This window comes from Chionomys nivalis, chromosome 24 (genome assembly GCF_950005125.1).
Source record: "Chionomys nivalis chromosome 24, mChiNiv1.1, whole genome shotgun sequence".
Lineage (NCBI taxonomy): Eukaryota > Metazoa > Chordata > Mammalia > Rodentia > Cricetidae > Chionomys > Chionomys nivalis.
Window position 1 is genome coordinate 42,348,148 of NC_080109.1, and position 144,179 is coordinate 42,492,326.

General features: G+C 45.5%; 1 protein-coding gene across 2 annotated transcripts; it reads right to left on the reverse strand.

Moving 5' to 3' along the window:
* Nucleotides 1-4,694: 4,694 nt before the first annotated feature.
* Slc7a14 (solute carrier family 7 member 14) lies at nt 4,695-115,794 on the reverse strand. Of its 2 annotated transcripts, none has more exons than XM_057757145.1 (8): nt 115,644-115,794; nt 59,538-59,997; nt 44,683-44,919; nt 41,922-42,139; nt 34,797-34,943; nt 31,180-31,388; nt 28,176-29,053; nt 4,695-11,621 (listed from the first exon to the last, which is right to left on the reverse strand). In XM_057757145.1, exons 2-8 carry the CDS (start codon nt 59,839-59,841, stop codon nt 11,299-11,301), a joined length of 2,316 nt encoding a protein of 771 aa, XP_057613128.1. In that variant the 5' UTR covers nt 59,842-59,997; nt 115,644-115,794; the 3' UTR covers nt 4,695-11,298. The 2 variants fall into 2 exon arrangements, with proteins under 2 accessions (XP_057613128.1, XP_057613129.1); XM_057757146.1 differs by lacking the exon at nt 115,644-115,794 and adding an exon at nt 114,518-114,614.
* Between the last annotated feature and the right edge of the window lie 28,385 nt (nt 115,795-144,179).

Sequence of the window (144,179 nt, forward strand, 5' to 3'; positions counted from 1 at the left end):
GGATTCCCCCAAATTCTGCCTCCAAACCCAAGGAACCTAGTAATCTTTTCTCAACACTTACACAAACCTCTGTGTTAGGGAGAGCATAGCGTCAGCCACTCCTATCTTGCTGTGGATGAGTTAAGACACCATGTTCTTTCTTTGTGTGGCAGCGGTGGTGGGGGTGGGGGTGGTGGTTAGCCAGAAAGTGTTTAGAGATCCCTTTTTTTTCCCTGGGGACATCAGACATTGTTTCCAATTGTGAAGTCTGGTCTCCAGGCAGCAGGCAGGGCAGAGAGATTTTCTCTGCTGGCCCTCAAATCTCCCAGCCCCATACGAAAGGATTTTACTTACCTGCTTCTCCTCCTAGGTCAGCTAACATAATCTCAATCTTTTCCTATAAGAAGAAAGACTGAGTGGGATGGAAAATCAAGGACATTGTATTAATAACACACCTGGAACAAACGAAACCCTAGCCCATTCAAGGCACTCCACTGGAAATAGAGCTTCATAGATTAGGCAAACTGCCCTTTCAGGAAGCCCTGCCTGCTTTCTCTGCCTGACCCATCCCATGAGGAGAATCTCTGCTGGGGAGCAAATTTAATCATTGTCTTCCACCCCTCAGCACTGAGTTTGGATACTGTTCCAAGCTGCATTCCTGTTCAGTGTTTGATGTTAATTAGAGTCACAAATCATTCCTATTTCCTTTCTCCACAAGAAAGCCTGCCACAGCACTGATGTCATCCAGCTAACCGATGGGCAGAAGGCGCATTCCTTTCCAAAAACATTCTGATGACTTTGATGGGCAAGCACCAGCTTTGACGTATCTGTAATAAAACTTTGGAGACCTAGGAATTCTAGGTCACAGTCCAGCATTTTGTTGCAGTGAGTTTGTTTGAGGCTAACACGAGAACAAGAGAAGTTACCCTGGTCAAGGGAGCCAAATAAACGGGCAGAAGAGGAATGGGATTTAGAACCAGATAGACTGTTTGCCAATCAGAAAACTCTTGACAACTGGAACACAGAAGAGTTGTCAATATCATGTTTGGGATATAGAATTTCTAAAATTTCTAATGGAACATATGATTGTGAGTGTGTGTGTGTGTGTAGACAAAGATTGATATAATGTGTCTCCAATTTATTATTATCATCAACATTACTGATTTTGTTTATATATTAATTTTTTTTGAGCTAGGCCCTCTCACTGCACTGGATTTCACTGATTGCTTGGTGTGAACTTCAGACCTCTTGTCTCTGCCTCCCAGCTAGAATTACAGGTACTCTGTGCCATGCTGGGTTTTTATGTGGGTTCTGCCGGTCTGAGCTCAGGTCCTCATGCTTGCATTGCCAGCCCTTTGCTGACTGAGCCATCTCCCAGTCCCCGAAATATTTGATTTTAAAAATAGTTTTAAAGTTATGGTTTAAGGAGCAGTTGTCTCTGAAGCAACTCCAACCCTCTGATTTAAAAACTTTCAATTAAAAACTTGTGGAAAAATAAGCTTGACACGAAATTTGCCATCTTTAGCATCATTCAGTGTCAGACATTATTTTTGTGACTGTCGCCAATACTACCTCCTGAATGCTTCATCTTGCAACAGTGAAACTCTACATGCTCTAAATCATATGTCCTGCCCCGCAGAGCCCTGCTGCTCTCCAGAGCCCTTGCCAGCCCCATCCCACTTCCGCCTTCCTCTGACCACTCTAAGTACCCTACGAATATGGAATTCTATAGTACATGTTGTTTTGTGACAGACTCATTTCATTTAACATACTGTTTTTAATATTGGTAATTCTGGTGCCAGACTGTCCTGTGACTTCTTTTTGATACTATTTTAGTTTATTCTATGGTAGAAAAAAAATGAGCAATATTCTACAAGCTATGGGACTAGTAGTTCCCAAGAAGAACAATATGCAGTAGGGAGGTCTAGAGAAACTAAAGGATGATTGAAAACCTACCTGTTGTTTCCACCCTGTGACAGGGAGGGGAAGAAAAACAGAGGTAGGATGGAGAAGGAGAAAATACTTGCTGAAACCCTCCACACATGTTGCTGGGGTGGAGCAAGGAAACCTCCCAACAGAGGATAGGTGGGTGGTAGACTTAATGGGAAAGGATGTAAGCAGTGGTGCAGGAAAGGAGGTAACAGTGATGCAGGAAAGGAGGTAACAGTGATGCAGGAAAGGAGGTAACAGTGATGCAGGAAAGGATGGAACAGTTGATGTGGGAGTGATTTCTTTACAATCTGTTGCTTTTATTGGTTAATTAATAAAGAAACTGCCTAGGCCCATTTGATAGGCCAACCCTTAGGTGGGTGGAGTAGACAGAACAGAATGCTGGGTGAAAGAAGCTGAGTCAGGGGTCGCCATGATTCTCCCACTCCAGACAGACACAGGTTAAGATCTTTCCTGGTAAGCTAGCTCATGGTGCTACACAGAATATTAGAAATGGGTTAGATCAATATGTAAGAGCTAGCCAATAAGAGGCTGGAACTAATGGGCTAGGCAGTGTTCAAAAGAATACAGTTTCCATGTAATTATTTCGGGGCATAAGCTAGCCATGCGGGCGGCTGGGTGCCGGGGATGCAGCCCGCCGCCCTTATTACAACAAACAGTGATGCAGGAAAGGAGGTAACAGTGATGCAGGGAAGGAGGTAACAGTGATGCAGGGAAGGAGGTAACAGTGATGCAGGGAAGGAGGTAAGCAGTGACGTAGGAATGGAGGTAGTCATGTACAGCTAAGTGTGTATGTAATAATCTCCTTGAGAAAAACAGAAGGCAGTGCCATTAACAAAAACATTTGTCAATTCATGCTGTCACCACTCCTACTAGGGCTAATTTTAAGCCAGTCATGTGAACTAGATTTGGAGAGAGAGGTGAAATCATTGTCTAGTGGTCTCTTCACATAGATGAATAATATCAAAAACACACAGTAAAATTTAATACAAATAAATAAAATTAACTGTTAGTATTTATTACTTTATTCTGACATCCTAACATTACTTTCTTACTTTTAAATTTCAATAATGGTTGCATGAAAAGTTACTCATCATCTTTAAGAGAATCTGTGGCCCTCACTGGCTCAAAACTTCCGTGAACAGAGCCCAGAAATGACAGTGTGTTATTGGAAGAGGAGATGTCTGTGTACCTGAGCCTGAAGTGGTGTCTCTGGTCCCTCGGGTCTCAGCATCACTTGCAATGGGTTCTAACGTGGACCACCAAAGGCTTTGATTCTGAGTGGAGAGGCACCAGTTTTCAGGAAAGTCATAGCTGAGTTCGGTGTCAGACTGTGGACTTAGACAATAGGCATCATCCTGAAGTCCAGATGGCCAGATAGACCCGTTCTCTTTAGAGGTCACCTGTCCAGGGAGTTGTCTAGATAGCCAGTGTGCAGCCATGGCCACTGAAGACCCAGAACTAGGGGGAAATGCTAGTTTCTCCCTGTATCCTCTATCTTGTTTCCTTGTGAGTTCACGAAAGTTCTTGGGTATGTATGTGTGATGCTACATGCATGGAAGTTAGAGGACAACCTTGAGTGTCTGTCCTCACTTCCACTTTATCTGCAATAGGCTCTTTCGTTTTCCTACCACTACATATAGCAAGTTGGCTGGCCCTGGCCTGTGTCTGCTGCTCTTTCATAGAATAGGAATGCTGGGGTTGCAGGTGCATACTAACATACCCAGCTTTACATAGTTCATGGGGATCTGAACTTATTGGACCATCTCCTTAATCTCGTTTGTGTGTGTGTGTGTGGGGGGGGGTTGAGGGTGAACAGGGTCTCAGATAGCCCAGGCTGGCCTTGAACATGTAGCTCAATGCTACCTCAGACTCCTGATCTTTCTGCTTTCATCTCACAAGTGCTGGAGTTACAGGCCCGGATCATCATAAGGTTTAATTCTGTGGCATCAAAAAAGGCAACATTGCCGGGCAATGGTGGCACACGCCTTTAATCCCAGCACTCAGGAGGCCGAGGCAGGTGGATCTCTGTGGTTTGAGGCCAGCCTGGTCTACAAAGCAAGTTCCAGGATACCCAGAGCTGTAACACAGAGAAATTCTGTCTACAAGAAGACAACATTAAGCAACAATTTATGCCATGGTGACTGGTTTGGGATGGTGGGTAGTCAATGTTTTTCTAATTTGTTTTTGAAATGGATAGGAAAGATGAATTGAATGTTCCATATCAGTCTTAGTATTCTACTGCGGGGGGTGGGGGTAGCAGCTGTGGCACTGTGGATGGGACAGTGAAGGAAGCAGTCATGAGTGGGAGCCCAGACAGAAAATGACCAGGGAAGGCTCTCCTGGAAGGTCTGCTGAAGTGGAGAATCTGTGCCCTCCTCCAGGGAGAAAAGTGAATTTGAATGTTGGACACCTTTGATTTTCTGCAGGTTTACATTTGTTAGTCGGTAAGCTGTGGCTCTGAAGACATTTTGTGCTGGGAATGAATGTTCCACAGTAATGCGAGGCTATTTTTCTGTCTTTTCTACAAAGGATAATCGAAACCTGTAAGGCGAAAGTCCCTTCCTCAGCTCCATTTTGGGATGGAAGAAAGCAGCAGGCTTCAGACACTGTGATGTTAGCAGCACAGGAAACCCTAGGTCCTCCCCATCTCTTCTGGTTCACTGAGGAAAAGCTTACATTACTGTGGATAGTTAACAGCAAGACAGTTTTGTTTCTGACTGTTTTTTTAATAACCCAAAATTTAGATGTAAAGGCACACAATAAAGCTTTATGCATTTATTAAAATATACACATTTTGGTAAATTTATAACTTTCCTTAGTATTTTGATAAATCAAAATATTTGTCAACACCACAGTCATTTGAAAATAAAACACACTTTATAGTACATCTGCATGTTATCCTTTTCTTCATGGTACATTACAACGCCCCATTGTACAGTGCACCAATGGGAATTGAAACCACAAAACGAACACATTAACAATACAACAATTTCATACAGGAAAAGAAAGTAGCCGAGAACACACCAGAAATGACCATCTGCAAAATGCAAGTTGTACTTTTTAAGGACCAAACGAAACTGAAACAGGTTAGTGGAATTTACAGGTTGTATTTATAACTTTGGGATATGAATTAAATGGTCATGATACTTTCCCACAGTGAGAAGAAGCAGAATGCCGGGTCCTGTTGGCAGTCACTACGTTGTCACTAAGTGGAGCGAGGACATTAGACGCCCTCTTGAAAGCCTGAAGCTCCTTTTCTCAGCCCAGATAGTTGAGGTATTTAGGTGCTTTTTATAACATCAACAGCATCTCTGCTTTGGGAAGCAGGGGCTTATGATTCCCAGTGTCAGCTCTCAACTTCATGACTAGAAACGAAACCTGTCTGTCAGCAACTGCCAAGAGCCCTCGAAGGATGTCCGTGGACCAGGACATCACCCCAACACCAGAACGAACGCAGCCCTTCAGAGTCTGCACTTCTGTCAATATTCACATGACCCAAGGTTTCCTTTAGCCTGTACTACCAGTGTTAAAGCCAGGAAAGCTAGACAGAAACAAAAAAGAGCACAGAGGAGGTTTTCAACATAAAAGTCCCGGCCATCCTGGCCTCCTGCTCCCAACAGGATGCTATTTTTCTCCCTTATCTGAACCAACACACACTAAATATTCAGAAAGAGTACAAGATTAGAGCCATCTGTGTCAGGAGACTTCAAACCTATGTCGTCTTTTTGGAAGTCTCCTTCGGGCTGTGTGAGTCCATGCATTTATATTAATGAGTGATTCCAATACTATTCTAGCTGCTATGGCAGAATACATATGAATTTCTGGTGGACTTTAAACCTTTACTAATCTCTTTGGGCTTTAAGCCCAAAACAGGAAAAGAGGACATCCCATATTTTTTCAGAGAATTATTTTTCTTTAAAAAAAAAATGTTGTGTATGTGTTTGAGCATGTGCGCAGGGTGTAGTGCCCAAGGGCGTACATCCTGGAGCTAGGGTCACAGGTAGTTATGGTCAGCAAGAACTCTTATTTTATTATTATTGTTATTGTTAATTTTTGGTTTTCTTTTTCTTTTCTTTTTCTTTTTTTTGATTTTCGAGACAGGGTTTCTCCGTAGCTTTTGGTTCCTGTCCTGGAACTAGCTGGAACTAGACCAGGCTGGCCTCGAACTCACAGAGATCCGCCTGCCTCTGCCTCCCGAGTGCTGGGATTAAAGGCGTGCGCCACCACCGCCCGGCAGCAAGAACTCTTAACCAACTGGAGATGCAGTGACGGTTCTGGAGGATGCAGCCTTCTGGCCCTGCTGGTGTGGACCCTCTGGGTTGGGATGCAGTTTCTAGCCTGAAACAATGTCAACAGAAACTGTGGACTCTGATGGTCAGGCTACTGTTGTTGGTCTTGCGTCTCCAAAGGGCCTTTCTGCAGATAAACGGATAATCGGCGTTAAAGAAGTACCCAGGGAAAGGGCCTGTGGAGGCTTCATAAAAATGGGTTGGAAATGCCTGTCTTATTAACAAGTCTTTTTGAAAGACGTTTGAGAATGGAGAGAAGTCCCACCACGATGGCGAGCACCTTTTCCTGGTTTTCCTCCACGTTCCGCTCCTTGGGAAATGGAAGTCATCTCTGGTGCACTCCCATGTGGACGTTGGGGTCCAAGAGTGGACCGCTGCCCCCAGGACTCCCGGAACTGATCCAGGTCTAGCTGCAGCTTATGCCCTGACGTTTGACTTTCTATCAGAGAACGTTCTAACATGAGCAGGAAAGGTGGACCAACCTGTGCCTGAGTCTCAGGGGTTTCCCAGGCCCCTGTAAAAGCCCAGCGGCAAACAGAACATCAATTTCCACTAGTCTTTCAGGTGGATACTTAAGATGGAAATTCTACTTATGATTCTATATATTTCGAAGAGGAATTCTCTGGTAATGTGATTTCCAACAAGCAAGATCCAAAGGGTGTCAGATTTCTCAATCCTTTTCAGTTGCACAGACATTTCTCTGAATCTTGTTTTCTAACAGTGGCTGCATTTGTAGCATTGTGGAGGCACAGGACTGGCTCTTACTAAGAGGCAGACCCGGGATTTTCTTTTTTTCATAATTCCAACATTCAACTTCTCTTCTAGTTTAAACCAGCCTCGAGCTCAATTTAAGTCAAGTCAGAAGCAGGGGTTTTACTATTCAGATTAGACAGATACAAGCAGAAGTTAGATTTGGTCATTGAAAGGAATTGTCAAAAGCTGTAAAGTTGAAAAGCTGTGTTGTGTGTCTGCATGTTAGATGATAACAGTTTCCTAAGGGAATGTAACATCTGAGAGGAAGAGCAGTGTCTCGCTTTGAGCATGGAACTTTTTCATTTCTCTGCTAAATGTGTGTACGTGACCCGTTTGCTCCTTGCCTGGGCAATGATACCACTGCCCAGGTTTTCTCAAGTCCAACCTTGCCTGACTCATCCACCCACAACCCTAACAAGCATTCCTCACCCGCAGAGCACCAGTGGGCTTGTCACTCGAGCTGTGACTGACCCCTCCCCTACTTTCCTGGCATCTCTCTTACTGTGTCATGTGAATCACACGTAAATTATAGCGACAGCCACCCCAGCTCCTTGCTTTTCCTGGAGGAAGGCAAAGAACAAAACTCAGGGCAGCCCTCAGCCACAGTCTGCATCTTAGCTTGTCCTCTGCATGCCTCTCTTCCGTTTCTGCCTTGTTAAGGCTCTGCTGCTCCCACGGGCTGCGTGTACACCGTGTTCTTTGATCTCTCCAGTGTGTGGAGGTGTTTTCCACATTGAAGCCCCAAAGCACATTCTTATCTCCATCCCGCCTGCCATCTTTGATACTGTTCTAAATAGATTTCTTAGAAAGTTTTGTTTATGATTACTGAATGTGTATGCATGGTGTGTGTGTGTCCCAGGACACCCAAGTGAAGGTCGGAGAACAGATATGTGGAGTCACTTCTTTCATGTTTATGCAGCTTCCAGGGATCGAACTGAAGCCATCAGGTTTGCTAGTCAAGCCTCTGACCCTCTGAGCTGTCTGGCCAGTCCTCCAGATCTTATTTCTTAAGAACTGGACTTCCACTTATCATGGCCTCAGAGTAGGCCATGGCACACAACGGGTACTCTGTGGATAACTACTGAATAGGTGGCTTATTTTCCTTTATTTCCTTTATCCACTCATTCCCCCCACCAATAATATCGTCCTTCCTTCCTTCTTTCTAGACAAGGACTTTCTGTGTAGCCCTGGCTGGCCTGGAAGTAGCTCTTGTAGACCAGGCTGGCCTCTGACTCAGAGATCTGCCTGCCTCTGCCTCCCGAGTGCTGGATTAAAGGCGTGCGCCACCACTGCCCAGCAGGTATTTCTTGATATCGACTAACCATTAGGTACACGTAGTTAGTGTAATCTAGCTTTGGAGCTTCTCTGTGGATGTCAGCGGTCTGTGCTGTTTTAACACTCTGCCTCATGGGGAAAGGTTTATTTATTTATTACTTATTATCATGTAGCAGTCCTGGCTGTCATTACTGACAAGCCTATTGCGTTCTAAGGTGTTCTTCATTGGAAAACTCAGCAGACCCCTTGAGAGTTCTTACGCTTGCGCGTCTCACACATTCCGCTCTAAGTTCCCTCTCTCCTCCCATGTCCACTGTTTTCCTCCTCTTGGCTCTGGAGCGCTTGTGTTTTGACAACTGCCTCCAGTCTTAACGAAACGAGGCAGAGTGCTAATAAATAGAATACAATTTAAAAGATTAAATTACTGGCTCCAAAATTAGACATCCCACATACACTGAACCCCCATCGGAAGAGCTTTTCTAAGAGAATTATTTATAAGGTAACCCTACTTTTAATGCAGTCTCATAAACACGATGTTCAAATATGATGGTATTTCAAAACCTTCTTGTGAAACCTGGGACTCTTTCACAGGAGTGGAAAAAATATGGTGAAAACATGCTACGTACCTGAGAAAACTTTCCAAGCTATGCATACATACATACATACACATATATATACTTTAAAAACCAAGATAGCTAAGAAGATAACCCCAACAATTTTAAAAAAATGAAGAGAGCAACGATTAAAAACATCTAAAGCTACTGAGAAAAATGGCATCCGAGATGAGAATAATTCATTGGCTCTGCACAGAATCAACACTAACGACATCAACCGTAAAGCCCATGCTCTTTCTTATGCTACAGAAATAGCACACGCCTGCCACCAGACCATTGCTACTTTAATCCCTAAACACCACCAGGAAGACGTAACTTTCCACCCACGTTAATATTTGTTACGTTGCATCCATATTTCTCCTAACCATATCTAAGGAAGAGAACATTACCACGTACATTGAGAAGCGGACCCAGCTTAATAGCTGTTTCTACTAGGCAGGTTTTCTGCATCCTACCCCAGTTTAAAACTTAGTTTTGACAGACATGACTCCTAATTATCTTACAGGGAGTTCTCCAGGGTGTTCGTTGCAGGCCAGGCACTGCGTTGTGATGGTTAAGTTTAGGCAAGAGGAAACAGCTTTGTCAGACATTACATAAAACTGGTAAGAATGAGTACCGGAAGCTGGGTTCTACATAGTTAATATGGAGTGATAACGAGATGTAAAAAAATGTACTTATTTTAGTGCACTGGCAGACACTGGCTGAGAGCATGGTACGCAACTGATCTAAAAGCATCATTAAAAAAATAGTTTCAGTTGATGTTTATCTGTTACGTTGAAGCTTCTTGTACCTGTCATGGGACCCTGCCGTCTCCTAGGTTCGGAGGGCTGAGGTTACAGATCTCCTCATGGCCTCTACTTAGCCGCTGGTGTACTTTAGGCAGTCAGCTCAACAGGGAACATGCCTTCTCTCTGTAACCTAAGTACATGCCAAGAAAACATGCACCTCGGAGCAAGCAAGAAAGAAGTGATGTTAGTTGATATTCATGAAAATTTTTGGCGGATGATGAATTGAGGAGCAGAGGGCAAGGAATTTGCTCGTTTGCCCCATTTCCAAAAAAATTCTCGCCGAAATCTTAGCGAGAGAAGTTTGTGTTCATACACATATGCACACATGCTACTGAAGCCACATGGTTTTCTGTTGTAAATTCATCTATCCTGTTTCGGAGAAAATTCTTCAAGAATCTCTTTGGAGGCCTATGCTTAACCCCCACCAGACAGTCATTTCTCTGGACCTCAGGGAAGGTGCTTTCGGAACTAAGATGAAAACCACTCTAAAAGTGAGCAAGCCTAGAGGAGGGAAGTCCAGGTGGGAATTAGAGCTCTCTGAGCTGGATGACCCAAGTTCCTGGTCTTCCACATCTCTGGAAACCAGCAGCATCCATTCAGGCAGCCAAAGAGGAAAACCTAGCCAAAGAGGAAAAACCCTGCAGATTTTATAATTTTAGAAATATAAAGTAGGATTTGCAATATGATCTCAGTGGCTGGGTTACTGCTCCTCACATAGATTTTTATCTGATTATAGAACAAATAGCCCATTTTTTCCAGGCATATCAGAGGCCTGCAATCACACTCGACCTCTGTCTTTTCCCCAGACCTGCAGGAGCTTAGAGTCTGGTGTAAGGGAACACATGACAGACAGTTCATTTCTGCCAATGCCTTCCTGACCTCTATTCGAGAGATGGTTACTAAAGTTACTTTTCTTTCTTTCTTTCTTTCTTTCTTTCTTTCTTTCTTTCTTTCTTTCTTTCTTTCTTTCTTTTTCTTGAGCATTTAAGTAAAGATTTGGTGGTACTTCTTACTATACTTTGATTACTACGAGTCTGTTTTACGGGGAATATGGTCTCAGAGTCTTCTGTCTTTTCTGGATCCTAACCTTATAGTCTGGAAACTGTAAGAACTTTGGTGAGTAAAGAGAAGCCGGTCTTCTCTGTGGATAGTCTTGGGGAGGTGAGATTTAAGGACACAGTGTTGCTGACTGAGAAAGTCCTGAAGCAGCCTGACCTACAGGCCTGGCGGAGCAGCTCCTAGTTCTGCTCTGGGGGCTATAGAGCCACCTCACACCACAGCCACCTTTGTGGCTCCTCTCCCAAGGGCCTGGAGTCTCAGCAGGGTTGGAGGAAAGCCTGCTCGGATCTTAGCACGAAGATCCATCCTGCAAAGGAAACATTTGCTGTCCTCTGCTGGGACAGCTCACTAACATAGAATTTCTTTTGATTTTGATTTTTTTTTTTTTTTACAAGGGGGTCAATTAAGGGCCCTGGGTAAAACCCTTCAATAGAACTTTCCTGAACAGCAAAAATAGCAAATGACAGGTTGTGCCTGGGGATGGCCTTTGGGGAAGTTTGTGAAATGAGAGTGGGAAGAAGGTTCCACCTGCCAGCACACAGGCTGGATTCACAGAGAAGCCACCCTCTCGGCGCCTGCAGTTCAGCCCTACTCCGGAGAGCAATCTAACTCATCGTTTGCAATCAGGGCCTCTGAGTTCTGCTTGTGCTTGCTTTTACTTTTCGCTTTGCTACTCGTCCGGGTGTTTGTCTTCGCCTCTGACATCTGTTGGTAATAGAAGCCTTTGTCCTCGGCTGGCCCGCCCCAGTCCTCCTGGCTCTCGCCCTCAGTGGCATAGGAGAATCCCTCCTCCACAGAAAAAGGATCATCCACATCGTAGCGTTGATACATGCTTTGGTGCAGGGCCTGCTCTCTGGCGCTGATTTCCAGGGTGCTGTTCCAGATGCCATACCCGAAATAAATGAGCAGACCTGTGGGAGGGGAAAGCACACACGAATAAGCAGTTGCTTTAGGACTCTTCTTGGGCCACTGGGGAGATGGACAGGGCTGGGCCGGTGTACATTTTGAAAAGACTTGAATTAAATGTCCTTTGAAATTTGGGAGTTCTGAGAGAGAGAGAGAGAGAGAGAGAGAGAGACAAAGAGAGAGAGACAGAGAGAAGGAGACAGAGAGATAGAGAGACAGAGACAAAGAGAGACAGAGAGAGAGAGAGACAGAGAGACAGAGTCAGAGAGAGAGAGAGAGACAGAGAGAGACACACACACACACACACACAGAGAAAGAGAGAGAGAGCGATCAGTGAAGGGTTTGCTGTGCAAGCTCAAGTACCTGAGTTCCAGTCCAGAATCTACATAAAAAGCTCCTTTGCAGTGGCCCTAGCTAATAATCAAAGTTTCAAAGTTCTAGCGAGATGGAATCAAGAAAATTCCTGGGCCTCCCTGGCCAGCCACCTTAGCTAAATGGGTGAATCCCTGGTCCCAGTGAAAGACACTGTCTCAAATCTAAGGAACGCAACTCCTGAGGGAAGACACCTGAGGTTGACCTCTGACTTCCACCAACAAACACAGCCTCCATGTCCCCCTCACACCCACAGAACCACAGAACAGCCCCCATGTCCCCCTCACACCCACAGAACCACAGAACAGCCCCCATGTCCCCCTCACATCCATAGATCACAGAACAGCCCCCATCACAACCCCCTCACACCCATAGAACCATAGAACAACCCCCATGTCCCCCTCACTCCCACAGAACCATAGAACAATCCCCATGTCCCCCTCACACCCATAGAACCACAGAACAGCCCCCATGTCCCCTCACACCACGGAACCATAGAACAACCCCCATGTTCCCCTTCACACCCAGAACCACAGAGCAACCCCATGTCCCCTTCGAACCCACAGAACAGGCAGACGGCAAGGTGTGGTGGGGAATGTCTGTAATCCTAGCACTGGGGAGGCTAAGGGATGGGAGTTCAAGCCAGAATGGTAAAACCCTGTGTCAGAAAACGAAAACAACAACAAAACCAGAATAAGCTTAGGAGAACTTGGATAAAGCAGCTGACACAGCTTCTGCTAAGGTTCCGACCACAGTGCCCTCGCGCTCCTGGGGGTCAGGTTCTAGATGAGTGTGAGAGTTAGCGGCCTCTTTAGTTAGTGCCTGGCCCTTCGGTCACCTCCACCCTTGTCTTCCCAGGACCCCGCATCATTTTTCTCACAGTCTACTGCCAGCTGTTTGCATCTTCTGTCCCGGTTAGTATTTACTGATTGGTGATGCAGTCACGTGGTGGTTTTAATAAGAATATTTCCCCACAGGCTCATAAATTGGAATGCTTGGTGAGCAGGGAGTGACACTATTTGAAAATATTAGGAGGCGTGTCCTTGTTGGAGGAAGTGTGTCACTGGGGGTGGGCTTTGAGGTTTCAAAAGTGTAAGCCAGGCTCAATGACTTCATGCTGTCTTTGGGTCAAGATTGCTATTATTCTGATTCATGGACTGAGCCAATGGATTGGCTGGTCAGGGATTTGGAAAGAGCACGATTGGAAAATTGATGAGAACGACAACATCCGGGGAAGAAGTGTGTGGCTAGATCTCTGCAAAAATCAGAGGATGTGAAGACTCTTGTGTCCCGTGTGGATGCTTGTCAAAGGTGACTTCTGCAGAGGACAAGTTCAGTAGCCACAGATAGGATGTCTCCTGTGGACAGTCAGTCTCCTTCCCCAGCCGTCCCTGTCACTGCCCAGTGGCCTCATGGACAAGGTGGCCATGGCAGCAGAGATGGGGGATGTCCAGTCACCAAGGCTGACCTGGCTACCATTGCTGCTGACTGCCAGATCTGCCAACGTTTTATTCTCCCTGGCCTCCATATCAGGCTCCAGCATTTGTTCGTTCTCTAACAACACATGTAATTCAGATTTCTCCTGCTGTCTCACACTCACCAATGGAATGATCTGTTCCTGACCCCTAAGCCGCTTCTTTCTCCGGTGTGAACTCCAAGAATACCTAGTGGTGCATGCCGCTGTTGTTACAGCCCTTACGGCATCTGCGCTGGGTGGTTCTAGTTTATAGTTACAGTTTATAGTTTTGGCCAAAACCTGGCCTTTAATGTTTGTTGAATGAATGAGCCAGTGCTCCCGATGAGCACAGTCAAGTGTGTCATCTCTGCGTTGACTTCATTCCAAGCAAAGGAAACTTACCTCCCTGGCAAAACACAGGATTGACTTGACTAAGGCTTCTTTTCTGCATGTTTGAATACTATGTTAGTCTCGTTTTTCAGTTTGAAAAGAAAGCCCTTGAAGTTCAGGGTCTGGAAAGGCAGGAATTATAGTGACACCAGCCACAGTACTATTCTAAGAATGTGGAATCTGGGTTGCAATCCATTCCCCATGGCTCTCGCAGAGGTAGTCTTGGACCTATGATTTGCCCTCACAGCCTCCTATTCTGTAAACTGTGAGAAGCAGGGCTTGTTACACAAGCACCAAGACCCAACTTTGCATCTCAGCGCCCATATTAAAAAAAAAAAAGCCTTATGTGGCCATGCATGTGCCTGTACCCATGCAGAGCTGGGGAGGGGAAGGGGACAGAGGTGGGAGGATTCCTCATGCTTTCTGCTTACAAGCCTAGCTTGTAGTTCAACCAGAGACCCTAGATCAGGACACTAGGTGCTATCGTCTAGACCCTGAGTGCTCTTGCAGAGCTGTGAACACGCAAACACACATGTGTGCATACATCATACACACATTCAGTACACTTCACACACACACACACAGAGCCCGCGTGTGCCCACACACATACACACACACACACAAAAGAAACCAAGCTCTGTCCCTGAGAGTCAGAGTGATTACTGGGCAACTTGGGGGTAAACTGAGGCAGTGGCTTGGCCCCTGAGGTCCAACACCCCTTGTCAGTGGCGTCAGTTAACCACTAACCCTGGGCTGTCTGCTCAGCTGTTTGCTCAGGAGACAAGCCTGGCCAGTTCTCCACTCTGGGCTATGAGAACTTTTCCCTCTTGAATCTGAAGTGTGTGACTTTAAGCTTGAATTTCTCCCTCTTTGTCTCCAGTGACTTTCTCTCTGCCCCTTTCCGTCCCCTTCCTCTCAAGAGAAATCAACTTTGCAGGGGCCAAAGGAAGCAGAGATTTACATTCTAATCGGTAACTAACCCTGGAGCCAATCATTTGCAGATGTAGCTATCTGGGCTCAAATAGCAGCCTGATCTTTTCGAGGGGCAGGTGGGGGACAAGGGGAACTTTACTCTTTATTGTTGGGGAGGTGGTGGTGGCGGAGGTGGTTATGCAGGACAGCTATGATTTTTGTGTGGAACCTGACCCCCATTCAAACTTGTGAAAAGGCCAGTGTGTGTATGCTTAGAGAATGCCCCTGAAGCTCGCGGGGGGATGGGCGTGGTTGTAAGTGGCCAGGCGGATCAGCAGCACACCTCTTTTGCTGAATTTTTCATCGTTGTTCTTTTCTCCCAGACACCCAGGCAGGTACAAAATGTTGCCTCTTAGTCCTAGTACATCAGCCGGTTTTTTTTTAGATCCTCTCTGACCCTCTCTACAGGTGGCTCATCTTCTATGGAACCGGACATTTTTCTGCTTCCCTTACTATCACTTCTCTGCTTCTATACAGGCCAGTAAGACTCCATTACTGGGTGACATTTGTTCTAGGTTACCTTCCTTTCTCCCAGAGCAGATACGTGAGTGTCAGGTAGATTCCTGTTACAGGACTTGATGCTCTAGCACCACAGATAATCAAGCCAGAGAAAACTACAGAGTACCAACACATCTGACCACTTCATTTACAGGAAGAGCTGATGCTGGGAGCATCAGGTGTCAGGCTTGGGTCTGAAGGGGCGGAACCAGCCTTCTATGTAAAGAAAGTCCTTCAGTCTTTCTTCTCTCCCCAGGCTGACTCATGGAGACAGTTATTGCAGTAAATATTCAGTAAGAGTCAGGCCTACGAGTGTTCCTTGGGAGTGTCAGGCTTGGAAGGATTATGTGTGTGCCGGTCCTTTGTAATACACACCTGCCACAGATATGTTAATGGTTTTTTTCACGTTTCTGTGGCTCCTACAGGGGCAAAGCCTTGTTATTCTTCTCCAATATACATTTCCAATATGAGTGTTGTGACTGGCAGCGAATCCAGGCAGCCTGCTTGGACAGAACCATTCTCTAGTATCTTACATTCTGTCTGCTTTTTTTCCCCTGGCCCTGCAGTCAGTTCAGGAAGAGGGCTGTGAAGCAGGGAAGGTGGGAGAAGAGGAAAAGTGAAGAACAAAACAACAGAGAACAAGCGAAGAGGGTGAGGGAGGGAGGGAGAGAGGAGAAGCGTGAACCATCTGTCAGAGAAACAAGGGCTTTGTGTGGAGGAGTAAACAGCTCAGCTGAAGGCCTGCTATGTGGAAGCAGGGCTTTGTGCTTCTGCTTCTTTTCAGCTTAGAGAACCATGCAGAAGGCAGTTTCTGCAACCTCAGGGGTTCTGGGAATCCTGAGTCATCTCAGCTCCTCTTCACAGGGTACTGGGTGCCCAGGTCCTCTGACCATGGTCAGTGAGACTGCCCATCTCCCCCCTGGAACTCAAAGTGCGGTATAGGTACTGGTGTGTGTGTGTGTGTTTGTGTGTGAGAGAGACAGACAGAGACACAGAGACACAGAGAGATAGAGTGACACATACACACATAGATAGATAGAGATAAAGATAGAGAATCTGAGCATCTCTTGGACAGGGAACTGGGGCGCAGAAAAAAATTAGGCATTAGGAACTGGGAGCTGGAGTTAAGTACTTTCGTGCCTCTTTAAACAAGCTTCATAGCGCAGGACTAACAGGTTTCAGGTGTACTTTTAAAATTCAGAGTTCTCAATTCTCTTTAATTGTCTTCTAAAATGTTCATGTTCCAGTTGCCTTACTTGCAAATTCCTAAAAATGTTCTGCTGCTTTATCAAGAAATCTGGTCTGGTAAAAACTAAGAGTCTCCAGAGCCTATTTTAACCCCATCCATTTTAAAGCACATTTTACAGGTCACTCCTGCTGTCTGGGCCAAGACCAACTTACAAAACGCTCTCCAGACAATGCCAATACCTGCACCAGCTCCTGGGACTTCACCATTGGTACCACCTCTCCTGGATCAAGGATACCTACCAACTAAAATCTGGTTTTAAAGGTGTATCTGCTCTTGTCTCACTTATTCACCTGAGCCTCACCTGTACAACCAGGGCACTTCTCTGTCCCATTCTTTCTGGCAGTTAACGACTCTTCCCATGGCTAGCCCCATTCATAGGGCCAATAATCAGTGTATTTTTTTCTCCTAGCCACCTGCCTTCTCATCTCCCTCAAGAAACAGCTGCCTGAGGACTCCAGGATGACAATAAACCGGATGCTGCTCCAGTCACATCTCTTGCTGAGTGTGAGCCCACCAGCTCTTCCCTCCCAGCTCTTCCCTCTCCCACATCGCCCCATGCCTGCAGAAAACAGCCAGACTTGAGCCCGTGCACCTTTAACCAAGGAGTTTAAAATGTTTGGTTGAGGGGCTGGCACCCCTTTATCCAAAAAGTCTGGATTGTTTGGCTTGGGGCTTCACCCCAGTTCCTGGCATAAGCTCCCCCCCCCTGAGAGTTGCCTCAGTCCAAACTCCACCTCTGAGAAAGCCCACCAAACCGTAACCCCTCCCCAGGGAAGGTCAAGACTACTCCCACAGGCTATTTAAACTGTCCCCCACCCCAGAGAATGAACACGTGGTCTCCAGGTTTTGCATGATCTCCCCTTTTCTCTCTTCTCCCTCCATGTTTTCCGGGGGCCATCTAGGAGCACACCATTAAACTTGAACATTGTTTAATTCCATCTGATTTGGTTTGATTGGGATTATTTGCGTCGGCAGAGAGGTTCATTCAAAGAAAATACTTAACATCTGGGTAAACTGGTAAAGTGGCGCGCAAACATGAAGACCTAAATTTGGATCCTTTGTACCCATATGAAAGCCACTGCAGTGGTACATGCCTGTAACCCCAGTGCTAGAGAGGTGGACACAGGTGAATCCCTGTGCCTTGCTGGCCAGACAGGTCAGCCAAGCTCTAGGTTTACTGAGAGTGTCTGTATCAAATAAAAATAAAATAATAAAAGTTAAGGTAGAGAATAAACAAGGAAGACACAGGATGTCAACCTCTGGCCTCCACATGCACACACAAACACAGGGACACAGGGTGCCTCATATGTACACACAGACACAGGGACACAGACAAACACAGAGACATACAGACACCTACACACAGACACATAGACACAGACGCATACACACAGATGCATACACACAGGCGCATACACACAGGCGCATGCACACAGACACATATACGCAGGCATAGAGACACAGATGCATAACACAGACACAGAGACACAGACACATACACACAGATGCATACACACAGACACATACACACAGATGCATACACACAGACACATACACACAGGCATATATACACATAGACACATACACACAGGCACAGAGACACAGACACATACACACAGACACATACACATAGGCATAGAGACACAGATGCATACATACAGACACAGAGACACAGATGCATACACACAGACACATACACACAGACGCATACACACAGACACATACACACAGATACATACACACAGACACATACACACAGGCACAGAGACACAGACACAGACAGACACACAGAATACAGAAGAGAGACACAGACAGACACACACAGTACACACACATAGATGCACTCACACACACACACACACGCACATGCACACACAGCTGTCCACAGCAACCCTTCTAGATTTCTCCTTGCCCTTGCTCCAGGAGTTTGCTTTCTCTTTCTGCTTCCTTTTACCAGGAGAGATTCTGGACACACAGATGAGGCAGATAACAATGGGAGGCAATTTTGCATTCTTGAGCATGCTTATTATTATTTTGTGGTCCTGGGGGTGGAATATAGGATTCTGAACACGCTAGGCAAGTGCTCTACCACTGAGCCACATCTCAGAAAGTTTGAGCTGTCTGCTCTGAAGTATTCCGGGAACACACAGAAGTGCGAAGGATAATGTACTCATCCAGCCCCTGTGCCACTCTGCCTTCCCCAGGTTACATTGGAGCAAATCCTTCCTAGCCTAGGTAGTTTGTAAATATTTCAATATGCATCATTAGAATAGTAATATTTAAAAAATATTAACTACTACACAGCAGTACTAAAAATTCCTCAGCAAAAATTTCCATCATATTAGACCACTCAATTTTTCTAAAGATGCCATCCTTGTTTTAAGTAGTTTGGGGGCATTTTCACTTAGGACTGTTAGCAAGCTGATGCACACACAGACACACACAGACACACACACATAGAGACACACACAGACACACACAGACACACAGATACACACACATAGACACACAGACACACAGACACAGACACATAGACACACACAGACACACACAGACACAGACAGACACACACACATAGACACACAGACACACACAGATACACACAGACACACACACATAGACACACAGACACACACACAGATACACACAGACATACACAGACACACACACAGATACACACACAGATACACACAGACACACAGACACACAGACACACACAGACACACAGACACACACAGACACAGACACACACAGACACACACATAGACACACAGATACACACAGATACACACAGACACACACAGACACACACAGACACACAGGCGTGCGTTGGATCATATGCTGGTATAAAACTGGTATAATAAACTGGTATTGTTATTCTCTTGTAAAACTTTGTAAATAGCCAAGTTTTCCTTTGAGGGTGGGTTTGGTTATTGGCACAAGCCAAAAGTGGAACCAATCTTAAAAGTAAAGCAGGTGTACAAAATGTAATCTTTGCTGGCTACACACCAGACAAGGGTTTGCACTAGGATATAAAGAATCACTAAAGCATGTACCCAGACCACCAAACAATCCAGTCAACAAATACACCAGTGAACTGAGCGAACAGCTTTCAAAAGAAGCACTACAAAGAGCCAAGAATTACTTTGAAAACTGTTCAATATTCTTGTCCAGCATGGAAACACTGGAAAAATGCAAGCTACTTTGAGGTTTCCATTTCATTCCAGTCAGAATGGCCATCATGAGGAAAACAGTGGACAGCTGGAGCCTGTGAGGACACGGGAGTATGAATGTGTGTGACCGTTACAGACGTCAGTATGGAGGCTCCTCAACAAACTGAAAATAGAATTATCATACAACCCAGCTGTTCCATTCCCAGGTTCATACCCAAAGTATTCCAAGTCATATACCATAGAGATATGTGAGAATACGTGTTTATAGCCATAGTGGTCACAATAGCTAGGGGATGGACCATCAAGAGGGGTTCACCAGGAAATGAACAGATAAAGAAAATGTGGCAATGTATATATTTTTCATGAGATGGTAAGAAAATGAAATCGTGTTTGTAAGAAACTGGGTGCAGCTGGGAATTATTGCATTAAATGAACAAGCCAACCTAGAATGACAAACATAATGTGTTTTCTCTCATATGCAGAACCTAGATTTAAGTTATGGATGTGTGTATATATGGAATAAGGTTGCTAGTTAGTAAACATGACATTTTGTTTTCTTTGAATATTTGATTCTACTGCTTCTTATGCACTTTGACTTATTGATTTCCAATGGCATGCTTTATATCTGTCATTAATTATCTGAAGCTGGGTATCACTTATAGATTTCCAATGACATGTATTATATCTGTCATTACCTAATGCCGGGTGTGATAAGAAGAGCAGAAGAGAGACAGTGTTGGCGCAGTAACAGGGTCCTGGAAACTCTCCTGCCAAACGGAAGATGCTTTTTCAGTTAGTGGGTCCTGGTGGGGTGTCTGGTGTGGATAGAGCAGGGACTAGTTGGCATTTCAGCAACAGGTGCAAGGTGAACAATACGACACAAGGTATTGGCCGTGCGTCCCTTGGCAGGGACACTGAAGGGAAGGAAAGCTTCAGTTCCTTTTCCAAATGGAAGTTTTCTGGGGCAGAATGTACCTGAGAGAGCTTCAGACAAGATGAAAACTCAGGCCTACAGCAAATGAATGGGGTTTCTTTATACGCTAAGATACTTTGTGAGGTGGCTCAGTGGTTCAAAGCACTGACTGCTCTTCCAAAGGACCTGGGCTCAATTCCCAGCAACCACATGGTGCCTCAGAACCATCTGTAATTCCAGTCCTAGAGGGTCTGACACCCTGCTTTGTGGACACTGTACACACATGGTGCACAGTCATACAGGCATTCCTTACAAATAAAATATAAATATTTAAGAAAAAACCCTGAGCCGGGCGATGGTGGCGCACGCCTTTAATCCCAGCACTCGGGAGGCAGAGACAGGCGGATCTCTGTGAGTTCGAGACCAGCCTGGTCTACAAGAGCTAGTTCCAGGACAGGCTCCAAAACCACAGAGAAACCCTGTCTCAAAAAACCAAAAAAAAAAAAAAAAAAAAAAAAAAAAAGAAAAAAGAAAAAACCCTGAGCATCATTTTAAAAAAATACTTTGTGATCTTAAAGCTATTCACAAATATGAAGAACTACACAACAGCTGGTTGGTGGTGGCGCAAGTCTTTAATCCCAGCACTCAGGAGGTAGAGGCAGGCGGATCTCGGCGAGTTCAAGACCAGCCTGGTCTACAGAGTGAGTTCCAGAACAGGCTCCAAAGCTACACAGAGAAAGCCTGTTATAAGCAATAAGCCATTGAAACATGCCTGAAACTCACTGTCCGGAAACTCACTGTCTGGATGGAAGGTGACGGCTGTTCCTGTCCCACCTAGAAGTCTCCAGGGAAGTGACTCTGTTGAACTTGCCTCCAGATGCTAAGGTGGTGCCCATGCCCCAGCTAACTAAACACTGACCAATTTATGCTGCTCCACCCTGAACAAGCCAAGCACTTGGCTCCAAACCTTCAAGTGAAAGGCCTGGTGAGGTACTGGGGAGGCAGCCCGGTAGCCTACGGTGGCAGGGCTGGAAGGAGACTCAACCCCGAGAGGAGACTGGGTGACAAATAAGAATAGCAGATTGCCGATGCCACAGGCGCAAACTCTAGAGTCCCAAGGGAGCTTCTTGTCCTGTGCCTGTAGCTCCGTGCCTGGGCTGAAAGGAGGTGGGTCACCTGACCTCAGCTGGGTGGAGCAGCCCCCTCCTGGGGTGCACTTTCCAGCAGGAAGCCCTGCCTGCAGTAGATAGCTGAGGTACTCTGTTATGCCCCAAAGGCTTTTTATTTGGACTACTCTGGGATCAGCTTTCCAAAACAGACATTTGCCAATGCAGGAGTGGAGACTGGATGGTAATGGGGAGGTGTCCACCCCACCCACCACAATCCCCACCGAGTCCTCCTCTTCCTGATTATCTTTTACATACCACCATGAACCCTGTCGGTTGTAATAACAGTGAGGTTTGTTTGATGTGGTGTGCCAGGAAGAGCCGCTTGATGGGAGGGGCTCATGCCCTGCAGAGCCAAATGACTATGCTCTGTGTTTCTCTGTAGGGTGGGGCTGGGGACCCTGTCTTCATCTGAGCCACGTGATGGCTGTGACAGCTGATTCAGTAAGAGAGAAATCTAATATGAACCAGTAGTCCCACATCACACAGAGACTCAAGAAAAAGGTGTCCATTGCTCACCAAAGACATGGAAAGGAATATCCACAGCAGACTGTTTTATCAGGAGCAGGTGGAAATAACCTGCATGGTGATCAGAATGGAGTCTGCACCGTGGCGTATCGACACGGTAGAAGGCTGGTCAGCAATCACAGTGTGACAACCACATGTCACAGTGTACACTGTGGTGTATCGACATGGCTGGAAGGCCAGTCAGCAATTACAGTGTGACAACCGCACGTCACAGTCTGCACGTCACAGTGTGGGTAGATTTCACCAACAGTGTTGAAAAGCAGAAGCCAAATGCTCAGATTTGTGGCTTGGAGCTCCATATACACCACACACACTGGCTCCAGACCTTAGCCTCTTCCACAGTTCCCTTTCTTTCCATCCTTTTGACTGATTCTGGCAAAGCTCCTGGGTTTCCCTGCCCCTTCTTCCCATGCCTTCCTGGGTCCAGAGCCGTACCCCTGCCTGTAGGCACAGGGCCTGTGGCAAGTTCTCTCTTCATACTTTCCTTTTAGGCAGCACACTGCTGCTGTTGCTGCCATCCCCGGGAGGCCTGAGAGACCTGCTTCTCACTCTCCTGAGCGAGGCCCCCACAAAGCATGTCACTCAGATTGATTTACGGGACACACTGTCAGGCACTTGGATATCTTAGCCCCCTTTCCTTCCACGTTTTTCCTTCACAATGGTTGTTTCCTATTATTTTCGGATAGTATTTTAAATGTCAGTTCAGGCAAAGAAAGGTGGATGTTTTCTCTTTATAATATTTACATTTTGGGGACTTGGGGTGAAGTTCAGTTGGTAGAGTGCTTGCCTAACGCGCACAAAGCCCTGGGTTTGGTTGCTACTACTACATAAACCGAGTGTGGTGATTCATCACGCCTGGAATTCCCAGGAGATTGGGAAAGGAAGATCAGGAGTTCAAGGTTATTCTAGTGTGAGGGGGGGGGGTGAGGGGGGGAGGCCAGTTTTGAATTTAAGAACCCTTGCCTCAACAGCAAACACAAACACACAAATGGAAGGAAGAAAAGAATACTTATATCCTGGCATAAAACATATGAAGCCATTGTCCAAAACCCAAGTCTAGTTTGTTCTCTGAATCTTAAGATAAAATTTCATTTTCCTATGGCTGTTCTCATGGTGAAGGTACCAGCAAGGTAGGCTACCTGATTGTTTGTTTTTGTTTTTGTGTTATGAACAGGGTTTCTCTGTAAAGTCCTGGCTGTCCTGGAACTCCCTCTGTAGACCAGGCTGGCCTCAAACTCACAGGGATCCACCTGCCTCTGTCTCCTGAGTGCCGGGATTAAAGGTGTGCACCACTACCACCCGCCTGCCTTTTTTTTTTTTTTTAAACCCTTCCCCTCCCCCTGATAATTCTTAATATGAGCTCTCTGGGGACAATAGGCCTGAGACCCTAGAGTCCCACCTAGTCATGTTCTCGCTCTGGTACTTTCATAGTTCCTGTGTCAAACCCCTTAAGATGCTCGTACCAGCCTGCGTTCACTCAGAGGGGAGGCCTGAATATGGCTGGGATCCACTTTGTTGGGCCTGACGAACATTTTTTGCTCGTCTCATTCCTCTTGTCTAACGGGAAGGAAGTGTGTGCAGGAAAACCTTGTGGGGCTTGGGCTTCATTTCACCCTGAGTGATGTTCTTTTGGAGGTCAAAGCTCAGCAAAACACCGTTCCAGAAATCCTCTGATTAAGATTCGCTTAGAGAAGGCTGGAGAAAAGAATGAATCCCAGAACAGCATCCTGCTATGACTCAGCTTTAACTATGGACATTTTGTTAAGAAGCAACTGATTTCATAAGAAACTTTGTTTAAAAATATCTCTCCTGTTCTCCCCAGGAAAGTTACATTGTATAAGCTGAAGGAACAGCCGATATCTGGATGCCTCAGAAAGTCAGAGGAGGTACTTATCGCATTTGTGTAAGGTCATAAATATTTTTTATAAGCCGATTTGGGGCTATGGGATGATATACTCTTACATAAAAATTTTGCTTTTGAAAAATACATTTTGTAATTAAATTACCTCCACTGCTTGAGAATGTCTTCTCTCTAGAACAGTAGCTCTCGGATTTGAGCATGAATTAGAATTACATAGAGGGCTTGTTATGTCCTAAACTGTTGGTTTTTGACGACACTGTGAGAAGTACTGATTTAGATTATAAATTATTGAGAACATGACTGCACATTAAAAAGTCCTTGGCAGACCTCTAAAATAATACTCTATGCTTGACCACCCAGATCAGCTGAAGCATAGCGTTATGTGGGGGAGCCCTTGTTTAGAATATTCCAGAAGTAACCTGGAATATTCTGATCTGTAGCCAGAACCGGCAGTCTTTGTTCTGGATGAAATTTGATAATCTAACTGCCTTCAAAAGTCATGCTACGGAATCAGCGGGCAGATGGTGCCCGGAAGTGTTAGCAATCCCCAACGTGGCTGGTGGACTGTGCACCGGTTCTGTGTGCTTGTTGAGCACAGAAGTCAGTTGGCCCACTTTGCAGTGTGGCTTCCTGCTAGGTCAGTGAGAAGCAGCGTCTTGAGGGAGTTTGCCGGCTATCAGCAAGGATGCCAAAGGCTCTCAGGGAGTTTTCCCGCTCCCTGATAACCAATGGGGTGGCCTGAGGTGGGGGCGGCACACTGTGTGGTCTGCTGAGTGATAGGTAGCCTGAAGAAGTTGGAGGACAATGAGTCGCTTCAGGGCTTTAAAAGAAAAACAGGAGATAAGGATTTGTTACATTCTCCAGCATTTTCTCATTTGGGCCCCCGGCAGCCACAGCTCAAAGATGATAGAATGATCCATGTGCGTATGAATGACCAAAGCTCAGTGCAGTTAGGGGGATTTTTTAAATTTATAGGTCAAGGCTGGAGCAAGGCTCTCGTTTGAATCTGGCATTGTTAGAGGCCCAAGGGGAGAGACCTTTAGGTGCCGTAAGAACCACGGTTGTGTTATAGAGTTGGCTATAAGTCTCAGTCTCTGTGCAAAGAGAAAACATGGGGTCTCTTGCTCAGAAATTATTAAGAATTCAAAATAGCTGCAGCAGACTGTTAGCTCTGGCCTGGGGCCCTGCACAGAGACAATATGACTAGGAATGCAGGCCCACTGTTGGGTTTTAACCCCACCAAACATTCAGATCAAATAAGCATGCTTCTCAGAGAGTTGTGATGGGGAAGATAAGAGCCCAGAGCTGAAGTGTAGGTACTAGGTCAGGAGTCCATTCTCCTGCTAACTTTGGGGCTATCTGACGTTTTGGAGTTTTTCATTTACTTCTCCATCACACCAAGAGGGACAGAGGCGGTGACAGACTCTATGTTTAGCGTGGTGGCTATGGTGGAGGTCTCTATTTAAGAAGCTCAGGGTCTGTTTGGGGTGCTAGGGATCAACCCAAGATTCTTGTACTTTCTAGGCAAGCATCCTACCACCAAGCCATGTCCTGGCCCAGAGAAGGACTCTGCACCCATTCTCCTAGAGTTCTGACCTTGGCTCTGCTAGATTTTGGTTATGTGTCTATAACAGGAGCCACAATTTTTTCAACTATGCACTGGAGATTACCATGAAGACTGAAAGGTAAGGCAATCGTGGTGATGCATAGACTGATAAAAACGGGGTAATTTAAGACAGAAGAGCTGGCTAGAAAGACGCCTAAGCTATTGGCCCAACAGTGTTGTAATTAAAAAACAAAACAAAACAAATCCAAAACACCAAAAAAAAAAAAAAAAAACCAAAACCAAACAAACAAAAAAGAAAAGCGAGGCAATAACTTGTAAATTATTGTTGGTAATTACTTCTATGAGTCATAGCTTTGTATATAAGAATCAATGTTATTTTCTTTACCATGTTTCAATTTTTAAATTAAGAAAAAAAATCATCCATAGCTTTTTCCTAAGCAAAAGCATTTGTGAAATCACAGGAGTCCCACATTGGGGAAAGAGTTGGACCATAAAGCATTATAGAAAGCTCACATAAATAGTTCCTGAAGCTGTCTGTGCCTTGACTCATGGGTGGGCACCCGGCTGTGGCCCTGACCCTGCTCTGGATGCAGAAGCCCTTCTAGTTTTCCTGTCCAATGAACCTGTCCACATGTATTGCTACCTATGCCCCATTCACTTGTCAGCCACATAACTAAAATCTTTTCCCCTCTTCCATCACTTCTGTCCGGAGCAGTCTCCCTTGGCTACAGTGGAAACATGGTAAGGAGAGATGCGATCTTGTTAATAAATGGGGGAAATCTCGATGAGTCAGTGGGGTTCTCTCAAGAAAACCCACTAAAGCTTAACAGAGAATTAAGCTATAGAAAGGCCTGGAAAGAATGTTTCAGGAAGACACATTGTGGCCCAGAGAATGGGAACCTCTGGGAGAAACTTGCCCTTCCTTTTGGTTGCCGCTTTTCCTGCCTCCTTTTCCTGAAGTCTTCTCATCAGGCCCCACACATGCCCTACTTCCTCCAAGTGCTTTCTGGCCATTCTCACTTTTTTCTCTTTGGAAAAGTACTTCACAGTCGTTTAAGAAACATTCCTTGAGCTTGTCCCACAGACTTTGTTCTAGGTGCACATTGGATGCCCGCGTGCCCTGGCCTCAAGTAGCAGACAGGCTGCTAATCAATGCAAGTGTCTGTCTCGTCAACCTGATGAACTGATCCTTGGTTTTTTGTCCTCTTGCTTTAGGCAGGAAATGCCAAGTGTGTGACTCTCCTGCTCTGCAAAGCTCTGGAGGAGACACCCTGGGCCACCAAAGACTTAACAGTGACAAACGAACCTTAAAATTTGCTGAGGTGCCCCTCTTAAGTTCTACTGACCCATACCCAGCTTCCCCATAAACACCGGCAATGATCAGATATGATCAACATGGAACCAAAGTGCAATTCAATTGATCACAAAGTCAGATTAGATTTCTTGTGAAAGGGTGGGGCTTCTCCAAGCCAGTGGAGGTGAGTTTGAGAGCAGTGGGGGTTTACACCAGGAGAGGTATAGGCAGAGGCTCTAGCAGAGTTAGCTCGCTCATCAAGGACGGAGGAAGGTCAGCGAGGACAAAGGTGCGGTGGGCACCTCCCACTGACATTTCATAGAGTAACACGAGGGCCTGGTGGGGGATAATCTTGAATATTTATAAAAGCCAGAATGAACTGAGAGATGTGAAGTGGTGTCATGGTAAAACTGTGTCCGAAAAACAATGCCCCAATCCACACGTGGTTCAGGCTATGTTTCTTTAAAAAAAAAAAAAAAGACTATGACTGACCTTTTGGTTTAATTTGGCCAAATTAAGATCAATGAATTCTTTTATAATTTACCATAATTTTTAGTGTCTAAGAGGATTCCAGCCACCCTCCCCCCACACCCCATCATATTTCCTTCTGGTACTTTTACGCCTTTAAAAAAAATGGGTATTCGCCGGGCAGTGGTGGTGCACGCCTTTAATCCCAGCACTTGGGAGGCAGAGGCAGGTGGATCTCTGTGAGTTCGAGACCAGCCTGGTCTACAAGAGCTAGTTCCAGGACAGGCTCCAAAACCACAGAGAAACCCTGTCTCGAAAAACCAAAAAAATAAATAAATAAATAAAAATGGGTATTCATTTTAACCAACCCTTTTCTGGTACTACTTATGCTCACACAAGAACTATCAATAGTTAGGTATTTAATGAAGTCATGAATTGATAAGCATTGTTCTTTTAGAACCAGTGACCAAGAGCATATCAGGCAGAATAGGGGCAACTGGTTTTATTGACCAACGAAGAAAGCATGGGTCTATAGAACCAGCCAATTTCTCTCAGAATGGAGGTGTCTCATCCAGTTAGGGCATAATGTTGGGATAAGCCTGTTCAAGACCTTATAAAGGGGATGCCCAAGGCTCCGGAGGACATTGCTTACCCACAAAGCACCAAACCGCAAACCGGATCCATGTGATGGTGGAGAGCTTGAGCATGAGATAGATATTCACCAGCATGGCAAAGGCAGGCACAAAGGGGAGGCAGGGGGCCATGTACGGCAGCTTCTTGGGGTTCTCTGGCTGCTGCAGGATTACAAACACCAGCGCACTGATCAGCAGCACCATCAGAACAACCAGAAGGATGGCCCACCAGCTCCGGCCCGAGATGTAGTCAGAGGCAAAGATGATGAAGGAGCAGAAGATGACCATGAGGATGAAGAGCAGGAGCACGCAGATGGTCACCGTGTGCCCTGTTGCTGCTGTGGGCCGGTCCATTTTGCCTGGAAGGCCCAGCCGGATTCTCATCGTGTAGTATCGGGGTCCAATCAGCTTCTTCAGCTTGATGAGATAGATGTTTTCTGACTCATCGGCTTCTATGCCTGTGGTCATGTCCACAGTGCCGTAGTTGGGGTGGCTTACGTTGTAGGTGGACTTATCTGATTTCCCTATGAGCATCTCATTGTCCCCCAACGATGGCAGGTTCTTGGCCCCACAGGTGTTGGTGGCAGTGCTGGAGAACTCCTCCCCTTCACTCACAGGGGAGCAGGTCTCCTTCTCACAGTCAGCCAGGATGCCTTCCTTCTTCTTGGTGTGCTCCTCAGACAGGAACTTGACAAAGCCATCGATGTCACTCTCGGGTTGGTATCGAAGGAGCAAGACACAGACAGAGACCAAGGTGTAGGCGAGGAGTGTGCCAATGGACATCATCTCTATCAGGTCCCTCAGACTGACCAGCAGTGAGAGGAGAGCAGCCAGGAACCCTGACACGATGCATGCTACCACTGGAGTCTCTGTGTAGGAGCTCACGTGAGCCAGGAACCTGGGCAGAGGAGGCAAACAGAGGGTTAGGCGTCACACTGCCCATGGAGGAGTCTCACTGCCCATGGAGGAGTCTCACTGCCCGTGGAGGAGTCTCACTGCCCGTGGAGGAGTCTCACTGCCCGTGGAGGAGTCTCACTGCCCGTGGAGGAGTCACACTGCCCGTGGAGGAGTCTCACTGCCCGTGGAGGAGTCTCACTGCCCGTGGAGGAGTCTCACTGCCCGTGGAGGAGTCTCACTGCCCGTGGAGGAGTCTCACTGCCCATGGAGGAGTCACACTGCCCATGGAGGAGTCACACTGCCCATGGTGACTGGTTCTAACAGCTTGGTGTGGTTGGCTCTTCCTGGCTCTGCCTTTCCAGTTAACTTGTCTACTCTCCTGCTCCCAACATTTGGCTCTTGGGATATCATTAGAGAATTCACTTTAATTCCTTGATTTGAAGCCTTAAAATCCCCCAAACCAAAGAGTCCTATTCACTATGTGACAGGAAGGTTGATTGATTCTAGGGGCCCTGTCGCAAATCCACACGGAAGCCCATGGAAGCTGGGGGTTTGTCAATCTGCAGCATGACCACTGCTTGCTGGGAAGGAATATTCTCACCAGCCCTACTACCTCAGAGTTTTTGGAGGTGATGTCCAGTCAACTATACTTTAAAAGACACCCCAAGTTTTCAAACCTGAGACACACTGCTCTGCAACAAGAGCTCAGGGATCGAGTTGGTAAAGCAGCATGCCAGCTAAGACGCTCGTAGACACAGGCCCAAGGGTGGTTAAAATACAGCCCTTCTGCAGCACGCCCCGGGAGCCTTAAAGAGGCTCCTCTGCCCCCTCTCTCCTGGCCCTTTCTTCTCTATCCTCCATTATTTCTCCCCTATGGACCACATAAAACCGTTCAGTGTGCCAGGCCCACAGCATCGCTCCTCTTAGATTTTTTTGGTTTTGTTTTTTTATGCCAAGGAAAGCTTATGGGTGTGTGAGGCCGTCAGCTGTCACACCATCACCATCAGTCCCTGTCCTGATCTACCCAGCATCCCAACACAGCTGCTCCAGCCTGCCGTGAACTCAGGGAATGGGCAGAGGAAACAGATTCAGAAGTGACAGCTGGTGGCTGCAATAAAGCCCCTCAGGGTGTTCTCTTGACACCTCTGAGAGCTGCTTCACCTCCCACAGTAGGGCAAATCCCATTTTCTCAGTGAAAGACAGACCTCTTCATGGCTACTGAAAATGCTGAAACTTTCAAAGCTTGCTACTGGGAAGAGTCTGAGAGCCAGACCTGGAGGGACGGCTCAGCTTTGAAGACTCTGGCTGCTCTGGCATTGGACCTGGGCTCAGTTCTCAGCTCCCAGCCATCAGTAGCTCCAGTTCTGGGGGATCTGACACCCCCTTCTGGCCTTTGCGAGCACTACGCACTCGGTGCACAGAAACAAGCTGGCCAAACACCCACACAGTTAAACAATGGAAGTCTGAGTTTCAGGCCAGATGGTTCTGGTTTCAAGTTCTGGCCCACCACTCATCAGCTTCAAGGTTTGGATCAAGACTTTCCTATCTCTTTAATTGCTGGCATACTCATCTGCCAAACAGTGTCTGAGAGACAAGGGGACACAGTACACAGAGCTCCCAGCTGCTGTGACTGTCCCACAAACGACTGTTACTGTAACAATCGCTGTGTTATCATTAGAGGATTTTATCTCCTCTCTGACTTTTGAATGTTTTCAGCTTCAGAGGGCCCTGGGAAAGGAACTTGGTCTCACTAGGAAGCAGGCCAAGAGGCCTCTGGGTTAGGTCTCACTAGGAGGCAGGCCAAGAGGTCCCTGGGTTAGGTCTCACTAGGAGGCAGGCCAAAAGGCCTCTGGGTTCTTCCTTCTGAAAGTGATGACACCTTCTATGCAGCGATTTTGACCCACTGCCCCCACAAGGAAATGCATGTCACAGGAGGGTGACACGCACACATCCCTTGGTTTTGGACTGAGGGACCTAGAGTCAACTACAGGCCATTTCAGAGTCTGAGCTCCTTAAACCCAGACTTTGACAAGCTTAGGAAAGGTAGCCATGAAGCTGAGTGTCAGTGGGTGACAGTTCTCCTGGATAGGAAGAGAAAAGGGGAATCGTTTCCGGGGGACCCCTTACCTGAAAAGCAGTCCATCACCAGCCATGGCATAAATGACTCTGGGCATGGGGAACAGGGAGCCCAGCAGGCTGACTGTCAGTCCTGCCACTGATCCAATAGCCACAACAAACTTTGCAGCGTAAAAGCCATGGGCCACAAACATCTCCATGAGGGGGGACTCTGTGTCGATGGCGTAATACGGCACCATTAGCGTTAAGATCATGCTCACCTGTCAAGACAAAAGAAGTAAAGCATTAATATTGAAAGAAGTTTGAGACCTAGACAGTGCCACATTATCTGTCTGTCTATCTATCTATTTATTTATTTATTTTTTTGATTTTCGAGACAGGGTTTCTCTGTAGCTTTGGTGCCTGCCCTGGAACTAGCTCTTGTAGACCAGGCTGGCCTCGAACTCCCAGAGATCTGCCTGCCTCTGCCTCCTGAGTGCTGGGATTAAAGGCGTGCGCCACCACTGCCCGGCTCAAGACAAAAGAAGACAGACTGGAGGCAGAGGGGACAGACAGCATGGGTGGGGGACCCCGGCCTGGAGACAGAGACTTTTGTGGTAGCTTGGAGCCATTAACTGGCATATGACTTTTGTTTGGATCATTTGGTCTCCAATTCCCCCCCCCCCCACACTTTTGCTTTTGGTGGTTGGGACCAAATGATTTTTAAAATGTCTTCGTGGCTTTTCCTATGTGAGGATAAACCCACAGCTGTTTCAAGCCCCACAGAAACAGATCTACCCTGAGACGTCTCCAGATGGAAGGAGCTATAGCCAGAGTCGCAAGTGCCCCACCCCTAAATGAGGCTCTCACTCCTTCCTCTTCTATTTTATAATTGTGTGTTTTTCAATATTTGTGTGTGTGCAAGCATGTGTGTGTGCATGTATGTGTGTGTTTGAATGTGTGTTCACGTACATTTGTGCATGTGTGTGTTGGTGTGCCTGTGTGTGTTCCTGTATGTACGTATGTGTGTATGTGTGTGTTTGAATGTGTGTTCACGTACATTTGTGCATGTGTGTGTCAGTGTGCCTGTGTGTGCATGTGTGTGACTCTGTGTGAGTGCCTGTATGTACATATGTGTGTGTGTGTTTGAATGTGTGTTCACGTACATTTGTGCATGTGTGTCTGTGCCTGTGTGCCGGTGTGTGTCTCTGTGTGTGTGCCTATATGTACATATGCATGCGTGTGTGTGTATGTGTGTGTAGGCTGAAGCACATCTTAGGGCAGCTCGATTCTCTTCTGTCATGTGGTTTGTGAGGATCCATCTCAGGTTGTCTGCTTCGCATCAAGCACCTTTACCCACTGGGCTATGTCACCAGGACAAGGCTTTTTACTTCTTTCATTTCTTTAGGACGCTACTGGTTCGGATCTGTCCTCCTTCTCACTCCAAACCTCGGAAGTCCAAACACTGAAAGTGTTTGAGATTTCCACAGACAATGAGGACTCATATTTCATTTCTTCTCTCTGGTTTAGTGCGGAGGGCCATGCAGGCCAACAGAGAACTGTGCATTCAAGATGGATCCCATCATGCTTTGTAAAGCCACCATGTCTCTACTTAACCAGGGTACACTTGTCTAGGGACTCCTGTAGGGGTCCTGTTTTCCTTTCTATGTCAAAGATCTGCTGAAAATTGATTTTTTTAAGCACTGGCCCTAAAAAATGGAACCGGCAGTCACATGTGACTTCTGGCATGTAAAAACATCCCTGACACCAAGAAGGGAATTAAATGGGGAGGGAGGTCACATCAGACCACTTCCTTACCTGACCCTTGGGAGTCAAGGCCCCCTTGGAAGCTATGGGTCACCAGAGAAGGCAGCAGAATACGGTGCAGCAGCCCAGCCCCTTGGTGGAGCAGTGACTGTTTCCTGACCAGTACAAGACCAAGTGGCCCCCGAGGCACGCTAAGGCCTGTGTAGTCTGAAAGACAGTGGCCCTCCAGGGGGTATCACTTGTCACAGCACCTTTGAGGATGCAGTAGGGAGCTGGAGGAGCGTGATCGAGTCTCATAGCAATCCTCAGAGCCTTCCAGCCCCACGGACCAGTATGGGTTAAGCTGCCAGCATGGGATACACAAGAGGGTTCTGTAATCTAGAAAGTGCTACGGAAGGAAAGAGCCACGACGGTGAGCTTACTGCGTGTGCAGGCTGCCAGGGTGTACTTCTATAGGAGGGGTGGAATGATGAAGACGCGGGAGGAGACAAACAGGGCAGAGGAGAGCTCTTGCTCCTGCCCTGCTACGTCTCCCACAACGTAGGATAATCAGGGTCTGGATAGAATATGAAGACACTTGAGCGTGTGTTCACAGAGGGAGGTGATAATTGGCCCATTCATTAAATATCCGGGTGGGCAACTAAATTTCTATCAATGGACAATCTGGTTTTGTATCTTGCTTAATCATTTGGTCAATATTCCTTTAGTAATGCTTAAAGATGATTTTTTTTTGGAGTGATAAGAGTTGGCCAGTCTGATAGAGCGTACCCCATCCTGAGTTTTTCCTAATTTCCCTGACTTTGCTCATTAGACAAGTATGTTTCATCAGATTAGCATATTGGAATCTTTGGGGGTGGCATCCACCCTGGATACTGTCTTTTTCCTGAGTGTGGTGACTCAGATAGACTTTCAGAATCAGGGAGTTTCCATGTTCTGGTGGCTGGTCAGGTGGTTCTAGGGGCCAAGAAGATGTTGGATGAGGCTAACAATTTCTGTGAGAGAAATTCTGCTGTGGGGACTGAGAAGTGTGTGTATGAGCTTATTCCTACATCCTGACGAGACTAGGCTGGAGGCTTCGCTCTGAGGGAAACCCCGAGCGTGAGCTTGAGTTGGTGTTAGGAGACCAAGCTGAAAAGAATTGCATTTCTCTCCAGATTTCAGGGCTAGGGTGTCTCCCAAGGACAGCGTGTTCTTTCGCTCCCTCTATGGGAGCCTTGCTTCTCCACTGCCGGGAAGCTCCCAGAAGACAGAAGCGCATTGAGGGCTGTGCACAGAGGCCACCCGTTACTGCCAGCCTATGACCTGAGCTGCTTGGCCGACAGCCCACTGCACACTGTCCCTAGGCATAGGAAAGGGTGGGGATGGAGACGTGAGAGGCACAGGCTGAGGTGAGGGTCGGTGGATTTTCTTTCCCGAGTTTCTTTTTCTCATTGATAGGTAGAGCAACAGGGAACACAAGGAAACAGTGTGCGTACACCAACACGGAGTGAGGAGAAGTCTATGTCCTGAGAGAGGAGGTGTCGGTCCGGCAGCCACATTTGTTGCTGTTGTGAGCGTGTATATGTATGTGTGAGTGTGAATGTGAGCGTGCGTGTGCATGTGCAGATGTGTACAGGTGTGTGTGTGCAAAGTGTGTAGAGGACAACCTTAAATACTCGTCAGGTACTGTCCACCGTTTTTTTAGACAGGGTCTCTCATGGAGCTGACTGTCAGTGAGCCCAGGCATCTGTCTGTCTGCTTCCCCAGTGCTGGGATTATGAGCACAAATCATGCCTGATTTGGGGCTCCATGTGAGTTCTCAGGATCGATCTCATGTCCTTGCATGTGCACCACGACACTGAACCTCTTAGCCCTAGAGCCAACCATCTGTCACAATAAAGTGCAAAGGTCATGTGCGGGTCCTTACAGCATGTGGTACTTACAGTCACATACGCTGTCAGGCAGATGACCAGGGACGCGGTGATAGCATACGGGATGGATGTGTTGGGGTTCTTGGCTTCTTCCCCAGTGGTGGCAATGATGTCAAAGCCAATGAAAGCATAGAAACACGTGGCTGCTCCTTGCAGCACCTGTAAAGATGAGGACATTTGTCAGGCTCAGATGAGGGCAGAACCATGGCTTAAACGTGGTGCCCAGGACAGCACGGTGCTCTGCAGACACTCCTGAATGGCACAGGGGAGCTGTGGAAGATTTAAAAGGAAGCAGACCAGTTCTGCTCTACCCGACTCTGCTGTATGACTCTGGGTGTTTCCTCATGTGATAAAAACGGATGAGAATTTTATGGCTAAATAAGAAGTGGGTTAGTCAACGTACAAATTCTTTTTGAAAGAAAAAAATAGTGTGTTGGTTATCTATTTTTTTTGTGTGTGGGTCTCATGCATGCTAGTGAAGGCTCTCCACCCCTGAGCTACCCTCTCAAACCTCCTCCACGGTGCCGCCTGCATATTTTGTACTTTATGCTTTATTTTCACCTGCCAGCACTCAACCACTATGTAAGAAATTTTTGGAAGTGCGGAAAGGTTTTGTTTTGTTTTTTTTTTTTCCACCAGGGATACAGTGGATGTGAGCTGCCGGCCATATGTGGGTGAGTTGCATGAACTTCTGCATAAAGTATTATTCTGCTCCAATAGGTCACCTCTGTGGTGGTGTCTAGATTGGAGGCCATGCAGGCTTGGATTTCTAGTGCCTTTAAAGGAAAGATGGGGAGATGAGATTGTTTGACTCTCTGCTTCTTTGGGTATGAGGCAGGCAGTTGGACAAAGTGCCAGGGGGGAGGGGGAATGCCATTCAACCAGAGACTTTGCTTATGTCTGTCTGCATGATTTTAGGTGACTCCAAGGGTGGTTGGGTCTTCAGTCAAGATGTCATTGATACCCTGAAATTGGGGACCACATGGCTTTCTTTTAAGTGGGCCTTCCTAGCTTTGGTAGTCTCACTATCTACTGAAAATGAAAATGTGCCTCTTTGAATAGTTGGGATGCCCTTGTACAAGATGGATGGTGTGTTCTGGATAAAGACACAGCTCCAAGCTCAGAAAGGGGTGCAGGAGGATAGGGCATGTGTAGAGTGGACCATCTGTCCCCCTCCGCACGTGTGGTTTGTAAAGGACGTGACAAATGGATTCTAGCCCAAAGTATTAACTTCCGCACAGACTTCTTCATAATCACAAATCAAAATCCTAGATGCCAGAACCAGGACAACGCATCGCAGATGTGAATAGCTTCTCAAGCAGTCCGGAGTCGTGTTGGCCATTGGGAAAGCAAGGCAGTTTCCTTTGGAGGCTCTCAGCTGTCAGGGTTAGGTTCCAGTCTCCCAGCTTAGCAGTTCTGATTCTGGGAAATTTGTGATTTTTTTCTGGAAAAGAATCACATTTATATCTTCACTAGTCTGTCTGTCCTGAACTCACTCTGTAGACCAGGCTGGCTTTGAACTCAGAGATCCACCTGTCTCTGCCTCCTGAGTGCTGGGATTAAAGGCTTGTACTACACACCCGGCTTTGGATGACAATTATTGATTAGACACTAGAAAATTAAGTATGATCTTGCTGGGAAGAGAGACATGCGCTTGTGAAGATGATGAAGATGCATAGGCTCATGTCGCATTAGAAAGCTACGACAGTTGAAGAAAGACCAGATCCACCGAAGACTGGGTGTTTGAGAGTCCTTCTGCATTTGAATTCAACACCGATGATGTGGGGTGGTGGGGAATGAAACTGATGAAGGGAATATAGGCATGAATGAGGCGGGCGAAGTCCAGGCAGCACCAAAGCTTCATCTAGGAAAGCTGAAGCAACCCTTGCCATCTATAAGTGTAGGAGCCCAGAACAGAATGTTAGTCCTGGGATCCAGTGAGAGCTAGAGATGGGGAGCCGGGCTGGCCAGCAGAGCACACAGCCAGTGTGGAGCCAGGGCCAGGCAGGGGTGAGGCGGTAACACCAAGACCTCGCTCTCTTTCTGTCTGCTGATTGTCTGACAACCTCTCCATTGGCTAAACCCTACATGCTGAGCAAGGAGGGAGTCTGGAGCACTGGACAGATGGAAAAAGTGGAGGTAGACCAGGGTGGAGGAGGAAATATGGGGTGAATCTAACACACCGGGTCAAATAGACTCAGCCTAATAAGACAGGGAAAATAAAACAAAATTGGCAGAAACATCAACTTTTTAGTTGAGTTAGTTTTTTATTTTGTTTTGAGACAAAGTCTCTCTATGAGATCCTGGTTGCTTTCGAAGACATGACCTGCTTACCAGTGTCTCTGGCCTGTTGGGATTACCAGTGTACACCGTCTGATAAGATTGTTTCCTCTCTCTCTCTCTCTCTCTCTCTCTCTCTCTCTCTCTCTCTCCACTCTCTTTCTCTTGTAAACAAGTGTGAGTACAAAGAACCTCAAAAACAAAACAAAACTAAGAAGGCTTGATCATAAAAGCTGATTTCTATCTCTCTCTCCCCAAATCTCATCTGGCCAGTGACATTTACGGTTGCAATACCTGTAACACATAAGAAACCTACATGTAGTGAGCCGGTGTGGGTGCTTGCCCAGATAATTCAGAATGGGCTAACCCTGACAACAGCTCTGCAGAGAAGAAGCTCTTGCTCGCTTAATTGTCAACAGCACTGTCGTGAGTGGCTTGCTACTCAGTGTGCAGGGTCCCTCAAAGCTGAGCCTCCCCGGCTTGGATGATGTGTGTGAGGCGTTGGGAGGAGGTGGGCTTCCTGCATTGTCTCTAGAAGCCTCAGATGTCAGAAAATAACGAGGCCCCTTTATCTAATTTACTGCCAGGGCGACAAGACAAGATGACAATGGGAATAGCATTTTTAGCCACCCCATGCCCTGGCTCTGTTAGCAGTCCGTCCTCACTGACAGTGGAATGTGTTAATAGGCTCCAACAGATGGATCCAGACAAGGAGACTACGGAAAGTAATAGTTTTCCTTTGGAGGTCTTGGGAATTCTTTGCAAATTCTGACTACGGACTATTTTTCCTGGGGGCTATTTGTGCTGGTAAAATATCTTATTTGGTTAAAGACAAACCATAAGATAGCATCAAGAACAAATAACATAAAGGGCACACACATCCAACGCCATCCAGGGGCTGAGGAACTGCAGATGGGGGCAGGGGTTCAACTGAGGGCCGGAGTCACTTGATATAGGGGAAAATGTTTGTTGTTCTTAAGCTCTTCAAGACCAAAGAAGCACTTGACCCAGAACCTTTAAGTGAGTAAACCATTCCTTGAGCTGTTTTCTTTGGAAGGAGGTGGCTGGAAGAGGTTTGTGAGGCCCCTGTTGCCAGAGGACTGGTTGTTCGTTAACCCTTTCATGGCACTTGCGAGCTGTGCTTAAACCAATGTGATGGTGTACTTATGAAACCCTACCTCGTTTCCTCTTCCCCTTCTACCTAAAGCACAGGACATGCCAAGTTACTGGAACTCTGCACTAGTCCCCCTAGTTTTACAGTGGGGTTCAGGAGTTCCCGAAGCAGCATAGACATTCATGCTACATGAGAAAACATTTTTTTTTCTGACGTTTGTTAGATAAGAGTGGGGACCATTCACCACTGTGGCAGATGATCGAGTCATGAGAAGGTGTCAGGCTTTGGTGATACGCGATTTAAATTCACAGTGGCCTGGCTGGACAAGAACAATGATCTGATACCACAGTTGCGAAAGAGCAAGGCCAGGTTGTTCACGGGGGAGTACCTGCACGGTACAGTAATCCCAGGCCAGGCGGGGAGCAGGAAGGTCAACAACAGTGGCTCCCACGCTGTCCCTCATGCTCAGAAAATGCTTTTTACGTCACAGCACAGGCTTGAACACTTGCTTCCTTCAGGGATAATAGATGCACATTAAAAATCCAAATTCCCAGTCAGGCTTTCCTGGTGACCAATGACAAGTCTGCTGGAGTTACTCGGTGGGGTCAGTGGCTGGAGGGTTAGACAAAGCTGGGAGGCCTCAAGCGGTAGAAACCAGGCGACGGTGGAATAAATGCGGACTTTGGTTCACCCAAGGCTGGGATTCATTTCTACTAGATTGTTACTAGCACTGTCGTCTGAATAAAACGTGAGCCATTTTGGTCTGAAAGAGGAGAGCCGTGATGCTCCCTGGGCTCCTAGGAAGAAGAAATGAAGCGTGTATTTGAAAGAGCTTGTCACAAAGAGATGCAGTGTGAGGGGGTCCTTGTTCCTTTTCTCCTTCCCCTCTAAGTCTAGTCCTTGTTTTCCTTCTATAAATGCAAGGGAGAACCCAGGGTGCATAAACCAGGGCCCCCAAAGCCAGTCTGATAATTTCTTCTTGTAGCAGTGGTCTCTTGATTGGGAAAGGATGCAGAATCCCCGAAGTGGGAAGAAGATACCCTGAAGAGAATGAAGACCCCAGAACAGAGCACGAGAGGGAAGAAAGGGTAAAAGATGCATCCGCTTCCTTCACAGCTGGGAAAGAGTGTCTCTGTAGAGGCCCCTGGCTTCTCCTATCCCTCACAGGGGCTGAGCTACTGTGTGGGTATGCACATTCAGTCTGAGAGAAGATACAAACTTGTCATTGCTTAATGTCTCTTTCAGCTCAGGGGCTGGAGAGATGGCTCTGCAGTTAAGAGAAGCAATTGCTTTTTTATGTGACAGGGATTTGATTTCCAGTACTCACATGGTGGCTAACAATCATCTGTAACTCCAGTTCCAGAGGATTTGCTCCCTCTTCTGGACTCTGCGGGTACTGCATGAACATGGTGCACAGACACACATACAGTCAAAATACCCATGAATGTAAAAAAATAAGAAAAATTCTAATATTCTAAATCTTCACAAAAGTTTAAAGAAAATATGTAAGATTAGTTACCTAATTGTTATTGTGATTTATAAGCAAGTGTGTTTGCATCTGTGAAGGTGTACATATATACATACACACGTGTGCCTGCTTGTGCAGGCGAGCATGTATGTGTGTTTGCATCTGTGAAGGTGGACATATGCACACGTGTGCCTGTGTGTGCAGGTCCAATATTGATGTTAAGTCTTCCTCAGTTGTTCTCCACCATATTCGCTGAGGAAGGGTCTGTCAGTTCAGCCTGTTATTTTGCCCTGGATACCCTGTCTCTAGCTTTCAATAGCTGGAATTACTGATGGGCTACCGTGCCTATCTGGCTGGCATTTATGTGGGTTATGGGCATTCGAGCTTTGATCTTCACGTTTGTTGCCTATGCAGCAAGTGATTTCCCTGGTGAGCCATCTTCTCAGCCCTCCTCCTCATTATTATTTTTAAGAATGCTTAGAAGGGAGGGGTCAGCATAGTATACACGGGGTACTAAAAAAGAGAAGAAAGAACCTGGGAATCGCATAGCCCCTGTCCTGACTGAGGGAAGTGAGACCAAGAGCGTTACCAGTCCCTCAGAACCCAAGCGTATGGTGGGAGAAAACTGCACTTGCTTTAGACCGTGGCTGTAAGCGCAGGCCAGCACTGACGGAGCACTGACGGGCAGCATCTAGCATGGCAGACAGACAGGCATTGCTCTCACAGTGCCACACAAAGGCACCCGAGGTCTCCTTTTCTGCAAGCATTTGATGGAGTTTGTCTCTTCCCTTGATAAGGAGAAGGACCGAGAACACAGAAGTGAACTGTTGCCCAGCGTCTTCCAGTAAGGCCTCACCCCAGTCATCCCTCACGGTGCTGAGAAAACCGTGAGAACACGTTCATTAGTTACATTAAGAACGCAGTCCAGGCCGGGAGACTTCCTTGTTTCTACTCTTAGAATTTGTTGTATCTCTTCTGCGATAGGAAAAGAACAATTTGTATCATAAGAAATGTAGACTCTGGCTCCAACAGTGCTTCTTTGTCCCTCTTTCTGGTTTCGACCAGTTTCAGTCTTTATTCATTTCAGAGAGCAGGGATGTGCTTTGTGGGTCTGTGGAATTCTTACGGATTAGCAGAAGACTCACAGTTTGGGCTTAAGCAACTTGCTTATTTCTCTGCGCTGAGTAGCATGGCATAGCTTAGAATAACAGAGGTTATTTTGAGTGTTCTCCAAGAATGATTTCGGATCCCTGGACTTCTTGGAGAAAAAACAGTCTAAGCAAGTTCTACAAAAGCAAATTGAGCAGAGTCCCACATTTGCACTGTACCACAATACTGGGGGGACCTGGTTCTCTGGGCCTCTGGATAGTCACTCACTTGTGAAATGAAAGGACAGGACTTGGGAACTTTTGAGATGCCGCCATTTGGAAAATTCCTGACTTAAGCTCCACCATTAAAAAAGGTCTGAATTTATTTACCAATAAGTCCACAAAATAAGTATTTTCTAGCTACGCTGTAGAAAAAAGTCAGGTGGGACTGAGAATCTCCCCTTAGTATAAGGAACTCACCATCATGACTGACATTGTTACTGTCACCAGGTCCTGGGGTGGAATCTGAAGGTGTCCCTTCCTCCAAGCTTGCCCTCCTGTCCCCCAGACTACACTAGCCAGACTGTGTGCCTCTCAGATGGGACTTAAAGCTGTCGTTCCGCTGCTCCCAAACCACAGCAGGACTCTCTTTTCAGGGTTGGATGCTGGAGTCTGATTTTAGTTTTTGCCCTAAGTTTACACCAAGGCAATCTCAGCCCTTCCCATTCACCCACTCTTCCTGGCTTCCTTTACCAGTTTGCCTGTTTCTGCGCATGGCTGCTGCTCTTAGCAGAACTGAGCTGTTTCTACACAGTCTTTGGATCTAATACTCCTGGCTTTGGGTTCTAATTCTACGATTGGCACAGCGCTTAACAGTGAGCCACTGGCCCTCTCTGGGTGCGAGGTTTTCACCCTGCATGCCCAGGTGTGACTGTTCTCTGCTTGAGGTCATTGTGACGCTATGGTGGAGATAATGCACACAGCCTTTAGCATGGAGGTAGGCATGTTGAGAGAGCACACCACATCTAATATGGTACTGCTATGTGTGTAGACTGGGGTCTCAGCACATGCCCCTGAAACTGGAAACAAATTAAGAATCAAAAGACTTATTCAGAGCATTCCCAATTATAAAAAGACATTTTCCTGAAAATGTGGCTTAGCCTATTCCTGGCGTGGAATGAACTCACCCCTGACCAGCCGTGGGGCAAGAACTGGCCCTCAGCCCAGTATTTGCCATTGACAAAGAAGAAGCCTCCAATCATGATGAACACCCACACTGCCAGGTTCAGTACGTTGAGGACGTTGTTGAAGCCCACAGAATTCTTCACCCCCAGAGCCACAATTACGGTCACGATGACAGCAATCACCAGAGCCAGAAGGTCTGGGTAGGACTCCTCTCCTTTCCCTACAGGACAAAACATGGTTAGCATTGTCTGAAGAGAAGAAAGGGCCCTGTGACTCAGTCTACTTCATTGCATCTGCCTTGCTATGACTCATAGAACAGCAGTTAGTCTTTCAGAAGAGCAGCAAAGGCTCTCTGTCTGTCTGTCAGTCATCTGTCTGTCTCACTGTATGGTCCATAAGCAGGTATAAGTGTTAATTTGCAAATGAGGAAGTTTGGGACACAGATAAGGTTATCTGACACCATAGATCAAAATTTGGACCATGTAATGAGACAGCTGCAAAGTACGTGTGGAAGTCAGCTCATCTGGGACATTTGTAACACATAAATAGGTCTGACACATTCTCTGAAAGCGCCTTTCTCTTTATTATTGTTAACCTGCAATCTGTAAAATTTCCATCCCATGTCACAATCTTTATTAGCAAGCTTCAAAATGAGCACTTTGGAAAGCCATTTTAAGAGTTTGTCTTCTCTCTCTCGATTTGCAGTGTGTGTGTGTGTGTGTGTGTGTGTGGTCACAGAGAGCAAACGTCCAGTGAGCATGTCCTGCTGGCTCGGTCTGCCCGCTAGCCAGTGGACGCCTGCCCTCTATGGAGAGGAAGAAGCACTGCCTTAGCAGTCAGGGAGGAAGCCTGGGTTCCAGCTGCACCCCTGCCAACAGCCCACGGTGCGGCCTTGGGCACATCGCCTTATCTCTCTGGACCTCATCTGCAGAGGGAGAGGCGGAGGACCGATTTTGGGGTCATTCCAGAATTAAAATGTTATGAAATCAGGATACAGCCCTGATATTTCACCTTATTATCATGGCATTGGGGGTGATCGGCAATGCAAAAAAGTTTAATTTTTATTATCTGTAATTTGTGTGTTTCTCTGTGTGTGCATGTGGACGAGTCTGTGCACATGAGAGCAGGTACCTGCAGAGGCCATAGGCCTCGGATGCCCTGGAGCTGGAACTATAGGAGGCTGTGAGCCACCTGATGTGGATGCTGGGGCTAAGCTCATGGCCTCAGGAAAAATAGCCAGTGCTCTTAGCCACTGAGTCATCTCTTCAGCCCTGGTCAGCATTTTTGTCAAATCTTTTCTGAGGTAAGCACACTGAAGTCAGGTGGTTTGACATAGCTTCAGATTTTCTTTTGGGGTCGCCTCCCCCTCCCACACCCCTTCGCTCTCTCTCTCTCCTTCCCTTCCTTCTCTCCGGGGTTTGAACTCAAGGTCTCAAATGCTCCACGTAAGCACGGTAGCACTGAGCTCCATCCCCAGCTGTCCTGGGAAATTCCGAAGAAAGACTCCAAAGCCTCCCCAGCTCTGAATCCTGTGAATATGGACGGATACACCAGGCTTAGGGTGGAGAACTGGTGGCAAGTGACAGATGGTCTGCCTCTTGGCATTTGTCAGATGACCTCTGACCCACTCAGCTCTTGCTCAGGAATAAGAAGCCTTGTGGGTGTTGGTTGTACTGGAATCCATTTTTTACTTAATTTTTTTTTTTATTTAGAGTTGGGCGGTGGTGGCACACACCTTTAACCCCAGTACTTGGGAGGCAGAGGCAGGCAGATCTCTCTGAGTTTGAGGCTAGCCTCATCTACAAAGTGAGTCCCAGGACAGCCAGGGATGTTACACAGAGAAACCTTGTCTCAACTCCCCCTCCAAAATATTATTTGGATGTGAAAACATTTATTTAGAAAAAGTGGGAGAAAATTTGCAATGAAATTGCTGGTGGAGTTTCCCCAGTCCCTTTGGTTGCATTAGTTTATTTTCATATAGTTACTGGCAGGACACATGCACAGTACAGTCTATGTCTTTGATATGTGACATTACATTGCATATTAATACACAGTCTATGTGAAATCCTCCTCAGTCATCCTTTTAGTTGTCAGGCATATAATATGTACCCACAATTCACATGGCCATCTGTCCCAGTGAAGAATTTTTCAAAATTATTATAATTGAACACCCATAACCTAAAAGTCTAAAATTTGAGATGCTATGGAATCTGAAAATTTTTGAGTGCTTTCCGCAGTGCCCCAAGTAATAAGATTTATGCATACAATGAAGCTTTGTATAACATATTGAATAATATTATCTTCAGGCTATGTATTTAGGAGGCATATGAAAAACCAATAAATTTTGTGTTAGACCTGGGTGTCAATGGTCAGTCCCAACATCTTATTTTGTAGACATAAATATTCCAAAGTTTTAAAAACCCCAAGGTCAAAAAACTCAGGTCAAAGTATCTCAGATAAGGGCTGTGTATTCTTTAAAAAGAAGGCTGGGATGAGAATCTTATGTATAATGTATTCTTAGAATAATTCCTTAGAGTGAAGAATTGCCTTTTATAAACAAAAAGAAGTATTTAAAGTTCTGACATATTTTTCCAAATCAGAATGTGTGTGTTCTGGGGATACCACACTGGGGTCCTCAACTTGCCCAGGAGATACTGTACCCACTGAGCCATCTTTCCAGCCTCCAAGTTGTGTTCTTAAAGGGGAATCTATCCATCTTGCTCATGGCTTTGCGTGTTAGGAGAGAGGTTGACGTGATCTCACCCAGGCCGTTGAGGGTGCCCACTGTGTCCACCATCCAGTGGCTGATGGTATGGTTTGCTAGGGAGTCAAACATGCTGCTCAGGGCACTGGCGCCAGCTGCCGTGCCAATCAGGTACTCCAGGATCAAGTTCCAGCCAATGAAAAACGCCACAAATTCCCCAACAGTGACATAGCTGTAGGTGTAGGCAGATCCCGTAGTCTTGGGGACTCGAACTCCAAACTCTGCATAGCACACTCCTGTAAGGGACAAACAAAACAGGCAGTGGGCTTCTGGAGATCAGCTAACATCTTGGTGCCTGACAGTCTTAAGAGGCGATATTAGGGATCTCTGGGCTATTAGCACCAAAACTTCAAAACTGTATTATAGTCACATACTTGATGGGTACACGCCCCAGGAGATGTGTTATTAGGTGATTTCCTTGCCGTGTCAATACTGTGGTGTGCTTGCCCAAACCTAGCTGGGATAGCTTGCTACACACCTAGGTCATGAGCCCATATATGGCATGCGGATACATAAATTCAAATAGATATGTGTAATATAGCTTACTACACATAGGGCCATGGTCAACAAAACAATGCGGGACTTATCAAATGCAGAAGAAAATGCTGAACTGAAGAGGCACAAGGAATGCTGGTTGCATTCACTGCTGGCCCAATGTGGCGTGCTGCTTTGCTGTAAACTTTTCTTTTCATAGGTAGGGGCGAACCTTAAAATACTGATAAGAAGTAGTGCATCCTAAAGCAGAAGGCAGTAATGGGGCTATTTGTTAGCCTTGTCAAGCATCATGATTTGTATACAGCTATACGTGTCATGCGTGTACCCTGCCGGCAGAGTAGTAGTTCCGTACCCATGCCACCACAGACACGCTGCCCGACAGACATTACAGAGCTCAGCAGCTGCGTGTCCCAGTCAATAGCAACTTTTCAGCTCTACGAAGTTCTTCTGGGACTAAAGTCACATAAGTGTCTGTCACTGACTGAAACATTGTTACAAGGCAAACGGCTGCATGGGACACAATTAAGCCTATTACAGACATTTCCAACCTTACCTCCTAGAAACATAGCTTGGTTGTTTGTTTGACCTTTTGAGACAGGGGTGTCATTGTGTTCAAGGTTGGTTCTGTTGCTGTGATGAAGCACTGACAAGAAGTCTCATGGGGAGAAAGGCTTGCACTTCCGGGTCACAATTTTTTTTTTTTTTAAGACAGGATTTCTTTGTGTAGCCCTGGCTATTCTTGTACTCACTCTGTAGACCAGATTGGCCTCTAACTCAGAGATCCACGTGTCTCTGCCTCCTGAGTGCTGGGATTACAGGCTTGTGCCTCCATGCCTGGTTCACAATCTATTTTTAAGAGAAGTCAGGAAAGAACTCAAGGCAGAAGCCTTGAGGCAGGAACCATGGAGCACACGCTTCCTGGCTTGCTCTCTCTGGCTCATGTTTAGTGGCCTTCTTTTACATCCCAGGACCACCTGCCCAGTTGTAGCATTGCCCACCATGAGCTTGACCTCCTCATGTCAATCAAAGAAATTCTCTGGTGGACAGTCCGCTCTGGGCAATCCCAGACTCCCGCTTCCCAGGCGACTCTCTGTTGATTAGAGCTGACAAATAAAAGCTAGCGAGGACAGTAGCCTTAGCCAGTCTTTGACTCCCTCTGTGGACCAGCCTATCCACTGACTTATGATAATCCTACCACCATCTTTTCCTCCCAGGGGCTGGGATTATAGATAGGCCTCACCATGTTTGACTTCCAAACACTTTAACCATTGTACTTGGGAAGGCAATCAGCACAAGCTTCCTACTATTGAGAATGAATGATCTTTCTTTACTAAAACCCAGGGATTTATCACAGCAATAGAAACCTTAACTAAGACAGGTATGAATAGCATCATTTTTACTGTGCACATAAATTTTTCTGCTTTTACAGAAACAATAGTTTAATTACAGAAAATGAAAATTTAAAGTATTTTATAACTCTCATTTCTCAGTATCTAAGTATCAAATTAGTATAACTTTGAGTTGTAATGTGCTAGAATGTTTGATTTTGCAAATTGCTTCTGAGTTGGTGGCCAGTTCATAAAAAATTGCTAAATGAATTTTCATTGAAAATCGCCAGAATTTCTGAAACAGTCTTAAAGCTTTGTGTGTGTGTGTATGTGTGTGTGAGTGTGTGTATGTGTGTTTGTGCGTGTGTATGTGTGTGTGAGTGTGTGTATGTGTGTGTGAGTATGTGTATGTGTGTGTGAGTGTGTGAGAGTGTGTGTGTGTATGTGTGTGAGAGTGTGTATGAATGTGTGTGAGTATGTGTGAGTGTGTATGTGTGTTTGTGCGTGTGTATGTGTGTGTGTGAGTGTGTGTGAGTGTGTGTGTGTATGTGTGTGTGTATTTGTAGGCCAGAGCACACCTTTCAGGAGTCAGTTCTCTTCTTCCTCCATTTGGTTCCAAGGGCTTGAACTCAGGTTGTGGGGCTTGGCAGCAAGCGCCTTTACTCACTGGGCCCTCTTGCTGGCCCATGAATGCAAATGGTTAATGAAGGAATTTCTAGCTCTTCAGTCTTAGGACCTGCAGGGCTGCACTTGGGTGGTGGGATGGGCTGATGTGATTCTTCACCTCGCCATCCAGTTCCTGCTTGCTGTTTATTATCCTCCAAGCCCCAGCCACAAGAGGGAGTCAGTGCTGGCTGAGCCACAGGCATGTCTTTGAGAATGTCCTCACCAAATATAGCATTTTGCTGCATGGATATCACCTGTCTTTTAGTTTTCATGGGATATCTGTTTCTTTAGTACATTTCTGGTGGGGCTAAGATGGACTGCATATATTACCAGGTGGCTAGTCTTTTTGAAATGTACCTGGTACTGGGACAGGAGGAGAAGTTACCCAACTTTAGAGGGAAATAGTATGATTTGTGTTGGAATCATCTATTTTCTTCATGCCATGTGATGAACTGTCTCCATCTCAGTTGGCTCTTTTGAGAAGCAGGTTTCTGGATCCCAAGAAATACTTTTCTAGCCTCAAATTGAAGGGGCTAGAGCTAGCGAACTTGTCATCATGCACGCTTCCCAATGTTATTAGGTAGCCAAGAAAATTGTGGGTTTTCTTTCAGGGCGTGATGCATCCAGCTGCATCTCCCTCCCACCTTACCACCACCACCTCTTACCTGAGCAACCTTGGTCACCCCGTTGCCTGTCACAAAAACCCAGGCAATTTTTACAAATGTGTCTGGAAGAAAAGCAATTTGTCTGGGATGCCTCTGTTTCTTTGTGTCAAAGAAGAGACTTATGATTTTTCCGCCAAATTAGTTCAAGGGCGGCTAGTACCATCAGTCAGAGAGAGCCTGACACCATCAGTTATTAAACCTGACAGTACTCCAATTAAAGTTGTGTAGGTAACAAAGTCCCCCAAAGTCCTCCAAGCCACGGTACCAATGTATCTATATTTAAATAAGAAGAAAACAAGTTACCCTAATAGAGAATTGATTCCAAACAAGGTTGAGTTTAATAATTGGATCATTAAGTGCATAAATAGCCTGTTTACTCTTTTTTCTTGAAATCGCCATCTGTGAAAATATTTCGGAGCTTACTGGAGGTACAGTTTCTTTCACTTGATGCGTTAAAGCTTTTCTTGTGGTTAGCTTGTGCTATGGTTAGTAATCATGGCTTAAGCAATGCTCACTATTGGACATGGTAGTTTGTCCTTATAGTCCCATTAGTGGGGAGGTGGAGACAAGAGGATTCCTGAAACTCACTGGTCAGCCAGCCTTGCCTGCTGAGTTCCAGATCAGCAAGAATCAAAAGGAAAATAAAAAAAAAGATAGATGGAGCCTGGAAATGCTACTGGAGTTGCCCTGTGACCTCTATGGGCATGTGCAGATGTGCACTGTACACACACAAACACATAGATGTGCACTGTACACACACACACACAAACACACAAATGTGCACTGTACATACACAAACACACAGATGTGCACTCTACACACACAAACACACAGATGTACACTGTACATACACAAACGCACAGATGTGCACTGTACATACACAAACGCACAGATGTGCACTGTACACACACAAACACACAAACGTGCACTGTACACACACAAACACACAGATGTGCACTGTACATACAAACACACAGATGTGCACTGTACACACACAAACACACAAATGTGCACTGTACACACACAAACACACAGATGTGCACTTTACACACACAAACACACAAATGTGCACTGTACACACACAAACGCACAGATGTACACTCTACTTACACAAACGCACAGATGTATACTGTACACACAAACACACAGATGTGCACTGTACACACACAAACGCACAGATGTACACTGTATATACACAAACACATAGATGTGCACTGTACATACACAAGCACATAGATGTGCACTGTACATACACAAACCCAGACTTGCACTTGTACATATACAAATGCACAGATGTGCACTGTAATATACAAACACACAAATGTACACTGTACATACACAAACGTACAGATGTGCACTGTATACACACAAATGCACAGATGTGCACTGTACACACACAAATGCACCTATGTGCACTGTAATACACAAACGCACAGATGTGCACTGTACATACACAAACGCACAGATGTGCACTGTACATACACAAACGCACAGATGTGCACTGTAATACACAAACGCACAGATGTGCACTGTACACACACAAACACACAGATGTACACTGTACATACACAAACACATAGATGTACATTGTACATACACAAACACAGACTTGCACTTGTACATATACAAATGCACAGATGTGCACTGTAATATGCAAACACACAGATGTACACTGTACATGCACAAATGTACAGATGTGCACTGTACATACACAAACGCACAGATGTGCACTGTACATACACAAATGCCTACACACACATTCTCACATATACACATAAAATAACCAGTTATAAACTGGACCAATTTAAAATCCATGTCTCAAGATATATGAATATGGTCAATGTTTTTCAGTGAATGTATTCTAAAACAAAAAGAGTGAATAGCTTTAGGACAAATTTTTGCTTGTGCATGAAGGTTACAGGCCCCTGGACCTCAGCACAGCTGACACCTTGGTAGAAACCCTCAGGCCTTGGAACCCAGCACATTAGACAGCAATGCCTGGCAAAACAGGAACAAAGACAGACCCAATCCACCTGCCCAAACAGGGTGTGCTGGGGAGGTCCCTAATTACTCTACTTGCTTTTTGACTTCAGTAGCTCTGCTTCTTGCTGTCTTTGCTACCTGAAGTGTGCTAACCCAGGATGTGTGTTTTGTGTTATAAGCCTCACACGATTTGGGTGAGCTCTGCATGCAGCCACTGGCCAGCTATAAAGACTTTCGATTTGACTTTAATAGTCCATGTGTCCTCTGAAGGAGTTCCCTCACAATATATACATTTAAGCTTAAGTTGCGAATCTATGTTTAGTTACTTTGGAAGGAACTTTTTGGCTAGATCTGTGAAGATGGTCAGTTGTGGCTTATCACAGGGTGCCACGATGTGCCGTGTTTCTCCATAGCACAGCCAGTGCTGTAGCTAGGACGAGAGCAGACGGAGGGTCCGTTCAGTTTCCTGCCATTTCCTCTTCTTCGTGCGAATGCCACCCTTTACCCGGTGGTGTCTCAGTTAGTACTTAGAAGCCGCCATCTCCATGGCCTAGGCAGCCTTTTATCAGTCTCTGTGACTTACAGGTACCCACGTCCGATTTGCTGCTGTGAAAGTCTGCCCTTCCTTCCTGTCTGCTCTCCATTCGTCCTTCTCCACTGTTGCTTCCTTTCTTCCTTCCCACTCATGTGTAGCCATTTAACAAAGCTCTGTCCAATGTTCTCATTTCCTGCATAGTGCATTGGAAAACGCTGGAAGCTCTCTGATTCCTCTGGGTGGCTGTGACCCCTTAGGGCCAGTCTCTGGGCACAGGTGATAGAAGGAGTGGGCCCATGTGAGAAGCTGATAAACTGGCACCTTCAAGAGCTGCTGTGGTCAGCCAGTCAGAGCCAGGTGACACAGTTCAGGCCCCTGATGTTGGCATTAACTCTTAATCATTGGCTTTCCTCCCCAGCCGTTTATCCCATGGCCATTTGGTAGTTCCGTACCTTGCTGCTCTGTATGCCAGGCTATCACTTTGCTATGGGGCCCAGATCATTTTCCATTTTAGAAGGGGACTGTCCCTGAAGAAAAGATAATTCCTTAGGTTAGATACCTTCAAGGATAAAAGTGTGCTCCCTTTGGTCCACCTGCTGACACGCACACAGGAAGCCTGCCTCCTGAGTCTTTTTGCTAGGGGTAGACTTGGGACTTCAGAATTGGAATGCTGGTGAGGTCTTCTTCATTAAGAAAGCCTCTCATCTCATCAGGCCAGTGTGGTAATAACAATCATAAAAGTGAATATTACTGGCCATAGTGCTGTGTATGGGCTCTATTAAGCACTTTGCATATATCATCATAACCCTCAAAATGATTGTTACTGAAATCTTTATTGTATTCACCTAAAGATGATGAGTCCAAGATCTAGATGGGTCACTAGAGCTCACCTATCTTTCCCACATTACAGGTTTCTATTTGTGGCTATGGGAAGGTTTATGTAAAAGGATGAGGTAGCTCACAGGTAGAGTTGACTAACCTGGGGCCATTTCCTAGATTCCCCAAAGGCTGAGGAATTAATACTCTGGAATGCCTGTAATTTCCACCTGTTTGGAATGTTCTAGGATAAGTACAACTGGAAGTCCCATAAGGAGTAAATGACAGAGCAGGGTTTGCATCAAGACAGTGCAAGTGTAAGGCTAATTATAGCCGGTCCTCAGACGCTATGAAATAGTCAGGAATGAGAGTATGCTGTGGGGAGACAAGGGACACTTCCCCCCACTTAGTTCTACTTCATCCTAACTGTCACTATGGGTGATTTAATTCAAATTCCTTAATTCATAGAAGAGGGACCGAGACTGAGAGAGGGGGTAACCTGTCCAAGGACCCCGAGCTGCTGAGAGGCCGAGCTGAATGAAGTCTCAGGTGTCCTGACTTCTGGTCCAGGCCTGGTTGGCTCTGGCAGCATTCAGAATTGCTTCCCAGGTCTTGCCTCTTTGCAGAGATATCAAGCGCGCTGTCTCAGAGCTCTTTCCTGTGTTCAGCAGTAGCTCCCACCATTCTAAGCCTGGGGTGAATGGTCTGTCTGTCCCATTGCCACTGTCTGTCCACTCTACTAGGGGCTGCAGAAGATGTGAAAGAACCCCAAGTTTCCCTGGGTTTCTGGAGGAAACTGGTTTTCACTATCAGCAGTTTGAAAAACGTGCAAATGTCTATCGAGACCTTCTCTGAACCAGTAACTGACATTCTTCTCCCGAGGCTGTCAATCAAGCCCTGTGCAGTGGAGGGACAGCACCTTTCTTTTAGCTGGTGACAGGTGCCAGAAGATGCTGAGTTTAGGAGACAGCTTCATGACTGACCCGCAGGTCTGACTGTGTTCAGAGCTGAGGGGATGAAGGCTTCTGTGCCTGGTAGGTTTGGGATTTGGGAGTGTGAGTCTTGTTCGAGCTGTTTGCAGACAATGGGCTCAGGAACCAAGAGGATCAAAGTAACCCTACAGAAGTCACCTAACATTTCCAGGTTTCAGTGCTGCTATCTGTAAAATGAACATTATAATGGTATTTATTTGGTCGAGTCTTGAAAATTATCTTTTGTGTGTGCCCACATGTGTGGAGGTCAGAGGTCAGTTTATGGGAACCAATTCTCTGCTCTAAGAAGGGAGGGAGCTCAGGTCATCAGGCCTGAGGGCAAGTGCCTTTATGTCCTGACCCACACGAGCAGTGGGGTTTTTGACTTTTGTTTCTTTTTTTGGATTGGGCTATTGTCTCACAGCTGAATGCAGGCATATCATAAGAGTCTTCAAGAGTTTAGTTGCTATGACGACCATGAACAGGAGCCCCTAATACATCCGGTGGGAAGTTGCACAGGGGCTGTTGTCCAACGTTTGTACAGTAAACATAATACTAATAAAGACTGGTGTTGGGGGCTGGAGAGATGGCTCAGTGGTTAAGAGCATTGCCTGCTCTTCCAAAGGTCCTGAGTTCAATTCCCAGCAACCACATGGTGGCTCACAACCATCTCTAATGAGGTCTGGTGCCCTCTTCTGGCCTGCAGGCATACACACAGAATATTGTATACATAATAAATAAATAAATATTTAAAAAAAAAAAAAGACTGGTGTTAAGCTGGGCGGTGGTGGCGCACGCCTTTAATCCCAGCACTTGGGAGGCAGAGGCAGGCGGATCTCTGTTCTGTGAGTTCGAGACCAGCCTGGTCTACAAGAGCTAGTTCCAGGACAGGCTCCAAAACCACAGAGAAACCCTGTCTCAAAAAAACCAAAAAAAAAAAAAAAAAGACTGACGTTAAGCAAGGGTCTTACCAAGTTTCAGCTTCCAAAGACTCATAAATACTTGCCTGGCTGCTATCCTCATTAAGATTTCAGCAGATACGTAACTGGTCACTCCTCAGAGAGCTGGCCACCGCAGGTCAGAGGGCAGGTATGTATTTGCTCATGTATTTCCTTACCAACCTATTGGGAGCCTACCTTTCACATCCCAGTGTGGCAGAGAAACTGACAGAGGTACTATAGGAAGCAGACAACGGAATAGGCATGGAATAGGCATGACCTTAGATCATGGAAAGGGGGCCACAGAGCACCAGTTCTCCTGGTTCATCTCCAGTATGCTTTTCACTTTTTTCTATTGTGCCAAAAGATGAAATGGGGACTCATCAGAACCTGTATATGTATATGTGTCCATATCTATATCTATACTTTGACTCTCTAACCCTTTCCTCGGCCTTGATGCGGTAGCCTACAGTAATTAGGACATGATGTCAGAGCAGGCCAGCAAGGCTGGAAAGGCAGACTCCATAGGGGCTCTCCATGCTACCCTGTGTCTCATCATTATGGGCACACCCCATGAGAAGTTGGAGGTACTGAAACTCTTAAGGATGGTGGAGGCACACAGTACACACCAGTATGCAGGTATGTCCAGCCTTTGACATTGTATCATGATGTTGTCAAGTACAAAGTTCATGCAATAAAATCATCTCATCTTTACTATTTTATGTTGGTCCACATTCATCACTATACTCAACCACTCATGGCTGTGTGCTTACAGGCCAGACATATCTGCCCTCATCTGATGCTGAGCCACATGATAAATGCTAAGAAAAATACACTTGGTGTCATGGGCTTTAAAAAACATCTCTCTGTCTCTGTCTGTCTGTCTATCTGGGCATGAGTGTGCCATAGTGCCTGTTGGATGTCAGAGGATGACTTGTGGGAGTTTATTCCTTCTTTCTACCATGTGGATCCCAAGGATGAAGCTCAGGTCATCAAACTTAGTGGCAGGTGTCAACCTACCGAGTCATCGGGATAGATTTTAATTGTCTGTTTTTGTAATGACCAGTGTGAACTGGTAACAATTCATCAACCCATTTCTGTTGCAAAAGTTTCCGGCTTCAAGGGTCCAAAGGAAGAATTTTGGGTCTCAAATCTCCAATCTTGGGTCTGAGTTCTGGTCCTTACTAAAGCGCTGCAGGACTTAGGAAGTTCTTTCTGCCGGTGGCTCTGGGTTCTCCCAGAGCAGGACAAAGCCGGCCTCCTGTAGTGAGGTGAGGATGGAGGGGATGCTCTGCCCACACAGGAGCTCAGCACCCACAGGGGTTCTGTGTGGTCCTCCTTGCTGGTTTTCTATCTTGATCCTCACTTTCTGTTACCAGAGCTATGTTGTCAAATCCATTGTTCTAATAATATTTCGAAATTCTTTCATCAATCACATGGCCTTTCTCGGATAGAGGGAGCTTGTCTTCCTCACTGTCCTTCACCCAGCCAGACCTTCGTTGTTCTAGACTTCATTTTGCCTTTTACTGTTGGAGCCCAAGCCCATAATCTCTTGTCCGTCCCACCCGTCATGTGCACATCTGGCTCTACGTTCATCCTGTCTCTGCTGCGTGACTAAGGTATGTATCTGCTTGTGCCATTGACCTGCTCCATGCCTACAGAGTGACGCCTAACCTTACCAACTTGGCGAGTGTAGGATTGACTGACAGAGCCTCTTCCTACCCCTTCCCTGTGAGTTCAGTTCTAATCAGATTAAAAGAGAACTCAACATAAACCTAGAGGAAAAACCCATCAAGTTTGACACCCTTCCCCTCCTGAGGCTCGTGGCCTCTCTTGGGCCTTTGACTGACTAGACACTGTGGGCATAATAACTTGACTTTGTTTCATCTGCAGTCAAGTACATTCGAAACTGCACAGGGCATCCTGCCTCTACCCGCTCTCCACAGAGCTGTAGGTAAGAATCAGGAGAAAAAAAAATGAAAAAATGGTTTTCTTTATCAAAAACATAATATGAAAGGGGCTTTGGAGACTTGGCAGGGCACAGGGCCTGTGGAGTTATTAAAGAGCAGATAAGTCCTCTGGACAAAAGAGGAGAGGCTGGGTACAAGCTGTTTCCTCTGATAAAATGCCCACCACCTGGGACAGGCCAGAGGGCAGTGGACGTGCTGGAGTGGAGCTGGGGAAGTGCTGGATCTGTGGGTCACAGTAAGTTGGAGAGAAAGTAGCTTTAGAATCCCACATGCTCCACAAAGACTTCTGTAGCTTGGGGAACGGAGCTACAAGGTAAGAAAATTTCCCGAGAGTCTGCTGGTCATCCAGAGCTCCTTTCAGCACGCTCCCTCTCCATATGGGTCCCGACCCTGGCTGTGTGTCAGACACCTAGGGGATTGTAAGGATACACCAGCCCAGGGCACCCTATCCAGCCCCAGGTGAATTAGAATTTCAGGGCACATACCTTGGGCACTAGTATTTTAAAGTATACATAAGCAGAGATAAAGGAAGAGCCACAGACTAGAAGAAAACATTTATGAAGCTACGTATTTAAAGCCAAGCATGACAGCTTGTACCTTTAACATTTGGGTTGCAAAGACAGGTGGACTTCTGCGAGTTTGAGGTCAGCCAGGTTTACACAGAGACTTCCAGGCCTATCAATGCTGTATAATGAGACCCTGCCTCTATAAAACAAAACTACCCATTTAAAGAAGGATTTGCATCTAGAATATATAGCCTCATGTATCCTAGGCTGGCCTTGATCAAGATGTAGTCAGGGGGGCACCAACGAGGGCCAGTGCTGAGCTCTTGGACCCCCAAACTGCAAGATACACAGCAACTGTACACACATGCACACAGCAACTGCACAACACACATACACACACACATACAATAAAGTATAATATTTAACTAACTGCCAGAATCTAGCATCTATGTATATAGATATGATACACCTAGCTTGAAAAGATGCAGTGAGCCCAAACACACGTTTTACAGCAGGTGCATCCAATTGAGAACAAGTTACTTAGTGCTGTCTGCTAGGCATTATACCAGGTACTTGGTAGGTATCTCATTTAGATCTCACAGTAACTTCACAAAAAAGACATTTTTACACATTTTCAGAATGGGGAAGTTCCAGGGATCTCCTTAAGTTTCTCAGCTAGTTAGCAGCTTAACTGGGTTCCGAGCTGAAACCCAGCCTCACTGACCACACACTGCTTCAGATTCTATATTGTGCACCTGCTGTCACTTCCTGCCTCTAGCCTCACTTTGTAAGTACTTTTATTCCAGATTTTTCCCGACTTCACTGAAATCCGCAGTTTCCGCTGATCTTAACTCTTCCCTTGTCTGTTTATCGCCACTAATTTTTGTTAGATACAAAAGAACGGGCTTCCCTGTGACACTTCATGGGGGGGGGCATTCTTAGACCCTGTGCATATTCACCTTCCTGATCTAAACAGTCACCATGGACACCATCGCTCTCATGGGTTCCCGACCTCGGCCTCCCTGGTGTTCAGGGCAGTTTTCTTCTCCTTTGCAAGCCCCTTAACTCCATTGTTCTTTTCTCTCTGCGTGGGACAGGCTCAAGCCTGTCATTCTAACATCCTCTATACGCTGTTCTTATCACCAGACAGTAACTATCGCTGGAGACAAACACACAGAGGGAGTGACTCGGCGTCCTCATGCTGCTGAGTCAAATTTTAATGGCGGCCGGGAGGAGAAGCGAAACAAGTATTCCCAAGGGTGGGGCTGGAGAGAAATTGGGTGATTGTTATGGAGCAGTGGGGTGGCTGCTTAAGTTCCAAGTGATACGGGGGTGACGGGGCAGGGAAATGAGATGGTGGGGAGGGGGCATTTGTGACCAAACTGCACGGCAGTGCAAGACGTGGCTGCAGATCTGACAATATTGGCATGAGTGGTTTTGGTTTTGGCCCTGGCTGAGGCTCTGAAGGATCCTGGCTGGCCTCAGCAGGCGGATGACTCAGTCAGAGAGTGTGGAGAGATGCGGTGGATGGGGCCATCTGGAGAGATGGGAGAGGCAGGTTTCTTTTCTGGAGCCTGGTGCGGTGGTGAAGACAAGCTGCCGAGTGACATCCGAGTCTGAGGTGGTGCCAGGCCAGGAGGAGGCTGGGAAATGTTAAACAACCAATCCCCTGACAGCAGCGAGAATGCAGTCCCAGGGCAGCGGACCTCAGGTCTGCGGTGTGACGTCACTGCGCGCAAAGCTGGAAAGCGGTGTGACCTTTCAGGGCTGCAAACGGCTGGTGCAAACTGGCCGCAGCTTCATACTGGCTGGCTGAGTTCCAAGTTCTCCGTTAATGAAGAAGTAGATATGACACAGTGCTGTGAGTATTGAGGCAGGGGATGGGCTCCCAGGATGCAATTGCTTGGGATGCAATTGCTTGGGAAGGATGATGATTCGCGCATACAGGATTCTTCTCAGCCTGGGGACTGTACCCAACTAGACGGTGTCCTAGGGAAAGCTGTATGGTACTCATTAACCGTCAGGGGTCTTAGGTGTCTGTCCTACGCCCCTGTGCCACTTGGGAAACAGTCGTAATGAGAGACTGTCTACATCGGGTTGGTTTGTGGGCATGTCTACTGGAGATTGTCTTTAGGTTATTTGATGGGAAAGACCCAGGTCACTGTGGGTGTGCACCATTCTCCTGATGGGAGTTCTGAGCTGTTGAAGACTAGAAAAGACAAGTTGTGCTGAGCACTACCAAGCAGGCGAGTGATCATGAAGACCTTATCTTCTTCCTGTTCCTGTCTATGGCCAGCTGTTTCAAAATTCTGTTGCTGTGACTTAGCCCACGATGATGGACTGTGCCCTGGAACTGTGAACTGAAATAAACCTCTTTCCACAGTAAGTTGCTTCTGGTTAAGGTATTTTATTACAGCAACATAGAAGAAACCAGAACAGCCCTCTAGTACGATGCCTGCTTCTTGTTCTGTTGTCTCCAATCAATTCTATAATGATATTCCTTTCAGAGCCACACATCTGTGATGAATAATTTTTGTGAATAATATTTTGGAACAATTGAAATCACATTATTTGTTTCAAGTAGCCAGATAATTCAGTCATGTGAATAACGCATTTCATTTTAAAGGGACAGAAGTCCTTTACTCTGCATGAGCCACATCTGTTAGTTTTCATGCAGAAGAAAGGGCGATTCCAGGAAAGGAATGGGTCACGTTGACTGTGAGACTCAGTTCCGATGAATCTCTCCTTACTAACTGAAAAGTGCCAGCATACTTTTGAGTCTAAATGAAAGGTGCCAGTATACTTTTGGGTTTGCTGTTTGCCAGCTATCTTGCTCCTTCATGGATGGAGACTAAATATTACTATTTAATAAGGATGTATGGTACCGTAGGGCTTTTCTTGTGGAGCTGTGCAAGTCACAGACTTCCTGCATTAGAACTGCCGTCCTGAAACAGTTGAAGAGCCCGACGGCTCGCTGCCATCAACTGATACAATCGGCCTCCCCATGCCCAGCAGAGTCTCATGATTTTTGCCATGGCTACCAAGAATCAGTATGCTCTCCTCTCTCTTTTTTCTTCTTCTTTCTCTCTTTTTTTTTTCAAGTTGTTTGTTGACCTACTTCTGGCACTCTGGGAAGATGCTCTGGCCTGCAACTCTCAAGAAAATGAAGTGAAGGAAGAAAGGCAGTAGGAGAGCCGGTCCACAAATCACCAACACGCAGGTCTTGGCATCCTGCTTTTAAATTATCTGTTTGACCCGGAGTCAAGGGAGAGAAAGGCTGCTGACCTCCCTGTAGGGGATGGGTTCCCTGAGGTTGCCGAGGGGACAACGTTGTATATCTTCAGCAGCCCCAGATTCCCTGACGTGGCTGCCGCCTCCCAGGGCCAGCTTGAGCTCATCAAACACCAGTCATGTCAGAGTAACTGACTTGCTGTTTTGCTACTCTGCACAGCCTTTTATTTTATACTGGACCTGCGCTCTGCTCCTCCTGTTAGGAGACCCAACCCATCTTCCAGGGAAAGGAAGTGTTAAAGCAGAAACAAAGTAACATAACAGGTAGAAGTTGGGAGACCAGAAGCCTGGGCACCAATAGTTGCTTGTACTGAAAACCACAGAAAATGGAAGCTATTACAATTACAAAACCTAGTCCTCTAACTACCTAGCACTGGAGAAGACAAAAGCAGACAAGCCACTTCACAGTCCCTTTGGGCAGCTCGTTACTCACTATTCCAGAAGAGGCTGGGGAGGTGGCTCCATTGGAAGGGTGTCTGCTGATCACACTGTCAGCATGGGTTCAATCTCCAGGACCTATATGGTGGAGGAGAGAACCGACTCCCACACATTGTCTTCTGGCCACCACACACAGGCTCTGGCATGTGCCCCCGCAGCACATAAATAAACAAATGTTGCAATAGATACTCTGCAAGAGTGGAATGAGCGGCCAAGCAGGTCAGTAAGCAACCCTGCCTCCTAGACACTCACCTGATAGTATGGACGCAACAGCAGCAATGATGAAGGACACTATCACGCCAGGTCCTGCCATTTCCTTGGCCACCAGCCCAGACACCACATACATGCCAGTGCCCACGCAGCTGCCGACTCCGAGAGAGATGAGGTCCACAGTGGTGAGCACTTGGGCTAGCTTGGTGCCATGCGCGGTGGTAGTCCCGGTTCCTTCTAGCATGGACTCCACTGGCTTGGTGCGCAGGATCCGAGAGTGCATTGCGTACCAGGCAGCCCCCCACTGCACCCGCCGGGGGTCCACGGAGGCCAGAAAGCCACTCATCGCGAAAGGTAGGGTTGCGGTGAAGGTTTGACGATGGAAAACGAATACAGAAAGAAGCCTTAGTGGATGGCCCTTGAACTCATGGAGCAATGAGTGTGTGTCCTTTTAAGAAAGGCCCACTGGGACCCAAAGCCGTCTTGACTTGAACATGAACGTCTGCAAGAGAAAGACAAGAAAGAAGATAAGAATAGTGGGAGGGAAAGGATGACTTGGAGACACAGTGGACATATGCTCTGAACAGGTGCAATGAGAATGTCCTTTGTGCTCACAACATGGGGACTTTTCATCTCTCTGTTCTCCCTTCTGAATTCCCTCCCAGTCCCATATCACGGTCTGAAGCTTGCCCCGCATCTCATAATCACCCCAGAGACTGGTTTAATATAAGATCCACTGTAAGCCATTTCCTGTCTCTGTGCTTCAGTCATAGGTGTTCACAGGCCAATAAAGTCTTGACCAGAAATAAGAAATTCTGAAAAGATGCGTGTTCCCTCTCTTTGCAAATTCCAACCATACTTCAAGAAATTAGATTTTTCTCTAGGAATCTCATGCTGGGAGAAGGAAAAGTTTGGGGCCCTGGAGCCATCTGGGAGAGTTCATTCCCTAGAAAGATATGTCACATGGTTCTGACACCTCGCAAGAGAGACTGAGACCTGCATGTTGGTATTGGGATCATGAATAAGGGCTGCTCCACTATGCATACCTTCAAATAGTCCTTTAGTTAAACCCATAGCTCATGTGAGGACCCTGAAGATGGATTGGAAGAGGGCTTCAAGCTTTTTGTTTTCTTCCAGTGTTGCCACACCGAATGTTTCTCCCTTTGTTTTTAGCTACTTGTTTGTCTTTTTCACTTGTCCCCTGTAGTTGGTAAGTTTTCTGTTATTGCTTTCTGGTGAAAGCAACTCAGGGAATGAAGGTTTACAGTTCCAGGGGGGTGGTGTAGGTGGAATTTTCCTGTTCTGCCAGTCGCTCCCAAATAACCACTCAGAGCTTATACTAATTACAAATATTTGGCTAATAGCTCAGGCTTATTACTAACTAACTCTTACATTTAAATTAGCTTATTTTTTTTTTTTTAAATCTATGCTTTGCTGCATGACTTGGTATCTTTCCTCAGCAAGGCATGGCCATCTTGCTTGTGTCTGCTTGTGACTTCTGACTCTGCTCGCTTCTCCCAGCATTCTCCTAGCATGGCTCTCCTGCCCAATATCTTCCTGCCCAGCTGTCGCCCAGTCAGCTTCTTTATTAAGCAAATCACAGTGACATATATTCATACCGAATAAAGAAATATCCCACAGCAGGGTAAAGTCAGTCGTGGTGGGGATGACATGGCATTAGGCGGGAAAAGCATGCAGCAGATGCAGGAAACTGGCTACCAGTGCTTCCAATAACACACGGGAAGCTGAGAAGGAACAGGAGTATGGTGAAGCTAGAAAATCTCAGAGCCTATGGATGTACTTCCTCCAACAAGGCTCCACATCCTGAAAGTTCTACAATCCTCTCAAATAGAACCACCAGCTGGGAAGCAAATGCTTAAATACATGAGCCTATGAGCGACATTTTTCATTCAAGCCACCGTCCCTATTGAGGACAGGCGGCTGAACCTAGTTCCTAGGTCTGCCAGGGCCTAGGCTCTGACCCAACAGCTCCAGCAACTAAGTCATCTGTTTGCTGTTAATGCCATGGCAGGTCAGTGCACGCATGTAAGAAGCTGAGGACGAGACCTGGTTCATAGGAAGCACTCAGCTGCCTCAGCTCCTATGTACTTCTTACTTGGCTCCGTCAAGATTTGATGCTGGGTGTATACTTTGTGAACACAACATCCTCATTTGTAAAAACAACAACAACAATAGAATGTAAAATTCGATCCCTGGTTCTTAAGAGGGGTCATGCCACTTATGGAGCTGTTTTGAATTTGAATTTCAAATAAAACAGAAAACGTTTTGGGCACTTTCTTGCTTTGGAAGATTATTCGGTGAGGAATTCTGCTGACCTCTGGGGTGGGCTGGGCTAACAGTGAAAACACACAGGATGGTGGCATGTATCTCTGGCAGATCTCCCTTGAGGTTCTTGAATATAAGCATCTTGGCAATGGTGATCTGAGCCTCAATACTGAACTTAAAAGTCTGCCTGATGTATCAGCATGCGGGATATTTTGGATGGTCTTAAAATATCTAGACACTGAAACTTCCAGTAAATCAACTCTAGAGTAAGTGAAATGGGGGTTGTAATTTGATATGTTTGGAATTTAACAGGGCTTGTTCACCATCTGGGGAGACTGAGTTTCCCCCAGCGATGCTGTTCATGGGATTGTGCTGCTCTCAGCCCCTTTTAACAGCTGGCTGGTGGGAGTGTGCATGCCCACAATGGGTCTTCACTAGCTCGCTGGTGAGAGTGTGCATGCCCACAATGGGTCTTCACTAGCTCGCTGGTGAGAGTGTGCATGCCCACAGTGGGTCTTCACTAGCTCGCTGGTGAGAGTGTGCATGCCCACAATGGGTCGTCACTAGCTCGCTGTGAGAGTGGGTGTATCTACAATGGGTCTTCACTTAATACGCTGGATAGTTTTTTTGGTCACCTGGACACAAATTGAGACATCTGGGAAGAGGCAACCTTAATGGAGAAAATGCCCGGGAGGCAAATCTGCAGGCATTTTCTTTGTTGATGACTGATGTAGGAGAGCGCTGATGTAGCGCCCCCCCCCCCCGTATGCCTTGAGGCTACTTTCTCTAGCAGTCAGAAGCTCTATAGGATTCAAGAAAGAAATTTGGAAGGATGTGCAACATTGAGTCTGAGAGCTGCACTGGGAACCCTAGGCTATTTACACACAGAAGTCCCTGCCAACGTAATCCGTAGCTATTGTTAGCTTTGGATCAGGGTCTTGCTAGGTAGTGTGCCTGGTCTTAAAGTTGGTGATTCTCCTGCATTCTTGTCCTGAGTGTTGTGATTACAGGTGTGTGTCACGACACCTAGCTAATATACTTAATTAATACTACTCATCACATAATGTTGTGCTTCTCACTTCTTGAAGGCTTTGCAAAAACACTGACTAATCAGGAGAGTTAGGTGAAATGCAGGAGGTTGGTTCACAGGGTTTGGGGACAATCTTTTGGTTTAATTTTCTCCTGGAGCCTTGTGTCTATATAGTGCCCTTCCTCCTTGTCAGGTCCAAATTCTGACCAGTAGACAAAAACCAGCACTTTTTGGGAACTTGTGAAACCAATCCCTCTACCAAAGGAGCCACTTCCTTTTCCTTGGCAGAAGAGATAAAAGGCTTCCTGTAGTGTCTATTAGTTTATCAAACACGTGGCGATCTCCATGGCTACCTGTAGTGTCTGTTAGTATATCAAACATGTGGTGGTCTCCAGGCGCCCTCAGTATCACAAGTACCAGCTACACATTTCAGAGTCATGCTGACGCCTGGCTCTTCTCCTCCTGTTCCTTACTCTGAACTTCTCAGCTCACGGGCATCCCTCCCCTAGCTCTTCATCTCTCCTTAAAACCCTGATAATTTGGCTTTGTTCCTTCTCTTTTGTCTTCTGCTCTTGGTCCTCTGGCTCCAACCACCCATACCCATGCCCACTCTGCCATGTTCAGTCGACTACTTTCTCTCCCTGCTCTGCACTCTTCCAGATGCCTCTGGATGTTCTCTGCAAATCTACAATAAAACCTTCCCCTGAATCATACCTTTGAGCAGTCATGTGATCAGTTTATACACTACTCCCCCCTTCTCCTGTTCTTCATTTTTCTTCCTTTATCATGCTTTCCCTCCATCCATAGCCTCTCTCCTCTTCTTCATCTTCATCTTTCCATGTCTTCTTTCCTGATTAATGAAGCAATAGGACCCATGGATCACAGGGTCCTACTTTGGTTGTGGTCTTACAGGAAAATGAGTGTGGAGGCAAGGCTGCTCTTCACACCTGATTGGTGCTGCACTGGTTACTTCCTGCCTAATTGGTGGTACACTGTATTACTTCCTGTCTAATTGGTGGGGCACCGTGTTACTTCCTGTCTAATTGGTGGCACACTGTATTACTTCCTAATTGGTGGTGCACTGTGTTACTTCCTGCCTAACTGGTGCTGCACCGTGTTACTTCCTGTCTAACTGGTGGTGTACCATGTTACTTCCTGCCTAATTGGTGGTACACCGTGTTACTTCCTGTCTAATTGGTGGGGCACTGTTCAGCAGCCTTAACAAACTAATAGAGACTGTGAAAGAAATAAAACAGAAGTGACATCACCAGTTGACATATCGAGGTGGATGGGAAGTTTCACAAGGCCCCAGCCCCAGATGAAGAGCTACAGGCAATCAATGGCTGCTGAGAGAGAAAGAATCTTCTCCAGGGACAAAGCCCCTGGTTGGCTAGCCAGTCCCAAGTGGTCAGTCTTAAACGTGTACATGCCAGCAATGCTAAGTGGACTCAGTAGGTTATGCATGCACACATGCACATATATGTAATTCTTTAATGATTAGAGGAGGCCAGAGAGATGGCTCAGCCGTTAAAGCCTAGGCTCGCAACCAAAAAAATATAAGAGAAGAGGTCATAAACTTGAGAGGGGATGGGGATAGGGAGAGGGGAACATGGAAATTATGTAAACACACTACTCGTGTGAAATTCTCAAAAATGAATAAAAATAAAACTAAGAGTTTCAGGGGTGGGAAGTTCTCTGGAGACCCGGCATTGGGGGCTGTGCCCAGGATCAGGGAAGTTCTTGGTAGAGTGAGGAGAAAGATCTGAGTGCCATGAATGAGTTAGGTGAACAGCAGCAGCAACCTAGCACGAACCTTTGCAGAGGAGACAAGGGAGGCAGGAAAGGTGCAGAAGCCTGCCCAAAGGCACAGCCTTCTCAAGAGTGGTACGGAGCTTGCCATATGCCCTTGCAGGGCTGGTGGCAGCATTCCTGACTGTCCTGATGAAAATGCACACGAATCAGACAGTCTGGCAAAAGATCTGTGGTGTGAATTTGACTTTAAAGGCCTCGTGGAGCTACTGGGAGGCTTCATTCAGTGGGTACCATGGGATCATGGCTTCTTTGCAACGTCATTGTAGCTGCTATGCAAAGTTTAGCATGAAGGGGAGGCCATTTGCAAGAGACCCAGAGGTGGAGCAAATCCCTGCTTGTGAATTTTTACAAGCACAATTCAGGCAAGATCTGTAGTAATCACTCAAACTGTTGGCTACAGAGTTCTGTCACTTACACTACAGAGTTGAAACCCAAAGTCAGGTGACTGACAGGTGACCTCACCCTTTGAACAGGACTGAACTTTAATTAGTCAGGACTATCCTTATTTGCATAACTCTGATTTACATGACCCTCATTTGCATGGCAGAGACTGCGCTAGTGGAAATGCCATGTGTGAGGCTCTCGCTAACCTTCCCGAACTGTATGCCCCTAACTGGACTGTCCTCCTGGGAATCATGTGAATTACATGCCAGGGAACTACACACAAGGAAGCTCACCCTAATCCCAGACGTACTCTTCCCAGGTGACCCCAAGTCCTATTTTCCCAGGCTGAAGGAGCACTGTACTTACAGCTCAGCCTGCTTCTCTCTTGAGGTGCCCTGGATAAACTAATCCTATGCCAGTGGCTCTCAACCTTCCTAATGCTGCGGCCCTTTAATACGGGTCCTCATGTTGTACTGACTCTCAACTATAAAATTATTTTTTATTTTTTATTGCTATTTTGTGACTATTATTTTGCTACTGTTATGAATTGTAATGTAAATAGACGTGTTTTCTGATTGTCTTAGGCGGTTCCTGTAAAAGGGCGATTCTACTCTCCAAGGAGTTGTGACCCACAGTTGAGAACAACTGTCTATGCTGAGCTAGAAGGAGACTTCAGAAGCCATGTCAATGCTCTTTCTATTACCATGGTGGCTGGCCACTCAGGACTCTACATTTAGTTGAAAAATTATCAAGTCCTTTTTGTCAGCAATGGGGTGGACAGAAGTGTAGAAGCGAGTGGGGCGTTGGGCTGCTGCAGAGAGAGATTAGCAGGCAAAGAACAATTCAACCACTATTGGAAAAGCTGAGGAAAAGGTCTGTGACCACATATAAACACAGACAGCGCCATTCCCAGGGCTTTGAGGGGTGTTTGTGTGCCTTTCCATCTTCAGAACCCTTTGCGGTGACTCTAGACTGTACATTGGGATTACCAGGGAGTTTGCAGATACTCTGGAGGCCTGTGATACACCCTAGAATTTCGGTTAAATTTTCTGGAGGTATGATTATATATAGGGATTTTAAACAAACAGACAGACAGGCAGACAAAAAGTAAGGTTGAAGCCCAAAGCGTCAGGCCAGGCATAGTGATGCGTTATGTATGTATGCCACAGGGTGGGGGTAGTCACCATGACCTCGCTGTGTTCTATTCTGTTCTGGGTGGGTTGGTGGGGTCTCTTGGCAGCCCTTCTGTGACAGCAAGGGCTGCATGTTTTACACTGTCTGCATTTGCACCCTGGGAGACTTGTCCTGGTCAGACCTGCTGAAAGAACACCAGAGCCACCAAACAGACGCGCAGATGCATCAGGGAGACAACAGCTTCTATTTGCATTCCGAACTCTTGGTTACAAGAAACTGTAGTGAAAACATGGATAATTAGTTAGAACAAGGGTGAAGGTGCAAGATTTCTTCCTAGATTAATTTCAAACTCTAGGCAATTCCTGTGAGCTCTTGTTTGCTTGAAATGAACAGGAGTTTAGGGATATTTCCTTTCTTGTAGGAAATTTCCTGGAGAGAACAAAATGTAGAAGAGGAAGCGTGCTTCTAGGTGACTGCCGATGATATCCATATTCATGATCCACAGGCTATGTTAGTCAGCAAGAGTTGTTTTTGAAACTCACGGCTGTGGTCTTTCCAAGATGAGCAATAAAGACGTGTTGTGCTTTCGCTAGCACTTGAATGCATCTTTCTCAAATACTTCAGAGTTATCACGGGGAGGAGTCAGTCTGCTTTTGCTGGTGTGCTTGTCTCTTCATGGCTCCAAGTCTGATGATGCTAAAGGCAGGTTTGTTTCAGGACAAAAATGACTGCGGTCCCTCAATAAATAGGTTAGGTTGGAACCTCTGTTTGGTGGCTGAGAGGGGAGGAAAGCTAAGCCGACAAAACAGTAAGCAGTCAAAACCCCATTCCTACCCTGCTTTCACAAAATGAAACAAACAAACAAACAAAAAAACCCTAAAGATTATGTAAATTCTTTCACGACATTCCTGGTAGATAGTCCAGTCTTTGCTGGCACATTTGGGCAGCGACAGAGGCAGCCTTTTGAGTGGCTGGCCCAGAACAACCACTACAGAGTCCTTCCAATCAGTCCTCAGGCAAATGGTATTTTAGCTAGGAGTGAATCTGCCTGGTTTGGTAAGTACTGCTTGGTGACTGCAAGTCTAAGGGACCATCTGGGGTCCCTTGAACGTCTACATCTCAGGGTCGAGCGCTAACCTACCAGCTGCACTGATTTTCCGAGACGCTGAGTTCTGGCTCTTGACTAATGTTTCAGAATTCCAGATTTGTCCTTCCTGGCTCTGCCCCTGAGTTCCGCCATCTCTAAGGTGGGGTAATAGTGGTGTGTAGCTCACAGCTGCGGGACAGAACGGAAGAAAGGCGTGAGGCCAAAGGCGTGAGGCCCTCAGGGTAAGCGTGCACATTGTCAACACTTCATCTGCTGTGGCTCTAATGATCTTTTGGGGCCCTCTGCAGAACTCACGCCCATGTTCAACTCTCTGAGAGCCCTTGACCTGTTGCCCAGCCCTCATTCAGGATGTTTTCTGCAGAAGCTGCCCAAGTTTTCTCCTGACTGTAGACCACACTGTACGCTATTTACTCAAGGGACTCAAGTTACCTGCTCAGTCAAGCCTGTAGGGACAGCTTTCTCCCTCCCTGTGCGTCTTCATCATGGCAAGAGATTAGGGTGGAGAGTGTGGTCATATGATAGCACCGAATGGCTTCCAGTTCCCCAGGGTACACCCGGTAGTAGGAGAGAATGGACTCCCACAAGTTCTGGTCTCCATACATGTGCAGTGACATGTATACACACCCCCACACATATACACACGCACATTAAATCAATATTTGTAGTCTAAAATTAGCATATGAAAGAAGTCATTTGGCAAAGAGGAAGACGGGAGAATCTTCCTCACCAAGGTTGACATGTAATAGACAAAGTACAGGTTAAAAGCAATGTGCCTTACCCTCTCTGAGGATTGGATGGGGGTGAGGTGGGAATGGGAGGAGGGGAGGGAGTGGGAACTTGGGTTGGTATGTATAATGGAAAAAGTTAGTTTGCCTGCCTTCCTTCCTTCCTTCCTTCCTTCCTTCCTTCCTTCCTTCCTTCCTTCCTTCCTTCTTTCTCTTTCTTTCTTTCTTTCTTTCTTTCTTTCTTTCTTTCTTTCTTTCTTTCTTTCTTTCTTTCTTTCTAAAATGAATTAAAAAAGGAAAACAAAACAAAACAACCCACCAGGGCCCCCAACCCAGAGCCTGATTAGTGAGTTTCTGCAGTGACGACAAAGCAGCTCCAGATTTCAATAGATTACACAATGGCACGTGTCTCTTGCTCTGGATCTATTCAAAACCGTGGGTTTTTAATAAATCTAGACTATGAGTCTGTGACACAAAGCCGTCTTACACCAGGAGCCAGACCGAAGGAAGAATCTGCACCTGATATTTCCTGTTTCCTGACTCGCTGTTGACCAAAAAAGACATCTGACCAAGCTTGAATTTGGTGGGTGGGGTGTATTCTCTAGGAGAGCCAGTGTTCTGCTAAAGGAGGGTGTGGTTGGTGATTGGTAATGTCTCAGAGCTCTCACTACATATGGGGCATATAAATGTATTTTTCTTTTTTATGTATGTATGTATGTATATGTATGTATGTATGTATGTATGTATGTATGTATGTATGTATACAATCAAGTCTCATGTAGCACAGGTTAACTTCAAACTCACTATGTAAACCAAGGCTGCTCTAACACCTTCACTCCCAGACCTTGGGATTGTAAGTCTATACCACCACTCCATATTTTTCTTTGAGTCCAATTCCTGTCCCTGCCATTCCCAACCAAAGAATGAACAGTCTGTCTCTCGGACACCTCTAAGCTTAAAGAGAGTCTGCCTTATCCACTCCTGAGCAAATACAGTGAATTCCATAAAGATGTGAGCATCGATTTCCTCTAATGGACAGCTTAAACTAAAAGCTTATCAGCTCAAGACACTAAGCAGAACAAAACAAAACATAGCTAGTTTATCTTCGTTTGCTTGAAGTAAACAATTCTCAAAGGGGGAAAAACTGCTGAGGATAATTAATCTCTATGTGGTCTGGGACAACATTCCTACTTAGGAGTTTCCCATAGGGCCTGTTCACCAGTGCTCTAGGGTGGAGGATGTGATCCTACTTAGGAGTTTCCCATCGGAGCCTGTTCATCAGAGCTCTAGGGTGGAGGATATGATCCTACTTAGGAGTTTCCTATGGGGCCTGTTCACCAGTGCTCTAGGGTGGAGGATGTGATCCTACTTAGGAGTTTCCCATGGGGCCTGTTCATCAGTGCTCTAGGGTAGAGGATATGATCCTAATGTTTCAAGAGAGTTCCTGGCTGTCTTCCAGGAGAGCAAGAAGCTTGGTTAGAGACCTGGCCTTTAAGCAGTGAGGGCTGCTGTTCTCCAGTGCCTGGCAGTTGCTCTCTCTCTCCCACCATGGGCTCCAAGTACAAGGTCTCTGCTGAGACCATGCTTCCCAGAGTGTGGCCACAGCCTGACATCACCTTAGAACTATGAGGTGTCATGTGATACTCACTGCGGAAACAGTCGTAACAGAGCCAGAATACAAAAAAGACCAATATCTCCCAGATTTCCCTGGAAGACCTTTCAGAAGAGACAAACCAAACAGAATGTCTTTTATCTTTCCATTCCACTGTAATGAATTTAGGAATCTGTATTAGATAGCACGGCAGAGGTGTTTAATGAAGTCCTATTATGTTACCTAGTTAAAAATGGTTATCATGCACGTGAATTACCATAAGACAAAGAGTATCAGAAATTGGCACCAAGGGGCTTCAGGGCCGCAGCTCTGTTCTCTGGATCTTCTCACTGGCCTACCGCTGGAAAGCAGCTTAGGACTGCCTGTCCACAGCTCTTGCCGTCTGCTGGCTTGATCAATATGGGTAGAGTTAGCAATGTGTTAGGGAAGTGGGCGTGCGGGAGGTTGCATGTTTGATCCCAGCAGCCTCTACATCCCAGTGTGGCTGTATCCACTCATTAGACAACGCTTCCCCTCAGGGGGCTTCTCCATATGTCTTCTCTCTCTGTCCTCCAAACTCCTCTCCTCCTCTCCTGCCTTTTCCTTTTCCTTCCTTCTGGCTCTCTCTCACTCTCTCTCTCTCCCTTCTATTATTCCTTCCTCCCTCCCTCCTTCCTCCCTCCCATCTTCCTTCCCTCCCTCCCTCCCTTCCTCCCTCCCTCCCTCCCTCCCTCCCTCCCTCCCTCCCTCCCTCCCTCCCTTCCTTCCTTCCTTCCTTTCATCAGATATCTAACTCCAGCTTCTTTGACCCTTCTGCATGGGCTCAATACCAGCGATTCTGCAGGAAGTGTCCAAACTCAGAGGTAGGTTAGGAAGCAGGCTTTCAGCCTTCCTAGCATGGCCATGGTTGAACTACCCACTCCGTATCATGTCAATCAATGCAATATCTATCCCCCTGCAGCCACTTTTCATTAGCAAGCCCCGTTTGATACAGCGACTTGTAATTACAATGCAATATTGTAAGTTCCAAAGTATATTTGTAGGTGATGCCTACGGTGGCCTTTTACACAAAATTCTGATTTCACCTTTTGAGATTTCTACTGGCCATTCTGATATAATGGAATCAGAGAACATTTGTGTTAGCAAACCACCCAGACTGGCACCTTCACACCATGTGTCCTCAGTGTCAGTGAACTCCAGAAGCCAATTTATACCCATTTGGGCTGCATGAACATCTCAGCACGTCCTTACACCCAAGTCAGAAACACCAACTGGACGCCTAAGATACTGTGGGAAGGGTTGACTTTACTGAACACTACCTTATGCAGAAATGCTGTTACAAACCCAGCAGGACACACTCCCATGTGAGGTCCCTCTTGCTTCTCACACATGCTCAGTGACCTAAAACAACCTGAGGTCGTCGGTTTATAGTTCTGAGTCTTCATGCGTCTAGAAAGAAGTCTGTCTCCTTTGCATTTCCAGCTTGAAGAACTTGGAGGTCAGCTCTTTAACTCGACTTGTGGTCCTTCCATCATCCACATCACCAGTATGGCATCTTCCTCTAAACTTCCTGCCTCTCTCTTCTTCTCTCCTCCTCCTTTCTCACTCAGTGTCTGATTTAGGGCACTGAGCATGCTTGGCATTCACTCTAAACTCTGCCTCCGGCTCTAAAGGGTAGCCCAGGCTGGCCTTAAACTGAGTCCTCTGGTCTCACCCTCATCACTGCCGTGGTTACTGCCATGTTCCATCACAGCCAACTCAGCCTTTCTTATGAGGACCTTGTGTCACTAAATGCTATTTCTGGAAGAGGAAGAATAAAGGGCTCCTAGTTCAAAAGTTAAGTGTGCCAGCACAGGACAGGGGGCCATGGAAGTGATATATGCCCTAGCATAGAGGATGATCTCAGCTGCCATTCCTCAAGTGCCATCTACTTTGTTTGTTTTAAACAAGATCTCTTATTGGTCTGAAGCTTAGAACTTGCCAAGTAGGCTAGGCTGGCTGGCCAGTAAGCCCTAGGGATCTGCCTGCCCCTGCCTTCCCAGTACTGGGATTATGAGTCACCATGACAGCAACCTTTGTTACTGTCATTATGCTGGTGCAGTGGAAGCAAACTCCGACCCTCAGGCTTGCAAGGAAAGCAGTTACAGCTGAGCTATCTCCCTCGCTTCTGACGTTGCTTACAAAAAGGAAAACAGACCCAAATCCCCAGTGTTTATTGTTCTCAGTACACACTGTTTGCCCCACTGGGCTCAGTGGGTTTCTGTTTCCTTATAGGAGCCAAGGGAAGGGAGGAGAGCCAGCCAGCAGTGTTTCTTAAAACTCTTCCCAGTGACGTGGTCTTGATCAGCACCCCTCTTCTGAGTCAAGAGGACACACAGCTCAGGCAGGAGTCTTCTAAATGTGTTTGTTCCTGGTAGTAATCAGTTGACACCCCTGTGGATGCTTGGGGGAACCCCACAAGTAGATACACCCCATGCCTGCAGTCTGGGTTCTCTATAAATAGAAGCTCCCTCCCAAGTCAGCCGTTGGAATTTGGATGACTGACTTTGCACCTCTGGGTTTGGAGTTCACACTGGAAACAACTTTTTCTCTCTCTTCCCTGTAGATGCTCTGGATGTGGCAGTCATGGAGTCTAACCACCTGTCCTTTTGAGATTCCTTCCTTAATCCTCAAAAAATAAAATGAGATTAAAATAAAATCTAGCTTTCTAGAGCCAGTACTGGAAACCTGATAATTTTAATGAGACAGACCCCTTCCGTTTTTGTGATCCAACGACAACCAGATAAAAGGAATCTTAAATTATGTATGCTCCATGAACTTTGAGTTCTCCACAAAAGCTGGCTCTTCCATACCCAACCCCGCTTTGCTCCCGGCCTGTACTGTCTCAATACACACTGTTTGCCTTGCTGGGTTCAGTGGGTTTTTATAAATATTGGTTAAGCTCCTGGCATTGTACATGCAAGGTGCACAGATAAAGCCTGAGAGCAGGGTCTTTCCCTCCCAGGGTTTGCAGGCTGACTGGGGAGACAGGTGTGAGGTGACCTCGGTGTGATGCTAGCTGGTCTCCCTGCCAGACTATGATTCTTTCTCCCGTTTAATTGCCCTTTCATGGTATACTGAATCCAGTCCCACACGTCCCTGTTCCTGTGGGACTCAGTTTACAACTCCTCAGTCATTAAACGTTATGTCAACCACTAGAGCCTCCTGTTCTCTGGTTTCCTATGGAACTTCCATTCTAAAATTGTCTTGTGAAGATTGTCTAGCACTTGAGGGCTAGGGTTTCTTCTTCAGTCTCTCTGCTGATTTTGCTTCACAAACAAGGACGAACGTGCTTGCCATGGCCTTCGGGGCGCTACATAGCTTTCCGTCTGCTACATTACTGAGTTCATCTCTTACTACCTCTTCTCTTGGTTTAATCACAGCGAATTCCTCTTTCTACCATGTCCTGAGCCTTATTTCCTGTCTCTGGAATCTATTGCCCTGGGCCTTTGCATGGTTTATCCCTCAGTATTTCAACCTCAGCTGACATGTTACTTCTGCAGTGATTTTAGCTCTATCTAAGCTGAAAGTGTTCCTCGGTGCCCTGTGCTTTATTATCTACCCATCATCATCATCTTCTTCTTCCCTCTCTTTCTTTCTCTGTATCTATCTGTCTATCTATGTCTGCCTGTCTATGTATCTATCTATGTATCAGCTATATATCTGTATATCTATGTATCATCTATGTATGTATGCATGTATTATCTATCTATCTATCTATCTATCTTCTATCTATCTATCTATCTATCTATCTATCTATCTATCTATCTTCTATCTATCTATCTATCTATCTATCTATCTATCTATCTATCTATCTATCTTTTATTTATCTATTGCTCATTCATCCATCCATCTATCCATCCATCCACCCACTCATCCACCCATTCATTCTTTCTTCCATCTATCTACCTACCCATCTCTCCATTCATTATTAAGTCAATTTCCTGTTTGGACACTTATTTAAGTGCCAGTGTTTTTCTTATCTGTCTCTGCCTCTAGACTGTGAATTTGACGGCATAACCTTGGCTAACTCTCCAGTGGTTCGAGTAGGCACTCCTGCAAAGTAGGCAAAGGACACATGTGTGTTTCTCCACATGACTGGCTTTGGAGTATTGAGCACAAGTTCATTTCCTCATAGAAGACGTAATTTCCCACAGTAGTTTGTGATGATCTCTGCAATTTCGGGACATCTTCTGCAATGTAAGATGTTGCTTTGCTAACTAGTCTGCACCAATGCAGAGAATACACAACAGTAGAACCCATCTGGTTCAAGTCCCAGATTTTACAAATGAAAAAACTTTCTTCCCTTTAAGAGGCCTCCACAATTTCTTTTGAGAAACAAAATTATCTGGGAACAATTACATCTAGTTATAAATGAATTGTTTCTATATGACTTTTATTTTTTATATCCACTAAGTCAAGGGAAGCCTGAATAAGAATTACACAGAATTAAAACGTTAAAATATTTAATATTAAAATATTAAAATTTAGCTAAATTTAGAATTACAGTTTTTGAATAGATGCTCCACACAGCTCCTTGGAAACTTTGGGTTTTCATCCAATCATTGTGGCAAAACCTGATAATTCATAGTGTACTCAGGGTGGAAGAGAAGGCATTTTAAAAATCTGTAGTTTGTTTTATTCTTTTTTATTGGGGAGAAAATAACAGGAGGCTTTGACAGTTTGGATTTAAAATATTTTTAAATCATGAAGTTATACACTGCATTTTAGGCATGCTGTTCATGTTTAGCTTTTAGAATATTCTTTGAGAGATGGGAGCCACAGAGAGGAGAATCCCCAGAAGCCCCTGGACCAGCTAGCCTGTCATACACACTGAGAGCAACAAAAGACAGTGTCTCCAACGAGGTGGAAAATGAGGACGAACACCTTAGCTTGTCCTTTGACCTTCACGTAAATGTTGTGATCGTACATGAATACAACCCTCCCCCACAGACACACAAAGACACACAAGGAGAATGAAACATTAAGAAACTATTAAAATATTCTAAAAAGTAACATTTTGGCATGTGAAAAATCGCTCAAGATCCTTGACATGGAAAAAATCTACAGCAAAGGGCTTAGAATTTGGCCATAAAGTGTGAACCAATTCCACTGTCTTCTTCGGAAGGCGACACCATCTTGAAAGTGGGGATTTCTGGGATTACGAGGGATCTATGCACACTTTTTCTCTGTGCTTGGTAGAAATTCCTACAACGTGAGAAAAAATGGTAACCCCCGATTTGTGGTGGTTTGACTTTAAAATGATACAAAGGCGACACTTGCGTCACTGCGTTTTGACATTCTCCTGGGGATGACATTCAGAGCAGTGCCGCTCTGCAGGGCAGCATGGTGTGCGCACGACCGAGGGTGAACATCCTGGTACTCTCGAGTACTGCCGTGCCACGCTACGCTTCTCAGTTCAGTAGGTTTGATGTATTTAATGCATTTTTCACTTGGAATGTTGCTGACTTAGGAAAGCTTCACAGAGATGTATCTTCACAGTGAGCAGAAAAGCATCTGTATTTAATTTAAAACAAACCACAGATGGCTCCAAGAATAGCATACATGTTCCTGCTCCTGGCCGTGGCCCCAGAGGATATTCGTATGTTTTGTTTTTGGAGTTATGCTTCCACGCATCTCCATCTTGGCAAACTGGCTTAGGGGCTGTACTCTCCACTGCTGCCTGAAGTTCAGGTCAACAACATCGCTGGGAGGATGGAATCTGCCCCAGTCCCAGGACTTCAGGGTTTTAGAGTCTGGTTTTCTTTCTCTTCATGTTGATGCCTCCCATGGTGACTAATTTGTATAAATTCACAGAGTGCTCTAAGAATTCTGGCTATCCTCCACAGGATATGAAACAAACAAGTAACCAACCACCCTGCCACCATGACTCCAGGGATGCCACACTTTCAGTTTTGTTCTGCGTACCTCGGCAGTCACCAGTCCCTCCAGTGTGCCATGACTCCGTTAGCTGAAGGCACCAGTTGCTTCTGTTTGGCTCTCAGCTCCATCAAGTCCTCTTTTTGACACTCTCATTTGTTAGCTAAGATTCATATTCTACTCAGGGCTCTGAAAGCCATGGTTGTGTGTGCATGTCCATGTGCATGGGGACAGAGACCACATGCTGCTGTTTTGGGAGTACTTTGATCCTTTAATTTTTTTCCAATTATAGGGACAAGTGCCTCACTGTTGGGTCACTTCCAGCCTTCACTATGGTGTATGCAGTATATGGAGTCACGTGAACATAGAGGCGAGCCTGTATCCATATATAAGCATTTCCCACAATGCTTAGGATAGCTTTGCTGAAACCAAAGCTAAAGCCCCACCATCTTCCTCTGACTGTCTGAGGGGTGAGGCTGAGGTTGAAGGTGTAAAGTGCTCACGCCAAGCCAGAGAGGTGCACCCATCCCTATTCTACCATGCCTCTTCTGTACGTCAAGGTCATGTAGAGCACCACCAGGGTCAGTGCAAGATAAGCCCACATTACTGCACTCGGCAATTAAAGGCACACATGTGCTCTGGGCCCTCACCTCAAGAAACAGTTTTCCTAGGGCCGAGGAATGGGAAGGAGGACATGCCAAACTGCAACTTGTATCTTGACAACTAAAAGCATTCCAAACATTCCAACAAATGAGCTTCTGTGTTTGAAGCCTGGTTCTGGAAATGCTTAATGAGCTGTGGGCTCAGTTCTCCCTGCCTGTGTTTTGGGTCCACCTCTTCTCCATTTATCGCTGTGGGATAATGTTTTTGTACACTGTAAAGATTCGTTACTTGTATTGGTTTAATAAAATGCTGGTTGGCCAGTAGCCAGGCAGGAAGTATAGGTGGAGCAATCAGACTAGGAGAATTCTGGGAAGGGGAAATGAAGAGAGTCAGTCACCAGCCAGACACAGAGGAAGCAAGATTAGAATGCCTCACTGATAAAAGATACCAAGCCATGTGGCTAACATAGACAAAGATTATTGGTTAATTTAAGTTGTAAGAGCTAGTTGATAATAAGCTTGAGCTAATAGACTCAATTATAACTAATAGAAACCTCTGTGTGTTTCTTTGTGACTGAATGGCTGTGGGACCAGGCAGGACAGTAACTTCTGTCTACAATTCATTTAGATAGAAATCCCCAAACTAAAAAAGGAAAAAGTGGATGAACTGGTTTTGGGACACATCACAGAACTAAAATATCTCATTACTCTAAAGTCTGAACCTCACATTCTGTGGCAAGAAAATGAAGAGCTGAGACAGACTGGAAGACACTGTCCTTTGTGAGGTGAAAATTGGAGAGGTTTGTGGTGACACATCTGAAATGCAAGCCATGGTGCTTAAAAAAGAGGGCCGTGCCTCCTGGTCTTCTGTCTTGGTTCATTTGAGGTAGATGTATTTGACGTCTATGTACCAGATGCTGTTCGTATCTTAGGTGTGCTCAGCGTTACTTTGGAAGATGTTTACTATAAACACACACACACATACACACACACACACACACACACCCATGCACACACACACATGAATGCACTTGTGCACACATGCTTGCATACACAAATGTATACACATGTGCACAATACTTCCAATAACTCTAGAAGAGCTATTGTTTTTATCACTCAAATTAAAGATGAAGACACTAAGATACAGAACAGTCCGGGCACAGGCTGGAAGTCTTGCAGCTCCCAAAGACTGGATGGGGTATGAACTATACAGTGGTATGAGGTTCTAGGTCCTCAGACATTCCAGGATGAAGAAAAAATTTCCATGCTATCCAGGATGGCTGTCACTAACCACATGTGGCTATTAAGCACTTGATATGTGGCTAGTGCTACTGAAAATGGGATTTGCAATTTTACTTAATTTCAATTGCAAGATATGCCTCAGAGATACTGTTGGGTTTAGTTCAAGACCACTGTGATACAAGTGAATATTGCAACGGAGACATTGCAATAAAATTAGCATGAATTGTTTGTATAGATAAAAGTTATGTATATATGATTTTATAGAATAAGAATGCAATAATCTTATGCTTAAAATTGCATACACCCTAATTAATTTCTTTAAAAAAGCAACAGCTAATGAAACTACAGAAACAAATGGTGCCAGTGGACTTGCTAGAGGCAGAGTTGCTAGAACCCCTTCTGTGGGGAGGAGCTGGAGAGATGGCTCACTTGCTGCACAAGCGTGAGGACCTCAGTTCAATCCCCAGTACCTGTGTAAAAACTGGACATGGCGGTGTGCTTATAATCCAGTGCAGGGAAAGCAGAGCTCTAGATTAAATAAGTTAGAGAAAGACTGAGGAAGATACACTTTGACCTTTGGTGTCTGCTCTTCCATACACACACACACACACTCATGTACATGAACACACACACACATGAACGTGCATGCACACATATACCCTACACACATACAGGCATGAACATGCATGCACTAGCATGCACACATGAATATGCTTGTACAATATACCATCCACCAACAATACAATGTTCATGAAGTGCATTAAGGCAAAGCCCAATGTGATGAAGTATGCCTGTAATATAAATTTATATAGCCATGCGTGGCCAGTGGCTCTTCCAGTGGAGAACAAAGCTGCAGAGATGATGTCAGAAAGATGTTGGCATCCTTAGAAGAAGACCCTGAACACTGGGAGAGCTGGAGGATGGATCCAAGCTTCCAGAGTTAGAATCCAGAAGAACCAGGCCATGGCTTCTAGAGCCACATGCTCTGCCCACTAGCAGTGTCTGTCCTTTGCCCCCTGCAGTCCTCTCTCCTGGCTCCTCGTCTCTTTCCAAAGGGATGTGAAATCATATCTTTCCTCTCTCGCCCTATCCAACCGTCTCTTTCCCTTCCTCCATTATTAATGCGGTAACAGTAGAAGAGCGTGCTGTGGCAGATGTGTGTGGGGCTGTGAGGCGGCTCTGTTTACTGGCCAAACTGACATTAAAACATGCCGAAATACCCTAAGGGCTCATCTCTGGCTGTTCTTGGCTGCATCTTTCCTCTTGTCATTCGTCCTTTGGCCTGCTCCAATCTAGCTTCACTGGAAACAGCTATATATTATATTATCAAAATAGACTTTGACTAATTTGACTAAATTGCTAAATTCATATCCTTCCCAAAGTGGTTCCTTTAGTTTTCCTCTCCCTTGTCAAGAGAGAGATCTTCTTTCTGTTAGGTTTGTGCTGGATAATATTAATATTCCTGAAAAAGGCCATACAATAGTTTGTGGGGACTCTTCTCTTTTTTTAAGCTCCCTTCCAAACAGACCAAATGAGTGTCCTGTACCCAGAAGCCTGCTATAGTCAACACGTGAGTAGCCTTCCTCTGTCTTCCCTTAATGACTTAGAAGTTGCCTGAGTTGGAAACCTTGCTTTAATCATGGCCGTAAACAGAGAAAAGGAACACAAATTCTGATTCACGCAGGATAAAGTACCTGCGCTCTCGCTTTTGGCATCAGAAGAGAAGGAAGACCTTTACTTTTAAGATAGTAGCCAGCTAATCACAGAAAGTGATCGCTCGTGTCTAGAGACAAAGACACTTCCCCAGCTCCCAGACAGACTGGGAAGGATCTAGAGTTACTTGGGGATGAGGAGCATGCCTGTGTTTCCAGTGACCTGGAAAGTAGAGCCTGGTGGAAAGTGGCTGGAGAAAGGAGGGCTGACTTCCAGGTCAGGGAAAAGCCGGAGAGAAAGGGTGTTTGTGAGTTCATGCCACTCGTGCTGTTGATTCCTCTGTGAGCACTGCAAACTTGGTGGCTTGAAAGGCAGATTGACCTGCGTGAGTGCTGCTCTCTTGCTGGTATGTCAGAATCCAGAACCGTGATATCAGCCATAAGAAATAGGTTCAGAAGATGCAGATCTGGGAACCACAAATGAGAGAGAACGCGTGGTGTTTGTCCTTCTGGGTCTGGTTGCTTTACTCAGTGTAATTTACCTGAAATTTTCATTATCTCATTTTTTCTTTATGGCTAAGCAGAATTTCCTTGTGTCTATATGTATGTATGTACACTCACACACACACATTTAAATGAAGTTACTCCACTGGGGGTAATAATGCTTCTGTCTGACACAAACCCCAGCACCAGGCACGGTTCTTTCAAATTGTTGGTTAGGAGAGTCCAAGAGATCCCTCAAACACTATAGCTATTTCTATTGCTCTGGGTCGCCTTTCAGAACTTGAGGATAAGTCCCTATTGCTGATGACACCACACACCTCGGGCACAGGACTTGCAGGAATCCACCTGCACCGACCCAGAAGCTTCAAGGCTAACTCTCATAATAGCAGAAGCTGCCGTGCAAGCTGGCAAGTGAGAAAAGCCACAAGAGTCTTACCCAGCTTTGACACTTTTAATCCACACCCATGGCCAGCGTGGCAAGGTGTCCTCAAAGGTGCAATAGTGGCATCTGTAGCTTGGCAGCAATCAGTGACCCTCTAATTGGACGTAAAGCCTGCTCAGTAGGCAAGACATTATGTCTGACACTATAAACCTAGCTTCACTATGCTGCTTTTCTAAACCATAGGGATATGTATTTGATTAACTGCCTTCTGAATATTTACCCTATGCCCACAGACAGGTCTTATATCAAAGAACTTTTTTTGCAACAGACAGAGACCATTGCAGAAGTTCACAAGTAGTCAGTGAAAAGAACTGACTGTGGGGTGCCTATCACCAACGGATACATCCAAGCACAACCCCTACATCTAAAGGTGAAAGAGGGCTTGGGAATCCCAAAAGCCACGGACCAGGATGTCTGCTGTGAGATGGTATCCTCTGTATGTGACAGGAGAGTTGCTTTTATGCAATATCAGTATGGTTGTTTAAACAAGACTCCTAGAAAAATCACACCACCAGTTGACGTGCCAACATGGATGGGGAAACTTCACAAGGTCCTGCTCCCAGCTGTGCCTGGATGATGCAATTAATGAGACCTCTGAGTCCTAGGGACATCCTCCTAATTGGTTTTCTAATATCAAGCAACCAGCCCTAAACCATATAAATATGAAGACCACTAAATGGTGGTATTTATATATTTATAAGTATGAGTGTGTGTAACTATAATAATTGAAAAAAAAAGAGGCTGAGAATTTCTGGAGGAGTTGAAGGGAGAAGAGGGATAATGATGTAAAAACAGAACTCATACATGAAATGCTCAAGAAAGCAAAAATTGTTTCTTATGGTGGCATGAAGAGAGCAGGAATGAGGGACATGGAAACATCTGTAATTTTGGCAGAGCACTCGCCTCGCACGTATGAAGCCCTGGATTTAAAACTCACCACTGAAAAAGAAGAGATATGAAACGTAGCACTGTATTTTACAATTTCTAAATTTATCATTATTGTGTGTGTGCTCATGTGTGTGAATGGAGGTCAGAGGTTATTGCATCAATCTTAGCAGTTCCCATAAGCTAACAATCTACTTGATGTATTTATCTGGACTCAGATATGTGCTGAGGACGTGAGCATGGAAACCGGGGGTCTTGAAGGCGATTTTGTCCCCTGTACCCAGTGCTTCTGGGTGTGTTAGTGGGAATTAAAAAAAAACAACAAACACCTGTGCATATTGTAAAACTGTGGGTTTTGTCTCCATAGCTTAGAATGCCAAAGTTCTGCATTCCTGAGAAGCTTCCAGAAGATGCTGGTGTCAGTATAGTTGGGCTGTAGGAGTAGCAGGCTCTGTCCACCTCCGCGCCCTCTCAGGAGCGATTTACTCTGCTTACTTTGTTTCCCTGACTCCTTGCTTGGCTCTCTAATTCCCAAACCTGGCGATGCCTGAGAATCACCCAGAAAGTGTCAAAAATGAGAGCAGAACACTGTTCTCCAGTTTTCCACGGAGCTTCTGTGCCATATGTGTGCATCTGGGGTCAAGAATCAGCTTGGCCAGTTTTTGTAATTGCTTGTTAGAGCTCAGCCTATCACCCCGAGCCTTGCTCGAACACCTCTTTTGAATGCAGTGAGGGTGGCTTAGCCCACCACGTTACATGTTTATAGCACACTCCCCTTTTCCTTGAGAGACTTCTCATGACAGACCAGGTATGCCACCACCGTTGGCATCTGTGTCTTAGTCTCTGAGTTCTGTGAGCTGTGCTTTGGTGGTGTTTTGGGGGGTCAAGCAAAGGCCCATTGCCACCCAGGTGGCTTTTGGGACACGAGAATGAATGAGTAGACGTACCTTACAGCTGTTCTCACTCAATGGTCGTGAGCCTAGGAGCTACAGACTTAAACATTTTTATTTTCTATATTAAAAAATAGGCACGTGGAGGGTATATCAGCCAGGGCTCTCTAGAGAAGAAGGACCTGAAGAAGGAATATATAATTAAGGGCTTGTTAGATTGGCTTACACAAACTGCTTGAGTGGTCCTCTAGTGACTGACCCCACGCTGAAGAGGCTGAGACCCTGAGGCCTTCATTTATCTAGCTGCTATAGGAAGTGCTGCCTACATTTAGGATGGGTCTTCCCAGGCCAACTAACCTAATCAAGAAAACCTCTCACCCCTTTTCCTGCTGCTTGGCTGCCTCATCCGCCTTTGATATGACGGTATGGGCCTGGTATTATTGTAGCATATCATGCCCTATTTGGTTGATGACCCTGGGAGGCTTTTTTCTGGGAGGAGATGGAGGGGTGAATCTGGGGGGAGAGGGGAGGTGAAGGAAGAGACTAGGGGGAGGGGAGGGAGGGGAAACTGTGGTCTAGATGTAATATTTGTGAGAAGATTAAAAAGTAAAAAAAAAAAAAAAAGAACATCTTTGACAGGTGTGCCCCAGTGACTTATCTCTTAGTCCACTCCTGATCTAGTCAAGCTGACAGCCAGGACTAACCATTACATATAGAGAAACTGGCCCAGTCAGTGATGACATGAATGAGCCCAGCCTCAAAGCCAGCCTTCTGAATGGCTGGCTAATCCTCACTGCATCTCTCCTTGATGCTCACCATAGTTTTTATAGAGTCTAAGCTAGGGACATTTATTTAAATGCCCCAATGCAATACTTGTTATGATTGCATAAATTAAGAATGTGAACAGCTTGCTCCACCTGGCATCCTGGGGAGAGGCACTGAGTCTGAACAGAGACATGATGAGTGCCTCTTGCAAGAGTAAACAGCGGTCCCCTAGTGACCTCCATGTTTGCATTTTTAACTGGAGCAGAGGAGAAAGTGTACCTAGACCAATCAGCTGAAACCAACTTCCCTCAGGCCCACTGGGGTCCAGGACTCTGGGTGATGGAAGCCCACTGGGGTCCAGGACTCTGGGTGATAGAATGAACTGGAAGTTTGCTAAACTTTCCACAAGGACTATATAATTCCTGGGCAGAGGCTGAACAAATGAAAGCTTTAGTCTTGGAAAATGCTAAGAGCTGGGCTGCTGTGGCTTCACCTGTTGGCAGTATGATATACAGAGGAAGAAAGTCAGAGACTCTGGACTGCAGTGAAACAATGGTTGTGACTGCGTGCATGTAATGAAGGACTGATCTAAAAACATGGTGGTCTTCCATTCTATAGGCCTCAATGGCAGCTTTGCGTGAAGAAGCACGACACTACGCATGTGACGGGCACCCCTACCCTGAAGTAAAACATGCAGATAATATAACTTACCCATAGTCATTAACTGGGAAAGCCAAATATGGCCCACAAGCTGGCATGCTATGGAATAGCCCTCTGTACACTGTGTTACCGTATGTCACCATGATTGGTTTAATAAACAAGCTGACCAGCCAATAGTTGAATAGGAGAGCCAGAATGAGAGGGATGAGGAAGGACAGAGTCTGAGGAGTTGCCAGGAGGATGTAGGGGGAGCAGGAAATGAACGTGCCATGGTAAAAAAATCTACCGCCATGTGGCAGAGGGTAAAGAAAGAATATGGGTTAACTTAAAATGTTAAGGCTAGTTAGTAATAAGCTTAAGCTATTGGCCTAACATTTATAATTTATATTAAGCCTCTGAGTGATTATTTGGGAGCAGGCAGTCGGGACAGGACATGGCACCCTAATTTGGGTGCCAGATGAAGTATTAATCTATTTAATCTTTATCAGTACAAAATCGGGAGAAAGATCAGAGGAGCAGGGAGCAGCCGACAATCCTCCTACCTTTTCCATTCTTCTGTCTACAAGGTCCGAAATCTTCTAGTCCTGCCTTACTACTTCCTGTCTCCTCCAAACCTCTAAGGTTAATTTTAGTCAGCTAGTGGCTGGCTCTGCCCTCTGACTCCAAACAGAACACAGTTTGCCAGAACGCAATCAAAATATCATACAGCACTAGCAGGCAACTAGTTTATAGTAAACACGTTCTCCAAGTGGTAAATGCTCAAGCACAGTAGAATGGAGGACCTGAACTTGATCACTTGATTAAGGTGTGGGATATTGGTGACTCAAATGTTACTGCAATGGCTTGTGGGTAATTTCTGAAATAGGAAGCAACTGTCAATCTCTGAACGAAGCCCAGTATGGTCTTTTCTGTGATCTTCATGTCAGTTATCACATTCATTCAGCAAATACAAAGTTTTAAATCAAAATACACTCTACAAAATCTCTGTTTCTCTCTCTCTGTCTCTCTTTGTCTGTGTGTGCATGTGTTGTGTGTGCACACAAGACACAGGTGAGCTACTGTGCTGGTTTTGAGTGGCTTTTGAAGACCCAAACATAGGCTCTCACTCTTGTGTGGCAGGCGCTCGGCCCACTGATCCATCTCCCAGCCCTCCCCCTTTTTGAAGTCCATCATCCATCTCCTCTTGGTGTGTCTAAAGGGTTGTGTTATCTTTACTATATCTAATTTCAGAGTCTCTTTACTGCCTGCAAAGGAAGCCAAGTGGTTAGATGCTCGTTACTCCTTCCCCAGCTGCGTAATCACTAACCTAGTCTGCCTTGATGGATTTGCCTATTTTGAACACTTCATATGAGTACAATAATAAACTATGTGGCCTTTTGGATCTGGGTTCTTTCACTCATCAAAATGACCATCCAGCTCATAAATATTTAATTTTGAATCAGAGATTCATTTCTTTTCATGGCTAAGGTCCATCATACGGATTTACTGGGTTCTGTTTAGTTGGTACCTGTGCTGCTTCAATTATTCATAATAAGATGTGAGTTATTATTCACAAAATTATTCTTGTGAATATTTTGCGGTCTTTTTGGTGTGGACCTTTATGTTTTTAAGATTTATTTGATTATTTGTGTGTCTGTCTGTGTGTATGTGTGTGTTGTGTCCTCAGAGATGGAAGAGGAAGTTGGATTCCGTGGCGCTGGATTTATAGGTCATTGTGAGTGGCCAGAGGTTGGAAAGGAAATTCTAGTCCTCTGGAAGAACAGTGGGTCTTCTCTCAAGATCCGGATTTCTATTTTTAAAACTTCTTGGCTATTAACCAGGAGTGGAATTGCTAGGTCATATGGCAGTTCTGTGTTTAGCAGATCGAACTGTGAACCAGGAGCAGGATCGCTGGGTCATACGGCAGTTCTGTGTTTAGCAGATTGAACTGCCAAACCGTGTTTCAAGGCACCAGCACAATTTTATAGTTTTTCTATTCCTTCCTTAATAATTGCTATTATTTAATATTTTTTATTATAATCACCCTGGTGGATGGAAGACTTTCTCATAGTGGCTGTGTTTCCTCTTCCCACTGACTAACGCTCTTGAGTCCTTGCCCATGCATGTTTATTTGCCACTTTACATATATTTTTGGAGAAATTTTTATTCAAATTCTTCGTCCATTTCAAAACTGGGTTATCTGTCATTCATTGTTTTGTTGGGTAATGACAATCCATTATATATTTGAGATGCAGCATTCTTTTAAGATATAAAATTTACAAACAATTTCTTTGGTATGAGGTTTGACTTCTTACCTTGGTGATGGTTTCATTTGAGATTCGGGTTTTTAAATTCTGCCCTCATACAATTCGCCTATTATTTTCTTGGATCATAATCCAGGATCATGCAGATTTATGCCTAAGCTTCTCTCTAAGCATTTTTCAGCTTCAGTCTTATGTTTAGGTATTTGATCCATTTGAGTTAATTTTTATGTGCATGCATAGACAATTCTTAAACCTTTCTTTGAGAAAATAGACAGCCTGCGTGGATAATTTCAAGAAGGAAGTCTCCAGCTCAAAACATCATCGTTACTACCACCATCACGCCATTATATTCACCACCACCACCACCACCAGCACCACCACCACCACCACCACCAGCACCAGCACCATCACTATTACTGCCATTGTCACCACCACTATTACTGCCATCGTCACCACCAGCGGCATCAACACCGTCACAACCATCATCACCACCATTTTCACTGCAGCTTCAACACAAAATGTTGCAGAGGACAGACGTTTTCTAAGGAGGCAAAGTATTTGACTTTCATCGGGGAGAGATGGTTTAAAATTCAAATCCCCTCTGTGAGATCCCCAAGGACAGTGGTGTGTCTGCTGGTAGACAGAGGCTGTGGGGACATGAGGAGACCCTAGAGCTTATAGCAACCACAGTGCACTTGGTCTCTGAAATGAGGACTGATAGGGGAACAAACTTGCCCCGTGACAGCAGCTTCATTTACATAATGTATTAATCAGTGTTCTCTAGAGGACTGGAAATGATAGTATCTATCTATCTATCTATCTATCTATCTATCTATCTATCTATCTATCTATCTATCTATCATCTCTCTATCTATCTATCATCTATCTATGTATCTATCCATCTGTGTATCTATCTATCTATCTACCTACCCACCTATCTCTATATCTATCTATCTATCTATCTATCTATCTATCTATCTATCTATCTATCTATCTATCTATCTATCTATCGATCTATCATCTATCTATCTATCTGTCTATCTATCTATCATCTATCAGGTTTATTAGAATGACTTATAAGCTGTGATCTATCTACTTCAACAATGTCTGTCTATCAACAGAAGGTCCAAGAATCTAGTAGTTATTCTAGTAGATATCCATCAGGCTGGATATCTCAACTGGTCTTAGTATACCTCTGAATCCTGAAGAAGCTGGAACGAATAAAATTGCTAGCAAGAACAAGAGCAAGCAGGCAGAGAGCCAGTGTCCTTATTCCCTGTCCTTACATAGGCTGCCAGGAGAGGGTGTGGCCCAGATTAAACGTGGATCTTCCCATATCAAAAGATCTGGACTAAACCGTTCCAGTTCAAGTTATTTAATTAAGACAAACCCCCACAGGTGTGCCCAGCTGCCTGGGTTTTTGTTAATTCCAGATGTAGTCAAGTTGACAACCCAGAATAGCCATGACACGTAATGAGTGTCCTTGCAAACACTTGCCCTTGAGAACTGAGAATTTCAGAGCTGAAATAGAAAACAAAGGCAAGGGGGCACACAAGAGACACCAGGAGGCCTGCCAGCCTTTCTTGGCCCAGCGGTGGTATGAGGCATGGCTAGGAGAGACTGGAATCCTCTGCGCTGCCACGACGTCAGTAATGCGATTTAGAACGGCCCGAATGAAATAAAGCAGGATTCAGATGGCAGCTGCCGGCTCATTAAGTTAAGGACCATGGTTTTTGCAAGGAGTTTATTATCTCAGTGTTTCCCCTCTGCCTCTGCATATTTCAGCAGGAAGCCTCTGTGCCCACAGTAGGCATACCTTCATAGTCCAGCCCGGTACTCTTGCTCAGGGGTCTTCTGCAATCCCCTGATACACAAAGAACGAATTCAACCCTCAGTCTCTATCTCTCCAGCCTTGCTCGAAGATGACCCTGCAGAAAGTCGTCTCTCAACAGGTTGCTAAGCACTTTGGGAAATTCATTGGTTGTTAGCTGATTATGGCACAGAGTTCCACCACAGCGGACATTATAAATATTGGTTAAATTAAGTTTACTTATGTGGGCCTCAGTTTTTCCCCATGTTAGATGAAGCTATTGAATGATACCACATTTTAGAAAGGAAATTCTGCCTGTCAGTCTCATGTGTGTGTGTGTGTGTGTGTGTGCATGCGTGTCTTCAGACCTGAGCTAAGATGTATCTGAGTCATGAGTTTTACAAATAATTATTTATGTCACAATCCCATATGTGTAGATGAGTTCTCATAGGGCTGAGGATGACCTGAGGATGATCAGTCCAGAGGCAACAGAATGAGGCAGGAAGTCTGTGGGTTGTGTCTTCTCTTAGCCCTGCTTCAACTTCCGCCACAGGAATTTGTGCAGCACCTTAGTCTTTGGAATATTTGATTTTCTATGTGCCCTGCCTACTTTGAGACTTGGATGAAGGACTAATGGGGTAATGTATGTAGGACTTCTTATATAAGGAGGACTCCAGTTGTCATAGCTACTACAATGAGGCAAATTGTACTAAATCACTTAAGCGTTACATGCCCCGGATGATTCCAAAAAAGCTGAACTTCTGTATTAATTAGGAATGCGTTTGTCATGTGTGTGGGCTGACATGTGTATGTGTGTTTGTGCATGTGGAGGTTAGAAGCTGGGGTGGGTTTCTTCCTCATTCATTCACTTATACACAGAGGCAGAGTCTCTCACTTGGACCCAGAACTTTCTAGCTGGCGAGTCTTGCTAGCCAGCTTGTTCTTGGAATCCTGTCTCCATCTTTCATGTACTGGGATACAGGCTTGCTGCTGTGCTCCCCTGGCCTTGCGTGGATTCTGAGGATCTGCATTCTGGCCCTTTACCTGATGAGCCATCTCCTCAGCTCCATGATTTTCTTTAAGGAGTGCGGGTATCCACATTTTCAGCATCCATCCAATGGACACTTGTAATAGCAGCATCTAGACATAGGGCCAAATAAATGCACCCCAGAAACTCTAGAAGTACTAAGGACTGATTTTCCCTGCCATGCATAATTCATTGGCCAATTCATTGCTTTTGCATGTGAACTATTTCAAGATCTACATGATCCCCTCGAATCATATCCTATGTCATCCCTACCTAATCACAATCTTTGCAGCAAAAGTAAAAATGAATAAAGGGGTATATCATTTTGAAATAATTTCTTCTAAAATCATGTGTTTATGTATAATGTATGTGTACATCATGTGTTGTGGGGTAGCATGTGTGCCACAGCACATGCATGCTTAGAGGTTAGAGGACGGCTTCATGGGGGAATTCTCTCCTTCCTCTATGGGGGACATAGGGATCAAATGCAGGTATTCAGGCTTGGGTGGCAAGTGTTTTATTCGCTGAGCCGTCTAGTAAGTCTAAGAATAATACTCAAGAGTCCATAGAGCAGACATTGGAAACCCCCACCCTAATGTCTCTCTGAGTTCTCCTTAGCCAGAGGGAGGGGTCCGGGGTCTCCAAGTCTTTTTGCTGTTTCTTCTTTCTGGTAATTTACATATGGGTTGTGGAACTTTGTTCTTCCAGGTGGCTGTCTGTGGTGATTCTCTGCCTTTGGCAGAGGAGAAGGAGATGGATTGGCTGATTCCTTTGCTAGGTACAGGTCACTAAGAATTCTCATGTGGTGTGTTGTTAGGGCCCCTTCACAATGTGCAGCTCGTTTTTCTAGGAAACATGTGGTGAGACACAGGTTTGCAGTGCAGTCGAGGCTTTGGTGCAGGCTGCAGAGGAAGAGAGCAAGGTCCAGCAGAGGAGGAAGTGTATGGCTGAGGAGGACTAGGGGGTTACAAGGACCATGTGTCTTTGCTCTAAGACATTGTCTAGACCCTTGCGGGTTGCACCAGGAGAAAGGGCAGACCATTCTCTGGACTCTTTGCCGTGTTGTTTTGTCCTGGTTCCTTCCTTCTGGGTCCTCGAGATTATTCTGAGCACCTGGGATAGAGTGAGGCTTCTTCAATGCGAATCTTTTTATTAACAACTGGAGAAGGGGTTTGGGAAAAAAACCAATGTGGCTGGATTACCACCTTACTTCTCCAGAGGGAAGTGCCAAGTACTGGCTTTTAACGTGCTAAAAGTAAAACAAAAATCCAGACCTAAACAAAGCCCAAATCAAAGTTTGCTTAATTTTTTTTTTTTTTTTATTACATTTAGCTGGGCGGTGGCGGCGCTAGTTCTGGGACAGCCAGGGCTATACAGAGAAACCCTGTCTTGAAAAACAAAAGCAAAAAAAGCTTTATTACATTTTGAAATTGATTTTTTGTGTGTGGTGCGGGGGAGGGCAGTGCACACAGGTCACGGTGGTTAGGTGGAGCCAGAGGGCAATTTGCAAGAAGCAGTTCGCCCCTGTCACACGATAGAGCAACTCAGCTCCTCAGGCTCGACTGCAGGCATCTTTACTCAGTGAGCCATCTCACCGCCCCTGTTTGTTTGTCCTTGAGACGTAGTTTACTGTGTGTTCCAGGCTGGCCTTGAAGCCCAGGGTGACCTAAAACTTGCAGCAACCTTCTTACCTGGACTCCTGAGTGCTGGGATTGCTGGTGTCTGACACCATACCTGGTTCTAACCAACCCTTTGCATTACATAGGACCCCTTCAGCTCAGGAAGTGTTCAGCCAGCATTCCCTGATGCTAAGTTGTATGATGCTACAGCAGGTCCCAGAAAGAGTGCAAGTAGAACCACCCAATTTTGCAACCTACAGAGAGAGCTTCAATCCCATTACAAGTGAGGGGCAGAAGCAAGAGGATGCTTCACCGGTCCCCACAGGGCTCACACTCAGTTGCATGCCGCCTATGTAGTAAAAATGTCATTCAACTGGGGGTCTCGGAGTGAAAGAAGTCACAATAGTGGGTGAGAGTGGCGATCTGGTGCCTAACACCGTCTAACCAGATCTCAGCCCTGCCACGCTCCAGCTGTGTGGCTGTGTTGCTTAACCAACCACGTTTCTGTTTACGCTTCTTCCTTTTGTAAACCGGGATGATAACGTCTTCTTAGAAGACATTGTCTCAGGGACCAAATAAGGTCATTGGAAAAAGTTTAGAGAATGGGGGTCTGTAGCAAGTACCAGTCAATACAGTTTATTGTTATTGTGGAGAGACAAGGATGTCGAGTTCTAGTCCTTGGTCCCCACTGGATGTCTTTGTGGCCTAGAGGCAGACTCATGCCTCTGAACTCAAAAGCGAAGAAGTGACTGTTGTGTTGTTAGCGTGACTCTGTCACAGGGAACATTGGCTTATATTGTACATGGGGCAGAGGCGGCGGAATTCACAAGTTCCCTGGGGTGTCTGAGCTAGTCCGTGTCCTGTTAAAAATCAGTGGAAAACATAGCACAGCCCAAGAGAGCACGCAGAACTGAACTGGTGGTGCCACCTGTAACCTAGCACTTCTGAGGCATAGGATTGCCTCAAGTTGGAGGCCAGCCTGGATTACAAGGTGGGGTTCAGGATAGGCAGGCTACATAGTGAGACTGTCTCAATCAACCACCACCACCAGCAGCAGCAGCAACACACCAAAGACAAACACCCGAAGAGCAAGCAGAAGAGGCTGACTACCCCAACGCCCTTTCAGACTTTAAATTCTCAGGTTCTAAGTCTCCATTTTCCTTTAGGCTCTGTATTTCCTACACTGAGGTATCTGGGCAAATAGCCCAGATGGGATTCAGGATAGGCAGATGATATTTTTATTTCATCATGGTAGATTTGAGTAGCTCAGTAATAAGACTGTGTGACTGAAATTCAAATGGGAAACACACCCACTTCATATGAGAAATGTCAGCTGATAGAGTTTAACATGATGTTTTTCCCACAATGACATTCTGCACGGAGAATTACAAAGTTGTATTTCAATAATGAGGTCTTTCTTAATTGGCTATAAACATAGAGTTATGATATGACATTGGCTTGTTTAAGCTTCTTTTTATACCTAAACAGAAGGAGTAGTAACCCCTTCCTCTTAAAATAGTGCTTATCCCTGGTAGAAATCCTTCTCTGTGTGTGGCCTTGCTCAGCTGAAGGATGTGAGATGCTGATTTCCATGCGAGGAACTTCAGGCATAGTGACTATCTTGGGAGGTTTATATAGGAGTTCCATTATACAGAAAACCTGTTTTAGAATCTACAAGGAAGCTAGGGAGATGATTCTTTCCGTAAAATGCCTGTTGGGCAAGCACAGACCTGGTTTTGGATTCCTAGCATCCACGTAAAAAGCCAGGCATCTGGAGTGTGTGTGTGTGTGTGTGTGTGTGTGTTATCTCAGAGCTGGGGAATGGAGACAGGTGGATTTCTGAAACTTGTTGGCAGGTCAGTCTGGCTTAATGAAAGAACTCCAGATTCAGTGAGAGACCCTGTCTCAACGTGTGGTGTGATTACACAACAGTCAGCATCAACCCAGGACCTCCAAATCCACACACATACATGTGTATGCACACTTACATGCACATGTACACACACTGACATGAATATATATGTACACTGGACATACATAGACTCTCATAAGTGACAGATATTGCATCCTGAACATCCTTTAGAAAAAAACCCTGCAAGTTAGTATGTTCCTATGGATAGCCAGAATTGATACCCACAGAAGACCCACTTACATATTACATTAGTGATTTCAAAGGCATTTTCACTCTTTTTGTCCATGAATAAAGTTACCAACAGTACTTACATAAGAAACAAATGACCAGTGAAATCCCCCATGCAGGCAAGCGTGACATTAGCTGTCAGGGGTAATCACAGGAGCTGCAATTCTTTTCTCTTTCAGAAAAGGATTGTTTAAATTAAAACTGGTTTCTTAATGATCGTAACACTGTCTTCTGGGCAGCAGAGAAGGTGTGTTTCTCTCAACCACCACGACTAATAAATTTCAAAAATACACTGCTCCTGTTTAAGATTTCTGTACTTGAACTGATAACCGCGGTTGTCGAAAGTGTAGTAAGCCAGAAAAGAAGTACAGCATTTCGCCCTGACTGGCCTGCCGTTGTATCTTTTAAATTATCTCCATGGAAGCAACATTGTATACACAGAGGAATTCCTTTGCTCATTTTCCCTGGCAAGTTTATGTTCCACCCAAACACTCCATAGCTTTCATTGTTTAAGAAAGGGATGTTAATCCATTGTGTTCTAATGAAGGTCCAGTCATCAAAAGTTACTAATTCCAGTGAGTGGGTTTAACAACAAGCAAATACGGCTGGCAGTATGACTCGAAAGTGTGTTAGGTCAAGCCAGATGACCTGAGTTCAATCCCCAGATACCAGGATGCAAAGAGAGAGCTGGTTCTTGAAAGTCATCCTCTGAACCCCACATATGCCACATGTAACCCCCTGTTGTCCTGCACATACAACAATAATCCACTGCATATAAAATGAGCAAACAGACTGACCTGCCAATCACCTCTGCTTCCCCTTTAATCGCTCAGATTTGGGAGGCCCCACTGTGGTTGGCTTCATTACCAAGGAGTCCAGTCTCACACAATGTGTCATCGTAACCAAGGGAACCAAACGCTTCCAGAGACAGGAAGCCGAGCCCCGCTTTGCTACTTCCCTGGTTCTCAGTAAGCTGTTCTTTCCCGGGGCTTCTGGGTTCCAGGTCCTCCCTGGGAAATCCTTATCCTAGCACTGTCCAGCTTTGCTGGAGACGTTTCTAGGCTAGGGATGCAACTCAGTGGCAGAGAGTGCTTTGAGCTGACGGTTTGATCCCCAGTCATCACCAAACCGTGGGGAAAAGAAACAAGAAACATAATTTTCGCTTGTCATGACCCATTAATAAATAGTTAATATATTGACCAAAGAATCTCCTTTGATATTCTTTTTTTCAACTTATTTTTACTTGACTCATAAAACAATTTATAACTCTTCATGGGATATTGTGATATTTTAATGCATGTATATGGTGTTTAATGTTTGAATCTGATTAACTATACATAACTCTTCAAATAGTTATCATTTGCTTATAGTAAAAACATTCAAAATTTTCTTCCAGTTTTTACTTATTTATTTTTACATTTCTTTATTTATTGTATGTGCACAGGCTATGGTACATGTGTGGGGGTTGGAGGACGACTTAATATGGAAGTTGGTTCTCTTCCATCCTGTGGACTCTAGGAATTGGACCCAGGTCATCAGGTTTGGTGGTGAGCACCTTTACCCACTTAACCGTCTCGTTGGCTCCCCCTCAGCTTTCTGAAATACACAGTGCACGATCGCCTGTAAGCACCGTAGTCAACGGCACAGCACGACATTGTCCTTTCAAGTCTAACTTCATACCCACTGCTCAAGACTTGGCTCTCCTGTGCAGACCTCTCCAGCTTCTGGCAGCCACACTCTAACACTTAGCTTCTTAGATGTTCTTTATCATGAGGTCAATCAAGAGTCCTCTATGAGAGAGCACATATAACTCATTTTCTGTACCTGACATCTCCCATGTCACACAGGGACCTCCAGTGCAAGCCTGCAAGTAGCAGGTTTCACTCTTCTTAGGCATGGAAGATTCTCAGTTGTGCGTGGACCATATTTTCGGTGTCATCCCTCAGTTGGTGGAATTATTTCCATCACCCTGGGTTACTTCTGTCTCTTGGTTGTTGTGGGCAGGGCTCAGTTAATATGAGAATGCAGATGTGTCCTCGACACGTCAAGCCATGCTGAGACTCTGGGTGGTTTAGAAGGCGCTTTTTGATTGTTTAAAACCAAGAGCTCTATCAGATGTCCTTCTGTCTTTTCCCAACACCGTTCCATTTAGAAAAGGCATCGTGCCACTCCGGTGCTTCTGCAAGCAGAAATGCTCACTTTTCCATCTTGTTTCTCCCTCCCTCCTCTCTCTTGCCACTTTGTGTGCCGATTAGATTTCTACTATGAGCCTTTTGCTGCACAAAGGATGTGCTTGCATTAGTTCAACAAACACCACTTCCTAGTCTGTGTATCATGCAAGCTTTTGCAAACAGATCATCACATTTTCACATTAAATACCGCTCGCTCTCCCTGGCTTCCAGTTGCACTTCTCAGGACTGTTTCCAGTGTAAGCTCTGCTATCTGTCTTCATAACTGGCTATCAGCACGTGATGGGTTGGAATCCAGGGGATTCCCTTTATTAAGTGAAGAACTCCTGAGTGTTGAGAATTCCAACTCAATCTATCATTCACGTGGTCTTACAGTAGGTTCTTGTGTAAAAGGTTTTTGTGAGTGTGATATTCTTCTCCCTCATTTAAACACATGAGTGACGAGTACTGAGCACAGCCCCTCCCCCCTTAAAAGTCATCAGAGTGCCACTGAAGGGCAGTGGATAAAAGTCAGCCCGAGCAGTGGATAGCCACGGCCATAGGAGTGGCAGGCTCTCTCTGGAGAGCAGAATTATTTCTGAGCCATTTCCAGCAGTGTGAAGTGGCTTTTCCTGTTAGCAATCTGCCACGCTGAGGATGGTTGTGGCCCGTGGAGGAGGCACACAGAGAATGGCGAGACCGCAGACTCTCAGGTTCTGGGCTGAGAGGAATAATTAGATTTGACAATCTCATTTCATGCCCAGGAAACAGACCCAGAAGATGTGCTGGGGTCAGGCCTGGTGATCTCATTTCACAGACAGGAAAGTGTAAACCCGTCGCGTACAGGGTCACACTGCTAGTTAGAGGCAGTGATCTTAGAATTCCTGAGGCAGGAATCTTCCTCTGGCTTGCTGGTTCTGGTCTTGTTTTATGATGGTTGTGTTTTGGCCTATACAATCTCTGAAACAAGATCTTCGGCCTTGCCTACCTGATTACAGGTCTGTTTTGTTTCTTTCCCCCAAGTCATAGTTTTCTTCTCTGAAAATCGAGGGTGACGATTCCCATCCCACAGGGTCATTACCCCAGTTCTTGTAATGGGTATGAAATGCTTGATACATTCTAGATTAAGACACTGGGAGGCTAGTTGTTTTATTATTATTATTATTATTATTATTATTATTATTATACACAACCTAGAACTCCTGGGAAGAGGGTCTCAGCGAGTGATGGTCTGGAGTAGGTCGGCCAAGCCTGTGGGGACACTGTCTTGTTGTTAGCTTGGGACCCTAGAGAGCTAACTAGAGAAAGCTGGCTGACACCCAGCGTGCTTCATTCACTAGCTCTGCTCTTACTGTGGAAGTGACATGACCAGATGCCTAGTTCCTGTGCCTGTGACTTTCCTGCTGTGAGGGACCACGATCAGGAACTGTGAGCTGACATAAGTCTTTTCTCCCCTAAGGTGTTTATTTGATCACAGAATCAGAAGCAAAACAAGGGCAGATACCAACATCACTCTAGGAGACCAGGCTGGCCCTAATTTTAGTGCAACGTGTAATTTACAAAACACTTGTTCAGCAGTGCACTCTTCCCCATTGGTCTATCTCAGAAACCAAGCACAGTGCTTTAGTTTAAGAATTCCTCGCCACTGTATAATCTGTTTCTTCCTGCAGAACCTTAGATTGTTAGGATGAAACCTCTGTCTTCCTCCATGCTGTGGGCAGCAGGAGAGAGAACCAGGCTGGCATAAGAAGGAAGCCAGGTGTCTAAGCACTGTGTGGGAAGTGGGGCTGGGAATAAGATGGGGGAAGGTGCAGGAAGGCTGGGGAGATCCTGTTTGACCTTGACCCCAGGGCAATGAGCCAGACAAGGGTGAGTGGTTTCTCCAGTGCCATTGTGGATTAGGTAGCAGAAGGCATCACTGTCGGCTCAGAGTCCGACCCATTCCTTCAGAAAGAGGAGCCATGGTTCTTCTGCCCTGCTGAATCTGAGCAGGCCAAAGTCAGACAAGGCCGCTGCAGAAAGGGAGCTAGGGCCTGGTGCGTGCACGTGCGTGTGTGCTGCTTATTCCTGGTCTGTGTGTGCGTGTGGGCTGCTTATTCCTGGTCTGTGTGTGTGTGTGTGTGTGTGCTGCTTATTTCCTGGTGTGTCGTGTGTATGTGTGCTGCTTATTCCTGGTGTGTGCGTGTGTGTGTGTGTGTGTGCTGCACTTTCCAAGTACACTCGAATACGACTTGCATACATCGACTGCATGTCACTCCCTGGGAAAAGGGAGTGACAATGGTCATCTTGGTAGGATTGGTAGGATCCTAGGCAGTGAGGAGAGCTGTCCAGACCCTGGGAACCTGCAGCTGGCTAAAGGAAAAGTTCACTTTTCCTTGCTAGGACCAGGCTGGGGTCAGCTACTGAATGGTGTTGGCTTTGTCCTGTAGATAACACAGGCCCAGCTTCTTGCCTTGACGAAGCAGCCTCTTCCCTGCTATTGGTAGAAAATGAAGAACATTGAGAGGAGGAACTACGCTGCAGTGAGGAAGTCATGGGAAAAAGCAAGAAGAGAAGGCTAGAAACGGAAATGGAGGCCAGCTCGTCCCTAGGGGCTCTGCACATGATGGAACGGAGCTGAAGGGAACACGATCCGGAAGATGCATCTTTCAGTTAGTAATGTGCTGCTTCCCAGCTGGAAAGAGCGACATGCGGCTCTCTTCCTGTCCTGCAGATGGGTAATCTTAGGACCAGGGAGACAGAGGTTTCTGTTGTCTCTTTACTGGAGGGCAAAGATGGAGCCCTACCCAGCTCCACCTTTTTGGCATACCTTGGCTCTAGGTGTGCCAAGCTCATCTGTTTATTTTCTCTCTCTGCAGCTCCGTTCATCCTCCCCAACTCCTCTCTAAGTAGAGTGGCTCCTGAGAGGAGAGAGAAAGGGGTCTCCTTGTAAAGTCAAGGATGGAAGGGGCCTGCTGCCGTTTGGCTTTCTGACAGCCTTGGGGACTCTTCTCAAACACATGGGTAAATGGGCCACCGCTATCTGACACAGACACTGTGGTCCCAGTCCTACAAGATGGAAAACGTTCATTTGCTTGCACCATTTTCAGCTGACTCTTCTGCCTTGACTGTTCCTAGGCTCTTGCCTTATGTCGTTGAGTCTGCTGACACCCTCCAGCCACAAACCTCCTTGACACTGCTTCTAGAATTGCCACCTCAGGTAGAGTTCCAGGACCTGGAGATGTGAGTTTTATTCGTCTTATAGCCATTGAGTTTGCCATGAAACACTTGTCTAAATAAATACCTGACCCCACAGTAAATTCTGCACTATAGTTTATTTAAAGATAAAGCAGAGGCCTGGAGAGATGGCTCAGTGTCTAAGGGCGCGTCCTGAGTTCAGCTCTAAGCACTGGTGTAGGGTTGTTCACAACGGCTGGCAATCAGAGCCTCTGCTGCCCTCTGCTGCCCTCCACGGGTGCTTGCACTTACAAGCATACACCCATACATGCACACAGTTGCACATACATACACACAATTAAAAACAAGTCTTTAAAAAGGAAAGGAAATACCTTGAGAGTTTCGCCTTAACATTTAGAGTGAGTCCAAAGTGTTGATCTTGAATGATGTCTCACAAGTGGTGCTCAAATAATTCATCAGGATGTTTATCACTCGGCTTACTGGCTAGAACCTAACTCTGTGTGAGCACTGAGCCACGTGGACTCTGGCTGGAAATGAGCTTATTTTCTCCTGACAGTGGTTTCCTTTTGATTTTTGTTTGTTCTTGGGTCTTAGAGGAAAAGAAAAGCTTTGATGTGCCTAGCCTGAAGAGAAAATCACCTTGAAAGTCCCCATGGCTCTTGTTTACAAATTAGGCCTCCAGGCATGGTAAGGGAAAATCCATTAGTTAATGGCTTCTCGATGGTGGCCTCACAGCTGAGTTCTGAAAATTGGCAACAAATGGAATGATTGGCTACTGAGAAGGGCTGGCCATTTACCCATTTACTCATGTGTACTTGTCCAAGATGCTGATGAAGCTTTGTCAGGAGGGATAGCAAGCACGTTCCCTTTTCACTGCCCAGCAGAGGGGCCCACTCGTCCCTTTAAGGAAAGGCATTGCAGAAAGAATGCAGTCTCTCCTATCCTGTACTTGTTGACTCAAATTTCTTTAGTCTCTTGCCTTGATGGTGGGTGCTAATTGTCAACGAGGATCACTCAGGAGATGGGCCTATGGGCTTGCTTGTGGGGGAATATATTGAGTTTGCTAAATAATGTGGAAGAGCCATCTTAACTGTGGTCAGAAACCACTTATTCCCTGGCAGGGAATCCTGGGCTGCTTAGAGCAGAGTGGGTGAGCAAGGGGGCTTTGCTACCCGTCTGCATCTTCACTGCAGAGGCGAGGGGAGCAGCCCCCTCCAGCTCTAGCTGACATGACTTCCCCACCATGATGGACTGTAATTTGAACCACGGATCACAATAAAGCCTGCTCCTTGACGCTGCTGCTTTCGTCAGAGCATCTTATCACATCAACAGGAAACGAAATGAAGATGCTCACTCAACATTTTCTCGACAGTATGCTCTACCACCAGATGAAACCTCAGGGTTCTGGTAAATGAAACCAAATGGCCTTTCAAATGCCAAACTCCTGACTCTTTGCTTGAATACGCTTACTGCCACCAATTTCCCACCAACGCCCATCTGTCGTCTGTGTCGAGCTCTTGCTTCGCCTATAAGAAATGGGTTGCTGGTGCATATGAATGTATCGTGAGCTTCTAAAAGAGAAAGTTGAGTCTAAAGACAGTGCACACTACTGATAGTTATGGGAAAATCTATTTTCCACAAATCCTGCTTGTAAGAGCCTTGATCCCCAAGTCTCTGCTTTTGGGAGTCCTGACTCTTTCTTTGGCAGTTACACGAGGAGTAAAACACCTCCCCGATTAAGACATGGCACCAAAAGCTCGAACTGTGGATGTCCTCCCCCGTGGATCCTGGGGGACTGGGATTTCATGTTATGTTTCCTTTCAGCAAAAATGCCACGGACTGTGGCTCCTGTTTTATCTACACTTTGTCCTCCATGGTAGCTTCATTTTAAAGACTATTTAATGGATGAATGAATGAATAAATAGAAAACCAGATCCTTTTTTTTTTTTCTTAGATGAAGTGACTTGAATCTTAGAACAGTGCGGCTTGCCCAAAGTTTCACATCAGATCTTTGGGAAGCTGAGTCCGATTGTCTGCTAAGGTAACAATAAGCTTGTAAGTTACTCTTTTGCTCGTGTACTCCGTGAGCTACCCTCAGGGTGATCTGTTTCAGAGCCGATTCAAACCTACAGTGGGAAGGATAGACGGGTGGGCTGAGGCACCTGATAATATGACAAGCATTCGACCCTCACTCACGGGCTAGACCTTACCCTCGTCTTTTAAACTCTCTGATACTCTGTTTTGTGAATGGAAACAGCAAAGCCTATTTCAGAGGTGAAATGAGTAAATGTGAATGTAATTGCTAAGCTAATCAGAAGTATGACGACATAGCTGCCTAGCTGTTCTTGACTCTAAGAACACTGAGTTTCGGGCCACTGTGAAGTTGCATGCATGAAGTGTTGACACCACAGTCTTCCAGTGGCCGGTGAGGTATTATTATTTATTTATTGTTGATCTAAGATTTTACAATGTAGCAAGGCCTACTTCTAATTCACATCTTCCTGCCTTAGCCTCCCACATGCTACTCTGGCAGGCACTGTGGCAGCACCATAGTGTTTATGTGTAACTGATGGTCGGAATACACTTGGGCTTGGGGAACGGAGGATGCACACTAAGACTGTACTGAAGCAGAAATGTCTTGCTTCTGTTTGGACGGTTAATCTCCACAGTGGCACATTTTGGTTGTCTGTATTAGGGATTTATTTTTGGCACAGCTCTCTGCACTCATTCAGATACTTTTTCCCTCTGCATTCTGAGACTGGGAAGTGTGTCAAAGGCATTGTGACTAGGACAGAGTCTAAAATCAGTCCCAGACTGTCTGCATAGTGTTTTCCTATACAGGATAACTGGTCACCACAAGAGCAAAATAAAAATAGTCAAATTTGCTATTCGGCCTGTTTGAGAAGTAACTGTGTTGTCTAATTCTTTTATTTATTTATTTATTTTTTAAAAAATTTCCGCTTCCTCCCAGCCTCCCATTTCCCTCCCCATCCTCCCCCTCCTCTCCCCCTCCCCCCACTCCTCTCCCTCTCTCTCTCCAGTCCGAAGAGCAGTCAGGGTTCCCTGCCCTGTGGGAAGTCCAAGGTCCTCCCCCCTCCATTCAGGTCTAGGAAGGTGAGCATCCAAACTGGCTAGGCTCCCACAAAGCCAGAACATGAAGACAGTGGAGCTGATCTATTGAGAGCTCACCAAGGCCAGCTGGACTGGGACTGAAAAAGCATGGGATAAAACCAGAATCTCTGAACATGGCGGAAAATGAGGGCTGATGAGAAGCCAAGGACAATGACACTGGGTTTTGATCCTACTTATTTTTTTAATTCTTTTTAAGCCACAAGAGAGTCACTGCCATCTGCATTTTGAAGTTGAGTCATTATCAGCCTACGGTTGTTTTTGATATTAAATTTCAAATGTCAGGGTCCATGTGCAGGTGTCTGACTGGATAAGCTTGACCCAAGTTTGATCAGAGCAAGGTCAGCTCACAGTATCCTCTAAAGCGGGACACTGAGAACCAGTCCAAAGTGCAGGAGATGCCTCCTCGCAGGAAGCACCCAGCCTCTTAGATGGCTTCTTCATGGTTATGCATGAAGCACCGTTAGTTCTAAGGTTGTGTCACAAGGCAAGTTCAACCCCTAGGAAGAGAACCTTTGCTGTGGGACAATGGCTTTACTCTGTAAAGATTTGTTTCTTGTACTTGTTTAATAAAATGCTGATTGGCCAGTAGCCAGGCATGAAGTATAGGTGGGGCAACCAGGCAGGAAATAGAGGCAAGGCAATGAGAACAGGAGAATTCTGGGAAGAGAAAAGAGTCAGTCTGCAGCTGTCACTCAGATGCAGGGGAAGCAAGATGAGACTGTCTAGCTGATAAAGGTACCAAGTCACGTGGCTAACGTAGACAAGAATAATGGGCTAGTTTAAGCTGGGCTACTAGGCCAACAAGTTTATAACTAATGTAAACATCTTTGTATTTCTTTGGGCTAAACGGCTGCAGAACTGGACGGGACAGAAATCTTGGCCAACAAACCTTGGCAGCACCCATGACAACACCCCATTTGTGGTGAGATCAGCATCTAGCAATATACGAATCAGTCTCCAGGGCTTGGCACTTTCCTGGGGGTTCACTCTTGACAGGACTGATTGAGAAGAGTTTTTGTACATAATAAGTTTCTGAGACAGTTCTCACCCTACAAGACCGGCCTGACAAGTTAATTAAAAAAAAATTTCTTACCGTTCTCTCTCTACCACTTCTCTTTTCAATGCAATCTTACTGAAATATAATCTAAATTTTAAAAGGATTCTCAGAAGTCATTTAGATAAGATATTAATGGGACAGAGAACATTCATCAGCATAAATTTATATATACGAAATGAATTGCGCTGGTTAATTCAGGTAAAACATCTTGCTTGTCTTGTTTCTCTTTTCTTTTCTTCTTTTTTTTTTTTTTTTTTTTGGTTTTTCGAGACAGGGTTTCTCTGTGGTTTTGGAGCCTGTCCTGGAACTAGCTCTTGTAGACCAGGCTGGCCTCGAACTCCCAGAAATCCGCCTGCCTCTGCCTCCCGAGTGCTGGGATTAAAGGCGTGCACCGCCACCTCCCGGCTTGTTTCTCTTTCTTGATCACTATAAAAATTACTCTATCACCTAACTTTTGATCTCTAATAACCTCACCACGAACTTTGTGTGACCCTTGCTGGACTCTTGTGGTCCCTGACCTCTTTCTCTTTGTGAATGAATACTCTTTAGTTGTGCTGATTGTCAGACAATGATTGTAGCCTTAGTCCCACGCACCCAATACGCCAGATGCGTTCCAAGCATTTTCCTAACCAGCTTCCTTATTTGATGGATGGTGTGGTACAGAATGATGGCTAAGAGGCCCTAGGCACTATGGCAAGGTTCTGTGTGAAGCTCCAGATACCACGCGGTCGGCATCTGCATCCATCCTGAGAGGGCTGGGTAGTGAGAGGGAAGGGGATTCAGAACTGAGAAAACACTGGCTTCTCTGTCTGGGCTAAAGCAGTTTGTTATGGAGGGAAATGTGCCATCCTTAGGAGAGACAGATTTTAGCTGTCACCCCGCTTTAACTATGAGAAGGTGGGAAAACGGCTTCCTTTCTCTGGGCCTTGGTTCTTATTCTTGTAAGGTGAGTTTGTTAGCTTAGATGATTTGTATTGGACATGGGTTGGCTTATAGGTGGAGGAAAAGTAGCAAGGAAAGAAAGGGGAGAGTAAGAAAAACTGATCTCAGAATCACACGTCTGCACAGACTGAGCTGACTGCAGAGAGAAATTATTAGAATTATGTTGATGGTGATGAATTTAACTGTGTCACAAATCACGCTGGAGCTCTGGGATCTGCGCTTCTGTGTCTGCTGTGTTCCGGCCCAGGCTGCTTCATCTTTCTGAAGGCTCTCTCATCTAGAAAAAGGGCTGTGATCATCAATACGCAAGCACAGACAGCATGTTATTTACTGAATCACCAGAGATTAAGATGCCGTCTGTTCAGGCTGTGCCTCTGGAATCCTTATCAGTCTGAAGCGAAGAAGCAGAGGAGAGTATGTGAGTATGGGGGTAGAGAAGTATTTCTGAAGAGAATGCTCTCATCTGGGCATAGCCAGGGGCCTGACCTATTCCAGGTTATAGGGAAGGAAGCATTTCTTTCTTTCTTTCTTTCTTTCTTTCTTTCTTTCTTTCTTTCTTTCTTTCTTTCTTTCTTTCTTTCTTTCTCTGTCTCTCTCTCTCTCCCTCCCTCCCTCCCTCCCTCCCTCCCTCCCTCCCTTCCTTCCTTCCTTCCTTCCTTCCTTCCTTCCTTCCTTCCTTCCACCCTTTCTATTTCCCTCCCCTCCCTTCCTCTCTCTCTCCTCTCTGTCTCTCAGAGTCTCTCTCTCTCTCTCTCTCTCTCTCTCTCTCTCTCTCTCTCTCTCTCCTCTCTCTCTCCTGAGACAAGGTTTCTCTGTGTAGCCCTGACTCACTCTGTAGACCAGGCTGCCCTGAACTCACAGTTCCACCATTCCTGGCTAGAACCATATCTTAACAGCAATCAGTAGAAAGTTTAAAGCCTCTTTGCTGCTTAAAATCCCGTTCTGTGTCCCTGGATTATGCTCTGGTGATGAATGTGATTCCCCAATGCACCGCAGGACAGGTAGGGGGCAGCGACTACTGAGGCCCAGTCCTTACACAGGAGCTACCTGGGCTGAGCTTGGATAACTCAGTGTCTCTGGCTTTCAATAACTTCAGCTGTAAACAGGGAAAGGAGGTGGCGGAGATGAAGTTTCTTGCTCTAAAGACCCTGATTCTGGTGTCTGCTGCAAACTGGCCTAGAAGCTCTTATTAAAAACCCTATTCAAAGATAACCTCCAGTCTACCTGATGAGCCCACCCTAGTTACAGCCAGCTCTCTCTAGACTCCTTCTGGTAGGATTTGCTGCCATTCCCGAGGCTGCGCCTCGGTCTGCACGCGTGTTATTGCTGTGCACACACTCACGTTCACACGGTTCCCTTTTCCCCAGCGGTCTCCTTCTCCCTTATCTACCGGAGAAGACGAAACAAATGGCCCAAACTTTAAAACAATTGTGATGTCTTCTGAGAAGGTGAGCTGTTCGCCGATGTTCGTAGCATGTTATAGTGTGTGGCATGTTGTATACACAGCTGCTGAGGCTCATGCCTGTCCCTCTGGAAGATTGCTACTGGCATCTGGAAGGAGGGGTCTAAAGTTCGGTTTTCTAGCTGACTCCAAGCATTATAAAGAAAAGCCATAACCCAATATTTCTTCAATAATCTGTAAAGAAGGCATTTTTCGGAAATACGACCTACTGTTTTGGGTCCTAAATCCAAACCTTTAATGGAGGCCTCACAGTGTGCTATGTATTATGACGCTGACCCTATTGAAATCGGACAGGGCTTCTTGTAGAAGCTTTTAGAAGCTGATTTCATTATTTTTGTAAAATTTCTGTTACATTCATTTATTTTGTGTGAGTGCACTTGTGTACTCATGTATGTTTGAGTTCATACGTGTCATGACATGTACGTAGACTCGGAGAACAACTTTTAGAAGTCAGTTCTCTTCCTTCTATAATGTGGGTCATCCGTGTCCCTGTCCGTCCGCCCGTGCCCCCCCCCCCCCATTCACCGGGAGCCTGGTAAAGCTGCTGAGTTGTTTGAATTTCATACACGCACAGAAGGATCTCACCTCCAGGAGGAGAGCAAGAGTAAATTCTCTCTGTATCAACTGAGGATTTGGGAACCATCAGCACCACAGAGCTTTGAAGAGTATTTGTGATAGAGGAGAGTGTGCCTTGCATTTTTTGCATGGAGCAAGTCTTATTTTGAAGGCTTGTTTTGAACAGTGTATTCTCTCTCCTAGTCTCTGTGGTGATTTGAATAAGAATGCCCCCCCCCCCCATAGGCTCACATATTTGAATGCTTAGTCATCAAGGATTAGGGGTGTGTCCTCATTGGAGGAGGTGTGTCCTTGGAGGAACTGTGTCACTGGGGGTGGTGGGTGTGGGGCTGTGAGGTTTTAAAAATCCATGCCAGGCCCAGTCTTTCTTTGTGCCTGAAGATCAGGACGCAGCTCTCAACTACTTTTCCAGCACCACATCTGCCTGCACGCCACCATGCTCCTCACCGCCACCATGCTCCTCACCGCCACCATGCTCCTCACCGTGGTGATAGTGGACTGAACCTCTGAAACTATAAGCAAGCCCCCCAATTAGATAGTTTCTCTTTTAAGTGTTCCCTTAGTCGTGGTGTCTCTTCACAGCAAAAGAACAGTGACTAAGAAAGAGTGTCTATGAAAATTAAAAATACTTGCTAGTGAGACAGTACTGCCCAGGCTGAGAGCTATTGATTTTAGGAGAAACCAGGAAGCCTCCCACACAAGCACGACTTCCTGGACTAGCAAGTTTAGAACCTAGATTTTCTCAATTCTAATGGCATTGATTTAATTGACAGCTCTACTTCAGAGTTCATTACAAAAGATAAAAATACACCTTTTCTTTATATAGGTTTCATAGTCTATAAGAAGCTTTATCAGTTGCTCTCATTGGTCTATTTTTGTAAGATGAGGGACAGATCTTATGATCTCATGTGTGTGAGTGTGTGTGTGTATGTATTTATGTGTATGTGTGTATTTGTGTGTGTGTGTATGTGTGTGCACTCCTGCATGTGTAGGTCAGAGGTCAACCAACGTGTTTTCTTCAGACACTCTCCACCTGGTTTTCTGAGATAGTCTTTCATTTTTCTCTAACTCCCTAATTTGGCTAGGCTCGCTGGCTACTGAGCTCCAGGGATGGATCTTCTGCTTCTGCTTCCCAGCGCTGGAATTCAAGTGCATGCCCTCACAGCTAGCGTTTATGTAGGGTATAAGGACTGAGCTCAGGGCCTCATGCCCGCCTGCCAAACACCTTAGTGAATGAACCATTTCTGAGAAAGATAAAGAAACCTAACTCTTGGAGAAGTTGAGTGATGCCAGAACATTTTGAAGTTGAGAAGGAGACCAGGTCCTCTGATACACTGACCATCTCACATCCCCAAAGGAACTAAAAGCCACACAGACAAGCTGGCTTATGCATCCTCTAATCAACTTGTTGGTGAGACATAGGGCTACTCTACTAAGTCAGAAAACACACACGCATACTCACACACGCACACACACACACAGGTCCCATCAGAGCCTTCTGGTTGACTTACCACATTAACTGCTGAGTGTCCACTAGCAGATACAGAACATGTTGAAGTCCACAGCCACAAAGTTGAGTCTGTATCTCAGTTATGACTAAATTAGTGGCAAGTTTTATTCTTGACCAAGTCCCACGTCTAGGAAATGACTCTGAAGGGCATCTTGTGCTCTGCCTTAAGCGCTGTCTAGATTGTTACTCTCAGCAGAGGCTGGAAGATTTCTCTAGGTGGTGAAGATGTCAGGACTGCCTTTTGAGCATAGGCGGGGCTAGCTCCTGTACTTCCTTTCACAGCGACTCGTGGTGCAGCTGTCTACACTTTCAGAGGGAAAGCAAAAGAGGAGTCTCATGCCACAAGGAGACTGCGGAGCACCAAAGTGCATGACTTAGCTGTTGAAACAACTGGGCTATGGCAACAATTTGTAAAAGGCTATGCCATCTCCCAGGAAGACATGGAAGATGCTCACACCGCCATCAGACCACAGACATGAACTCCATAGACTTCCTTGATTGCTTATCCATCTAGAAAATGAAGGTAGAATAGATGCCCCAGAGAAGGTGCTTGGATGTAGAGAGGCTCGCAGTAACACAGATTAGTTGTTTGAGAGAACCATGGTCTTCCCGGGAGAAGGCAATGTAGCCTAAAAAGCACAAGCGTGTTAGATATATGAAACTGGATAGACTATTTACTTTTGGATGTAGTTTTTCTCACTTTACACTAGGGATTCTATTCTTTTAAGGCTATAGTAAGTGTAAATAAGCATTACTATCATTATCAACATTATCATTATCACCCTTATTCAGTAAAGAATTGGTATGGAATGTCAGCGCTTCTAATAATAATTATATGAAAATATAAACTTTAATTTTGTATGTATCAAAAGGCAGAGTAAGAATTATTGAAGTCCTTGGTTCTTGGCTTTATCTAAAATCCAATACTTCCAGGGTCAGTGAGATGGTTCTGTGGGTAAAGGCACCTGAGTTAGATTCCAGGAACTCATGTAGAGCTGGAGGGAGAGAACAATCCTCTGACCTCTACACACACATCATGATGCTTGTGTACACACTCTCTCTCACAGAGAGAGAGAGAGAGAGAGAGAGAGAGAGAGAGAGAGAGAGAGAGAGAGAATAGCTAAAATCCAATCCTTCCACTTTCTACTTAAAAAGTAAAAGTTTAGTAGAAGGAACTAAACTTGTCTAAATGAGCTATCGTGACTAATGGGAAGATGCATCATGTTTAAAGAAGAGTGGGTATAGAAAAAGGAGTTCTGGTTCTTGCTTCTGCTCTGCTGTTGACTTAGGCGAACATGTTTAGCTTAAATTTCCAAGGGTATAAAGTGAGAAAGCTAGATTGTGTGAAGTTAGAAATAACAGTATAATGATAATTTGGTAGGGATAAAATCTTGGATAAACAATCAGTGAAGACAAGTTAGGGTGACCATTCTGTCTGCAAAATGCTCAATACCTGGGTCCAGTTGTTTTTTTATTTGTTGCTAAAACAAAGGGTGGGGGAAGCATCTGAAACAAAGAAAGGGCTGTGGGAACCAGCCTGCTTGTTTGTAAGTTGGTTTGCTAGGTAGGAGTAAAAATTTTTCCTTTGGAAAATAGGAATCAATTAATTGTGAGCACTTGTTTGTTGATGAGCTAGACTAGACTACATTTCTCTCCCACGCCCTCCCCCTCAGTGAACACCCTTAAAGGCAGGCCTCGTTCTTCCTGAAGAAGGGTCCTCTCCTATGATCCATCAGACTGTCGGGCTCTCCAATTAATGCCTGCACCTTCATGTCACACTGGGCTTCTGAATTCAGAACAACAGCTCTTCTTGTCACTATTCTGACCAAATGTTCTCTCAAGAAAATGGCAAGTCAAAGTTAAAAAAATGACAGCGAGAGCTGGAAAAGACTCACTACTCGATCTACGCTTTGACCCAGTGGCTGGCACGTCCCCGTCCTTTGAGGACGTCAGCAAGGCATTTCTCAGGAGCCATCAGTCTTGACCATTATTCCCTCCTGTGACCCACTGAGGGGCTAGGGAACTCAGAGTGAAATGTGGATTTCTATGTTTGCATTCTATTTTATTTGTTAAAAGCTTATATCATGCAAACATTCACCTTGGTTCTGTGCATGTGGTGCACGCATGCGTGTGTCCCGAGAGCGCACACATGAGAGAGGCTGGAGGTTGTTGGGCATATCCCTCTCTTGAAAAATCTTTGTTTTTGAGATAGAATCTCTTCCTGAATTTGGAATTCACTGATTGTCTGGATTAGCTGGTCATCAAGCCCTGGGATAGCACCGAGGCACATGACACCATGCTGGGCTTCTAGATGGGTCCTGGTTCAGTCAATATTTTACTCTTGGAACCTCCCCCTCAGCCTGAGTAATATTCTTTTCTTTTAAAAAGTAGATTGGTTATATTTTATGTATAGGAATGTTTTGCCTACATGTATGTCTGTGCACCATGTATGTGCTTGGGGTCTGCAAATGTCAGAAAAGGGAGTGGGATTCCTTGGGACTGGCATTAAGAATGATTGTGAGCCACCATGTTAGTGCTGAGAGCTGAACCCAGGTCTTCCGCAAGAACAGTGCCCTCAGTCACAAAGCTGTCTCTCTGAGCCCCAAAACTTATTTCTTGAGAGAGGGTTGGCCTGCTGAGTATATGGTCAGTAAATATGTAAATAATGACCTGAGTCCAATGAATACTTTTTAAGTGCCCACATGCCAGGCTATGAGATTTTCAAGCGCCCTTTCCACCATGGTTCTGTGCCAGAACAAGACCACTTTCAATTACATTATTGATTAACCGAATGATGGCATACTCTAAAGAACAGTGTCAGAGCTAAATTATCAATTTTCTGTTCCTTTGATATAAAAAAAAAAACAGAGAATTTTATTGATTAACAGAAATGGAATACTGAGCTCTTTTCAGCCCCAGGTAACAACATTTCTCCTTTTTTGAAAATCCACAGAACAAACACTTTGTACTATTTGAATAATTGGCTCTCAATTAAAGTTGCTTATTGTTTAAACTAAAAGGATTTACTAGGTCAGGGTTATCTGTCTTTCACAACGTAGTTTTTTTCTTTGGTAATATAGTTTCATGTGTAACAAAGGCCTGAGAATGACATGCTTGGCCACGCCCCAGGACTAAGTGTGAACTATCTTCTCGCAGGGCGTCTTGCAAGTCAACACCCATCTCTGTCAGACTGGAACTGCTAAGAAAGGAAGTGGCCAGCCAGAGTCTGATGCCTGCTAGTCAATTCATTTTCACCTCTTGGGTGCTATGCCGATAGACAGGAGGACAGCAGATAGACCAGCAGAGCGGCTTCACCGAGTCTTCAAGGTCCAGAGCAGCTAGAACAACTACAATGAAAAATTATGCGATTTTTACAAAAAGAGCTTAAAGTTGGGAGGAGTAGGCTGGTCGTGGGTGGATCTATGAGGAGCTGAGGTAAGAGAGTGGGGGGGGGCAGTGAGCATGATCAGACACATCACATGCGTACGTGAAATTCTTAAAGAATTAATTAATATTACATATATTTTAAAAGAAAGCAGTCATATATTACATATATTTTAAAAGAAAGAATGGAGAAATTTCATTAATAGGCATATTTTCTGTGAGTCTGAGCCCGTCTTAGCCTCGTGTTAAAGGAGACTAGCTAAGCATCGAATGTGAAACAAGCCACGGCTGCGTGCGGAAAGCTTTCCGACTTGAGGCCCGGACAGCATCAAGCAAGGTGCAGGCAGGGGAAGGCACTCAACAGGCCGGGAGTCCACACGAGCCGGATTCTCCAGCTCCACTCACAGCTAGACAGATTTCGCTAGGGAGTTCAGGTTGCAAGTGCTCCTATTTAAGGCTAGAATACTTAATGCAGCCCCACAAAGTCAGCTGAAAGAATAGATTTTGGCCTTGTCTTTTGGTTTTAATCAATGCATGAACAGGAATTATTGCTGTTCACACTCACTTATGAGAGGGGTTGAAGCTCATGTCACTGGTAATAAACCATTTCTTTTAAATTATCCCTCTTGCCCATCTGCGCTGAGGAATACCCACATTTTATTTTATTTTATTTTTTGGTGTTATTTCTGAATCTTTAATGTAACCGCAGTTTTTTTCTTTTTCTTGAAACACTAAGACCCTTTAGTTAATGATTTTTTTTTTCTGAGAGAGAAATGTTCAGGTTCAAATAAACTAAACTACAAAGAGTGTGTACAGTTTCTATTAATAGAGCCTAACCAATCAGAAATCTAAGCAATCAAACATTCAAATTCAACGCTCTGATTTTCAATGAAAATAAAATAAAGGCAAAATGCATTCTTATGGAAGATTAAAAGCCTTCAGAAGCCATGGAACCTGGACCACCCTGTTTGGGCATAGGCTGCACCATATCTGCATGTAATGATCAACGATCCCATTCAACCATGCTCCATGAAAGTGAACTATCTCTAATTGTCTCTCAGTCTCACCACAGCCGTTTGGGGGTGGCCGTGGAAATCCCCTCAGTGCTTTGTAGATGAAGGAAGGGGGCTCTAGGCAGGGTCTATTAATGTCACCAACTGGCACACTCACTACTGGTTTCAAGCCATCTATTATTTCCATATTTATCACAATATACTTGTTAAGGTAAGGTAGAAACACAAGCTGTTGTGCCTGAATTCTAGACAAGAGAAAGGCTACTTCTAAGTTGGAATTCAGAAAACCAAACCAAACCAAACCAAACACCATAGGGTTTATAGGAAGCCAACTGCCGAGGCTACCAGCTCCTCCAGCCAACCATAGAGTTCACAGGAAGCCAACTGCCGAGGCTACCAGCTCCTCCAGCCAACCATAGAGTTCATAGGAAGCACACTGCTGAGCATGTCCTCCAGCCAACAAGCAGCGCCTTGCTGCCTGGATTACCCTGCCCACCTGCCCATCTCTGGGCTGCTAGAGACACAGGAAGCACAAGTATGCTTTTCTCCTTTCTTGTCAGAATCTTCAAAGAGAATCTTAAATCCTTAATTCTTCTCAATGCCTAGTCCTTTGTTGCTGTGGGGATTTTTCAAAAGCACTTTCTGAAGTAGCATTTTCCAACAGAACTTTCTGCGATGATGGAAACGCTTTGCCCCTCCCGACTAGTCAGTCATTCGGCACCTATAGTTATCGAGCATTTGAAATATGAGATACTGACTGCAAAATATTTTAGCTCCAGTTGGACCTATGCAGCTAGTGATGATGGACAGAGAGGTTCACAGGACCCCATCAATAGCATCTTTAGGCTTATGGGGTTATTTGATATGAATTTAATATGAGTTATGCCTTAACTGGGTTGGGGGATCAGAAGTAAAATGTTGGCAATAGCAATAAGAAGGAATCTGGGGCTCTCTAAGGAAGGGCTAATGAGTTCATTTGCCTCTCAGAGTCATTTGGATTGAATTTTAATTTTTTTTTTTGGATTTTTCGAGACAGGGTTTCTCCGTAGCTTTTGGTTCCTGTCCTGGAACTAGCTCTTGTAGACCACGCTGGCCTCGAACTCACAGAGGTCCGCCTGTCTCTGCCTCCCGAGTGTTGGGATTAAAGGCGTGTGCCACCACCGCCCGGCTTGAATTTTAATTTTTAAGCTAAGTTTTGGAGCAAGACAGAACTACCAATTCAGTGTAAAAATGTCTACTCTGTGGCCTGGCGGTGGTGGGGCACGTCTTTAATCCAAGTACTCGGGAAACAGAGGCAGGCAGATCTCTGTGAGTTCGAGGCCAGCCTGGTCTACAAGATCTAGTTCCAGGACAGGCTCCAAATAAAGTTACAGAGATACCCTGTTTTGAAAAACCAAAATAATGATGATGGTGATGATGATGATAGTAAAAATGCCTACTCTGAAACATAGTATGTACTCACTTATTAGTGAATATTAGTTGTAAAGTAACAGATAATCGTGCTAAGATCCACAGACTCAGGAAGGCTAAGTGACAAGGACGTCTTAGGGAGGGACCAAGGATATCACTGGGAAGGGTAAGTAGAATAGAATTCACAGGTGAACTGGGAGTGGGTGGGTTTGGGAACAGGAGGGATCAGGTGTGTGGGAAGGGAGAAAAGAGTGGGAGAAATTGCTGGAATTAGGGGGGTCATTTCTGGGGTAAGGTGGAAACCTATTGCAATGAAAACTCCATGGACTCTACAAGAGTAACTCCAGCAAAGACTCCTAGGAATGGGGAAACCTTAACCCACAATCCTCTGCAATCAGTCAAAGCTTCAAGTGGAGAGACTGGGACACCAACCCTGCCACAAAATTTTTGACCTACAGTTTGTCCTGCCTGCAGAGCATTCTGGGAACAGAGCCTAGCAGAATCCTCATCAAAGAGACCAGAGACTTTGTCCAGCAACCAATGGGAGCAGGTGCAGAGTTCCACAGTCAAACATTAGGCAGAGCTTGGGGAGTCAAGGGACACCACAAGAACACGGCCCACAGAATCAATAACCAGGACTGATGGGGGCTCACAGAGATCGGGGAGCCTGTAGGGGTCTTTATATATGTTATGGCTGAGTAGCTAGCTTAGTGTTCTTGTCGGATTCCTAACATTAGGAGCTTGGGGAGGGAGGAGGGGATTGCTGACTCTTTGCCTACTTATGGGACCCTTTTCCTCCTACCAAGTTGTCGTGCCCAGCCTTCATGTAGAATATATATGCCATGTTTGGTTGATGTCCCTGGGAGGCCTGCTCTTTTCTGAGGGGAGATAAGGAGTGTGAATCTCGGGGAGAGGGGAGATGAGGGGGAAATTGAGGGGAGGGGAGGGGAGGGAGGGAAAACTGCAGTTGGATGTAACAAATGAGAGAAGAATTTAAAAAGTATCTACTGTGCCAATGCAATCACTATGGCTACAGGAATCCAATGACTGAAGAAATTTCACTCCAAGCTGTTAAAAAGAAGCAAGGAGAAGTGAATGGGATATCAGAGTGCTAGAATGACCAGTAATCTCAGGACCACCCCTGATGATTTCTGTACTTGGGAGAATTGGGGAGACCCCAAGAAATGATAAATGAAAGGAGTTAGTATCACACACAGCCTATGGAAAGCATTTTATAGATACTTGCACTTACAGTGATCTTTATTTCTGCCTAGATTATTTTTAAGACCTCTTCCAAGTCCCTTTGAAGCTATGCAGAGCTACTTAGTTTTGGGAAATGGGCTAGGTCAGAGAGAGTATAGATAACAAGGGCATGTTGAGGACAGTCTTAGTACCATCCTATTCGTGAACTGCTTCATAAGAAACATGTCACTGAAGAGGTTTATGTCTCTCAGATACACAGAGACAGACAGTACTGGACTAGTAGAACCAGAAGAGGAAAATTCCAAGAGAAAGAGTAGCTATGAGAACTGCCTGTATGTTAGACATTTGTGGTATATCACTAGACTAATATCATCTAGGCTGGTGAGCCATGGGCAGCATCTGTGCCTGGCTGACCAGAACACCACGAGGTGGCCTAAAGGATGTGATGGGAAGGGTATCTGGGTAAGTGGCATTGTGGGTGAGCATTTCAGGCCCTGTGGCTTAGTGGGAAGGGTACTGGCTCTGCAACACATTTGCAGGATTCAGATGCTAACGTTTCAATTATGTGACTGCAAAGAGTGACTCCTCTGGGTTCCCAGCTTCTCCTTTCAGCAGAGCAGCGGTGCCAATTACATACTCAAGCTATTCTAACCCTAAATACAACAGCACAAATCTAAATACAAAAGCAGATGTGGATTTCCAGGTTCAGGGCGCCACTTCTCTAGTTCTTGTCCTTCCAGGAAAGCCTATTGGTTTAGCCTCCAACCTGTTTCTAGAAACTTGGAGCTCAAGTTGTGTGAACAGTTGTAGCAAGCATAAGGCATCTGGGAGGGTGGGAGTGAGCGACAGTGGGTAGGCGAACAGATTAAAGAAGAAAGGATTAGAAGAGAGTGGTGTGTGGAAAGTGAAGTTTAAAGATGACATTGTCTATCAGACTGTAGGTATCCGGGAAATAAATATTCTCTTAACATACATCCTCCAGTTGCCTTTCTCCTTTCTTCATCTGACCCACAAGACACAGTTAAAGAAACAAGCCCACACTGTATTAAAATTGGTATTTGGAGGATGTAAACAACACGTGGTGATGAGAGAAGGGTGCAGAGGAGAGAAGAGTCATAGCCCCAAACAAGCACAAATCTCTCTCCCTTTTAATGACTTCACTTGTTTTTCTGTAGCCTTACAATGCTTCTGTTTCTGAAAGCCACAGAAATGCTTAGCGGGACAGCATCCCTAGCAGCTTTCTCAACAGTTTATGGACCGGAAGACTTGCGTCAGGCAGAATGAGACATCATCCAGAGTTATAAAGTCATATCCTGGAACGGCAGGGGCGCCTTGCTCATGCACCCAGGAGAGCTGGGAACCTCTCAAGCAAGTCTGGGGAATCAGAGAACTGGGAATGCAAAGTATTCTCACTTGTTTTATAGCTTAACACCGGACTACGCCCTTTAGGTGACTATATCTCAGTCGCAAGGAAAGCTAGCCAAAAAGTGGGGATCCCACGAGCTCCCGGGTATTTACCTCCTAGCAGGCAACTTTCAGCACCACGGACAGCGCCCCGCCTCTCGCCAGCTCTTCCGCTTGAGCACCCAGCTGCATCCGCGCGCGACCCAGGAGAAGAGGCAGGTTATCCCTGCATCCCTAGGCTACTGGGTTCAGATACTGCCTCCGCCAGTCAGGCGTACATCCTTTGAGCCTCTGGACTCAAGATCTCAATGAACCGAGTTTCGCACACGTAGCGGGATCGGTATTAAGAACAGGCGACAGCCCTGCTGCTCCTACCTTCCTTCATCTTTTCTGTCTTTCCATCCCTTCTGAGTCATTTGGCAGCCTCTACCTTACTGCTCGATCGTAATATAAAATGCACATTTGACGGGGGAGGAGGTGACTCAGGGGAGAGAGGAGGCTCAGAGCCACGCCACTCTATTCTGGCCCTCAGAATTCATGGGAAACTGAATGTGCTTTGGGTCTGGGGAAAAGGACAGGCTAAAGATGCAAAATAGCTCGGACGAAAGCCTCCAGCTCTGGGCAGCAGCGTACACGGATACCTCTCCTGTCACATCCTTCTCAGCGCCTCATGGTGTCCCGGTTGGCTGGGGACAGATACTCCCCGTGGCGCACCAGTCTAGTCCCGGGCGTCGGGCTCCCTTTGAAGAGTTTTGCTCAGGTAAAAGAACAGATTGTTGTCTCTGCCTTTCTCAGGGACTACGGCCCGGAAAACATCTGTTCTTTATCCAAGGGCTCGGTCCCAGGCCGAGAGCCCAGTTACCCCAGCAAGGTGCGTTCATAGGCTCGGAGGACAGGATGGGCCCCAGCTGCGGAGACCCGGGCGGCCCAGACTCGCAGCATCTAAGCCTCGCGCTCCCGCCGCGGCGGAGGCTGCGCCCAGCCTGTCAGCTCCCGCGTGTCCCCACATCGGAGATGCTATCGGGGGCCCCATTCCCGGCTGGAGCCCGCGCGACCCTCTCTTCTTCTTTCTTCCAGAGACCCCCTTCCCGTAGGTCGCCCTCAACCTCCGCGCCATGTTCCCGCTTCCTCCCTTTGGGTGCCTAGGACTCCCAGGTTCATCTTCCTCGCAGGGGTTCAGTTGTGAGACCAGGGGCTGCACAAGGGACACAGCCTGTGGTGAAGGGGGGAATCCACTCACCAGAGGGGCTGGAGGTGATGACCTGGACGCTGATGGCCGGCGATCTGCACTTAGAGCTGAGATGGGAACGGTGATGGTGGTAAAGGAAGACGGGAGGCAGCGGCTGCTGCTGAATCGCTTCTCAATTATTCAGATCTAAACCCCTCCGCACCCCTCCAGCGCCTGCCAGTCTGGTCTCCAGCTTGCCTATCTCCGCCTCCTTGCAGTCACGTGGCTAGCCCAGCCCCTTCCATTACAGGGGACTAGCACCGCTCCTGAACACCCCTCCCCCTTCCGCCCGGTCTGTCACTCACCCGCCTTCCTGAGCTTCCAGGTGCGGCCTCCAGCCTCCTGCGTGCCCGCTGTGTGGAGCAGAGGAGCCGGGTTCTATGCCCTGGAAACGCAGGGTGGGGTAGGGCAAGACTCTGCAGTGTCGCTGTGCTGGATGGGATGGTTTCTGGCCCAGCTCCACCTCTCCTGAACAGCGTTCTCATTCCCGGTGAGGAGCCCTTGATGACTCTTAACCTCACCGCTATGGGAAAAGGGTGATGGAAACGAGAAGACAAGACCCAAAGCTCAAATAGACCAGGTTTCTTTTAGAGTCCACAACATTTCAAGGATTAGAGGTTTTTGAAGACCTGCATGGAATTTCCATCTATGACCTAGCTTTTCTTTCCATGTCTATGAAGTGAAGATCTCCCAGGACTCTAGAGACAGTGACCATCGTGTTTGTGCGGTTGTCTAGCTCCGTGCTGGACATGGGCAGACAGCAGTAAAGGAGAGTTCTCCTCTCAGAAACGAGAAGAGTGGGATGTGTCTGTCAGAAGAATGGAGATGTCCTTTGGAATGCAGAGTCTTTCATGAGGTCGGACTAGATAAGATAGTCAGGCCAAGCGGACAGAGGAGATATGTGACACTTTTATTTTACACTTGTCCCTTAAAGTGAGCATCCTGGAAGCATTCTCTGTCTCAAAAGGATTATTCAGTGTGGTGGCATGGACCATTAATCTCAGCACCTAGGAGGCAGAGGCATGAGGATTTCTGTGAATTCAAGATCGGTCTTATCTACATAGCAAGTTCCAGGTCAGCTAGCGCTGCATAGAAAGATCCAGTCTCAAACAAACAAGATAGGAAATAGATGATACCAACCCTAGCACATCTGACCTCATTGGTAAATTAATTAATCACCACATATTGAATAGATTGACATGGATGCAAAGCGCTTTCATCAATTCTTAGACCCTTGTCAAAGCCCTTAAAGTATATGGCCGTTGATGGCATGCAAACTTCTAGCAGAAATAGAAGTAATGAAGCGTGTGTGTGCAGGGGGAACACTGACTGACTACCATCCTTTCGTGGAGGGCAAGTTCAAATCTAACTCTAGGTTGTGGATCGACTCTGGACTCCAGGGGTCTGAGTTTCCTCTGGTAACTTGGCCAGGACAGTCTTGACACATCCACCTCCCTTAAACTCATCGCTGCCTGAACCCGCATCCATACCTTCCTGAGACAGCACTATGACTTGAGCTTTGAAGAAGTCATTCATCCCACATCAGACTTCTTGGGACCCCACAAAGTTGGGAGACACTGTAGAGAAAAGGTAAAGTTAGGGATGCTGGTGCAGGCTCCGCCTGGGACTCAGCTGATCTCTTGAGACCTCAGAGCTTTATCTTGAAAACGAGGAGAGAATGTCTGCTTTCTCTATGAGACAGCTGTGATGTTCAGATGGGCTAGTGGCTGCTAATGACTGAGAAGTCTAGGTGGCAAAAAGTAAGCGTTACATCTGATCGCTGTGGACAGAGGGAAATGCTGAGGCTGCCTTAGCCCCTGGGTATTGTGGGGTTTAGGAGAGGGACTTGAGTTTGTTAGGGAACAGCTACTGAGAAACAACATGTCCCTGAAAGTTTACAAGTAAGCCTGAAACCCAGGACTGTGTGGGTCTCAGAGCTCCACTGTCACTATTCTCTGAAGTGTGGGTTTTTTAAATTAATATCTTACCACCCACAACTATGGATTTATCTTTTGAACACTGGTCAAAAATCTCAGTAGTTCTAATATTTGACGGGATTTTGTGCCTGTACTTTAGCACAGCAGGGTTTGGGTTGGTAATTTAAAAGGGGGTCAATTCCAAATCCCAAACATTCTTAATCCAAGAGCAGTTTCTGGGTCCTTAGCAGCAGTGTGGGTGGGGATGACTCGTTTCTAGCCCACTGCTAACTGGACTGTCCTGAGCCAGACCAGAGACTCCCTGACCCTTAAGCAAATTCCAATCCCAAGTCCTGGTATACTCCCTTTAATAACCTTTAGACTTCTATCTGGACCTCCTTATTTAAGGAAACCGTAGACCCAGACGGAGTCATCAGTGTTCCTGCTCACAGTCCTTTAACCTCTGTTCTGGTGACAGGATGCCTCTGACTCCCTGCCTGTTTCTGCAGTGCTCTCAGAGTCACATCTGGCCTTGCAAATCAGTGCCGTTATCAGCAGTTACTTGAGTACGTTTGCATCTTAGAAAATTCGGGATATGTTCACGGTAGTCACTGTAGGATTCTGACAAGAGCCAAGTCAGTTTCAAGAGCCCAAGACAGCTTTACCCAGCAAAAAGCAGAAGCCAGGACCTAACTGCCAGAACTTGCATAGATTTCAACACAAGGTGACATCTTAAGAGGATTTCTTGGTAAGGTCCCTTTAGCCTCCTCCTTTCCTTGAGGGTTCCTGGTGACTACCGATCTTATTGAACAGGAATACTGCCAAGTACTTAGAGCTACGGATAGCAGTAAGGATCAGCACACATCACACTAACAAAATTAAGCAATGATATTTCACAGTAACTGCTAATTAAGTTGGAACAGGCCACATCTTAGTTTTCTTGTTCCATAAAACAGATTATAGAAATATTGATTGATGTATTGAGTACATATTTGAGATACTCCGGATGCAGCATCCGATAATGCAGAAATGATTCCTGCTCTACAGTCCTAAAGCTGCAGAGGAAGCAGCATGTTGAGAACAAAGCAGCACTGGCCCCGGTAGCACTGGGTACCACTTTAACTTAATGATGGATAACTGGCATGCACAGATGCAAGCACAGGGCATCTTATCCATGACCTTTCTGGTACTGTGTATCAGGAGTTATTGGTAACATCCCTCTGGTTGAACTGCTTGAATGGGCAGTACTTGGGCTAGGAGGGGTTGGCTGGGGCTTTAAAGCAAGGATTTGATTTTGTCTCCTGCTTCATGAAGGTGAAGTTGAAGAATTCCATGCTCAGTGGTACTCTTGCCTCTGACAGATTCGAAAACTAAGAAATCCCAGGTCCTGTAGCTCCCTGATTGGACAGAGCTGGTGTGTGGCCCTTCTGCTGGGAGCAGTGCCTCTGGGTTGCGGAGGAACCAAAGGATGACAACTGAGACCCAGGATTTGTCAGTTCACCTTATAGGCATGCTAAAGAAATATCCCGGGGCTGGAGAGACAGCTCAGCTCATGTGCCTGCTATGAAAATATGAAGGCTTGTGTTTAGATCTCCAGCACCCACCCAGCTGGGAGCCCCACTGTGTGCCTGCAACTTCAGTGCTGGGAAGGGGTGGGAGCAGACAGACTCAGAAGCTTACTGACCAGGCAGCCTAGACAAACCAAAGAGTTTCAGATTCAGTGAAAGATATTGTCTTAAACAAACAAACAAACAAACAAACAAAAGATGCTCAGCATTGTGGTGCATGCCTTTAATCCCAGTACTTAGGGGGCAGAGGCAGGCAGATCTCTGTGAGTTCGAGGCCAGCCTGGTCTACAAAGTGAGTTCCAGGACAGCCATGCCTGTTATTCTGAGAAACTCTGTCTGGAAAAAACAAAAAAACAAAATAAAAAAAGAAAAAGAAAGGAGAGAGAGGGAGAGAGAGAGAGCTGTCTAGGAAAGATGCCTGATGTTGATTTCTGTTCTCCACATGCACACTTGCCCCATGCACACACCTAAGCTAAAATATGCATAGATCGAATGCACAGCACAATTCTCCCATACACACAGTTTTAAACAAAGGAAATCAATAAATCAATAACTACTTGATTGCTAAACATTTACTAATCTTCAAGTTTTCTACTGGGAATCTAAATTTCCAGAGGACGTTCCAAACATGACTGTTTCATCCCCAAATGTGTAATCCGACAGAGCACTCTCCACACCCTCAGCCCATATGGCAGAACATTGCTTTGTGGGTGTTGCTGTGTAGAGGGGTCAGAGGTCAGGGATGCCAAACTAATGATTTCTTAGTCTGGAAGGAAAGATCAAAACAAATACATCCCACTATGTGCTTGCTTTAAGTACAGTTCTTCTTACAGAAAATTTTCCTGTCACTGCCTTATCTAGAAAGCTGGCATTGTTTGCCACAGGTGAAAGACGACCATTGGAAAGACAATAAAGCAACACTGCTGTATTCCGTCTGACCACCTTCACCTCTCCCAGAATTCAACACGGCCTAAATTCATTTTCTTGCTAAAATGGGTACTAACAGTTATTAGTAAGATGGTAAGCAATTCTGGCCTCAAATTGAGATTTTTTTCCCATAAAATAAGCAGAAGAATTGACAAATAAGTACAAAAAAAATCAACTTTGAACTCTAAAGTCATAGGTCCTGTAATGTAAAGTCCAGCTAGCATCTAAATCAGGGTTTCTCCAGCCCTGATGCACACAAGAACTATCTGTAGATATTGTTAAAAATGTAGGTTGGGATGGGACCCAAGAGTTTATATTTTTTTCTATTTTTCTCTTACCATGTGTGCATGTGTTCATGTACATGTGAGCAGGTGCATTTGTTCATGTATGTGTGTGCACATGTTCATGTAAGCAAGTGCCTGTGTGTGCTCACATATGGACGTGTCCATGAGGCTAGGAAGAAGACAACTTTGGGAGTCATACAAAGAGCGTGGTCCACTTACCTAGACAAGGTCTCTCGTTGTCCTGGAACTCACACTAGCTTAGTGCTAGACTGGCTGGCCAGTCAGTCCCAGGATCCCCTTGTCTCCTCTGCCTCGATGTTGGGACTACATGTATTTCCCACTGCTCCCAGCCTTTTTGTATGGGTCCTAGGAATTGAACTTTAGTCTTCATGTGTGTAAGGCTCAACAAAGCAAGATTCAAGGTGTCCGTTTCAAATTCCAGTGCTTTCCCTCAAAAGATCCATTAAATCAGGATTTGATGGTTTCTGTTGCTGTTGTTCTTGCTTTTTTGTTGTTTGTTTCTTTTGAGGGGGGATTCTAAAAAACTCAAACAAACAGAGAAAAACCCATAAAAATATCAACAAATATGATGTTTGTTAGGCCACAATTTGAAAGTCAAGTTTTGGAACATTGTGTTCTATAAGCGATTTTTTTCTAATATTAAACGTGCTTAAAGTTCTAGTAGCAATAGCAGACGCTGCTTCATTATTCACGGTGTACATCTATCTCTGGTCACACTGGGCTCCGCCCCTCAGGGCCACGGCTGTTTTATGATGCCCTACCTTAACATGATAGCTTGGGCTTCACTTTGGTGAGCAAGACCAGTTTTGGCAGACTGCAGCTGAAACTCAAAGTTCAGCGTCATCTCTTCTCTATTGCCTGCCACCCACTGGCTGTTCACCTGGCTCTACTCCACCACAAGCGCAGAGAAGTGGAGAAGACTGTGCTTCTATTTGCCCGGAGTGAGAGCAGAGGCAGACGCGGAGAACCGTGTCTTCCTCATACATAGGTTTTCTACAGATAACCAACTTTCATTATTTTACCTCAATCGTATCCCGCTTCTTTGGTCTCCTCTAGCCAATAAAACCACCTTTAGTTTGCTTTGTCCTGGTTCCGCTTTACTACATGCAGGGGAAACACAGTATGATATCAGAGAGACTATATGGTGATTGGAAAGTTTCGGGAGAGCAGGGACATCACAGGAGTCAGTGAGCCAGGAAAAGTGGTTGGGGTGACTGAGAAAGAGAGAAAGGCACAGAGATGTCTTCATTCCAGTGCCCGCTGAGTTCTGGGTCCTTCTAGCCATAAATAAAGGACATTGAGACTATAATTCGTGATTCTAGAGAAGCTAAATAAGAAGGTGAACCCAAAGAAAAACATATAAGCATCCCCCTGAATATTAACCTTCATCAGGCGATGAAAGAAGACAGAGACAGAGACCAACATTGGAGCACTGGACTGAAGTCTCACGATCCAAAGGAGGAGCAGAAGGAGAGTGAGCACGAGCAAGGAACTCAGGACGGCGAGGGGTGCACCCACACACTGAGGCAATGGGGATGTTCTATCGGGAACTCACCAAGGCCAGCTGGCCGGGGTCTGAAAAAGCATGGGACAAAACCGGTCTCTCTGAACATAATGGACAATGAGGACTACTGAGAACTGAAGAACAATGGCAATGGGTTCTTGATCCTATTGCACGTAATGGCTTTGTGGGAGCCCAGGTAGTTTGGATGCTCACCTTAATAGACCTGGATGGAGGTGGGTGGTCCTTGGACCTCCCACAGGGCAGAGAAACCTGCTTGCTCTTTGGGCTGAGGAGGAAGGAAGACTTGATTGGGGGAGGGGGAGGGAATGGGAGGTGGTGGCGGGGAAGAGGCAGAAATCTTTAATAATTAAATTAATTAATTAATAAAAAAAAAGAACATTCACGTGACTACTGTCCTCACGATAGGTTTGGCAGGTTGTCATTGCTGTGGTTGAACACGCATGTAAAACAGAGGCTCAGGAGGTTCAGAAAACGTGTCAAGGTCAACAGAATGTGAACCAGGATCGGGGCTGATCTGGTCTCTCCCAAGAAGTCTGAGAAAGACACTCTTAAAGAACCACACTAGTCTTGAGTGGATCAACTGTCACACTAGTCTTGAGTGGATCAACTGTCACACTTTCGCTGGAAACTGCTGAGACAGTTTGCTGTCTTAGACCTGGACTGACAGACATGCTTGATGGATCACAGCATCCAGACTCCACAGCAGCTCCTACATGGAACCATCGTGTCTCCACGGGGAGTAAGGTTCTCCTGAACACACACAGAGGTGTTCCCAGGTCCACCATCCCACAGGCTAATCCTCTCCCCTCCCTCCACCCTCTTTCCCACATGTGTTATGCAGTGATTTCCAAACCGAAACACTCCATCCTGGAGGGAGCAGGACACTCCTAAGACCAGGGAGTAAATAAAACATACAAGTCTCAGAAGACTGGGGTTTATAAGGGTTACAAGATTCCTCTCCAGGTTTATCTAAGCAATAGCAATTATTTCTTGGGGTTCCCTCTAAGGGGAAGAGACTTTTGGGATCTATCAAGTTGCCTATAAGTCTTACACGGAGGGCCACGGTGGCAGTTTTCATGAGTTGTCACTAATACTGGTGTGGGCTTTTTGATGCTGCTACTACCTGTGTTGCCTGCACTCCTGTAACCCCTCATATATCCTCCTGTAAGTAGCCCTAATACATTCACTAAACTAGATTATGATGGAAATTTTTCTTTGGTCTGTTGTCAAATCTGGGCAAATAAACATCTGTTCTTGTCTCCACTAGGAAAGTCAGATGCCTATGAAAAACACATTTGCCTATGAACTGCCCCAATGATATGACCAAAGCAAACAACCTAAGGATATGATAAAACATGATTTCTAAGCTCAATGATGCCTCTATTAACCTTCGGAGGAACTTTGTAAAATATTGAGAAAAGGCTATCACGTACAGAGGGCAGCAGATGTTTGGAAGTTTATCGTATGTCTAGTGGTGGAGGATATGATAGTGGATGTTTGGGGAATCATTTTCTGGAACCTGAGAGTGGTAGGCTTTTAAATTGTTCTGTGCATTCTTAAAGTCAAGAGGTAGAATCAGAATTCTAGAATCAAACAACTAGCTAGATCTGTACCTAAATGCTCCTGTGTGCCGATAACGCTGTCCTTGGCAAAGTTTTTAAATTTTCCCAGACTCAGTACTCTGACCTTTCTTTATGGATATAGAGAGAATTAAAGTCATCAACAGAATTTGCCCAATAGCTTTGGTCTATTGCTTCCAAATCTTTACCACAAGCTTGTAATTGGATAATGTCACTCCCTGTGAAGGAGACTGCCCCCAGAGGCTCATATATTTGAATACTTGATCCTTGGTTGGGCGTGTCTTAGTTACTTTTCTATTGCTGTGACAAAGAATCATGACCTAAGCAACAACTTGTAAAGAGAGCATTTAATTTGAAATTCATGGTTCCGGAGGACTGGAGCTCCTGACTACCATGAAGGGAGCATGGCAGCAGGCAGGTAGGTGTGACCTGAAAGCTTCCATCTGATCACAAGCAGGAGGCAGAAAGAGAGCTAACTAGGGACAATCCTGAAACCTCAAAGCCACCCCAATGACACACCCCCTTCAACAAGGCCACATCTCTTAACACTTCCTAAGTAGTTCCACCAACTGAGGACCAGTTATTTAAGCATATGAGCCTATGGGGGCATTCTCATTCACAAGGTGTGATGATGCCCAATCACAAACTTGTCGTGAAGATTTGGAAACAATAGACAAAATGTAATGAGAAAATTGTGTTGTTCAATATTGATAAATTTCTTTAGCATAATTAGTAACAAAGTGGATATGAAGAGGACTAAAGAGCTTTATCCTATTCTGAGCCTCCATTTGTTTTTTAAAATATATATATAAATTAGGATTTGGGAACAACTTTCTTCGAAGAGCTCTTCCACAGACTCAAGCCTATGCACCTGGTACCAGGTTACATGGTTTTCCTAGATCAGGCTGGAACATCCCTAATCCTGGACAGCAGCTGAATCCAGTGCATCAATGAGAAGGCTAAGATCTCATATTGGATACGAGAGTCTTAGGCCTACCAGACAGCCAAGAGCTCATGTTGTTGAGAGAGTCTCTGCCCCACCGGACAGCCAAGAGCACATGTTGATAGAGAGTCTCTGCCCCACCGGACAGCCAAGAGCACATGTTGATGAGAGAGTCTCTGGACCACCAGCAGTCACTCAACTCCAGAAAGCGTTAGGCTTCATTTTCCAGCCACTAGTAGGAGCCCATGGCCTCCCTCAACCCTAGGAAAGAAGGAATGGCTATGAAGTAGAGGGCAGTCCTATTAGTTACCGTTGAATGAAAGAAAGGTCACAATGTCATAGAGCCAGTAATGACCAAAACAAAAACAAAAACAAAAAAACAAAACAAAACAAAAAAATGTCAATAAGCATAGAAAGGGATTGGAGGGGAAATGACTTTTGGATGAGATCGCCAGCCTGATCTAGGCTCCTCTGTCCTTGCTACTGCCACTGTGTAGCTAATGGGTTGTAGAGGTAGTGTATCAATTATGTCCACAGCAGATTCCCTGCACAAGACAGGCAGGCGATCACTCCTCTCTGAGCAAACATCTGTCACATGAAGCTGATTATTTTATTGTCAGCCTTTTAGAGATAGCTATTCACCTGCTGTGTGGAAGCTGTCTCCTGTTTAATTCAATGACTTTTAGAAAATGAGAATGTTTTATTCCATTTACTCATTCCTTAAAGCTCTTAAGAAGGCTGTGTAAAGCATCCCAGGACAGTAGACAGAAGCGATGAGACAATTTAGAAATAGAGATAAAATTTCAGTCTTTATCTCCTCTGCCTCCATAATCCCCAGGGAGGGAGCCCATGAAGCTTACGTGCCCCGTGGCCCCTCTCATTGAAAAGATGCGGTGTTGTTTAATCTTTCTTGTGATAAAGTCTTATCGTTTTAGGTGCCACACACGCCCTAGGATGACTGAAGGCAAGAACTAACATGCCATGCTGAGGATTCAATCATTCAGTATGTCTCTAGACTGGCTGCACAGTCTGTGCCCTTAGCTGTGCATTCAGTGTGATCGGGGACATCTTCACCATGTGAAGTTTGAGACTTGCAGGGTGATTTGGCCTCTTGGATTATTGCTTTCTAGGTCTGAATCTGCAGGTCCCACTTGGCATCATTCACACAGAGGGGACTGTGCACTGTTCGCCATGTCTAGGTCTATATTTATTTAACTGTGCTCAAAGGGAGCTGCATGAGCTCTTAAAGTAATGATCAAGTAGAAAGCATACATCCACTTCTCTTCCCCTGAGAAGCAGTCACAGTGATTTTCTTCATCTCTGAGGTCGGTTTTTGGTCTTGTGTTTCTGTCCATGTTCTCTGGGAACTCAACCTTTTGGTGTGACCGTGACAAAGATGATGGTGACGCAGTATCTATGATTTCTTTCCCAGGCCCTGACTGCCAGCCCACACCCTACCTGAATCAGCTGCTGCTCTTTTCTTTATGGTCTGTGTTGGAAACATTGTACCCGTTAATATATTGTCAGAAGACCCTCTAAGATATGAGAAATGAGGCAAGCTTTATCCCTTATCATCATAGCTTGAAGACTAAAATTGTTTTGTTCAGAACAGACGCTGACAGTGGCTCCTTTCCATGCTATAAACAGCGTTAACATCCCTGATTTATTACTAAATGAACTCAGAATTAAACTTGGGCCGTCTCACCCATGGTTATAGCTGGCTAGGAAGACTAAAGACTTAACAACAACAACAATAGGGCCAGTGAGATGGGACTAAGAGTAAAATGTATGGTGTCCTCAAAAGGTGAAGTGACCTCTGGCTTGGAGAGGACAGTGTGTCCAGTCAAAGGCCTCACCCTGAACGTTTGGAGAATTAGTCCTTTGCCCTTATAACTGGTTAGTGAATACACGATGAGGAAATCCTGATCTGGACATATTGTGTCGACTTGGAGTGGTCTGAGGATTGACAGCAAAATGGCCTGTGACAGGCACGGAGTTCTGCGAGGCCTGACATGTCTCTGGGGCAGTTAGGGCTGAGTTAGAGCCTTTCCTCAAGTACCCACTTACCAAACAAATGAGAGTAAATATAAATAAAAGACAATTTTACGTGAAATTTCAACCTAATACGTTCAGAAGAATTTGGAATAGTTTGGAGGAAATATACAGAACAAGGTTTACATTTTATGTATGCTCAGGCTTAGATCTCACTGCATTCACACTAGTGAGGTTTTCCTCATACTATTGCAAGGTGTGCAGAGGGACACTTATCGTCTCCAGAAGTTCACCTCAAATGAAGCTATGTACTCACGAAATGGTAGACCTTCACTTTCTCACCTTGTCTCTATGTATTCCGCCTTTCTGGGACTACTTCACGCGGACTCACACTGCTCTTGGTTTTCATGACTGGGACGATGTGAGCGAAGGCTGTGTGAAACGCAATAGGCATACAGCAGTTTCCAGCCCCACTGTGGGTGTAATTAAGTGGGAAGCACGGCAATGTGGCTGTGCTGTTTCTTCAGTCTTCCCCATGATTAGATTTTTAAGCAGAATGTATACACAAAGGAGTACCCACAGATTCTGGCTCAGCTCAGCTGGGTTTAGGACTCCAAAGAGCATCATGAAGTGTTTTTTTTCCCCTCAGCTCTGTTTCTTCTCCAGTAGGTTTACCTCAACCAAGTTGTCCTTGAGGGTGATAAATAGTAATCAATGACCTAAAGTCACAACATACACAACACAACACAGAGATAGAGACAGAGAAACAAGCAAAAAGAGACAGAGAGACAGAACACAGGGAGAAAGAGACAGAGACAGAGAGAGAGAGAGAGAGAGAGAGAGAGAGAGAGAGAGAGAGAGGAGAAAGACAGGCAGGGAGGCAGACAAAGACATTGGCTAGATTATCCAATAGGGGATAATCCTTTTTCAGCAGAAAAATCAATGAATGCCCAAGATGGCATACCCTACACTGGAAGGTATCATCTTCTTATTCTCAATCCAACACTAAACTCAGGGAGATGGAAGATGATGGTAGTTGTGTGTCCAGGCTCGCCACAGTTCTGAAGATGATGGTTGTGTGTCCAGGCTCATCAGAGTTCTGAAGATGATGGCTGTGTGTCCAGGCTCACCACAGTTCTGATGATGATGATGATAATGGATGTGTGTCCAGGCTCACCAGAGTTCTGAAGATGATGGCTGTGTGTTCAGGCTCACCACAGTTCTGACGATGATGGTGGTTGTGTGTCCTAGGCTCACGTCAGTTCTGATGATGAGATCAGTTAGTACCATGGGCTTCTCAGGGACTCAGAGTGGGGTTTAGAACACTGTTCCTAGAGAAAACAGAAATAGATTCTAGGCATGTTCAAAACATGAGAACTTTCAAAATGTTGCCAAACATGGGACTTTTTCTTGAGATTGCCGCCCAAGAGAACACAGTCCTAAGTGATCCAGCCTGCAAGTTATCTCAGGTAATAACTATTATCTCCTGCTGCCATTCCCAGTTCTTACTACTGAAGCTACTTGTCAATCAGGACAGCACGTGTATTATGTCATTGGCCTGCCTTCAGAACTTCCATGTTGGCAGCAGCAGTAAATAAATGTCTTCTCTTCATGGTGCCATTCCACACAGAGCTTGCTGACATGCCCTGGAATCCCAGCACTCTGGAGGCAGAGGCGGGAGTGATTGAGGTCTTCCTGGCCAATGTAGCTAGTTTAAGACTAATTTGCTTGGGCTACATGAGATCCAGTTTCAAAAACAACAAGCAAAACAAACAACAGGGATTGGAGAGATGGCTTGGTTTGGTGGTTAAGAGCACTTGCTGCCTTTGCAGGGGGCCAGGATTCAGTTCTCAGCACCCTAGATAGGTAGCTCATACCCGCCTGTTGTAATCCAGAGGATCCAATGACTTCCTCTTGCCTGCACCTGCATGTACACACACACACACACACACACACACACACACACACACACATCCGAGAGAGAGAGAGAGAGAGAGAGAGAGAGAGAGTACCCTACATCTGTACAGCCTCTTGTGCTGCATGAGCCTTCTCTACACATAACATACCATTACTAGGGCAGTTCACACAATGACCTCAGCTACCAGACATCACTCTTCTTGTCATTAGTTGTCAAAATATCCTACTTGATTCCCAGCCCCCCTCAGCTCCACTTGTCAGTCACCTTGCTGAAACTCACGGCGGAAATGCTAAGTGTGTTAACTGAGCATGCCTGGGGGGTGTGCTTTGCTTGGGTGTCACAGACATTAGGAGAGGAAAGGGCTGCTTGAGGGAGGAACACTGGCAAGTTATTCCACACTGTTGACCTGGAAAGTGGCAGGAGGTGATGGCTTAGAACCCAGTTTTCACTCAAGAGCATTGTGATGGCTTAGCCCGAGCTAAGGTTTTATCCCCTGTTGCATAAGCATATGCTTGCCTATATCAGGGAAATTGCGCTTGCTTTCAAGTAAAGTGAAAAAAATCATCAAACTTGTTTAAAAATAGAAGATATTGATTGGCTTTCAACATGTCTGCTTTAGGTTCTATTAAAAGACAAGAGCAAACAGGACTGGGAAGAACGGTTCAAACATTTGCTGTTCGAATGTGAGGATCTAAGTTAGAATACAGAGAATCCAAATAAAAGGTGGGTGTGGTGTTGTGTGTACACCGTAATCCTGTTGTTCCTCTGCAGAGATGGGAAGTGGAGTCAGGAAATGCCCTGAAAGCAGCTGGGTCAGCTATCCTGGTGGATGCAGCAGAGAACAGGATGGCTTAAACAGGGTAGAAGGTGAGAGTGGACACCTAGGGCTGCCGTCTAATCCGTGTGTCTGATATGCTGTGCCACACATCTGCAGAGAGACCGATGTATGTATCCATTCACACATCCGTACATGCAGCATGAGGTTCTGGGTTTGATTCTTACACTGGTGTCAGAACAGCTGCAACGGACCCAGCCTCCAGGCAGGGTCAGGAACTGTCTGAAAGAGAGCATATTTTCTTTCCTATGAGCTCCAGCAGTGTTTCTACCCTCTCATTAGCTTAGATTTAGTCAGTATCTCTCTTCCTGATCAAAGGGTCTCACAGGATGTTTGACTGGTGTTGATCCATAATCTACCCTTGAGACTGTATTTAAAGTTAGTTTCCCTTGGGTAGATTAATGGGGCTGAGTGACAGCGTGGCTGCCAGGGGTTGGGAGGTGGGTATGGGGGGATGGGAGGTGGGTATGGGGGATGGGACGTGGGTATGGGGGATGGGAGGTGGGTATGGGGGGATGGGAGGTGGGTACGGGGGATGGGAGGTGGGTATGGGGGATGGGAGGTGGGTATGGGGGGATGGGAGGTGGGTATGGGGGGATGGGAGGTGGGTATGGGGGGATGGATGGGAGGTGGGTATGGGAGATGGGACGTGGGTATGGGGGATGGGAGGTGGGTATGGGGGGATGGGAGGTGGGTACGGGGGATGGGAGGTGGGTATGGGGGGATGGGAGGTGGGTATGGGGGATGGGAGGTGGGTATGGGGGGATGGGAGGTGGGTATGGGGGATGGGAGGTGGGGATGGGGGATGGGAGGTGGGTATGAGGGGATGGGAGGTGGGTATGGGGGGATAGGGGGATTGGAGGTGGGTATGGGGGGATGGATGGGAGGTGGGTATGAGGGATGGGAGGTGGGTATGGGGGGATGGGAGGTGGGTATGGGGGGATGGGAGGTGGGTATGGGGGGATGGGAGGTGGGTATGGGGGGATGGGAGGTGGGTATGAGGAACGTGGCCTGGAATAAAACTAGAGTAGGCTTGGGTTGCACAACTCGTTTTCTCTGTCTCTGTTCTCCCTCCTCTCCCCGAAACGCTGTCCTTTCTCATTCTACAGAGGAGTTCGGGTGGGTGTGGCTGACTACGAACGATAGAAAGAAAGGTGGATTTAAAATGTGTTCTATTCTTATTGTGCTATGTGTGGGGATGTATGCACGCCACGACTTTTGTGTAGAGGTCGGAGGGCAGCTTTGTGGAATCCATTCTCTCCTTCTACCCTTACTTGGGTTCCAGGGATTCAACTTAGGTTGTTAGGTTTTGTGGCAAACGTTTTCCACCCAGTGAACCATCTCGCCACTCCTGGGATTTAGTGTTGGAACCATGGCTCTACTGTAACCCATCTCTATGAACATGGGCTATTCATCTGTCCACACATGAAACTCAGTCTCTACCACTGGATGAAAGGGACGTAGTTTCTTCTCTATCTGTCTCACAAAGTTATTATGATCAAATGAAAGACCACTAATAAAAAAACTTTAGAACTGGCAATGCGGTTTTAAGTGATCAGCACATCTTCACCCTTTACATCATTTAATAAAGAGCAGAAATTTCAGAATGACTATTCAGAAGAGCAGCTTTGCTTTGGGAAGAGCTCTGTTCTCAAAATCCAGTTGCAGGAAAAAGTAGCACAGAGGCTTTTAGCTACACGGTGCTGAGCACAGAAAACAATGACTTTGGAATAGCTGGAGAATGTCCAGATGGATGCCTCTGTCATCCAAGGAGTTATTTTTAGAAAAAATCCAGTATCCCTGGACACCGTTATATGAGGAGAGACTGTGTTCTGCAGCACGAAACGCCGTGCTGCTTATCCTCCTTCTAAATCCAGAGGCAAGAAGCAGGGGCGAGGGACAGGAGCTCCATCAGTTTGCTGTGTAACCTTGAGGCCATCATTAACCTCTTTGATCTTCCGGTTTCTCATGTGACAAAAGAGACGATAATGATGATCTCACAATGCTGGGAGACAGTTATGTAAGTTAGACTTCATACACTAGCAGAGTCCAGTCATGACAGACGCATGTGTTTGCCTCTAAATTTTAAGTCCCCAGCTGTCCTCAGTAACCAGACAATTTATAATTCAAGCCAACAGTAATGGCAGGGGATCATTGCTCAAACATTCTGTCTAAGCCTCAGAAATCTATAAACAGTTTTTGGGGTATGTGTGCACATGCATAAGTGTGTATGCTTTGTGTGTGTGTATGCATATGCAAGAGTGTGCATATGTGAGTTTGTGTGTGTATGTGTGTGTGCATGAGCGTGTGTATATGAATTTAAGAGCATGCATAAGCATGTGTGTGAGAATGTGTGTATATGTGTTGTGAGTGTAAGTGTGTCCCCTAAAAGTCAACCTTGGGTATCTCTTCTTAGGTGTCACCCACCTTGTTTTTTGAGCCAGGGCTTTTCACTGTCCTGGAACTCACCTGCTCATCTAGGCTGACTGCTCAAGGTACAGCCAGAATCCCACTGCCCAGCCTTCTCAGTGTTGGAATTATAAGCATCAGTCACCAACCCTGAAATCTTTTTCTGTGTGTCTATTCTGGGGACTGAACTCAGGTACTGCATCAGTCACCAACCCTGAAATCTTTTTCTGTGTGTCTATTCTGGGGACTGAACTCAGGTACTCATCATTTCAAAGCAAACACTTTACCAACTTAGCTATCTTCCCAGGAACGATGATGTACAGATAGCATAAAGCATGCTGTAATTTCCCAACCTCTTATAGTACCTTTGCATATTTGGTTCAATGTTTTCAAACTAGTTTCTCTATTACCATAATGATTTAGTTATAAAATGCAATCAAATGGTCATTCATTTAATTATCAGTCTATCTTTTATAGAAAAAATTATAGGGTTTTTAAAAATGTAACTAGCCTTCATTTTGAAAACTGAATAGAATTTAATGATTCTCAGAAATGTAGAGGATCAGTTTTGGTCTTTGAACACTGAGTGTTTTACTAGTTAATATACTCATGAACTACTAGTTCTTTGTTGTCTGTAGCGATGACTTGACTATATGTAGCCAATGCCTCTGGGTCAGCAGACATACATTGAGTGACATGCATGATCTTAATGATCTTGTTGATCATCTTAATGATCTTGCTGATCATCTTAATGATATTATTGATCATTAAGATCTTAGTGATCTTGCTCAACTTGAGTTCTTTTGGATTTTTGTTTATGGCGACACTATTTTATCACAAAACATTAAAACATTTTTACTGACTGTGTTATTGAGTATGCTAATGGACAAGCGTGTGTGTATGTATGTGTGCGTGTTGGTTAGTTTTATTCCAGCATCACATAAGCTAGTTGGGAAGACAGACTGTCAGTCAAGAAAATATCTCCATCAGATTACTTGTAGGCAAACCTTCGGGGTGTTTTCTTGATTGATGATTAATGTTAGAAGGCCTAGTCCACTATTGGTCATGCCATTCCTATGTTCTTGGTCCTAGTTGGTATGATGAAGCAGACAGTAAATCATGGGGAATAAGACAGGAAGCAGCATTCCTCCATGGCTTCTGTTTCAGCTACTGCCTTCAGGTTCCTGCTGTACTTGGGTTCCTGCCCTCAGTAATGGAACTGTAAATGAAATAAATTCTTTCCTTTTCAAGTTGCTTTGGTTATGATTTTATCAGAGCAAAAGACTCCCAGCTAAGAATTGTGTGTGTGTGCGTGCCACTATACATGTATGGAGGCAGGAAGACAGTTTTGAGCAGTTGTTTTTCTCTTTTTATTATGGTTTCTGGAGATTGGACCATGCTCTCCAGGCTTGAGTGGCAAGTGTTTTTATCTTTCTGGCCCTATCGCCAGCCATTTCTATAGACTGAACTTGAGAACTTCGTTTCTGTCCATGGAAATTACATAAACATTCTCAATCTAATCAGGGGCTCCAAGAAGGTTTTGTACTGTACAGAAACCATAGCTATTAGGCAAATTAATGGAAATCTAAGGCTGTCTCCACACATTTGTAAGCAGTAGGAATTATCCCATGTGGTGTCATTAGTCCAGTTACATTCCATCCTAGTAGATAGGGTGTTATGATTATTGATAGCTAGGATATAGACAGATTTGTTTTAAGTAATTTGTCAACATTCTTCTCCTACAAATAAATATTTAATCAGTATTGTCTTCACTCACGGTATAAATAAGTTTGCTATAGACACCATTGTCTAGTTACATATGGGTGGAGCCATGCTTATGAACTGACTGAAGACTCATAATCAATCCTTCAATTGCTCTGTTGACATATGCTTATTCTTCTAATGGACTTTTAAAAATTTAACCATTAATTATAAAAAATACTTAGTATGTCCAAAAATGTTTAAAAATATTCTGCCAATAATTCTTACCGAGATGAGTAAACATTGCAGAATATGTAAATAGCCACCAAGAAAGATGGCACGTCGGAGGTTCTGGAAGGTCAGTCTTTGGTGGATGTTCATCGGCTGTGGATTTCGGTCAACACATGTTTGGTCAGGCTACAATGGTGTGATGGAAACTGCCTGAGGAGAAAATGAAGCAGCATCTATTTCAGATGATTTCTGCCTTAAATATACTCCAGAAGACCACGAGACAGCTGACGCGCTGCCATAGGCAGCGATGACACACACTGAGGAATGCATCCAGATTTAAGTGATGACTGAAGTCCAAGGATGCCTGCTCCACGGCAAGCAGTGGCTCTGACAAACCATGAGGTAGGAAAGACATGCCGAGACCTTTCCGTGACACACACCTCAGCGGAAAGAAATGTGATTTTTGTATGAAGACACGGGAAGACAGGCTTGATTGCGATTAGTGTGGTGGAGTTCTGATGTGGGGATATTTTTATTGTTGCTGTAGATTCACAAACTCATTGATCGTTTATGCTGCATCCTGTGTGTTCATTTTAGAATGCTGCTGGGTCCTGAGACATTAATAGAGGGCTCCAATTACAGGAAGGAGTCTTTTCAGGATGGCAGACAAACTGGCTGCTTAAAAAGTCACCAAACTCTTTAAGTCATCTTAAAGCAGAAGAGGCGTGTTTACCAGGGATTCGGAGGTGAGCCTCTGAGTCCATTCATGCAGCTTTGTCTTCCTGGTGCACATGGAGTTCTGTCTTCTCTGCGTGGTGTTTCACGCCGGCGTTGAGGGGCTGCCCAAGAATTAAAACTTACATATTAATAAGATGGCATTATTCAGGTATACCCCCCCATGGGGTCCTTATTTTGACAGAAGCTGTCTGTACATCTAGCTCCACAGGCAAGCAATGAGTATTGCTTCCTGGGACCTCCTTTCAGGAGGGTAAGGATTCACTTTTTCGGAAGTCATGGGAAAATGTTTTCTTGCACCCGTTGACATCTGTGGCCAACCTGGATTGTTCAAACATGGGAGATGGGGTGAACCTTCAAACAAAGCAAAGCCTGCCTGTGGGGCTAGATGTACAGGAAGCTTCTGTCGAAATAAGAACTGTGTGTATGGAGGGGGAATACCTGAAGACATTTAAACTCTCCTGGATGGAAGAGAAAGCAGAATGGCTGCCTGTGACACATTTGGGACCTGTCCTTATCGGATGCATGAGGCTGCTCACTTTAACTTCCTTATAAAACAGAGGTTTGGGGTAGAAATTTCCTCAAAAGGTAAAGTCACAGGTTTGCGAATTCTTTTCTTTTTCAAGCTTATTTCCTACTTTGAATCTAAATATACTCATTGGCATTGTAAGCCATTTTAGAGGAGATTCTCCCAAGAACGGAGGCCTTGTGCCCATGTGGCTAGACCAGAAAGACAGGGAACCCGTGTTCTTTATGACCGAGAGATTGTCAGCCCAGCCCTATATAGAAGCCTTGTTTTACCCGTGTTCTTTATGACTGAGAGATTGTCAGTCCAGCCCTACACTGAAGCTTTGTTTTAAGTTTGACTCTTATTTTGGACAGATTTTTCTAACAACAGGACTCACCTCTAGTCATCTCCCTGTGATAATTATAACATTGGCATCTGTAGTGGGAGCTGCGGGCTGTGTTCCTGCCGCCCAAGCCCCTGGTCACATGGCTAGCTTATGCCCCGAAATAACAACACACAAACTGTATTCTTTTTTTTTTTTTTTTTTTTTTTTTGGTTTTTCGAGACAGGGTTTCTCTGTGGCTTTGGAGCCTGTCCTGGAACTAGCTCTGTAGACCAGGCTGGTCTCGAACTCACAGAGATCCGCCTGCCTCTGCCTCCCGAGTGCTGGGATTAAAGGCGTGCGCCACCATCGCCCGGCCAAACTGTATTCTTTTAAACACTGCTTGGCCCATTATATCTAGCCTCTTCTTGGCTAACTCTTGCACCTGGACTAGCCCATTTCTAATAATGTGTGTAGCACCCCGGTGCGCTTACCGGGAAGATTCTAGCCTACATCCATCCTGGGTTGGAGCTTCATCGCATCTGCCCCGGAGAAGAGCTGCATCGAGTCTGAGCTCACTTCCTCTTCCTCCCAGCATTCTGTTCTGTTTACTCCACCCACATATGTTCTAACCTATGAGAGCCAAGCAGTTTCTTTATTTTTTAACCAATGACCTTCCTCCATCAGGCATCTCCACAGCAAGTCATGGCCACTCAATGCAAGGACCCAAAAAGCTTCCATCTGCAGGTGCAACAAGTTATTTTCTTCTGGTGGAGAATTTTAATGAAATTAGATTTGTCATCCAACAAAGTGTAGTGATTTTTGTTCACAGATGAAAATTAAGAGCTCGCAGGACAGATTGGGAGTTGACGAAAGAGAAAGAAAGCAGAATAGCCTCTTCATGTTGCTTCACTCTGCCAGAGTGTGCTCCAAACCATCCCATAGTTCAGCACAGACATTGTAAGGAAAAATGCATCATCACAGAGTGGAGCACGGAGGTACGACTGTAAAAGTGAGCAGTTCTTTTATGCATTCTCGTATTAAACTGTGTGTGTGCGTGTATTTGTTTTTATTTCACAAACTGACCTGGGAATATCTCAGGAGTTGGACAATCAGGCAGAAATAATAAAGTGATATTATAGATGATACTTAGGAGTCCTTGCATGTTCTTTACATGGGGTACATTTTTTAGAACAGTAGTCCGTCTGCAACACAAAAGGGTCTCTGTCCTTGATGCTGAAATATGTTCGATGGCGGGGGCTGCATGTAGCTCTTGCAATCAGTACCATTTCTAACACTGCATGGGGGATGAGGACACTCATCTAGAGGGCGGACTGGACAGGGGTGGGAAGCCCGCATTTGAATAATAGCGATTGAAGTGGCGGTGAGCTGTCAGCACAAAGAGACGGACTCTGGTCCTTCACCGCCACTTCCCTTTTGATTGACAAGCTCCAGAAAAAGGCTCAGCACATTGGTGTGGGAGCAGCAACAGGGATGCAGGCTCTCTCTGGCCCTGTGTCCTGATGGAGCAAACACCATGGATACGCGTAGGCACTAGGGGTGGGTGTCTGGCAACCCATGGTACAGCAGCTGTTCCTGGTCCCACACTCCCAGCAGCTACTGTCAGAGTCATGACCAAGATCATATTCAAAAACACAGCAATGCTGGGGAGATATTTTAAAAATGATATTTAAGCCTGGGCTGTTTTTCATCTCTTAGCTGTAAGATGTCAAGACTTCTGTCCCACATGGCTTTTTATCTGCTCTGTTTTTCCTAAGACAACATAATAGTGACACAGGGTAGAGAAAATTAGACAAATTTCGAAATTTGGAACTCAGTTCCAGAGTCTGAAAAACTCAGTTCTCTCTCTCTCTCTCTCTCTCTCTCTCTCTCTCTCTCTCTCTCTCTCTCTCAGAACATTGTCTCAGTATCAGTTTGCTAACCTGTATAGTGGAATAAGAAGCTCGCCTGGAGACCTGTGGTAGGTAAACATTGTGACGAGCAGCTGGTACCTCATCAATGGTAGTTTTTAAAGTATTTTTAAAATTGTTTTAAATTAGGTTAGTACATAAAGCAATGGCTTTATCATGGTATCTTCACATGTGTGTCTTTATACTTCATTCTTCCTATTTTTAGGGGCAGGGCAGTACTGGGGGATCGAACCCAGCGGGTCCGTGAATGAAAAGCAGGTGCTCACTACTGAGCTACAGCCCTGCCCTATCCTCTTTTCCCTCCCCCATGGCCCCTGTGCTCTACTCCCTTCTGGCCAATTCCCTTCCCCAGGTAACAATTCTCCTTCTGTTTTCCTGCCGTATGTGTTCCCTTACCCTCTCTCCTTACCAGTAACAACTTAATTATAGCCACTTCAAGAAGTTTTTCCTCCTAGGAGTGAACATACGATGTAGGAGCAGAAACTACAACCCCTGTAGGAGTCAGAATTTATTTGCAGGGAACTAAAATGGCGGCCATGTGTGTGGTGTCCAGAAGTCAGCCTTCCAGGCTTTGAACTTTGAACTTGCTCCTGATCTGCACTCTGAGGTCGAGGTGCACACCCGGACTGTCATGCTTATGTCTCCCGCAGCCTTATCATCTATGGCGGTTTCCCTCTTCTCCCTCTGGGGAGACTGATCCTCCTTCACTCAGAGACGCTCCCATTTCACTCTTTATGTACACGCACTGTATATGTTAACTGTCCTGATTGTCTTGTTAGAATCACCATGGAATGTTGTAATAAGAGCAGCAGGGCTGCGTCCCTGGCACCCGGCCGCCCGCATGGCTAGCTTATGCCCCGAAATAATTACACGGAAACTGTATTCTTTTGAACATTGCCTGGCCCATTAGTTCCAGCCTCTTATTGGCTAGCTCTTACATATTGATCTAACCCATTTCTAATATTCTGTGTAGCACCATGAGCTGGCTTACCAGGAAAGATCTTAACCTGCGTCTGTCTGGGGTGGGAGAATCATGGCGACTCTCTGACTCAGCTTCTTTCTCCCAGCATTCTGTTCTGTCTACTCCGCCTACCTAATTTTATGTCCTATTAAAGGGCTAAGGCAGTTTCTTTATTTAACCAATGAAATTAACTCCTCCATCAATGGAAACACATCCCTGGGTGTGTTTCTGAGGATGTTTTTAAAGTTTTACCTTAGCCAGGAAGACCCACCCTAAATGAAAGTGGGCGTTGCTATCCCACAGACCCAATTAGCCAGACACTCATGTCTCCCTGCTTCCTACTGCACACAATGCCGCATCCTGTCTCTGTCACCGTGCTGTCTTCATCATGACGGACTGTACTCTTAAACTGTGAGCCGAAGTAAGTAAGCTGCTTTTGTTAGGAGTTTGGTCACAGCAAAGAGAAAAGTAACTAAGAGGCTACGGTGACTTGAAAGAGAAATGTGTCGTCCCCCTCCCCCCAGGATCATGTGTTTGAACATTGGGTCCCCAGCTGGTGGAGTGTTTGGGAAATTATAAAGCCTTTAGAACACAGAGCCTTGATAAAGGAAGTGTGTGTGCGTGCATGTATGTGTGTGTGCATGCGTGTGTGCGTGCGTGCGCGCGCGGCTTTGGGGGCTTAAAGCTTTTCAATATTTTCCTGTTTTCCCCTGTGCTTGCCAGAGTTTTCTCTCTCTCTCTCTCTCTCTCTCTCTCTCTCTCATTCTCTTCTATATGGATGAAATCAGCTACATTTTGCTCCTGCCACCATGCTGTGTCTTCCCTGTCATGATGGGTTCTGTTCCTCTGGAACTACAAGCTAAACTAGACTCTTCGTTTCTGGCTATGGAGTTTTATCACAGCAACAGAGAACAAACTAACACAAAGATACACAATGAGAATTCATGACATTAGTGAGCATGTGTTTTATCAGGACAGAAATTTTACTGCTTCTTATTTGAAAGCTCAGAATTACTTGAGCTTAATTTTCACTGTAGCATGCAGCTCTAGATACATGTATGTACGTAGGCCGAGACTGCTCATTTGTTTCCTGGCCACCCAGACCTGAAATAAACACACAGAAACTATATTAATTGCAACACGGCTTGGCCTATTAGCTCAGCCTTCTTATTAGCTAACTCTTACATCTTGAGTTAACTCATTTCTATTAATCTATGTATTACCATGACATTTGTGGTTTACCAGTAAGGTTCTCCAGTGTCTGTCTCCTTCAGCAGCTACATGGTGTCTCTCTGACTCCACCTTCTTTCTCCCAGCATTCAGTTTAGTTTTCCTGCCTAGCTCTACTCTGCCCTGCCACAGGCCAAAACAGCTTCTTTATTTTATTAACTGGTGCTAACAAAATATGTTCACAGCATACAGAGGGGAATCCCACATCGTCTGTACCTTGTGTTCTTGATTTTCCTTGTGAAATGTGCTGGTGGTGGATTCTTCAGTGTTTCGAGGCACACTCTATCGCTGTTCATTTACATGTTTCCTTGTGCACTTCTGTGAGGTTACTTTGTATTTATATCCAGAGTGAATTCGAGAGTCCTTGGGAGTAAGCATACGGTTGGGCAGTCAGTCCTTATCCACAGCCACTCTGGTTTTCATTGTTACCACCAGTACGGGAGGATTTCTGTTTCTACATGTCTTCTTCAGAAGCTTACTCTAGCTACTTTCCTATTTTTTTTTCCAAGTGGATATGGGTAAAGTGATGTTTTTAATCATGTTTTAAAATTATATAATTTTTATTCTTTGAGACTTATACATATGTATAGTGAAACATGACCATGTCTACCCATATTTCCCTCTCCAACTTCCCTTATTTCCTCTCCCCAACATGTTTCCTCCCAGCTTCAAGTCTTCTTTTCTCCTTCTCTTTTGCTTGATAAACCAAGAAGTCCAGCTGATGCTACCCATATGTGCATGGGTGTGGGGCCACCCACTGGAGCGTGGGAAGCCTATTAGTGTCACAATTTCAAAGAAAAACAATTTTTTTTGTCCCTCTGCTGCTACCAGCTGCCAGTAACTTCTCAGTACGGGTAGCGCCTGGTGAGTGTCTCTCCCTTCTTTCTGGGGGATAAGCATGGCTGTTGTGGAGGCCACAGCTCCATCAAGTCCAGAGAGGGCATTCACACTCCTCCCCATTCTCCGGTCCTCACACTCTCTCTGCTTTTTCCCCTTGTTCTCGTGCTTTGGCTGGGGAAGGGAGGGAGTTGATGAAGATGTCCCATTAGAGCAGGACACGTGGACTCTTAGTCCCAGCACTTTGGCCAGTTATGTATCTGCACTGCCTGTTGAGTTCTCATTGTTCACTTGAATTTCTTTCGCTTTTAGTGAGGTTGGAATTTTCTTATGTGATTATTAACTGCTTGCATGTCCTTCACGGTGCTTTGGTATTAGTATCTGGCCATGCTCCCATTTTTTTCTGCCGACATTCCTCTGTATTGTGAGAGTCTTTGTAATTCTAGATATTAATCTATGATCAGTCATGGACATTATAAACATCTTCTTCCACACATTTGCCAAGCTGTTTTGTCTTTGGTATCTTAATAATGAAAAATATCTTCTGTATAACACAGTTGAATTTAGCAAAATTATCAAGTTGGGGTTTTGTTAAGTATTACACAGATATAAAAAATTTCACAAGTTGCAAGCTTGTGGTCTGATTTATCAGAGAAAAACGAGCAGTCATGCTCGTCTCCGGCATGAGAAACAACTCTATCCATACATTTCTTTCTGGGGCTCACTTTTCTGCTTGTTAAATAAGTGTTTTACTACATTTTTATTTATTTTCTGTGAGGCAGAATATGTGTGCCATGACGCATGTGTGGAGGTCAGAGAAAACTTTTGGGGGTCAGTTCTTTTCCTTCTGCTGTGGGCTTGCTGGAGCTGAACTCAGGTCATTGGGCGTGACAACAGGCTGGACCGCCTGACCAGCCCCCCTTGTCTACACTTCACTTCTGTCTTTAACACAATCACACTTTATGTGTTTCTGCATAACAAATGACCTCAGACTTCGAGGTTTAAAAGAAACATTTATTATCTGGCAGCTTCAAGTGGAAACGGTCCAGGAACAAGTTAGCTGGAGTGGTCTGGGTTCGAGGCCTCTCATGAGATCGAAGTCAAGATGTTAGCCAGGTCTATGGTTATCTCTGTCTCTGCCCCCAAGAAAGCTGACTCAGGACTGGCGGCTGGAATTTGCAGGACATTAATGGTGGCTGAGGAGACCTGAGTCTTGCAACAATATGAGTATCTCAGGTTGCAAGAGAGTCGCAAACTTCTTAGGGAGGGAACAAAGCAATGGACAGGTGACTGGGAGCTGTATTGCCTTTTTACTACCTAGGCTTCGTTGTCTCTTCCTTTTTCCCTTACCCTCCCTCCATCATGATCTCCCTCTGTCCCCTTCCTTTGTATCTCTAAGTCAATCCCACCTGCAAGAAGAAAACACCAGTGTCAAAAAACCTGTTAGTATGCTTCTTAAACTATCGCTACGACTGTATTTACTTTGCTCATCTTTTAGTTTGGCTTTGTAAATTTTATATAAATAGAATTATGCATTTTATTCTTTTGGCTTTAAAAATATATTTTCTGCTGGGCATGGTTGCTCATGCCTTTAATACCAGCACTTGGGAGGCAGAAGCAAGCAGATCTCTATGAGTTCAAAGCCAGTCTGGTCTGCATAGTGAATTCCAGGCTGGCCAGGACAGTATAATGAGATACAGACTCTATATCTGTATATGATTTCCTTATATTGATATATTCCCACGTAATTTCTTAATAGTACATTCCTATACTACTCTTTGCCTAATCACTTTGAATACATGCCAGGTAAAAGACAGTGTTCACCCAGGCCCGTGGGAGAAATGTCCAGTTTCTGGATGTTTTCTGAGAGACTGTGCTCTAATTTAGTTATCAAACTTATAAAGTGGGTGCAGAATAGCATGGACATTGCACGAGAGTAATAAAGGTCTCTAACTTTGTGCATGTATGTGTGTGTTCACATGTGTGTGTGTAAGAGTACATTACTCTAATTTTTAATGCTCATTATTTATTACTTATTCTATATTTGTTTACTCATTTTGTGTCTATGGCAGAGGAGGGGCATGTGGGGGGGGGTTAGAGGACAATTTAGAAGTTGGTGTGCTCCTTCTGTTGGTGTGGGTTCTGGGGGTCAATCTCAGTTGTTCCTTTTGCTGGTCTGGAGTGCATCATTCTTGTCACAGCGTGTCTCAGTAAGGAAAGGTAGCAGTTCATGGTAAGTTTTCTGGATACAAAGACCAAGGCAATAACGAGTGACCCCTGGACACTGCCTACCAAACCAGTCACATGATCTCTGACCTGATGGGAAAGAAGAAAAGAGACAAGCATCTGTGCCTTCAGGCTGCTCTAAAAGGAAGTGAAGTTCTCTTCTTTTCCCTAAAGCTCATAAAAAATATCCACAGCAGGCAAAACACTCACACACATAAAACAAACTACTTTTGAAATCAGAAACCATTAGACTTAATTGAACACAGCGTTCCTGCATCTACTGAGTTAGATGTGGGGGATTTCCATCTATAGAGATAGGATGTGATGTGTCACGTGGGTAACATTTTTAATGTTCTCTGTAGCTCTGGGATAAACCCTACTTGTGTATGATGCTATTAGACACAACATGCTACTACTAAAGCCGCGTGTGCCGCTCACATACGTGGACTTGGTGTGGGCATTTAGGTGCTTACCAAGCTAACTGCCAGTGTCCATGGGTATTGGCTTCAGAGTTCTTCCTGATCCCCGGAGCCTCACATGTCTATGCACACATCAAACTGCAAATTCCAGAGACTCAGCCCCATTCTTTCCTAGGATCAATCCCTCTCCCCCCAGTGCTGATACAACTGAGTGGATAAATAAGGTAATTTCACGTTTCTCAGGAGACATAGCACCAGGCATGAGCTGTATGCGGGCTTCTGGCCTAGGTCAGTAGATGAGATCACACTTTCAGCCGCTCTTGTTTGCGAATGCACTGTTTGCCTGACTTTGTTTCTTCGCTTCTCTGCTTGCTGCCATTTCCTCTTAAGTAAATCACCACCCCTGAGCTCTGACTTACAACACCAGCCAAAGTCTTTCTCCCAAATGCTGAACTTGCAAATCAGCTGCCAACCTCCGTCTGCTGGCTCGGATTCATCTAAACCGCTCCTTCACCCACTTCTCTCCGGGCTTTCCTGTCTTCGCTGATGACAGCTTCATTTTCCAGTTGCGTGGGCTGAAAATCTTACAGTTTCTTATGATTTTTGTCTCTCAGTCTCCTAGAATGCCATGGTGGCTCTACATTCAAAGATTTGCAACTAGTGGTCTGGGAAGTTAACTCAGTTGGTGAAGTACTTCTTGCATACGTGTGGGGACCTGAATTCCATGCCTGACACCCTCATTTAAAAAGAAATCACAAACCCAAATTGTCACCTATTGCAACACAGTCTCTAACTCCAGTGCTGGAGGAACAGGATCAGGTGACACCTCTGATTTGCGGATGACCAGTCTAAGCAAAGATGTGGGCTCCTAGTTCTGTGCAGACACTGTATAAAAAATAAAAAGTGAATGACTGAGAAAGACACTTAGCTTTGTCATCTGGTATGCACACACAAGTATATACACTTGCACATACCCTCTTAACATGTAAAGACACACATACATACCACACACACACGCACACACACACACACACACACACACACACACACACACACACCAATGCAGATCTGATGGACACAGTGGAGCCTCCCTGTAGTCCCAGTTTCTGAGAGGCTGGGATAGGAGGATTGCTTCAGTACAGGAGTTCAAGATCATTGTAGATAACATAACAAGAATAATCTTAGATTTTTAAACATATTAGAGGTAAAAAACTCTGGTGATCTCTCATTACTTCCACCGGAGCCACCATTAGGCACTAAGCAGAATTATTGCTGTAGCATTCTAGTGAGTTTCTCACAGCTGCTGCTGCATAAGTCCAATCTTCTCTGCAAGCCCTCTGAGTGATCCGAAATGAAACTCACATCGCCCACTCCTCTGCTCAAAGCCCGGGCGTGGCCCTCGGCTTTCTTCAGAATCCACATCAGAGTCCTTAAGAGGACCCCTCCTGGCTCTCTGACACCATCTCCTGTGAAATGTTCCTCCACAAATCTATCTCACCGTGCCTCAGAAGACAGACAAGCCGATCAGC

What these genes read in the sequence shown, in the direction of transcription:
- Slc7a14 (XM_057757145.1), bottom strand. Translation starts at nt 59,841, where the DNA reads ATGAGTGGCTTTCTGGCCTCCGTGGACCCCCGGCGGGTGCAGTGGGGG. An exon ending in TGCCCCACGGCTGGTCAGGG is followed by an intron (nt 34,944 to 41,921) that starts GTGAGTTCATTC and finishes TCATCTTTACAG; the next exon opens with GTGCTGCAAGGAGCAGCCAC. An exon ending in TGCGGTTTGGTGCTTTGTGG is followed by an intron (nt 11,622 to 28,175) that starts GTAAGCAATGTC and finishes CCCCTCCCACAG; the next exon opens with GTCTGCTCATTTATTTCGGG.